Below are 144179 nucleotides of genomic sequence, written 5' to 3'. Positions count from 1 at the left end.
ACTCAGCTCCTCACCCCTGGACCTCGCTCTGCTCCCTGATGGAGGCCGGCTCAGCTCCTCGCCCCGGGACCTCACTCTGCTCTCCGAGGGCCCTGATCCCATCACAAAGGACAACACCCTGGGGCTGTATTTACAGAGAGCCAGGTCCTCATCTCTGTGACAAAGAAACAAATGTGATCATAAGATTGAGATAAAACAGACGACAAGTGATGAACAGGGTAAACGTAACATTAGGGACACACACAGTCTATATCCCCTGCCTATAGATACACACCCCTATACATCACCATCTACTCTGCTCAACATTCATATTACAGCACAAAAAGGAGAAGAGGTGAAAGATCCCATCTGTCTGGGATCAAGACAGAAGGATATGCACAACCGCATACAGAAGATCTGTGGTCATGTCTCCAAGATGTTTGGATCAACCTCCTGCCGAAATCCTACATAACCTGTGACGAGACTAAGGGTGGCTTTACATGCTACGATATCAGTACCGATATTGCTAGCATGCGACCCGCCCCCATCGTTTGTGCGAAACGGACATATCGCTGCCCGTCACGCACAAAATCGCACACCCGCGTCACGCATACTTACCTGCATAGCGACGTCGCTGTGACCGGCGTACCGTCTCCTTTCTAAGGGGCGGTCCGTTCGGCGTCACAGCGACGTCACTAAGCGGCTGCTGCCCAATGAAAGTGGAGGGGCGGAGATGAGTGGGACGAACATCCCGCCCATCTCCTTCCTTCCGCATTATGACAAACGGCAGATAAGGAGATGTTCCTCGTTCCTACGGGGTCACACACAGCGATGTGCACTGCCGCAGGAACGAGGAACAACAACGGCAAAGCAATAGTATCGATAATTGGGAGCGGATCCCCATGTCAACGAGGAGCGATTTTGGACGTTTTTGCAACGATCCAAAATCGCTCCTTGGAGTCACACACTATGAGATCGCTACAGCGGCCGGATGTGCGTCACAAATTCCGTGACCCCAACGAGATCGCTGTAGCAAAATCGTAGCGTGTAAAGCCCGCTAAAGTGATGGAGCTGACGGGCGGTCCCCGAATACTGAGGATGGAGGAGACGGGCAGTCGCCGAATACGGAGGATGGAGGAGATGGGCAGTCGCTGAATACGGAAGGGGATTTCCACTTCTCGTTTGTGCAGTCACTGTGCAGCATTTTCTCCTCGTCTAGCAGTGTTGTACGGCGCTGTATGTCGGTGTGGACCTGTGATATGGATAGGACACGCATTCTTACGTGTTATATCTCCAAGGATTCGCACACGATGTATAACCTCCACCTTGGTTGGTTACTAGTAAAGTGGATAACGGGGAATCAGAGTAGATTGGTGTCAGCTGATCTCTTACACATAAGACGCTTTCTTAACAGATTATCCACCACTTATAATGATCTTATCTTTCTCCTTCCTCTGCAGCTCACGGCTGATAGATAACACCATGCAACACCGGAATACACAGAAATCCAGAGTATACAAGTCCAAATATATATAAAACGTGAGGGACGCCTGCACCAGGTGTGTATGAGAGACATGCGGGACGCCGGCAGCGGTTGTGTATGAGAGACGTGCAGGACGCCTGTGACACGCCCAACTCCAGGGTCGGGGCTACTCGGAACCGGCCCGGACTAGTCCGGGGATGTCAGCGGTGAAGGGGTCCGACTCTGTGACCCTGGCGGTGTCTTAAAAGAAAGGGGATGATGATTATATTTACAGTGGAATAAAGTCTGTGATTCCACCTGTGGTTTTGCGGCTATGTGGGCTGCCGCTGCGCTGCGTGTTTCCCGGGGCAGGTGGTGATGGCGCAGCTGAGGTATTATTGCTCCCCACAGGTGGAGCGGGGACCCAGGGCCCTTTGGAAAAGACAGGAATTTCACACACAGGGAGACCGCTTACCACACAAGTCTTGATATTGGTCTCTTCAAGGTCAGTGATATGTGGCTCCCCATGTTCAGGCAAATACTGTCTGTAGTGAGAGCAGGACCTTGGATAGTAATAACTGACACACACACACACACACACACACACACACACACACACACAGTCTTTCTTTCTGTACCTTTACTGATGTTAGCAGGGTTATCTCCAGGGTACAGTCCGGGTGGTCAGGTGGCAGTTGGGATTTCCACATCTGTGAGTTATGAGGCCTCCTTATTGCTGTGTCTGTTTATGTCCTGGGCTGTTTCAAGCCTGGCCCTGAACTCTCCTGTGTCTCTCACTTGTATAGCAGGTGTAATGAACCGTTCTACTGGACACCACTAACTCTGCTGCGGGTCCCTGGCTCTGTTGATGGCGGTGCTACAAGTGTTTCTGTGCTGGGAGACTGAAGTCCCCCTTGCCTGCCGGACCTTTCTGCTGGGCCTGCCTGAACCCGTGCAGACCCGGACGCCGGTGTCCGGGTTGCTTCTTCTGGGGTGAACCAAACTGGTCGCTTCACCCCTTCTCTGTCTCGCCTCACCTCCAACCCTCACACTGCTAGGCTTTTTCCCCTGGTACTGGCCCAACACAGCACCGTTTTCGGGTTGCTTCCTCTGTCAGTCCTGCACTGGACCCGACCGGTTACAACTGCCTCTCTCTGCCCCCAGCATTTGAATTTCTAGGAGACTAACTGACATCAACTAGTACGCCTCACGTCAGTTAAGCAGAGCTCCCCCTTCAGGCCTGGGGTGGAAAGTGTTGTATGTGAGTACTTCCAATGTGGAAATCCCTTACTGCACCAACCAGATATTACTGTGGCTACATAACCGTAGGGTGCCCCACCTGCTCCGGGGTGCATGAGAGACGCCTGCCCCGGGGGGGGGTGCATGAGAGACGCACGGGACGCCTGCAGCCGGGGCGCATGAGAGACGCGCGGGACGCCTGCAGCCGGGGCGCATGAGAGACGCGCGGGACGCCTGCAGCCGGGGTGTATGTGAGAGACGCATGGAACGCCTGCAGCCGGGGTGTATACGAGAGACGCATGGAACGCCTGCAGCTGGGGTGTGTATGAGAGACGCGGAACGCCTGCAGCCGGAGTGTGTATGGGAGACATGCGGGAAGAATATAGCGCACAGTCACCTGGGAACGTGCTGCACCTTGTCCATTCTTCTCTCTTCCCTACATATCTCTCAGTGGGTCCGCGCCCTACTTCTGGGGGGGGGGGGGGGTCACATCTCTCAGGAGGGTCTGCATCTCACTTCTGGGGGCCACATCTTTTGGTTTCAGGGGGAATCCACTCCATAGTTCTGGGTGTGTGTGTGTGTGGGGGGGTCACATCACTCAGGAGGGTCCGCTCTTCACTTCTGGGGGGGGGGGGGGGGGGGGGGGGGTGGGGGTCATAGCTCTCAGTAGGGTCCGCTCCTCACTTCTGGGGGCCACATCTCTCAGGAGAGTCCGCTCCTCACTTCTGGGGGGAGGGAGGGGCACATTTCTCAGGAGGCATTCTCTCTTGTTCACTCCCCCCTTATGAAGCTTGAGGCGAGACGCGTAGGGGCACACGCTGTGTGATCTCACTGGCATAGTCTGACATATGGGTAAGCAGCAATTGGCTGAATATGTACTAGCTTTGAAATGCTCCGGTTAAATTCTTTGTTGGCATATACTGATTTAGCCATTTATATAGGATATGGTACAAGGAGATTTCTGCCACTTAGATCTGGAGACTGTGTGTATTTCACTTCTGAACCTCCATCTATCCGGCCAAACTGGCTTACCCTGCTATCCCCATGGCATGTCACTTTGATATATGATCTATTTTAGCTCCATGGGCTACTTCATCTTCAGCCTGTTGTGCCTTACATGTTTGGGTGAATGTGCTACATCTTTCTGTCCTCACGTTCCCTGTGTTCTTTAAAACACTGTATACTGTAATATATTTATACATTATGGAAATCCAACCTGTTTTTATATATATCTTACAATAAAAATGTTTTTTATTTGCATCAATTAAGGTTGTGATTTGGATTTATTGTGATGACTTTTCTATGCACGCTTAGTCCTTTTGTTCTTTGGTTTTCAATTGTCAGGAGGGTCCATTCCACTTCTTACTCCTGGGGGCATCATCTCTCGGTGAGGGGGGGGGGGGGGTGTCTCTCCTCCCTTCTGGGGGGGCCACATCTCAGTCTCGGGGGGGGGGGGGGGGGGATGGACCACTCCTCATTTCTGGAGGGGGGGTGGGTCACATCTCTCAGGAGCGTCCGCTCCTCACTTCTGGGGAATGGGTGGGGTAACATTCTCAGGAGGGTGCGCTCCTCACTCCTTGGGGGGGGGGGGGGGGGGCACATCTCTCAGGAGGTTCCGCTTCTCACTTATGGGGGACCACATCTCTCAGGAGGGTCCGCTCCTCACTTCTGGGGAAGGGGGGGGGGGGGTTACATCTCTCAGGAGGGTCCGCTTCTCAGTTCTGGGGGGATGGGGGGGGGGTCACATCTCTCAGGGGGTTCGGCTCCTCACTTCTGTGGGGTCATAGCTCTCAGGAGGGTCCGCTCCTCACTTCGGGGGGGGGGGCCACAACTCTCAGAAGGGTCCGCTCCTCACTTCTGATGGGGGGAGGGGGGGGTCACATTTCTCAGGAGGGTACGCTCCTCACTCCTTGGGGAGCCACATCTCTCAATCTCTCAGGAGGTTCCGCTTCTCACTTCTGGGGAGGAGGGGGGGGGGGTCACATCTCTCAAGAGGGTCCGCTCCTCACTTCTGGGGGGCCACATCTTTCAGTCTCAGGGAGGTGCACCCCTCACCTCTGCGGGGAGGGTCACATATCAGGAGGTTCCACTCCTCACTTCTGGTGGGGAGGGGGGTGGGTCACATCAGGAGGTTCCGCTCCTCACTTCTGGGGGGGCCACATCTCTCAGAGGGGCCACTCCTCACTTCTGGGAAAAGGGGAAGGGGGGGGGGGGGTCACATCTCTCAGGGGGTCCGCTCCTCACTTCTGGGGGGGGGGGGGCACATTTCCGGGGGCGGGGGGGGGGGGGCAGGGGGAAGGGGAGCAGGGGTCCTATTGTTTCCCCTATAACATTCGTGGAGCACAATGGGCTCTGGTATTTACGGCTTTTGCTGCCTTGTTCTGACGCCATTTACTGTCAGGAAGTTTTCATCATTGACGCCATTATTCTGGGAGCACGACTTTCCCAGCAATAAATGGATCCACAAAGCGAGGAGTTACCAGAGCGACATCTGTGAGAGCGGGCGAGTATGTAACGGGGGCGCAGGTGGGGGGCCGCAATCACCAGAGATGTGGGTGAGGGGCGTAGACAACGACCACAGATCATCTCTACTGAGCGCAGCAGACACTGAGACGAGTGGCGAGGAAGAACGTAGCCTACTAGCACTAATGTCCAGGACAGGCGTGGAATGACGTAGCCTGCCAGCACTAATGTCAGGGACAGGCAAGGAATAATGTGACCTGCCAGCATTAATGTCCAGGACATTTGAGTAATAAACCCTGCAGGTTTCTGGTCTGTTTGGGGATGAAGCTGAGCTCAGTGTGCGGCAGGCCTCGTACCTGCACCTTGGCAAGTTGCTGTGATAAGGCAATCATCAGACCCCTTTATTGGATGTGGGGGTCTCATACGCAGCGGGCATGGCTGGAGAGGATGCGGTGTTACATGTGTGGTGATAGTGGAGGAGGGGATGTGGAGACCATGGAGGAAGGACGATATTCCTGGATCTTCCCAATGCCTGTGCTTTACCTGGACAGGTGGATTGCAGTGTGGCCCTTATGTGTGATATAAGATGGGTGGGAACAGGACCCCTTTACACAATCTAAGGGGATGCAAAATTGCATGGAGTCCGTGGAAAGCATGTGCTGAACCCCCACTGATCGGGTGACTCCGGTACTCACATTCCCTGGTGCCGAGCCCTCATCCTCACACTCAGGAGCAGCATCCGGATCTCCTGAGTCACCATGTCCTTTATCACAGGGGGGTCGGCCAGGACGGTGCAGCGACCGGAGGATGGGCAGGTGGACTGGACGTCTCGGCACAGCTCCAGCAGAACCGCAACCTACACAGACACAAAACAGGCACCTAAGATTTACACAGGGGCACATGAGGGGTTAACGATGAGGGTCCTAGGAATGGAACCACATAGGAGATACCCAAGATATGCTACATGATCTGCTATACAGGCTAGGCTCCCATACACACAGCGGGGGGTAGGAGATACTCAGGACATGTTACATGATCTGCCATACAGGCTAGGCTCCCATACTGATAGCGGGGGGAATACTGAACATCTTAACAATTGTCCATGGAAATAGATTTCTAAAGTGCTAACAAGATGAATTTCTCACCAGATGTCAGTAACAACCCATCCAAGCCACACATGAAAATCTGAACACGTATAGTTACTATTCGCCCATCATTAAAATCATCAAAAGTCAAGTTATGTGTAATATTGAGAAATGACGCAAAGAAAAAGTATTGAACCTATGAAGAAAGAGAGGAGCAAAAATCCCTGGAAAGTCCTGACACCAGCTGAAATTATCAGTAATTAGAAAGTAATCCTGCCGCTTAGTGACAAATAATATCAACTGGTTCAACTGATGGCCAAGAAAAAGGAGTCTCATTACCACAGTGCCACACAAGAAACATCTCATAATGTGTAAAATCAGGGAGCTGTCTCAAGAGATCCACAACCTTATTGTTGGAAAACATTCCGATTGCATTGGTTACAGAAGAATTTCTAAACTACAGAAGGTTCTAGTGAGCACTGCTGGGGCCATAATATGGAAGCAGAAAGAACAATTTCACCATAAACCGGCCACTACCAAGTGCTCCCCGCAAGATTTCAGACAGGAGAGTGAAAAAACAGGCACCAGCAGACAAGTACTAGCACACAGGCATGCCCAATCAGATCAGCTTCTGCCACCACTTGAGGACTCTCCCTCCTCAATGCAGACCTCAGGCTCTACTCCGTGCAGCAGTGCTCCCTGCAGAGTCCGCCCACGGCGCCGCTCCCAGCAGAGTCCGCCCACGACGCCGCTCCCAGCAGAGTCCGCACATTGCGGGGAATAAAACCAGAAGTGCTCCGTATAAGTGAACTATAATGACCAGACGTAAACTGAAAATAATGTTTCTTTTTCTTTCCACTATCACCAATATAATACTTCACTTCCTACAAACCCCTACAATACATACACCTAATAGTGAACTCCAAATCCTGACCCCCTCGCCACATCCCCACAGTCACTTCTACCTCCCATCTACGATCTAACACTATTTTCCGTAACCTTTCTACCCCTCTACGAATCCCCCAGCCCCTGCTCCTACAGTCCCTCTAACTGGAGCTATATGGAACGCTCGCCCTGTTCATTACTATTATACTCTACTTCCTCAACTTCACCGAAAACCTGGCTCACCCCGTCCGACTCAGTGCCTCCAGCTGCACTTTCTTATGGTGGTTTCCATCTTTCTCACCCCCCCGCCCCAGTAACAAGCTTGGAGGAGGAGTTGGTTTTCTCCTCTCAGATAACTGCTCTTTCAGCCAAATTCCACTGCCACCCTCTATTACTCTCCCTTCTTTTGGGGTGCACTCTGTCCGCATCTACTCCCCCTCCAACTGGCTGTCAATTACCGCCCCCCTATGCCGGCCACCACCTGTCTTGGCCACTTCACCACCTAGCTACTTCATTTCCTTTCCACTGACATCCCCACTATCATAGGTGACCTCAACATTGACACTTCCCACTCAGCTGTCTCTTAAGCTTCTAATCCTCTCTTCTTCCTTTGGCCTTGCTCAATGGTCCTCACAAAAGATGGCCACACACTGGACCTCATCTTCACCGGCCTCTGTTCCTTATCTAACCTCGCTAATTCACCACCACTCCCAGTCTGACCACAAGATTCTTACATGCTCTTCCTTCTCCTTTCCAAGTGCACAATCCACATCCCAAAAAACGAATGCACTACCAGGATGCAACCAGACCCCAAATAGATGGAGACATCACAGGTGGAGACATCACAGGTGCGAGAGGAGCAAATCACTCACACAACTCCCAAACATGGACGGGGTGATCGCTAGATGATAAAATTGTGATAAAAAAGTGTGAGAGAGAGAGTGATAAAACTTGCAGGTGTGTCTTTATAGAGAGCAGATGTATAGTAAGGGTTTCAGCTGTACATGCACGTAACTAACCTTCGATCCTCACAAGATCTCCTTCTCTACTCTCATCTCCTCTTCCCACACTCGCGTACAAGATTTCTCCCGTGCCTCCCTCAGACTCTGGAACCCTCTGCCCGAACATATCAGCCTACCGTGGAAACCTTCAGAAGGAACCTGAAGACCCATTTCTTCCAGCAAGCCTACAACCTGCAGTAACCCTCACTCCACTATACCACTGCATGACCAGGTCTACCCTCACCTCCTGTGGACTGTGAGTGAGCCCTCGCGAGCAGGGTCCTCTCTCCTCCTGTAGACTGAGTGAGCCCTCGCGAGCAGGGTCCTCTCTCCTCCTGTAGACTGAGTGAGCCCTCGCGAGCAGGGTCCTCTCTCCTCCTGTAGACAGAGTGAGCCCTCGCGAGCAGGGTCCTCTCTCCTCCTGTAGACAGAGTGAGCCCTCGCGAGCAGGGTCCTCTCTCCTCCTGTAGACTGAGTGAGCCCTCGCGAGCAGGGTCCTCTCTCCTCCTGTAGACTGAGTGAGCCCTCGCGAGCAGGGTCCTCTCTCCTCCTGTAGACTGTGAGCGAGCCCTCGCGAGCAGGGTCCTCTCTCCTCCTGTAGACTGTGAGCGAGCCCTCGCGAGCAGGGTCCTCTCTCCTCCTGTAGACTGTGAGCGAGCCCTCGCGAGCAGGGTCCTCTCTCCTCCTGTAGACTGTGAGCGAGCCCTCGCGAGCAGGGTCCTCTCTCCTCCTGTAGACTGTGAGCGAGCCCTCGCGAGCAGGGTCCTCTCTCCTCCTGTAGACTGTGAGCGAGCCCTCGCGAGCAGGGTCCTCTCTCCTCCTGTAGACTGTGAGCGAGCCCTCGCGAGCAGGGTCCTCTCTCCTCCTGTAGACTGTGAGCGAGCCCTCGCGAGCAGGGTCCTCTCTCCTCCTGTAGACTGTGAGCGAGCCCTCGCGAGCAGGGTCCTCTCTCCTCCTGTAGACTGTGAGCGAGCCCTCGCGAGCAGGGTCCTCTCTCCTCCTGTAGACTGTGAGCGAGCCCTCGCGAGCAGGGTCCTCTCTCCTCCTGTAGACTGTGAGCGAGCCCTCGCGAGCAGGGTCCTCTCTCCTCCTGTAGACTGTGAGCGAGCCCTCGCGAGCAGGGACCTCTCTCCTCCTGTAGACTGTGAGCGAGCCCTCGCGAGCAGGGTCCTCTCTCCTCCTGTAGACTGTGAGCGAGCCCTCGCGAGCAGGGACCTCTCTCCTCCTGTAGACTGTGAGCGAGCCCTCGCGAGCAGGGTCCTCTCTCCTCCTGTAGACTGTGAGCGAGCCCTCGCGAGCAGGGTCCTCTCTCCTCCTGTAGACTGTGAGCGAGCCCTCGCGAGCAGGGTCCTCTCTCCTCCTGTAGACTGTGAGCGAGCCCTCGCGAGCAGGGTCCTCTCTCCTCCTGTAGACTGTGAGCGAGCCCTCGCGAGCAGGGTCCTCTCTCCTCCTGTAGACTGTGAGCGAGCCCTCGCGAGCAGGGTCCTCTCTCCTCCTGTAGACTGTGAGCGAGCCCTCGCGAGCAGGGTCCTCTCTCCTCCTGTAGACTGTGAGCGAGCCCTCGCGAGCAGGGTCCTCTCTCCTCCTGTAGACTGTGAGCGAGCCCTCGCGAGCAGGGTCCTCTCTCCTCCTGTAGACTGTGAGCGAGCCCTCGCGAGCAGGGTCCTCTCTCCTCCTGTAGACTGTGAGCGAGCCCTCGCGAGCAGGGTCCTCTCTCCTCCTGTAGACTGTGAGCGAGCCCTCGCGAGCAGGGTCCTCTCTCCTCCTGTAGACTGTGAGCGAGCCCTCGCGAGCAGGGTCCTCTCTCCTCCTGTAGACTGTGAGCGAGCCCTCGCGAGCAGGGTCCTCTCTCCTCCTGTAGACTGTGAGCGAGCCCTCGCGAGCAGGGTCCTCTCTCCTCCTGTAGACTGTGAGCGAGCCCTCGCGAGCAGGGTCCTCTCTCCTCCTGTAGACTGTGAGCGAGCCCTCGCGAGCAGGGTCCTCTCTCCTCCTGTAGACTGTGAGCGAGCCCTCGCGAGCAGGGTCCTCTCTCCTCCAGTGGACTGTGAGCCCTCGCGAGCAGGTCTCCTCCAGTGGACTGTGAGCCCTCGCGAGCAGGGTCCTCTCTCCTCCAGTGGACTGTGAGCCCTCGCGAGCAGGGCCCTCTCTCCTCCAGTGCACTGTGAGCCCTCGCAAGCAGGGTCCTCTCTCCTCCAGTGGACTGTGAGCCCTCGCAAGCAGGGTCCTCTCTCCTTCAGTGGACTGTGAGCCCTCGCAAGCAGGGTCCTCTCTCCTCCTGTGGACTGTGAGCCCTCGCGAGCAGGGTCCTCTCTCCTCCTGTGGACTGTGAGCCCTCGCGAGCAGGGTCCTCTCTCCTCCTGTGGACTGTGAGCCCTCGCGAGCAGGGTCCTCTCTCCTCCTGTGGACTGTGAGCCCTCGCGAGCAGGGTCCTCTCTCCTCCTGTGGACTGTGAGCCCTCGCGAGCAGGGTCCTCTCTCCTCCTGTGGACTGTGAGCCCTCGCGAGCAGGGTCCTCTCTTCTCCTGTGGACTGTGAGCCCTCGCGAGCAGGGTCCTCTCTTCTCCTGTGGACTGTGAGCCCTCGCGAGCAGGGTCCTCTCTTCTCCTGTGGACTGTGAGCCCTCGCGAGCAGGGTCCTCTCTTCTCCTGTGGACTGTGAGCCCTCGCGAGCAGGGTCCTCTCTTCTCCTGTGGACTGTGAGCCCTCGCGAGCAGGGTCCTCTCTTCTCCTGTGGACTGTGAGCCCTCGCGAGCAGGGTCCTCTCTTCTCCTGTGGACTGTGAGCCCTCGCGAGCAGGGTCCTCTCTTCTCCTGTGGACTGTGAGCCCTCGCGAGCAGGGTCCTCTCTCCTCCTGTGGACTGTGAGCCCTCGCGAGCAGGGTCCTCTCTCCTCCTATACCAGTTTGTGCCCTGTATTGTTCATGATTATTGTACTTCTCTACGTCTGCCCCTTTTCACCTGTAAAGTGCCATGGAATAAATGGTGCTATCATATTATTAATATGGGAGCTTAGCCTGCATAGCAGACATATGTTTATGCACCGGGAGACCCCATATCCTCTGCACTGGATCAGGGAGTCAGGTTTCAGACCAGTTATAGGTAAACTCAAAATATTTTTCCAAGAAAATAGTTGTGGATTTTTTGCAGAATGACATGACTTAACCCTGAACATTCATAGGGGCTGAGGTGTCGGTGCACTGAGCGGCTTTTCTCCTGGATGAAGATACACAGGAGCCTGACAGTCAAGATCCGCTGCTGTCGCTCACTCATTACTCATCAGTCGCGCTATTTGTGCCGTCATGCTCTTATTACAGTGATATCAGCCTTTAATCATGCAGATCGCAGCCCTTGGTAGAACGCAGAAAAGAAGGGCAGGAGTACAACCCCAGTGAACGCATAAGTGCCGTAACGTTGTGTCTCCTCTGATATGAGCTAATTCCAGACCTCAATGTCCTGGGACAAGCGCATGTCACCCACAGCAGCACAGAGGAATGGTGCGGGCCCCGTGTAATATCCCCCCACGTCCATTTCCATACATGTCAGTGGAGGGGAGTCTCTGTGGGGTCAGCGCTTTTGTCAGTATCCGCAGCGCCCACCTCGCACATTCCTTATTTTCTCATTAACTTCGCATTATGCCAAGTCATTTTTTTACATTGAACACAAGTGTCAGCGAACGAGACAGCAAGTGAGATAGCGGAGAAGAGGAAGACGTTCTGCAAGATGTCGCCATAACTCACTGTCAGCCCTCAAGATGTACAGAGTGCGGGGAGTGAGTGGGCTGAGTGTGTGTGTGTGTAACATGCAGGGGAGCGTGCAGGGGAGCGTGCAGAAGAGCCAGGGAGCGTGTGGGGGGGGGGGAGGGAGGAGCGTGAGTGCGGAGAGCCTACGGGGGAAGAGTGCGGAGAGCCTACGGGGGGAAGAGTGCGGAGAGCCTACGGGGGGAAGAGTGCGGAGAGCCTACGGGGGGGAAGAGTGCGGAGAGCCTACGGGGGGGAAGAGTGCGGAGAGCCTACGGGGGGGAAGAGTGCGGAGAGCCTACGGGGGGGAAGAGTGCGGAGAGCCTACGGGGGGGAAGAGTGCGGAGAGCCTACGGGGGGGAAGAGTGCGCGGAGAGCCTACGGGGGGGGGAAGAGTGCGGAGAGCCTACGGGGGGAGAGTGCGGAGAGCCTACGGGGGGAAGAGTGCGGAGAGCCTACGGGGGGGAAGAGTGCGGAGAGCCTACGGGGGGGAAGAGTGCGGAGAGCCTACGGGGGGGAAGAGTGCGGAGAGCCTACGGGGGGGAAGAGTGCGGAGAGCCTAACGGGGGGGAAGAGTGCGGAGAGCCTACGGGGGGGGAAGAGTGCGGAGAGCCTACGGGGGGAAGAGTGCGGAGAGCCTACGGGGGGAAGAGTGCGGAGAGCCTACGGGGGGAAGAGTGCGGAGAGCCTACGGGGGGGAAGAGTGCGGAGAGCCTACGGGGGGGAAGAGTGCGGAGAGCCTAGGGGGGGAACGAGTGCGGAGAGCCTACGGGGGGGAAGAGTGCGGAGAGCTACGGGGGAAGAGTGCGGAGAGCCTACGGGGGGAGAGTGCGGAGAGCCTACGGGGGGAGAGTGCGGAGAGCCTACGGGGGGGAGAGTGCGGAGAGCCTACGGGGGGAGAGTGCGGAGAGGCCTACGGGGGGAGAGTGCGGAGAGCGGATGGGGGGGGGGAGCGTGCGGACAGCGGATGGGGGGGGGAGCGTGCGGACAGCGGATGGGGGGGGGGGAGCGTGCGGACAGCGGATGGGGGGGGGGGAGCGTGCGGACAGCGGATGGGGGGGGGAGCGTTGCGGACAGCGGATGGGGGGGAGCGTGCGGATGGGGGGGGGAGCGTGCGGACAGCGGATGGGGGGGGGGAGCGTGCGGACAGCGGATGGGGGGGGGGAGCGTGCGGACAGCGGATGGGGGGGGGAGCGTGCGGACAGCGGATGGGGGGGGGGAGCGTGCGGACAGCGGATGGGGGGGGAGCGTGCGGACAGCGGATGGGGGGGGAGCGTGCGGACAGCGGATGGGGGGGGGAGCGTGCGGACAGCGGATGGGGGGGGGAGCGTGCGGACAGCGGATGGGGGGGGGGGAGCGTGCGGACAGCGGATGGGGGGGGGAGCGTGCGGACAGCGGATGGGGGGAGCGTGCGGACAGCGGATGGGGGGAGCGTGCGGACAGCGGATGGGGGGGAGCGTGCGGACAGCGGATGGGGGGGAGCGTGCGGACAGCGGATGGGGGGAGCGTGCGGACAGCGGATGGGGGGAGCGTGCGGACAGCGGATGGGGGGAGCGTGCGGACAGCGGATGGGGGGAGCGTGCGGACAGCGGATGGGGGGAGCGTGCGGACAGCGGATGGGGGGAGCGTGCGGACAGCGGATGGGGGAGCGTGCGGACAGCGGATGGGGGGGAGCGTGCGGACAGCGGATGGGGGGGAGCGTGCGGACAGCGGATGGGGGGGAGCGTGCGGACAGCGGATGGGGGGGAGCGTGCGGACAGCGGATGGGGGGGAGCGTGCGGACAGCGGATGGGGGGAGCGTGCGGACAGCGGATGGGGGGAGCGTATGTGATAGTCCTCCCCAGCGCACACACACTCACCTCCGCATGTAAGTCTAAGCTGAGGTCAATGGCTGCTTCTCCCAGAATCCTCTTCATCTCGGCTCTCTCGCTCGGGGGCACCTGCTCCTCCACCAATCTCCACACAGATGGCGGGGGCTCCAGGAGGTCCCCATAACCGCTGTCCCGATCACTGCCTGGCCGCAGCATGACGCAGCCTGCAGCCGCTCCACATCCAGGTGTAATGCTCTGTAGAATACAACATGTATGTGAACGCCTGCAGCTTTACAAGATGTCCCCGCTGTCACCTTACACGGGGGGCTCTGAGGTCTGACGGAAAATACATGGACACAAGAATGGCGCAAGTCCCTGACGGCTGCCCTGTCACCGAGCACCAGGAATGGAGTCACAGCGGCTGAATGTACAGACGTACACAGCCGCGCACCGCCCGCACTCACCGGCTCCCGGTTCTCACCTGTCAGATCCTTCCGGGTATGTATCCAGGTAAACAAAGCTGTAGCTATGGAAACGAGGCCACGTCCATATATCGACCAATAGGAACGTGTTTAGCGAAAAGTAGGAAGGGCATGAGGCGCAGAGGATGCCGGGAGCAGTAATAAGAGGGCGACTCCGCCCACAAAAACATCTGGCGCTGCTATTGGCTATCCACGGGCCTCTAACATGAGATTTAAAGGGCCAGCATACATAACCGCGTACACGGAGGCGCGCGCGCACACTCGTCACCACGTAGACGGAATCCCGGATTGTTGCAAGAGCAGTTTTGACATTTATTTTAGACTTAAAAATTGTCTATACAACACCTTTCACATCCCCAGAAGAACTGAAGAAGCCCCGAGCAGTCACCGAGTATTCATCAGCTTTAAAGTCTCTTTGCCTTTTGTTAATTGCTAGAGATAAGACATTAACACTTCTGTTTTTTTAAAAGAGAGAGAGAGATATGAGGGTGCAGTACACACATGTGGTGAAAATTGTTGGTTCCCCTCGCCCCTCGTTTAATGAAAGAAAACCCCACAATGGTCACAGAAATAACTTGAATCTGATAAAAGTAATAAATAATAAATAAACTATGAAAATGAACACATGAAAGTCAGACTTTGCTGCTTTTCTGCTTTCACTCATGACACAGGCCTGGACAGAAATGATGGCGCCCTGAAAATAATGTGATAAAAGGGGCATGTTACATGAAGGTGTGTCCACTAATTAGCGTCACAGGTGTCTACAATCTTGTAATCAGTCAGTGGGCCTGTATATAGGGCTACAGATACTCACTGTGCTGTTTGGTGACGTGGTGTGTACCACACTCAACATGGACCAGAGGAAGCGAAGGAAAGAGTTGTCTCAGGAGATTAGAAAGAAAATTTATAGACAAGCATGTTAAAGATAAAGGTTATAAGGCAATCTCCAAGCAGCTTGATGCTCCTGTGACTACAGTTGCACATACTATTCAGAAATGTAAGATCCATGGGACTGTAGCCAACCTCCCTGGATGTGCCTGCAGGAGGAAAATTGATGACAAATCAAAGAGACGGATAATGCGAATGGTAACAAAAGAGCTCAGAAAACCGTCTAAAGAGATTAACGGTGAACTTCAAGCTCAAGGAACATCAGTGTCAGAACGCACCATCCATAGTTGTTTGAGCCAAATTGGACTTCATGGGAGACGACCAAAGAGGACACCATTGTTGAAAAAAATCATAAAAACGCCAGACTGGAATTTGCAAAACTTCATGTTGACAAGCCACAAAGCTTCTGGGAGAATGTCCTATGGACAGATGAGACAAAAATGGAACTTTTTGGCAAGGCACATCAGCTCTATGTTCACAGACAGAAAAATGAAGCATATCAAGAAAAGAACACTGTTCTTACTGTGAAACATGGAGGAAGCTCTGTTATGTTCTGGGGCTGCTTTACTGCATCTGGCATAGGGTGTCTTGAATCTGTGCAGGGTACAATGAAATCTCAAGACTATCAAGGGATTCTAGAGAAAAATGTGCTGCCCAGTGTCAGTGCTCTGCTCTGTATGGGGCTGGTGACATGGCTCTGCTCTGTGCGGGGCTACTCTGCTCTGTGCGGATCTGCTCTGTGCGTTGGGCACTCATTCTGAAGATGTCGACGGTCAGTGCTTAAAATAGTGGCGCCTAGAGTCAGATGGAGCGCTCAGCTCAAGCTCTCATCTGCGCCCACACCGACTACGGCCGGCATTATTTGAAGCCCTCACTGCCGACCGCTGATATCTTCAGATATCGCTCAGAGCAGACCAGAACCGCGTCACCATCCCCGCACAGCAGGGGCCGTGTCACCAGCCCCGCACAGCAGAGCCGCGTCACCAGGCCCACACAGAGCATAGCCGCGTCATCAGCCCCGCACAGAGCATAGCCCGCAGTGAGTATCTGGGCCCCCCTCTTTACCACTGGCAGCATTGCAGTACTACAGTACTGCCCCTGCCTCCTGTGACCCCCCCACCCCCGCTCCGGTGCTGTCCCCTCTCCCTAATTAAACTCTACCGGATTATAAAACGGACCCCATATTTATTTTATCTACCCTTTTTTCTCCAAATTTGGGATGCGTCTTGTAAAACAAAAAATACGGTAGTTTTCTTATGTTTGTATATGAATTGTTGAATGTGGGGATTAGACTATATCCGATATTTGTGTTGGGATTTGTATCACATCTGATCGGATTGATGAGCTTGTTTTTCATTTTGGTGATGCAATCATTCTGATCAAGAATTTTTGTCTTGTTAAATGCATGTGTAATTCGTTTTTTCGGATAACCTTTTTCAAGTAACCTGGTTCTCAGAATATCTGCTTCCCTTTTAAAGGCGGAGTGGTTTGAACAATTTTTTTTCCGGATACGCCAGTATTGGCCATATGGAATGTTGTGTATCCATCTGGGTAAGTGACTACTTCCATATTCCAGGTAACTGTTCACTTACCCTCCAGATTGTTGTGGATATTGAGATCCAGGACCTGTATTTGTTCCTCGGAGTAGGTGGCGGTGAAGGTAAGTCCTCAGGGATTTTTATTGAGATTCTCAACGAACAGTAATAGCTCGTCAACATTACCCTTCCAAATGAAGAACAGGTCATCTATAAACCTTTTGTAAAAATAAATATGGCCTGTTGGCAGGGGAGACTGTGCAATGAAGAGCAACTCAAACCTCCCCATAAATAGATTTGCAGCACTGGGTGCGAATCGCGTCCCCATCGCACAGCCCCTTAATTGTCGATACACCACATCCTCAAAGGAAAATATATTGTGTGTTAATATGAATTCCATACTATTTAGTAGGAATAATTTCTGTATGTCTGGTAAATATGGATCATCTGACAGGAAATACTGGACACTGGTTAGACCAAGCTGATGTTCAATATTGGAGTATAATGAGCTGATGTGCAAGGTGAGGAGTATACAGTCATTGATGGGTGGAAGGTCATTGAGCAGAGTAATGAGATGGGAAGAGTCTCTTAGGTGTGAATCTAACTTTAACACATATTTCTGGAGGAATAGATCAATGTAATGTGAGACATTTGCTGTAAGTGATTTTACCCCTGAGATGATAGGTCTCCCTGATGGATGTAACAGGTCCTTCTTTACTTTAGGTAGAAAATAAAAGTACCCCAGAGAGCTTGAATTGATATCAAGAAAGTCTTTCTCTTTTTCGTTAAATAGGTTACATTCGATTCCTTTCTGAATAAGAGATTTGTATTCACACAGATATGTTGGTGAGGGGTCATTCAAAGGTTTCTTTGTCCTCAGTCAAGCCGAGGTTGATTAGCCTTTTGTGGTCGAGGTTGACTTCTCTTCTGTGGGGATGGGTCCCGTTCTCTCACAAAAGAAAGATGGTTACCTTCATCCTTGTGGAATTTTTTTTCTCAGAGGTTCTCTCAACCCGAGTCTAACTATGATAGTGGAGACCAAGAGTTTATGGCAGTTAAGAAAGCATTTTAGGAGTGGAGACATTGGTTAGAGGGGGCTAAACATAAGGTGACAGTCTTTAGCGACCATAAAGACCTGCTGTATGCTGATGCCACCAAATGTCTAAACACGACCGGTTTGACATATCTCCCTGGATCTAAGAATGTGAAGGGTGATTTCTTGTCACATAGCTTTGTTCGAAGTTGAACAGCAGAAATCTGGTTAAGATTCTTGGTGAAGAGGTGGTGGGAGTTCTGAGAACCGATCTCAGACAGATCATTCAGGAGGCTCAGGATAGTGCACCAGAGGGATTGCCTGTGAACAAACCTTTTGTACCATCCTCTTTACACACAGATCTTATTAATGAAGCGCACGATTCCGTGTTAGCCAGTCACCCGGGTTCTACCACTTGGAGAGCTATTTTGAGGGCCTTGGCAGAACGCTTGTAAGGAGGTAGAATACGTCTGTAAATTCAGAGTTTGTGCCAGGGCTAAAGCTTCTCCCCAGCGTGTTTTTCCTACCTAACGAGGTCCCGTCTCAGCCCTGGAAACACTTGTCCATAGACTTCATCACTGATCTACCAAATTCTTCTGGTAATACTGTAGTGTGGTTGCTGGTGGACCATTTAATCGGCTAAAGGGGGCTTTACACGCTACGACATCGCTAATGCGAACTCGTTGGGGTCACGGATTTGGTGACGCATATCCGGCCGCATTAGCGATGCCGTTGCGTGTGACACCGATGAGCGATTTTGCATCGTTGCAAAAACGTGCAAAATCGCTCATCGGTGACATGGGGGTCCATTCTCAAAAATCGTTACTGAAGCAGTAATGAGTTTGTTCCTCGTTCCTGCGGCAGCACACATCGCTCCGTGTGACGCCGCAGGAACGAGGAAGCTCTCCTTACCTGCCTCCCGGCCACAATGCGGAAGGAAGGAGGTGGGCGGGATGTTACGTCCCGCTCATCTCCGCCCCTCCGCTTCTATTGGGCGGCCGCTCCGTGACGTTGCTGTGACGCCGCACTGACCACCCCCTTAGAAAGGAGGCGGTTCGCCGGACACAGCGACGTCGCCGGGCAGGTAAGTATGTGTGACGGGTCCGGGCGATGTTGTGCGCCACGGGCAGCGATTTGCCCGTGTCGCGCAACAGATGGGGGTGGGTACCCACACTAGCGATATCGGGACCGATATCGCAGTGTGTAAAGCCCGCTTTAGAGCGTAGCTGCATTATTCATCTTGCATATTGAGAAATTACTGTACATGGATTGCTAGAGCATTATTTACAATAGAGGGGTCAGTTTTTGGCTAGCTTTTAGGGTAGTTTTTGCTCCAGATTTGGTATTAAACTTTCAGTCTCCTCAGATTACCATCCAGAGACTTATGGAGAGACAGAGGATTAACCAAGAGGTAGAATAGTACTTAAGATTTTTTTTTTTTATCTAGTTAGGAGGACTGGGTGGATTTTCTTCCTCTTACGAAGTTCGGTCTCACTAATCACACCTCTATAGCTTCCGGTACCTTGCCTTTTTTCTGCTGCAGGAGTTTTCATCCTGTTTTTGGAAACTTTTCTGGTTTGCAGTCCTCTGTACCTAAGGAAGAGAGATTTTCTTCACGTTTGATTAAGGTTTGGATTGAGGTGGAAAAAGTCTTGTGGTAACTTGTGACCGGCCAAGAGAACTGTGAACCGCAGACGTAGAAGGGCTCCTGTCTTTAGAGTGGGAGAATTTGTTTGGGTATCCTAAAAAAAATCTACACCTTAAAGTACCATCTAAGAAAGTTCCTCACAAATTTGTTGTTCCATATAAGGTAATTAAAATCCTTAATCCTGTGACGGTCAAACTCCATCCCCCGGGGGCATGGAGGATAAATAACGCCTTCCATTCCTTCTTCCTTAAAATGTTTGAGAGGATGCCTGATGCTCGTGAAATAATTGAGGTGTATTTAGAGGAGGATCGGGAGTATGAGGTTATTGGGTGCAAGACGCATCAGACGCCGGTTGCAGTATCTTGTTAAATGGAAGTGTTATGGTTTGGAGGACTACTCCTGGGTTAATATGGAAGATTTACATGCTGATCGTCTGGTAAAAACAGTTTTATCAGCAATGTCGGAGGGTTCAGTGGCCCCTCGCGGAAGGGGGGTAATGTCATGCCTCGGATTTGACCACTGAGCCACAGTCCAGTTTGAACGCTGTCCTGGTTCTGCACTCTTTGTCTCTGTGCTGACACTTTGTGTATTCATTGCCTTTCTGCCAACAAGTGTTTCCTATGCTGTAATTCATTCTGCCCTATCACCCGGCCAGTGTAACTATTTAAAGCTTCCCCGAGCCTCCATTTCCCGCTGGTGATATTTCTGAAGTGGACTCTGCTTGGAATTACAGCCCATTTGTCTTGTGTTTCTCCTGGCAGATTATGATTTTTGGTTTACCTTATTTTACGCTGTACCTTCCCCCGGTTTCTTAAGGAGGTACGTGAAGCCCTCGATGGCCACTTGGGAAACGAAGGTCCGAGTGGTCATCTGACTCATCCAGTTAGGGTAGTTATATTCTGGGTTGGGACCTCCAGTCTGTACATGTACCGGGCGGGTCAGGTGCAGTCGTTTTTAATATACCTTATTTTATGTTATTTTCCACGTGTGCACTATAGTGCGCATAACAATCACAAAGCAAGCTCATGTCACTGCACTCCCCATTACTGCAATATATGTGAATCACTGCCAATTTAATACTAAATGCCCGATTCATTACGCCTGGTGTTTTATATGTCAATCTTAAAGATGGCCGTGCATCTTAGTGGTGTCACATTCAAGGAATTGGTGGGCAAACTTTACCCTGTTTCCCATGTTCTTTACACTTCGGTGTCTCCACCAAAGACTGGAGGAAAACAGCAAAACGCACAACATTATTGAGCAACTTTTAAAAGTCACAAACGTTTTTTGCATCTCAAAGTGCAAAGTGCATTAATCCGGCAAAAATACTTTGATGAATTGGGGCCCAAGTGTATTAGCGGATCGAGTACACAAAAAACACTGAAGCTTCTTTGGCGATTGTCATGTCTGCAGTATCGGACTGAGCTACCAAGGGCCCACTAGTAATGCTGACTCTGGGGACCAACCAGTGACACTGACTCTGGGGGCCCACCAGTAACGCTGACTCTGGGGGCCCACCAGTAATGCTGACTCTGGGGGCCCACCAGTAATGCTGACTCTGGGGGCCCACCAGTAATGCTGACTCTGGGGGCCCACCAGTAGCGCTGACTCTGGGGGCCCACCAGTAGCGCTGACTCTGGGGGCCCACCAGTAACGCTGACTCTGGGGGCCCACCAGTAACGCTGACTCTGGGGGCCCACCAGTAGCGCTGACTCTGGGGGCCCACCAGTAGCGCTGACTCTGGGGGCCCACCAGTAGCGCTGACTCTGGGGGCCCACCAGTAGCGCTGACTCTGGGGGCCCACCAGTAGCGCTGACTCTGGGGGCCCACCAGTAGCGCTGACTCTGGGGGCCCACCAGTAGCGCTGACTCCGGGGGCCCACCAGTAGCGCTGACTCTGGGGGCCCACCAGTAGCGCTGACTCCGGGGGCCCACCAGTAGCGCTGACTCTGGGGGCGCACCAGTAGCGCTGACTCTGGGGGCCCACCAGAAACGCTGATTCTGGGGGCCCACCGGTAGTGCTGATTCTGGGGGCCCACCAGTAACGCTGACTCTGGGGGCCCATCAGAAACGCTGATTCTGGAGGCTCACCAGTAGTGCTGATTCTGGGGGCCCACCAGTAGCGCTGACTCTGGGGGCCCAACAGTAGCGCTGACTCTGTGGGCCCACCAGTAACACTGACTCTGGGGGCCCACCAGTAACGCTGACTCTGGGGGCCCACCAGTAACGCTGACTCTGGGGGCCCACCAGTAACGCTGACTCTGGGGGCCCACCAGTAGCGCTGACTCTGGGAGCCCACCAGTAGCGCTGACTCCGGGGGCCCACCAGTAGCGCTGACTCCGGGGGCCCACCAGTAGCGCTGACTCTGAGGCCACCATTAATGCTGACTCTAGGGGACACTGTTCAGACTCGTTCACACATTTCTCCGTTCCTCTAAGTAATACTGCAGTGGTAGTTTGTTGGGTGAATGATGAGACGCTGCTTGTTTCTGTGCATAATGAACAATGTAATGGGGCCAAATACTGATCCTATTGGGGGATAAGTGGCTCACTGCAGCACACCGGCCCACCGAGGGACTCCCCTGTTGCCCTGCCGGCCAGTCTGAGTCTGCATGTCTGTATCGTAATCTTACACTATGTGTGACTGCACACTGGGGTCTTGCTGCACGGGGGCAAGTGATTATACATGGAAGTAGATTACAGCCGGGGTCACAGGTAGCATTTTTGTTGTCCAACAAAAAAGACTCATGGTCTGGTTTAGTGTCACAAAGTGGTCATACTTAATAAAGGGCACAGGCGGGTCCCAAAGAATGACCACAAGTCGGCACCCTCCCAAATACAATCAAAACATAAAAAGAAGAGGTTTAAAGTGCAATAAAAATATATTTTATTTAGCATAATAAAGACATCATATAGGGACATGTAAATTGCATTGGATAAAGGGCGACACAATGATCCCACGAATCACAGAGAGAAATGACAGCCTGCTACGAGATATTGAAATATCGGTAAAGTCCAATGTGTGTCTACAAAGATGGACCAGATTGGAATAATTGTCTAGGACATAATAAAGGTATCTCAGAAAGCTAATAACCCATTGCTGGTAAAAGACCTGAAGCAATGGAGTGAGGATAACATGCTAATATGCATGATCGTGCAATCACAGTGCCAGTGTCAACACCGCATATTATAAAAACACAATAAGGCCTTACGGGATAACACCCCGACACAGGAATGTCATTCAGGGGACCAGGTACAATGACCTCCGACAACCACTTCGCGGTACAACGACCACTTCTTCCGGGAGCAGTGTATGTGATATTCTCAATGTGGCAGGACCTTTAAAGGACCTAAGGCCCGATCATGTGACCGCATCATAATGACAAAGACTTCACAGGCTGAAAGCGGAAATTTTTCTCAAGTTTGATTCCGACTTTATGTATCGAGCCCTGTACAAGGATCCATCAGGACTTTAAAGGCATGGTGAGCTGGAAAGTTTCTTACAACTGGGTGTAATCCTCTGTATCTGTATTATTCTGTATATATAGACTGCACAGTACCACTTCTCCTGTCCTGTATACTGTGTATAATCCTCAGTGTCTGTATTATTCTGTATATATACACTACACAGTACCACTTCTCCTGTCCTGCATACTGGTGCAATCCTCAGTATCTGTATTATTCTGTATATATACACTGCACAGTACCTCTTCTCCTGTCCTGTATACTGGGTGTAATCCTCAGCATCTGTATTATTCTGTATATATACACTGCACAGTAACACTTCTCCTGTCCTGTATACTGGGTGTAATTATCAGTGTCTGTATTATTCTGTATATATACACTACACAGTACCACTTCTCCTGTCCTGTATACTGGGTGTAATCCTCAGTATCTGTATTATTCTGTATATATACACTGCACAGTACCTCTTCTCCTGTCCTGTATACTGGGTGTAATCCTCAGCATCTGTATTATTCTGTATATATACACTGCACAGTAACACTTCTCCTGTCCTGTATACTGGGTGTAATTATCAGTGTCTGTATTATTCTGTATATATACACTGCACAGTATCACTTCTCCTGTCCTGTATACTGGGTGTAATCCTCAGTTTTTGTATTATTCTGTATATATAAACTGCACAGTACCACTTCTCCTGTCCTGTATACTGGGTGTAATTCTCAGTACCTGTGTTATTATGTATATATACAGTGCACAGTACCACTTCTCCTGTCCTGTATACTGGGTGTAATCCTCAGTACCTGTATTATTCTGATTATATAGACTGCACAGTACCACTTCTCCTGTCCTGTATACTGGGTGTAATTCTCAGTCCCTGTATTATTCTGTATATATACACTGCACAGTACCACTTCTCCTGTCCTGTATACTGGGTGTAATTCTCAGTATCTGTATTATTCTGTATATATACACTGCACAGTACCACTTCTCCTGTCCTGTATACTGGGTGTAATTCTCAGTATCTGTATTATTCTGTATATATACACTGCACAGTACCACTACTCCTGTACTGTATATATACACTGCAGAGTGCCTCTTCTGCCTTGCCAGTGATGGTGGAGCAGTCTCGCTCCTCGGAGCTGATGGTTGTTGTGTCTGGGGAGGAGCAGCCTCCGTGTTTCCGGAATGTGCAGACAGATCCGGCGTGTGGAATGTTCGTTGTGTAGTTTTCGGCGCTGTGGGATTTGCTTCCTAATTCTCTGGACGTCTGTGGTTTTTTTGTGGGTTTTTTTATACTGTATTTGGATTTACAGCTTGGTGTCTGATGTTAGTAATTAAACCCAATTTTTCCACCTTCTCTGCCGTCAGTGAATAGAAGTTTTCATATAATCCTGTTCACACATTTATTTTATTCCTCACTTACCGTATATAGCGGTAATAATTCCACAGCTTTACAGATGGGATCATCACTGTCCCCATTGGGGCTCACAATCTACATTTCCTTTCAGTCTCTGCAGTGTTAGCCACAGAGCCATCACAAGACTCTCGTGCTAAGCACTGGGCCACCATGCAGCCAGAGCTGAGGATTTGTTACTTTGTGTCAACGCAGCTGACGGCTCCTGGAAATCTGTAGGGTGACAGCACAGTCTGGTCTGTTTGACGTTACTGTATGTTCTGGTGATATAATCGCCTGTTTGTCGGGTTCCTGTGCAAGTGTCTGTCCTTAACCCTTCAGCAGGATTAGACAATGTTCTTTGTTTTCTAAAGACCCTTCAGCAGACGCCCCAGATTCCTGCATGTGGGTGCACTACATAAAGGGTCCTGGAGCATCATATAGCAGAATGGTCTTTGGTCCCACGGACACCGGGGCTTGGTCCTATGACCGCGTCATGTCTGGAGACAGATACAATCTTCAACATTCAGATAGTAACACCAAAAAGAAAATGTGGTGTAATGATGGAAGTCCTGTTACTGACATGTTATGAATAAAAAGAAGAGAGTTACTCCATATACAACGGTAATGAAGCTCTGTGCACATGACATGGAGCACCGTCCACCGGCAGAGAAGTGTGCACTGAGGAAAGTGCGGCCCCGCCAAACTAAGTAAGGTCGAAAAAAGTGTTATTCAAAATCTACCGGCAAAGAAGTGTGCACCGAGGAAAGGGCGGCTGCACCAAATTAAGAAAGATCAAAGAAAGTGTTATTTAACATTCACCAGTAAGGAAGTGCACACTGAGGAAAAAGCGGCCGCGCCAAACTAAGAAAGATCAAAGAAAGTATTATTTAAAGTCTACCGGCAGAGAAATGTGCACCGAGGAAAGAGCAGCCTCGCCAAACTAAGGAAGATCAAAGAAAGTGTTATTCAAAATCCACCAGTAGAGAAGTGTGCACTGTGCACTAAGGAAAGGGCGGCCTCGCCAAACTAAGAAAGATCAAATCAAGCGTTGTTCAAAATCCACCAGTAGAGAAGTGTGACCCGAGAAAAGGGCGGCCTCGCCAAACTAAGAAAGATCAAAGAGTGTTATTCAAAATCCACCAGTAGAACCAATATAAGATTTTAATGCATTGGTACCATACCCCGAAGGTGCTTGGTAAGCTTTTCCCTGGCATGTCAGACCAATGTTGGAGATGTGTGAGGGACAAGGGGTCTCTCATTCATATTTTTTGGGACTGTGAGGTTCTCACCCCCTTCTGGAGAGGGGTGGAGAGATTGGTCTATTAAGTTTTGGAGTTTGAGGTAGCTCTGGATCCATTTAACTACCTTCTCAATGTCCCGCCTTTAGAGACCTCAAAAAACTCAGCTAGGTTGCTCCTCCACATATGGAATTCGGCAAAGTGTTTGATAGCTTCTTTTTGGAAAAAACTTTCCCCCCTACTATTCAGGATTTGGAGTCGCGGATACAAGAAGCAAAGTGGATGGAGTACTGTCACGCTCCCCGGGTCCCCTGCCACGCTCTCCGGCTCCCCTGCCTCGCTCCCCGGCTCCTCTGCCACGCTCCCCGGCTCCCCTGCCTCGCTCCCCGGCTCCCCTGCCTCGCTCCCCAGCTCCTCTGCCAGGCGTCCCCCGCTCCACAGCCTCCAGGCCCCATCACCTGCGGTCCCCAAGCGGCCCGGTCCCCGCTCCCGGCGCCCGTCGGCAGCTCTGCTCCAGCCCGGCTCTCCTGCCTCCTGTTCACCGCTCCCTGCTCTGGCTTCTGGCACCCGGGCCTCGCGCATGCGCATTAGGGCGCGCGCGCGGTCATTGACGCTCTCTTAAAGGGCCAGTGTCCTCCAACAGGATATTGAAGAATCAGGTACAGGGTATATAGGGGGATCCTTTCCAAGTGGGCGGGGCCTGTTCTTCGTGTTTTGCTAAGCTAGGAGTCAGGTCTCCTTGTGCCTTGTGGTATACTTACCTATCTCTCTCCTAGAGCCGCTCCTGCCTCGCCAACCGGTTCTGACGATACCCGAACCCCGAACGGTGACGGTCTGCCATCCCGTCAAGTTCATACCATCTCCAATCCCTGTGGTGACCCGTCTTCTCTCTCCGTCAGTTCCGGACTCTGCCTGACGTCATCTCGGCCTCCGAACCTGAGCTCCGTCACCCGGACTACCTTCAGTGACTCCGTGGTCCCAGGGACTTCTACACTCCTCTGAACGGACTGTCCTGCTACCTGTAGTGCTCCGGCTACCGGGCACCTTGCCCTCGGTGAGGTGTTCAGCCCAGTGGATCCACCTCCTGGGTCTGCCCGTCCACCTGGCCCTAACAAGTACCTTACTGCGTATATAAACAATTGACTGGAAAAATTTCAACAAATATGGACACCGTGGGATCTTTTTATGGACATTCATAGCTAGTTGCCAGACCAAAAGATACACATACCTAAAAAAATTTTACCAGTGATTTATGGGGTTCATATTCTAATTGTCCTTCATTGCTCTTTCCGTTCCCTTCTTTCCCTGTGTCTTCCCCGAGTCAGACAGTACTGTATATCTATGTAATTCTCTTTTCTTTTTTCTATGTCTTAATGGAAATTCTTGTTAATCAATAGTTTAAAAAAAAAAAAAAAAATCCAGTAGAGAAGTGTGCACCGAGGAAAGGGGCAGCCTCGCCAAACTAAGAAAGATCAAAGAAAGTGTTATTCAAAATCCACCGTCAGAGAAGTGTGCACCAAGGAAAGGGCGGCCCCGCCAAACTAAGAAAGATCAAAGAAAGTGTTATTCAAAATCCATCAGGTAAAACCATCAACTCCTGCTATACAGTGAAGCCTTACCATAGATCTAAGGTGCAATGTCTGCAAGAAACGCATCACTTGATGGTGGACCCTTTTTTGTAGTTTTAACTTATGGGCTTTAATAAAGATTGAAGAAAATGTTATTCACTGGAGGTGCCGGCCTTTTCCTCTCGATGTCTTAATAGACATGTTCTCGGGTTCGGCTGGTCCAGCCGGACTGTAAAAAAAGTCCAATTTGGAACCAGACTTCACCTGAACTTCACCCCAAACTCCAAACCCCATAAAAAGTAACAAGCAAAAAGGTAACAATGTTATGACCTTGTCACTTTCAGGCTCCATATCTCACCATCCTCTACAGCTATGAGCGTGAGACAACCTTCATTTTATAGACAATTATCTTGGTTATCTCACATAAATCTCATGTGCAGCTATTTAGCATATGATTAGTTATGCGGATTCTCATCATGTCGCTGCATTGTTACTGTTTTGCTCCTAAAAATCTAAATTTTAATTTTTATTATTTTGTAAATCCACCTTTGACTTTCATCTCTGCCTGAATCCTTCTGGGCTCTCCATCAGATTACTGCATGTCTCCACCGAAACCTGCTCCCAGGTCTCCTACACGTTCCCAGTGTTGGTGTATACTGGTCGGCTCTCTTGGGGATGTATACTGCTTTTTCTTCACCCACAAGTGTTGGATTGGGTTAAATACACCAAAAGCACCATATTAAATAAACACCCGGGGTTCGTACCGTGATGACCCAATGGGTGAGCACAAACGCCATGATAACATGCAGAAAAAGAGGACAAATGCAAACAGATCCAAAGTTTATTAAATAGCAATAGACAAAAAGTTACAACATGAAAGTGAAATTCTGCAAACAGTCAGAAAATACACCAAAATGTCGTGACAAAGCCACACTCATTGTCAATAAATACTAAGTTGATAGTAATATGGGAAGTCAAAAAACAATATCGATCACATAAAACACAGTATATACCCAAATGATGAGCAACCAAGGTATAAAGTGCTGTAGTGCAATAAATCAGTCAATACATATCCATATGGGCAGGGAATGTGGAAAAAAGACCTCCCATACTATCGCAGAATAGACATACCTGGCCCCAAGGTAACTAGTGACCAAGTGCTGCAGCACATGCCAGACATAACATAACGTACCACCATAAATCGCCCACCTCCCTGTTTAGCTTCATTTTGCAGCTCCTCAGTCTTTATCCAGGTGGCTGAACCCAAACAGTAACACAGGCTTCGTTGGGAACAGCATGTTCAGGGTCCATGTACGGACCTCAAACTTTACAGTTCGGGTTCGCCCATCACTAGTCATTAATATTGCCTGTAAAGGGGGACCCTGCTTGTCACCCTCATCCACCGAGTGACCCTAGAACACGTTCCCAATCACCTGATGGGTCTCCTTCCTGCTTCCAGGCATACACACGGTGACACATGTAGACTAGACTTTCCCTCTTCAAGTTGTGGGTACATTTATAACAGCAAGAAACAAAATTGTTACAGTATAGATATAATATAGAGAAGGAAAAAAAAGTACAGTGCTTAAAAGGTTACAAAAAGAAGAACCAACACAAGGACACACAAGTCAAAACCAGTATGAAATGAAAAAGGATAGAGGAAGAAAGCCGTGCCAGATCGGGAGCCATAGGATAAAGGAAGAAAGCCACCCAGGTTGGGAGCCATAGGATAAAGAACGAAAGCCGTGCCGGATCGGGAGCCATAGGATAAAGGAAGAAAGTCTTGCCAGATTGGGAGCCATAGGATAAAGGAAGAAAGCCACGCTGGATCGGGAGCCATAGGATAAAGGATGAAAGCCGTGCCAGATCGGGAGCCATAGGATAAAGGAAGAAAGCCGCGCCGGATCAGAAGCCATACGTCAAAGGATGAAAGCCGCTTGAGCGGGAGCCATAGGATAAAGGATGAAAGCCGTGCCAGATCAGGAGCCATAGGATAAAGGAAGAAAGCGACTCCGGATCGGGAGCCACAGGATAAAGGAAGAAAGCCGTGCCAGATCGGGAGCCATAGGATAAAGAAAGAAAGCCGTGCCGGATCAGAAGCCATAGGATAAAGGATGAAAGCTGCCCCGGATCAGGAGCCATAGGATAAAGGAAGAAAGTCGGGCTAGATCAGGAGCAATTGGATAAAGAAAGAAAGCCGCGCTGGATAGCGAGCCATGCTGATAAGAAAAGACCATTGCATCAATTACCACAGATCGACAGGTTATTCTCTCCTGGTGTCTGACCATGAGATGTTCTGGTCCAGAGGTTAGAATGGGCATCCTCCTCACCCCTCTCCCTCGTCAGATGAGAGACGGATAGCTAATTGTATATAAGGAATCCTATTTACTGATTTATGCCATATTTCCCCAGAAAAATCTCCTTTTAGAATAATATGACCGCCATATCTCAGAACACGACTATCCACAGTTCAAGTTGCTATTACATTTTTGTGGCTTCTTAAGGCTTCGTTCCCACCATGAGCTTTTGCTGAGTTTTTGGTGTTGCAGTATTTTGCACCATTTCTGCACCTTGCCTTTTTATTGCGTTTTGACGCTGTTTTGTTTTGTTTTTTGTCTCTATTTGGTGTGTCACGCTTTAAATAAAGCTGCTTTGTTTTTGAAACTTAATCTTAATTGGTTTTGACAAAACTTTTTTGGCATTCATATTATTAATTATTAGTATTTATTTATAGAGCACCATTGATTCCATGGTGCTGCACATGAGAAGGGGTTACATACAGAATTACTGTACAAGTTACACTAGATAGACTGGTACAGAGGGGAAAGGACCCTGCCCCCGGGGGCTTACATTCTATAGGATATTGGGGAGAAGACAATACGTGGGGCAGTGGTGAGGCGGCAGCTCCGGACGTGGTGAGGTGGCAGCTCCGGCGGTGATGAGGCGGTAGCTTCGGCGGTGGTGAGGCGGTAGTTCCGGCGGTAGTTCCGGCGGTGGTGAAGTGACAGCTCCGTCGGTGGTGAGGCGTCAGCTCCGGGGGTGGTGTGTCAGCAGCTCCGTTAGTGGTGAGGCGGCAGCTCTGGCGGTGGTGAAGCGGCAGCTCTGGTGGTGGTGAGGTGGCAGCTCCGGCGGTGGTGTGCCGGTAGTTCCGGCGGTGGTGAGGCGGCAGCTCTGACGGTGGTGAGGCAGTGGGGTCATTGGAGATTATAGGCATTTCTGAACAGATGAGTAGGTGCGAATTACCTTTTTGTTGCGTTTACGCTGCAGAAATAAACTAATGATGTAGATTTTCCGCATGTAATGAAAGTCTATGGTGACACTTTGCACAGAAAACTCAGCGTATCCTCAGGAGAAAATTACATGTTACCGCAATGAGTTTACACAATGTAAAAATAGAAATGCAGTGTCAGGAGACTTGTATGGATCCCGCCATTCTGCTGGAACTGAAAAACATTGCGGTTGTGGCTCAGCGGAAATGTGCAGCATCAAAAACTCATCAAGGGAGCGCACATTGTAGGGATGTCAGGGAAGCCTTTCCATTGGGCCGCGATGTCCCTGATATGGACAGAAATGGCCAGTCTGCCAAGCTGCCATCTTTCTTCCTTCATATTTTAGCGCCTCTAAGGGGTACTTTGCACGTTGCAACATCGTTACTGCGATCTCGTCTGGGTCAAATCGAAAGTGACGCACATCCGGCGCTGCAACGTGTAAAGCCTACATGCACCGATAAACGATCGCAAAAGCTTCGAAAATCGGTGATCTGTGTAGTGTCGGTCATTTTCGCTGCAGCGACAGGTACGATGTTGTTCCTCGTTCCTGCGGCAGCACACATCGCTGTGTATGAAGCCGCAGGTGCGAGGAACATCTCCTTACCTGCGTCCCACCTGCAATGAGGAAGGAAGAAGGTGGGCGGGATGTTTCCCGCTCATCTCCGCCCCTCCGCTTCTATTGGCCGCCTGCCGTGTGACGTCGCTGTGATGCCGCACGACCCGCCCCCTTAGGAAGGAGGCAGGTCTGTGACGGGGTATGCGGCAGAGCAGTAAGGGATGCCAGGCCAAGGAACAATTCAAAGGGCTTTATTGGAACCACAAAGATAAAGCTAAAGCACTAAACATAAATATAAATCCTTAAAGTCTGCAAGGAGTCTACAACAAAACAAAAGATCTAGTGGCACCTCCCGGTATTCCGATGATAGGGAAAATATGGCAATGGTCCTTATGAGTTCCTTGAGTCCAACAGGGTGAACAACAAAATGCAATCCCACGTGGCCACTGATCTCCAGTCTGTGACAGTCCATACACAGGTTCTAGGATCCAGCCTCAGCAATAGATCCTAGTCCTCCAGCCGAGATCCAACTAACTGAACTAACATGGGTCTCATTGTTCTTCTCTCCTGGGATCAGCCCCTTAGGTGGGCAGAAGAGTCCAACTCCGCCTGGACACTTGATACATGAATGGACTTTAGACTGCTGGCTCTGTCTTGTTCACCAAGTTGTAGATTGGAGAAGTCCCATGCTGAGAAGAACAAACAATCTCCCAGCAGAAGCAGTACAAAGGAGAGACAGACTATTACACCATGAGCACAGGCGGGAGAGGGACACGCTGTTACAACCCCTTCCCCCCTTAATTTGTGTACAGACTAGTGACCTCAACAGGTCGCTTGTCAAGTACACGTAAACATGTGTACCCTTACTCAGAGCTCCTCCTGGCTGGACAATCCATCTGCATTTTGGGTGTTGGCTCCAGGTTCTTTAGTGTATGGTGAAGATGTAGGGTTGAATGTTCGGCTCCAGTTTGTATCCTCCTTCACTTAAACTCTGCTTCCTGCACCCACAAATTGGCATTGTATATCTCCCACATCATTGCCTAGGAGAATGTCTGCAGGAAGGCCGCTCATCACACCGATTATGCATTGTTTTGCCCCAAAGCCATAATCCAGGGTAACACTTGCTCTTGGAATCTCTGAGTCCCCCAGCCAATTCAATGGCAATTCCTGGTCCCTTTTGCATTGCTTCTGGTTGAATTACTCGGGGATCTGCTATGGTGAGAAAAGCCCCAGTGTCACGAAAGCCAACAACTTTTTATCCATCCAGCATGACCTCCTGTAGATGTTTATGCTGAAGATCAGAAGAACGGGTGGCTGTGGCTCGCACCCCATAGACTCCTGGTAGAGAAGTCAACATATCAGAGTCACTTGGCAAATCATCAGGGCCTGAATCCAGCTATTCTCCTACTGAGTGTGTCTGTAGATAATGGACAGGCAAAGGTGGTCTGCAGCTGTTCTGCCTCCGAACACCTGGACAGTGAGCATTTAGATGACCAGGCTGCTCACATCGATAACATCTGCGTTGCGTCTCACTCCTTCCAGTTTGCCTTCTGGAGAAGTAGGTAGGAGACCTTGGTGACTGATATTGAGGGGCAGGTGCTGGAGGTGGTTGTCGATTTGAAGGATGACTCCGCTGGATAGATGGGCATGTGGCCCGCAGATGCCCGGGATGCCCACAGCTATAACATCTTCGCTCTTCTACCTTCTCTCTTCGTCGCATTCCAGAAAATGTGGTAGAAACAACTGGATGCACATTCACACTGGTATCCACATGAGGTGGTGATCTAGGAGGTCGAGGAACATTGGGCACTGAAGGACAAGGAACCTCTGGTGTTGGGGAGCTGGTCATTTTTTCTCCCTCTACTAGCAGCTTCTTCCACTGAGGTTTTATAGTGAGCACCTCATCAGCTAGAGCAGCAGCTTGTTCCACTGTCTCTGGTCTCTTCTCGCGCACCCATTCCCGGATCTCAGTAGGGCACTTGGCATAAAACTGTTCTTTTAGGATGACCTGGATGAACGTCTCCCAAGTTAAGGCCCCCTCTCCCATCAGCCAGCGATGGCATACTTGTTTCAGTCTGTGGGCATACATCTTGAAAGACACTTCCCCATCACAGGCTAACGTACAGAACTGAATCTTATAAGTATCTGGGGTCACAGCATACTGTTCTAGAATGGTCTGTTTTATCTCCCCATACTCACAATTCCACTCAGGGTCCATAGCTCTATAGGCGTCGGCAGCTCCACCCTCCAAGAGGCCCACCAGGTGTCTGACTCACTCTCTTTCTGGGACTTCCATTAATCGGCACTGATGCTCAAAGTCCTGGAAGAAGCCCTCAATGTCGCCTGCAGCTTCATTAAATGGCTTAAAGTCCTTGCGGGACACTCTGCAGAATTCTCTCATAGTGGGTGCAGTGGTTACAGTTTGTCTGGAGCCCCTAGCTGCTTCCACAGCAAATCTCCTCTCCAGCAATGCTGCCCTCTCTTGAGCTCTGCAAATGGCATCCCTCTTATCTTCTATGGTGGCCTTATCTCCAAGCACTGCCATCTCCTCCTCATACCACACAACCCATTGACATTTTTGGGTATTTACCTCCAGCTCCAGTCTTTCCTCCCCTTGCTGTGGAAATTGTTCCTCGGTGCCATCTTGCAGGCAAGCGTTTTACAAAAAAAGGAGGTGAGCCAGCACTGCTTATGAATGGCATGCAACAATGAAGAAATAAAAAGTGTAATATTCACAAATTCATTCCTACTGTAACAATTCAATGAGATTTTTTACAAATGATTGATCAATGATTTGAGCCCCCCTGCCCCGTCACGGCAAATCTCTATAGGGGGGTCCCTAACGCTATATTATAAATTATTATGTACCATAAGGTCTCATATAATGAGTAGGACCATATGAAAACACCACTTACCCGAGACATGTCTGAACCGCTCCCATGCTGCCAGGACTGACAACCGCGAATAAAGGCAGCCCAGGTGCCAGTGTGTGTGGCAGAACCACACACACCAGCACAATGTCAGGACTGGCCCTCACAGTGCCAGACCAGCAAACATGGATGAGGGCAGAACAAGGTTCAGGCAGGTGGTGTTTAAATAATGATGCCTTGGAGCAGGAGGCGGTGGCTGTGTGTGAACAAGCACCAAATCATTATATGAGACCTTATGGTACATAATAATTTATAATATAGCGTTAGGGACCCCCCAATAGAGATTTGCCGTGACGGGGCAGCGGGGCTCAAATCATTGATCAATCATTTGCAAAAAATCTCATTGAATTGTTACAGTAGGAATGAATGTGTGAATATTACACTTTTTATTTCTTCATTGTTGCATGCCATTCATAAGCAGTGCTGGCTCCCCTTCTTTTTTCGTTTACTGGTCAGGTGGTTGACCGCCACCATGCCGTGCACGCCCAGTGTGGTTTGCAAATTCCTTCTGTCGCCATCAAAATTCAGTTTGGTGCTTGTTCACACACAGCCACCGCCTCCTGCTCCAAGGCATCATTATTTAAACACCACCTGCCTGAACCTTGTTCCGCCCTCATCCATGTTTGCTGGTCTGGCACTGTGAGGGCCGGTCCTGACATTGTGCTGGTGTGTGTGGTTCTGCCACACACACTGGCACCTGGGCTGCCTTTATTCGCGGTTGTCAGTCCTGGCAGCATGGGAGCGGTTCAGACATGTCTCGGGTAAGTGATGTTTTCATATGGTCCTGCTCATTATATGAGACCTTATGGTACATAATAATTTATAAATATAGCGTTAGGGACCCCCCTATAGAGATTTGCCGTGACGGGGCAGGGGGGCTCAAATCATTGATCAGTCATTTGCAAAAAATCTCATTGAATTGTTACAGTAGGAATGAATTTGTGAATATTACACTTTTTATTTCTTCATTGTTGCATGCCATTCATAAGCAGTGCTGGCTCCCCTCCTTTAAGCGTTTTACAAATCCTTAATTAGTTGCTTCTTGGAGAGTCCTTTGTAGTCAACTCCTAATTCACGGGCCTTTGTTTTGAGGTTCCACATAGTACACTTCCTGTATCCTGAGGTTCTGGTTTCAGACGTTGATGGGCCGTTGTCCTCCATTCTTTCTGCTCTGATCCCGCCACTGCCAACCAGTTTGTGACGGGGTATGCGGCAGAGCAGTAAGGGACGCTAGGCCAAGGAACAATCCAAAGGGCTTTATTGGAACCCCAAAGATAAAGCACCAAACATAAATATAAATCCTTAAAGTCTGCAAGGAGTCCACAACAAAACAAAAGATCCAGGGGCACCTCCTGGTATTCCGATGATAGGGAAAATATGGCAATGGTCCTTATGAGTTCCTTGAGTCCAGCAGGGTGAACAACAAAATGCAATCCCACGTGGCTACTGATCTCCAGTCTGTGACAGTCCATACACAGGCTCTAGGATCCAGCCTCAGCAATAGATCCTAGTCCTTCTCCAGCCGAGATCCAACTAACTGAACTAACATGGGTCTCATTGTTCTTTTCTCCTGGGATCAGCCCCTTAGGTGGGCAGAAGAGTCCAACTCCTCCTGGACACTTGATACATGAATGGACTTTAGACTCCTAGCTCTGTCTTGTTTACCAAGTTGTAGATTGGAGAAGTCCCATGCTGAGAAGAACAAACAATCTCCCAGCAGAAGCAGTACAAAGGAGAGACAGACTATTACACCATGAGCACAGGCGGGGGAGGGACACGCTGTTACAGGGTTGCCGGCCAGAGCGACGTCGCAGGGCAGGTAAGGGCATGTGAAGCTGCCGTAGCGATAATGTTCGCTACGGCAGCTATCAAAAGATATCGCATCTGAGACGGGGCGGGTACTATTGCGCTCGGCATCGCTACAATCGGCTAGCGATGTCGCAACGTGCAAAGTACCCCTAAGAGCGAGGAGTCGTCCGGTCTAAAGTGACACCAGAAGCTCGCTGCCGTTTACTCGCTAATTTATCTCTTTCTCATGGAGGAGACGCTCCAGGTGTCCAGTGATAGCAATTCCGTAACAATATACAAATGATGAAAAAAGACGAACAACATTTTCAAAACTTTTTAGATTTATTCAATAGTAATAACAATATTTCTTTAGACATCACAGAGCAACATCGTTCACCAGTTACAGGGGGAGTGGGGGTCCGGCTCACAAGCTACAATCTACCGTATAAGGAATTAGGGGGACGCGATAGAACACGCTGGTCATGTGCGGTCCGGACATCATATAATAAATAGGAGCAGTCATCAGCCGGGATCTGTGTGATACAGGGACCAGGTAGGGAGGACATGATGTTAGAGGCAATGGATAGACAATCCCTGGTATTATGAAGTAATGGGGTGATGTCAGGAGATGAGGTGTATAACTGGTGTCATCAGCAGAGATATGGCACTGGAGACCAAATCTGCTGATGGTTTGTCCAATGGGGGCGGTGTATAGAGAGAAGAGGAGAGGGCCTAGGACTGACCCTGAGGAGCGCCGACAGTAAGAGGAGTGGACCTAGGACTGAACCCTGAGGAACCCCGCCAGTAAGAGGAGGGGTCCTAGGACTGAACCCTGATGAAAGCAGACATTAAGAGGAGGGGAGCTAGGACTGAACCCTGAAGAACTCTGACAGTAAAAGGAGGGTATATAGAACTGAACCCAGAGGAAAGCGGACAGTAAGAAGAGGGGATGTAGGACTGAACTCTGAGGAACCCCTGCTAGTAAGAGTAAGAGGCCTAGGACTGAACCCTGAGTTACCACAGCAGTTAGACTATGTGCCCACGGGACAACGTACCCCCGGATTTTGCCGCAGGTTTATCGCAGCTGCCCCCCGGATTCCGCAGCTATCCATTGCTGCGGTATTTCTGCGGAGTTGTTGCGGTAAACCTGCGGAAACAGTACCGATTTCATGCAGAATTCCTGCGGAATTCTCGCCCTGTATCTCCATAGTGGAGGAGCGGGAATTCCGTAGATATTTCCGCATGAATAATTGACATGCAGTTACGTGCGGCTGCGGGAAATTTGGAGCATTTTCCGCAGCCACAGAATACCGCACCATTGATACAGCACTCCCCAAATCCGATAGGGTAACATGGGGAGTGTCTGTACTTGCTAGAACCTGCGGATTTATCTAGAACATCGAGAAAAATCTGCGGCAAAATCTGCGGGAACGTTGTCCCATGGCCACATAGCCTAAGAGGAAGGGGCCTAGGACTGAACCCTGAGGAACCCCGCCAGTAAGAGGAGTGGACCTAGGACTGAGCCCTGAGGAACCTCGCTAGTAAGAGGAAAGAACCTAGGGCTGATCCTTGAGGAACCCCAACAGTAAGTGGAAGAAGAGCCGGCATTGAATATGAGCGCCTTGTGCAGAAATCCTGCCACTTCTGGCCTCCGATGCTATTACTGAGGTTATTAATGGTCGTTTGAGCAAGGTTCTGTCATGGAGGTTTTTTTTTTTACAAATCATCAGGATTTACTGCTGGCAGCTCCTGTGTAATTACCGAGCAAAGTTGTGCTCGATGGAGACAAGTCCGGAGACGCTGCAGCCATGGGAGCAGGTTTAGACCATGCAGGTGGCTCACAGTAGTACGAGGAACATGAGGTCTGGAGTTCTGGTGTACAAAAAAATGGCTCCTGGACAATTTGGAGAAATGGCTGCACCAATGATTCTACGACCAAATCAATGTAACACTGAGCTGTTAGTGATCTGGAAAGAAGACTAGAGGGGGCAGTCTACTGAGCATAACCAAAACCATAATCCCGGGAGTTTGATTGGTGTTGTGTTCCCTCATGAAGCCTCTTCATAGTGTTGACCACGAAGCCTTTTCAAATTCCATGAATGGTGCAAAGTGATCAATTCACTGGTACAAGTGAAATTAGATGTAATTTACCGAGTAATGTGTCATACAGCAGCGACACAAACGCTAAGAGACGATCAGCCAGTTACAAGTGTGCACTGACCTCTTCCCACCACCCTGAAAGGAGGTCATCGTAGAGGGCAAGACGGTAGTGGATGCTGTAGAGGAGGAGGCCTGTCCTTTTCAGCAATGAATCTGTCTGCAATGAAAAGGCCTTCATGAGGGAGCATGAAAGTGTCCCAAGACCTGTTTTTTCAACACAACGCTAGACCACATGTTCCTCATTTTGCTGTAAGTAGCCTGTGTGACACCCCAGGACTATCAGGTCGTCACAGGGTATTGCGCAATCTGCCCTCCCGTGCAATGTCAACTTCCTTCTTGGTTATGGGTCCCCAACTACATGGTGTTGCCTACATCAGCTAATTAAATCCTAGGTACACTCTGCACCACACCCACCAAGCACACCAGTGGACGGCCTGAATGGAATAGGGTCGCCCACCTGGGCGGTTGGTTGTGGGGAGGTCAGGAGTGTCAGGAGTAGGGAGAAGTTTGTTGGAAGTGAAGGAGAGAGGAGGTCAGGAGCAGGAAGCTATCTAGGTAGCAAACAGTGGTCTGGGCCTAGAGGACCTAGACCCCCGGTCACAGGAGATCGTGGCAAGAGGCACGGAACTGTCGAGGAGGACAGCCGGCGGCCTTGCACCATCACCGTGCTGGGAACGAGGCACGACGGGGTACGTGGACCCTAGGTCAGGGAGTAGCTTCAGGCAACCTGACAAATTACCCGACGAGAACGGAGCCTTCAAGATCCGCTCTCCACCAGCTCCAAAATCGGGGTACTAGTGCAATGAGGGGGATAGGACTTTCCACTCAAACGGTGCAGAAAATCCCAAGTGTGAACCCTGAGAGAAAGCTCCCACACTTAGCCATAGTGGGGAGCGGGACCTGGCAAGTTCCATACTACTGGGACCAACAGAGAAGTAAACTAAGTGCCAGGAGGCAGGTCACAGATCACCAGGCAACACCATCAGGGATGGGACCCAAACTAGCTCCCCTCAGCGGCAGCGGTATCCATAACTTTGGTTTATCCAGTTGTCGGTGTCAGCTTAATGGACTGAGTACGCAAGTGACCCCTTTCGCACCTAACGGCACTTCCCCCTCACCATCACTGAGTCCCGGGGCATCCCCCTTACCTGTGGAGGGTTCTAACACCTGGCTGCCCCATTCCATCACCCCCGGGTACTCCCAACTGCAGCGGTGGTACTCCAAATTACCACATACCACGGGTGGCGTCACAAACTTTAACACAATCGCCTGTAAATACCCCCTTCATTTGAGTGGCCGCACGACACCCAGGTCCAGAGACCCCTCGAGCCACCACGGATCTGGATCCGAGCAGACCGGCTGCTGGCACGGGGACGGCACACCTGCATGGCCTAACACTGCTCCCCTGGCTGCAGTGTCTCCAGACTGGTCTCCTGTGGCTGCAGCATCTCCGGACTGGTCTCCTATGGCTGCAGCGTCTCCGGACTGGTCTATTTTGTCTGCAGCATCTCCGGATTTCTCTCCCCTGGCTGCAGCACCTCCAGACTTGTCTCCGGTGGCTGCAGCGTCTCTGGACTTCTCTCCGGTGGCTGCAGCGTCTCCGGACTTGTCTCCGGTGGCTGCAGCGTCTCCGGACTTGCCTCCCGTGGTTGCAGAATCTCCAGACTTGTCTACCATGGCTGCACTGTCTATGGACTTATCTCCTATGACTGCAGTGTCTCTGGTCTTGTCTTTATCATGCACATCGGGGACATCTTTGGTCAGTGATTACACAGGAGCTGCCGGCAGCGGATCTTGATTTGTACATTCAGAGGCAGAACCTTCCTCAGACGACTAGTAATGACCTCAGACATCCGGAGGTTGTAATAATGTTGTGTCCATTTCTCATCACTTACAGGTCAATGATGTCTCCATCCGGTGGTTTCCAGAATTCCACCATGTCTTCTTCTTGGTGTTATAATATCAGGAGCATCGAAGCCTTCTGTCTCTGTCTCTACTGCAGTTGGTGAAGGGTTAACGTGAAGGGTGACATAACTCCTGTTCAGATTTGTTGGGCTCATCACCCAGCTGCTGGTGTAGCCTGAGGTGCCATCATTCAGTCAATGATAGGTTGATGGATTCTTGCAGGACGAGTTGGGACCAGTTAATTTGTGGAAGATTTCTGCTCCACGTCTGCTTGGAAATCTTAAAGGAGTAGCTGCAGATTTTTAGTGAGCATTTCCTCTTCTGATGTCACCCAGCTTTCCAAGGATCAGATATTAATAACATGGGATGCGTAATTTCAGCTGATCAGATTTTAGGGGGCATTCTTGGCGATCTGATTGATTTACTTTAGTTTTCATTCTCCATTTTACAATCCCACTGCTGTCACTTCCAGGACCCCAATCCTTGCACCTCTCCGCCACCCTTGAACCTCTCCGCCAGCCTTGCACTTCTCAGCCAGCCTTGCACTTCTCCCCCAGCCTTCTACCTCTCCACCAGCCTTGCACCTCTCCACCAGCCTTGCACTTCTCAGCCAGCCTTGCACTTCATCCCCAGCCTTGCACCTCTCCACCAGCCTTGCACTTCATCCCCAGCCTTGCACCTCTCCACCAGCCTTGCACCTCTCCACCAGCCTTGCACTTCTCCCCCAGCGTTCTACCTCTCCACCAGCTTTCTACCTCACTGCCAGCCTTGCACTTCTCAGCCAGCCTTGCACTTCTCAGCCAGCCTTGCACTTCATCCCCAGCCTTGCACCTCTCCACCAGCCTTGCACCTCTCCACCAGCCTTGCACTTCTCCCCCAGCCTTCTACCTCTCCACCAGCCTTGCTCTTCTCAGCCAGCCTTGCACCTCTCCGCCAACCTTGCACCTCTCCGCCAGCCTTGCACTTCTCCGCCAGCCTTGCACTTCTCCGCCAGCCTTGCACTTCTCCACCAGCCTTGCACCTCTCCGCCAGCCTTCCATCTCTCTGCCAGCCTTGCACTTTTCCCCCAGTCTTGCACTTCTCAGACACCCTTGTACTTCTCCCCCATCCTTCCACCTCTCCGCCTGCCTTGCACTTCTCCCCGAGCCTTGCACCTCTCCGCCAGCCTTTTACCTCTCTGCCAGCCTTCCACCTCTCTACCAGCCTTGCACTTCTCAGCCAGGCTTGCACTTCTCAGCCAGCCTTGCACCTCTCCACCAGCCTTGCACCTCTGTCCCAGCCTTGCACCTCTCTCCCAGCCTTGCACCTCTCTCCCAGCCTTGCACTTTTGCCCTAGTCTTGCACCTCTCTTCCAGCCTTTCTCACCCAGGATTGCACCTCTCTCCCAGCCTTGCACTTCCTCGCCAGCCTTGCACTTCTCCCCCAGTCTTACATTTCTCCTCCAGTCTTACACTTCTCCCCCAGTCTTGCACCTCTCCGCTAGCCTTGCACCTCTCCACCAGCCTTGCTCCTTTCCACCAGCCTTGCACCTCTCCGCCAGCCTTGCACTTCTCAGCCAGCCTTGCACTTCTCCCCCAGCTTTGCACCTCTCCACCAGCCTTGCACCTCTCCACCAGCCTTGCACCTCTCTCTTAGCCTTGCACCTTTCTCCCAGCCTTGCACCTCTCCTCCAGCCTTGCACTTCTCACCCAGGATTGCACCTCTCTCCCAGCCTTGCACTTCCTCGCCAGCCTTGCACTTCTCCCCCAGTCTTGCACCTCTCCACCAGCCTTGCACCTCTGTCCCAGCCTTGCACTTCTCCCCCAGCCTTGCACTTATCCCCCAGCCTTGCACCTCTCCACCAGCCTTGCACTTCCTCGCCAGCCTTGCACTTCTCCCCCAGTCTTGCACATCACCAGCCTTGCTCCTCTCCACCAGCCTTGCACCTCTCTGCCAGCCTTGCTCCTCTCCACCAGCCTTGCACCTCTCTGCCAGCCTTGCTCCTCTCCCCCAGCCTTGCACCTCTCCACCAGCCTTGCACTTCCTCGCCAGCCTTGCACATCACCAGCCTTGCTCCTCTCCACCAGCCTTGCACATCACCAGCCTTGCTCCTCTCCACCAGCCTTGCACCTCTCTGCCAGCCTTGCTGCTCTCTGCCAGCCTTGCACTTCTCCGCCATAGGCAAGTATGGAACATTGCGGATACAAAGTACTTGGGACTGTGATGTTTTTGTGCCCGTTTATTGCCTGCGAAGTCGCCGGCAGGGTGACATCAAGCCCAACCATGACACCCAGCGGCTGTGGAACAAGAATTGTAAAAATGTCTAGTGCTCTTCATGCGATATGTCGTATCATCGAGTAGAACGCAGAGACAAATTGTTTCCAAGTGTAAACTTTTATCATCTTCGTGGTGAGGCGTTTTCTTGATGCGTAGCATTTTGTGGAATGGACACGGCTCAGGTATCCACAGATGAAAGGCTCAAACATTAACCAGAATCAGATGGCAGCACAGAAGATACTTGGAAAGAGAACAGAGGCTCTGGTGGTCAGGCATCAGGCTGCTGGCCCCTTAACTTAACTCAGTAATGCCCAATAGTCGATTGGGACACATAGGCTCTCCCCATGCCAGGCAGGGGCTGGGGGTGGTATAGCATAGGGCGGAGGCGTAGGAGGGGAAGGGGGTATCAAATCACATGCTGAAGGCCAGCCCAGGAGACAGAAGAGAATGAGAGCTCAGCCCTCCCTTCTCATAAAGTGCAGCAGGCGGGGGGCACAGCAGACCCCCAGCCTCTCAGCTCACTGCAAACTTATCATCTGCCAGCAAAAGCGGTGCACCAGTAATAGCCCAGCAGTGTCTAGACCTGGGGGCACGGAGGGGGCATCCGATGGTCTCTTATGTGACCTTATCCTCTACTTTACATAGGGACAGCAGCACAAGGACTACTTCTGATACCACCATCCTGTTTGGATATAGAGGACACTTCTGATACCACCATCCTGCCTGGCCATACAGGGCACCTCTGATACCACCACCATGCCTGGATATAGAGGACACTTCTGATACCACCACCCTGCCTGGATATAGAGGACACTTCTGATACCACCATCCTGCCTGGCCATACAGGGCACCTCTGATACCACCACCCTGCCTGGATATAGAGGACACTTCTGATACCACCATCCTGCCTGGATATAGAGGACACCTCTGATACCACCATCCTGCCTGGCCATACAGGGCACCTCTGATACCACCACCCTGCCTGGATATAGAGGACACCTCTGATACCACCACCCTGCCTGGATATAGAGGACACTTATGGTACCACCACCCTGTTTGGATATAGAGGACACTTCTGATATCACCATCGTGCCTGGCCATCCAGGGCACCTCTGATACCACCACCCTGTCTGGATATAGAGGACACTTCTGATACCACCACCCTGCCTGGATATAGAGGACACTTCTGATACCACCATCCTGCCTGGATATAGAGGACACTTATGGTACCACCACCCTGTTTGGATATAGAGGACACTTCTGATATCACCATCGTGCCTGGCCATACAGGGCACCTCTGATACCACCACCCTGTCTGGATATAGCGGACACCTCTGATACCACCACCCTGCCTGGATATAGCGGACACTTCTGGCACCACCACCCTGCCTGGATATAGCGGACACCTCTGATACCACCATCTTACCTGGTCATACAGGGCACCTCTGATACCACCATCCTGCCTGGATATAGCGGACACTTCTGGCACCACCACCCTGCCTGGATATAGCGGACACCTCTGATACCACCACCGTGCCTGGATACAGCGGACACCTCTGATACCACCACCCTACCTGGATATAGCGGACACCTCTGATACCACCATCTTACCTGGTCATACAGGGCACCTCTGATACCACTACCTTGCCTGGATATAGAGGACACCTCTGACACCACCACCGTGCTTGGTCACACAGGGCACCTCTGATACCACCATCTTGCCTGGTCATACAGGACACCTCTGATACCACCACCCTGCCTGGATATAGAGGACACCTCTGATACCACCATCCTGCCTGGTCATACAGGGCACCTCTGATACTACCACCCTCCCAACCTGGGCATACAGGGCATCTCTGATACGATCACCCTGCCTGGACAGACGCGCCACTTCTGATACAACCATCCTGTACGGGCATATATGATACCATCACCCAGCCTGGGCATACTTTGCTCTTAGCCAGGTGATCCTGGAAGAAAAGGCAAACGTTTCAGGATTTTGCATATTTCTGTGCACTTGTCCAGTAGCATTTTTCACAGTGGCACCATGGTAGGTAGCTGGGTACTGTCCTCCCTCCTTTGTTTGCTGATCATTGTGCACCTGGGCCTTTCTCTGAACCCTCAGGACAACACCTGTGAGGCCAATGGTAGCATCTACTATGTTGGGGAGTGGTACTTTCTGGACTCAGATCACTGCACCCAGTGTGAGTGCACCCTGGAGGGCCAAGCCTGTGCCAGGACAGAATGCACTGCTCTGCCACCCGCCTGCATGCATGTCAGCCACTACCCCACTGACTGCTGCCCACGCTGTGAGAAGATCGGCTGTGAGTACAGGGGAGAAGTTTACGAACTCGGGGAGAACTTCCAGGTAACTAGCTGTATGTCTTACCCCTCTGGACCATGCCCTGTCTGTCCATTATCTTTCATGTTAACTGCTCGACTGATCGTAAAATGCTGGAGAATATACAGGGGGCAAAACAAGTAATATAATCTACAGCTACCCCATAATCCGAGGAGCTCCCACCTCCACAACATGCGACATATTGCAACTGTGATAAGCAAAAGGGGCACATACTAGTATGATGTCCCCACTATACCTTCCCCACACACAGTATGATGTCCCCACTATACATTCCCCACACACAGTATGATGTCCCCACAGTACATTCCTCCACACACAGTATGATGTCCCCACAGTACATTCCCTCGCACACAGTATGATGTCCCCACAGTACATTCCCCCCACACACAGTATGATGTCCTCACAGTACATTCCTCCACACACAGTATGATGTCCCCCACAGTACATCCCCCCCACACACAGTATGATGTCTGCACAGTACATTCCCTCGCACACAGTATGATGTCTGCACAGTACATTCCCTCGCACACAGTATGATGTCCCCACAGTACATTCCTCCACACACAGTATGATGTCCCCACAGTACATTCCTCCACACACAGTATGATGTCCCCCACAGTACATCCCCCCACACACAGTATGATGTCCTCACTGTACATCCCCCCCACACACAGTATGATGTCCCCACAATACATTCCTCCACACACAGTATGATGTCCCCACTATACCTTCCCCACAGACAGTATGATGTCCCCACAGTACATTCCTCCACACACAGTATGATGTCCCCACTATACCTTCCCCACACAGAGTATGATGTCCTCACAGTACATTCCTCCACACACAGTATGATGTCCCCCACAGTACATCCCCCCCACACACAGTATGATGTCCTCACTGTACATCCCCCCCACACACAGTATGATGTCCCCACAATACATTCCTCCACACACAGTATGATGTCCCCACTATACCTTCCCCACAGACAGTATGATGTCCCCACAGTACATTCCTCCACACACAGTATGATGTCCCCACTATACCTTCCCCACACAGAGTATGATGTCCTCACAGTACATTCCTCCACACACAGTATGATGTCCCCCACAGTACATCCCCCCCACACACAGTATGATGTCTGCACAGTACATTCCCTCGCACACAGTATGATGTCTGCACAGTACATTCCCTCGCACACAGTATGATGTCCCCACAGTACATTCCTCCACACACAGTATGATGTCCTCACAGTACATTCCTCCACACACAGTATGATGTCCCCCACAGTACATCCCCCACACACACAGTATGATGTCCTCACTGTACATCCCCCCCACACACAGTATGATGTCCCCACAATACATTCCTCCACACACAGTATGATGTCTCCACTATACCTTCCCCACAGACAGTATGATGTCCCCACAGTACATTCCTCCACACACAGTATGATGTCCCCACTATACCTTCCCCACACACAGTATGATGTCCTCACAGTACATTCCTCCACACACAGTATGATGTCCCCACAGTACATTCCTCCACACACAGTATGATGTCCCCACAGTACATTCCTCCACACACAGTATGATGTCCTCACAATACATTCCCCTACACACAGAATGATATCCTCACTGGTGACACACATTGAAAATAATGATTTTTGGAACCCTATGTAAATTAACGATGTAGCTAAACTCTTAGGGGTACTTTGCACATTGCGACATCGCTAGCATCGGCTAGCGATGCCGAGCGCGATAGTACCCGCCCCCGTCGCACATGCGATATCTTGTCATAGCTGCCGTAGTGAACATTACCGCTACGGCAGTTTCACATGCACTTACCGTGCGTCACAGCGACGTCACACGGCAGGTGGCCAATCGAAGCGGAGGGGCGGAGATGAGCGGGACGTCAACATCCCGCCCACTTCCTTCATTCCGCATAGCCGGTGGACGCAGGTAAGGAGATGTTCCTCGCTCCTGCGGCTTCACACACAGCGATGTGTGCTGCCGCAGGAACGAGGAACAACATCGTATCTCCTATTGATGCGACATTATGAAAATGACCGACGCTACACAGATCACCGATTTTCGACGCTTTTGCGATCGTTTATCGACGCATCTAGGCTTTACACGTTGCGACGTCGTTACCGGCGCCGGCTGTGCGTCACTTTCGATTTGACCCCGACGATATCGCAGTAGCGATGTTGCAGTGTGTAAAGTACCCCTTAGCCGATGGCAATTTTGGTCAAGGAACCAAGTGAACCATCTTGCTGAAATGGTCCACCACCACCCATATTACAGTATTACCAGCTAAAAAAGGCACAAGAATGGAAGTAACCATCTTTCTTTTGTGAAAGGACAGCAGCCATCCTCACAGAAGAGGCGTCTTCCTCAATCACAAAAGGCAAATCAATACTGGGTTGACCAAGGACCGGAGCCTAAGGGGTGCTTCACACACAGCGAGCTCACTGCCGAGATCGCTGCTGAGTCACGTTTTTTGTGATGCAGCAGTGACCTCATTAGCGATCTCGCTGTGTGTGACACTGAGCAGCGATCTGGCCCCTGCTGCGAGATCGCTGCTTGTTACACACAGCCCTGGTTCGTTTTCTTCAAAGGCGCTCTCCCACTGTGACACACAGATCGCTGTGTGTGACAGCGAGAGAGCGACAAATGAAGCGAGCAGGGAGCAGGAGCCGGCATCTGGCAGCTGCGGTAAGCTGTAACCAAGATAAACATCGGGTAACCAAGGTGGTTACCCGATATTTACCTTAGTTACCAGCCTCTGCAGCTCTCACGCTGCCTCTGCTGCCGGCTCCGGCTCTCTGCACATGTAGCTGTTGTACACATCGGGTTAATTAACCCGATGTGTACAGCAGCTAGGAGAGCAAGGAGCCAGCGCTAAGCAGTGTGCGCGGCTCCCTGCTCTCTGCACATGTAGCTGCATTACACATCGGGTTAATTAACCCGATGTGTACTGTAGCTAGGAGAGCAAGGAGCCAGCGCTCAGTGTGCGCGGCTCCCTGCACACACAGCTAAGCGGTGTGCGCTGGTAACTAATGTAAACATCGGGTAACCATACCCGATGTTTACCTTAGTTACCAGTCTCCGCAGCTTCCAGACGGCGGCTCCGTGCAAGCGCAGCGTCGCTTGCACGTCGCTGCTGGCTGGGGGCTGTTCACTGGTCGCTGGTGAGATCTGCCTGTTTGACAGCTCACCAGCGACCATGTAGCGATGCAGCAGCGATCCTGACCAGGTCAGATCGCTGGTCGGATCGCTGCTGCATCGCTAAGTGTGAAGGTACCCTTAGAAAAAGCTGTCTTGAGAGCAGCACCAACAGCCTCAGTAGACCAGGAGGAAAAGTCAGTCGCCTTCTTAGTCATATCAGTAAGAGGTTTGACCATGAATGAGAAGTTCTTAATGAACTTTCAATATTAATTTGTAAAAACCTAAGAATCTCTGTAGGGATTTAAGATTAGGAGGATGTACCCAGTCAAGGATGACTTGTACCTTAACGGGATCCATCTGAAACCCTGATGCGCAAACCAAAAGACTCAAAAACTAAGTCTGATGAACCTCAAATTGACATTTCTCTAGGTTGGCAAATAAATGATTGTCCCAAAGAACTTGGAGAACCTGAAGAACATGCTCCCGATGCTCCTAACAAGAACCTGAGTAAAGTAAGATGTCATTCAAGTATATCATTACAAATCTACTCACAAAGGAGCAAAAGATGTCATTTATAAAGTTCTGAAAAACTGCTGGAGCATTTGTCAAACCGACAAAATCACCAAATTTCCAAAGTGACCCTCCGGTGTATTGAAGGTGGTTTTCTACTCATCACCTTGCCAAATACACATGGGGGTATACACCCCCCTAAGATAGAGGTTAGAAAACCATTTAGCTCCAGCTGGGTGACTAAACAGGTCAGGTGTACGGGGTAAAGGATCGTGACTACAGACCCTGATCTTATTAATCGTTTTAAAATCCACACATGGATGCAGACCTCCATCTTTTTTAACGAAAAACCCCACAACTACTAGAGAGGTGGACGGCTGTATATCAATTATATGGAATCAATAATAATATGACCCTTCTGAAGACTCTTTTGAATATACTCTTTCATGGGGTCACTGGATATCGCTGTTTTTATGGGGGAACTGTGGATATCACTGTTATTATGGGGGCACTGTGGATATCACTGTTATTATGGGGGCACTGTGGATATCGCTGTTATTATAGGCACTGTGCATATCACTGTTATTATGGGGGCACTGTGGATATCGCTGTTATTATAGGCACTGTGCATATCACTGTTATTATGGGGGCACTGTGGATATCGCTGTTATTATAGGCACTGTGCATATCACTGTTATTATGGGGGCACTGTGGATATCACTGTTATTATAGGCACTGTGGATATCACTGTTATTATGGGGGAACTGTGGATATCACTGTTATTATGGGGGCACTGTGGATATCGCTGTTATTAGAGGCACTGTGGATATCACTGTTATTATGGGGGAACTGTGGATATCACTGTTATTATGGGGGCACTGTGGATATCGCTGTTATTAGAGGCACTGTGGATATCACTGTTATTATGGGGGCACTGTGGATATCACTGCTATTATAGGGGCACTATGTGTGTCGCTGTTATTATGGGGGCACTCTGGATATCGCTGTTATTATGGGGGCACTTTGGGTATCGCTGTTATTATGGGGGCACTGTGGATATCGCTGTTATGGGGGCACTGTGGATGTCGTGGGCTCCCCCTTGTGGTCAGTGATGAGTACTCGCTCCATATTTTCGTTGTCCAGTCGTCCCCTGTTCTCTGGAATGTTTCTGATCGCTAAATATTTGGAGGAAACCAATAAACTGCGGAGAAACCTCTGATGTGGAAATCAGCCATTAGCCGTTTATCGTCCGTGGCTCCTCACGGTCTGAAGATTCAGTCTGGAGGATGGGGCCGAAAAGGAGACATGTGGATGATGAGGGTGATCCTCTAAGACAGGCGGACGATTCCGGAAGCTTCCAAGGTTAATCACTCCCAGCTGTGAAGCTGGATCCAGGAGGGATCATCACGAGTCCCACAAGGAAGGCTCCGGGGAGCTCATCCGGCCTCGGGGGCCTCTCCCTATATACAGCCTGTAATACTCCTCTATAAGGCCTGTTTTCGGCGGCTGGCTGCATTCTATGGTGCGCTGCGGGGCTCGTCCGGCTTCGGGAGCCTCTCTCCATATTCTCATGTATACGGCCTGTGTCGGGCTGCCGGCTGCATTCTATGGGGCGCTGCAGGGCTTGTCTGGCCTCGGGAGCCTCTCCCTATATACTCCTCTAAACGGCCTGTGTCGGGCGGCCGGCTGCATTCTATGGGGCGCTGCAGGGCTTGTCTGGCCTCGGGAGCCTCTCCCTATATACTCCTCTAAACGGCCTGTGTCGGGCGGCCGGCTGCTTTCTATGGGGCGCTGCGGGGCTCGTCCGGCATCGGGGGCCTCTCTCTCTATACCTGTATACGGCCTGTGACGGGCAGCCGGCTGCATTCTATGGGGCGCTGCGGGGGTCTTCCGGCTTCGGGGGCCTCTCCCTATATACCCCTCTATACGGCCTATGTCAGACGGACGGCTGCATTTTATGGGGCTCCGAGGGGCTCGTCTGGCCTCGCGGGCCGCTCCCTATATACGCTCGTCCGGATTCGGGAGCCTCTCTCTATATTCTCCTGTATGTAGCCTGTGTCAGGCCGCCGGCTGCATTCTATGGGGTACTGCGGGGCCCGTCCGGCTTCGGGGGCCTCTCCCTATATACTCCTGTATACGGCCTGTGTCGCCGGCTGGCTGCATTCTATGGGGCGCTGCGGGGCTCGTCCGTCTTCGGGGGCCTTTCCCTATATAGTCCTGTATACGGCCTGTGTCGGGCGGCCGGCTGCATTCAATGGGGCGCTGCGGGGGTCTTCCGGCTTCGGGGGCCTCTCCCTATATACCCCTCTATACGGCCTATGTCAGACGGCCGGCTGCATTTTATGGGGCTCCGAGGGGCTCGTCTGGCCTCGCGGGCCGCTCCCTATATACTCCTCTATATGGCCTGTGTTGGGCAGCTGGCTGAATTCTATGGGGCGCTGTGGGGCTCGTCCGACCTCGGGAGCCTCTTCCTATATACTCCTGTATACGGCCTGTGTTGGGCAGCCGGCTGCATTCAATGGGGCGCTGCGGGGGTCTTCCGGCTTCGGGGGCCGCTCCCTATATACTCCTCTATATGGCCTGTGTTGGGCAGCTGGCTGAATTCTATGGCGCGCTGTGGGGCTCGTCCGACCTCGGGAGCCTCTTCCTATATACTCCTGTATACGGTCTGTGTCGGGCTGCCGGCTGCATTCTATGGGGCGCTGCAGGGCTCTTCCGGCTTCGGGGGCCTCTCCTTATATACTCCTGTATACGGCCTGTGTTGGGCAGCCGGCTGCATTCTATGGCGCGCTGTGGGGCTCGTCCGACCTCGGGAGCCTCTTCCTATATACTCCTGTATACGGTCTGTGTCGGGCTGCCGGCTGCATTCTATGGGGCGCTGCAGGGCTCTTCCGGCTTCGGGGGCCTCTCCTTATATACCCCTGTATACGGCCTGTGTTGGGCACCCGGCTGCATTCTATGGGGCACTGCGGGGCTCGTCCTCGTCGGCCTCTCTCTATATACTCCTGTATACGGCCTGTGTTGGGGGTCGGCTGCATTCTTTGGGGCGCTGCTCTACTTTTCAGGCTGTTTTGGTGCAGGTCCCATGAATTCCATCCGGTCTCGTGTAAAACCTCCTTGTTGCTTCTTCTTATCTTTTACATGTTTTTCTCATTTTTTCCTGCATTTCTTCTATGTTTTTTCCCTGCACTTTTTTTCATGTGGTTTTCACTTGTTTGCAGCGTTTTGAGCACAAGTGAAGGCGATTTTTCTTGAGCATTGAACGGATGCGTTTTTCACACCTGCAGTGTCAGTGCTTTCAGAATTTTTGCAGAATTTTTCACCCATTCCAACAAAGACAAAAAACCTAAAATATGCATCAAAATGCAAATATTCAGCACGTGCGGGAGATGAGGCAGAATGGGCGAGCAGATGTGAAAAAGCCCCAGCACTATATGGCGGCCTGTCGCCCGTGTGCCGTCACATCCAGAGATTGCAGGTCAGAGAGCGACTTGCAAATCCCAGGAAACAAGCGGTTTAACAATAAACGCTCCTGTCTGGTTCGGCAGCCTTGTGGGAGGAGTCATAGAAGTGCCGCACTAAACACGACTGCGTGGCGAAGATGTCACCCAAACCTGCTGTGCATAAAGCACCAGCAATCCTGCGCCTCACCGGCGGAGCCAGACACCGTCCTGGGAGGAACCTCCGCCACTAGATGACATTCATTGTGCTTCTCTGATTGCTGACGTCATCCCTCAAATAGCCAGAAGGATCATTATACATGGCCAGAGGTGAAACATCTAAGTGGCCCCTAACCATGTAACCATGGTAACAACTACTGCGGAGCCCCCTAATCGTGGGTGTAGGGGAACCTCAGCCGATGACCGCCCTGCGACAGGAGAGAAATCTCTATACAAACCTGACAACAAAAAATGTTCCCTTCTTGGTTAAAGCCGATCCCCTCCTGACATGAGAGCCTATGTCGTGACCCAGAGTAGACACTACTAGACTGTCTCCTGATGGGCCATGTGTGCCTCTATAGTGCTGGACATTATCTGTGCCTTCTGAAGCCTGGCCCTGAGAGTTGTAGCATCTACACTGACCTCTGCTGGCCGTTCTCAAAACTACCCCTGCCTCATATGGTACAAGCAAGTGAAGCAGCAGTGGAGAAACTTCTGGGTCTTTTCTGACAGGAAAAAAAGAAAGATGTCTGTGTCTGAGGAGTGAGGGCCTGAGGAGGTGACGAGCTGAGGTGGTGAGGACACAGAGGTGAGGGGCAGCTGTGTGTGGTGAGGGCTCGGGGCAGGTGAGGGCTGAGTTTGGTGGGAGAGGTGTATGAACGCTAAGGTCGGTGGCTACTTCCAGTCACTTCTATCCTCTAGTGCAGGGGTCTCAAACACGCGGCCCGCGGTTCACTATCGCGGCCAGTGCAGGGGCCGCAGCCACTGTCTGTACTTTGTTAGATAAGTGTTTTGCCGGCGCTGCGCTCTCACAGGCAAGGACTTGTGCACGCGCAGCACCGGCAAAACATTCATCTGACATAAATCGCTGCCAGGGTCAGTCACCGGGGCACGGCCTGCAGACAGCGAGAAGCAGAGGTAAGGAGCCGAGGGAACGCGGGACAGGTGAGAAGAATGGTGTTTTTTATTTTTTGTGTATGTGAAGGACGGCACATTAACCCCTCAGCGACCTATGACGTACTGGGTACGTCATGGCTCCCTGATACTTAAGGATCCATGACATACCCAGTACGTCATGGCGAAATCGGAGCCCCGGTGGCTGCCATCGCTGTTTGCATTGCAAATAGCAAAGATACCTTAGATACGGGGAGGAGGGAGCCTCAGGAGGGGTGGTGTCTCCTCCCCGGACCTACGGAGGCTGTGATTGGCTGTGCGGCGTTCGTCAGCCAATCACAGCCACTGTAATGTTTCAGCCATTGAAAATGGCTGTAACATTGAAATCCAGCCCTGATCAGTGCAGCTGTAGCACTGATCATTGGCTGGAGCTGGGTGACCTCAGTTTCACCCGCCCCCAGCTCTGATTGGAGAGATCGGTCACAAGGCCGGTCTCTCCAATCACTGTGGATCTGGGGCTGGAGACCACTCCCTCAGCTTCACTCAGGAATCTGTGGGTGGAAGCCGAGAGCGATCGGTAAATTATAGCGCCCCCCTTCACAGGCCGCCGCCACTGCCCCCCCCCATATTACTACAGGATGGGGACATTACTATAGAATAGGGACAAGGTGGGCACATTACTATAGAATAGGGACAAGGTGGGCACATGTCTATAGGATGGGGACAAGGTGGGCACATGTCTATAGGATGGGGACAAGGTGGGCACATGTCTATAGGATGGGGACAAGGTGGGCACATGTCTATAGGATGGGGATAAGGTGGGCACATGTCTATAGGATGGGGACAAGGTGGGCACATGAATATAGAATAGGGACAAGGTGGGCACATGTTTATAGGATGGGGACACGGTGGGCACATTACTATAGAATAGGGACAAGGTGGGCACATGTCTATAGGATGGGGACAAGGTGGACACATTACTATAGAATAGGGACAAGGTGGGCACATGTCTATAGGATGGGGACAAGGTGGACACATTACTATAGAATAGGGACAAGGTGGGCACATGACTATAGGATGGGGACAAGGTGGGCACATGACTATAGGATGGGGATAAGGTGGGCACATGTCTATAGGATGGGGACAAGGTGGGCACATGACTATAGGATGGGGACAAGGTGGGCACCTTACTATAGAATAGGGACAAGGTGGGCACATGTCTATAGGATGGGGACAAGGTGGGCACATTACTATAGAATAGGGACAAGGTGGGCACATGACTATAGGATGGGGACAAGGTGGGCACATTACTATAGAATAGGGACAAGGTGGGCACATGTCTATAGGATGGGGACAAGGTGGGCACATGTCTATAGGATGGGGACAAGGTGGGCACATGTCTATAGGATGGGGACAAAGTGGGCACATGTCTATAGGATGGGGACAAGGTGGGCATATGTCTATAGGATGGGGACAAGGCTTGGGACATTACTAAAAGATGGGGACATTACAAGGATGGGCATAATACTATTGGATGGGGACATTACTATAGAATAGGGACAAGGCTGGGGTCATTACTATAGGGTGGGGACAAGGTGAGCACATTACTATAGGATGGGGAACATTACTAAAAGATGTTGGCCAAAATTTCTATATAGTGATAATTGTAAGACTATTAGTTACAAGAAAGGGATAAAATGTAAAAAACAAAATAAAACATGACTTTTTTTACCATCAATTTTTTTTATATATATATATATATATATATATATATATATATATATATATATTTTTAACCAAAGAATGTGCACATTTGTTATAATAAACAAGTGAAAAATGTTGAAAATCAGTGATCCAAAGGTGTGTAAAAGAATATATATGGTACCAAAAAAAATGTCACTTTGTCCCGCAAAGAATGCGGCCCCCCAAATTATTTTTCTCCTCTGTGCGGCCCATACACCCAGCCGACTTTGAGACCCCTGCTCTAGTGACTGTGTCTGGTAGGGAGAAGGAAACTCTGTGGAAAGGGAAAATCCAGGCTGCCATTTATTATAAATCATGGCAGGCCCCGAACATAGCAAGATCCAGAAAGACACAAACTGCTCAAAGCCAAGACAGGTCTAGATGCCTTATGGTAAGATCCTCTCAGAGCTCGGAAGAGGAAGAGTTAATCCTGCTGATAAGGAAGAAGTGTAATATGTGGAGACTGTTATATGGACCGGCTTACAGCGGGCATTGTCTACACTGCAGGTTATATGGACCGGCTTACAGCGGGCATTGTCTACACTGCAGGTTATATGGACCGGCTTACAGCGGGCACTGTCTACACTGCAGGTTATATGGACCGGCTTACAGCGGGCACTGTCTACACTGCAGGTTATATGGACCGGCTTACAGCGGGCACTGTCTACACTGCAGGTTACATGGACCGGCTTACAGCGGGCACTGTCTACACTGCAGGTTATATGGACCGGCTTACAGCGGGCATTGTCTACACTGCAGGTTATATGGACCGGTTTACAGCGGGCACTGTCTAAACTGCAGGTTATATGGACCGGTTTACAGCGGGCACTGTCTACACTGCAGGTTATATAGACCGGCTTACAGCGGGCATTGTCTACACTGCAGGTTATATGGACCGGCTTACAGTGGGCATTGTCTACACTGCAGGTTATATGGACTGGTTTACAGCTGGCACTGTCTACACTGCAGGTTATATGGACCGGCTTACAGCGCGCACTGTCTACACTGCAGGTTATATGGACCGGCTTACAGCGGGCACTGTCTACACAGGAGGTTATGGGGAGTAAAAGTTCCTTTTCTTTGTTCATGAAATCTCCAGTGAAAGGGTTTCTTGTGGGATTAAATTCATTCCGGCTACTACTTCATGAAAATATGATCTGGGTGTCTGCGCATGGCAGGAACCACATGAAAGTCACACCAGACCAGGGAGTTTAGCCACTACTCATAGCTTGACTACCGGAATCATCCCCTGCGACCACCTACTTACCTTCCCTACTACTGACTTCAGATTCAGCCCCTGCGACCCCCTACTTACCTTCTCCTACTACTGACTATGACATCAGCCCCTGCGACCACCTACTTACCTTCCCTACTACTGACTATGTAATCAGCCCCTGAGACCCCCTACTTACCTTACCCTACTACTGATTACGACATCATCCCCTGCGACCACCTACTTATCTTCCTCTACTACTCACTACGGAATCAGCCCTGCAACCACCTACTTACCTTCGCCTACTACTGACTACGGAATCAGCTCCTCTGACCCCCTACTTACCTTCCCTACTGCTGACTACGGAATCAGCCCCTGCGACAACCTACTTTCCTTCCCCTACTACTGACTACATCAGCCCCTGTGACCCCCTACTTACCTTCCCCTACTACTGACTACATCAGCCCCTGTGACCCACCTGCTTACCTTCCCCTACTACTGAATATGGAATCAGCCCCTGCGAGCCCCTCCTTACCTTCCCCTACTACTGACTACATCAGTCCCTGCGACCCACCTACTTACCTTCTCTACTACTGACTACGAAATCAGCCCCTGCGACCCCCTACTTACCTTCCCCTACTGCTGACTATGGCATCAGCCCCTGCGACCCCCTACTTACCTTACCCTACTACTGACTATGGCATCAGCCCCTGCGACCACCTACTTACCTTCCCCTACTACTGATTAAGGAATCATCCCCTGCGACCATCTACTTACCTTCCCCTACTACGGACTATGACATCATCCCCTGTGGCCACCTACTTAACTGCCCCTACTCCTGTATTCCCTTTCACATTTGTATACCAACCTGTGGATTGCCGGAGCTGTTGGAGGAACAGTGACAGGATTAGGCTCCTAGTTGTGAGGTCCGGCATTCCTGCTCGAGGTTGTGGCACAAACACCGAGCGAAACCAAGGAGAAGCGATCACAAGTAACAAGGAAAGTAGCAACCAATGAGCAAGAGATCAACTAGATCATCTCATGAAAATTAGGCCCGGATTCACAGTAATCTCTACACTGTATGAGGCCCACACGGTAATCCCTACAGCTGTATGAGGCCCCCACAGTAATCCCTACACTGTATGAGGCCCCCACAGTAATCCCTACTCTGTATGAGGCCCCCACAGTAATCCCTACACTGTATGAGGCCCCCACAGTAATCCCTGCCCTGTATGAGGCCCCTCCAGTAATCCCTACACTGTATGAGGCCCCCACAGTAATCCCTACACTGTATGAGGCCCCCACAGTAATCCCTACACTGTATGAGGTCCCCACAGTAACCCCTAGAATGTATGAGGCCCCAACAATCATCCCTACACTGTATGAGGCCCCAACAGTAATCCCTACACTGTATGAGGCCCCCACAGTAATCCCTACAATGTATGAGGCCCCACAGTAATCCCTACAATGTATGAGGCACCCCTCAGTAATCCGTACACTGTATGAGGCCCCCACAGTAATCTCTACACTGTATGAGGCCCCCACAGTAATCCCTACACTGTATGAGGCCCCTACAGTAATACCTACACTGTATGAGGCCCCCACAGTAATCCCTACACTGTATGAGGCCCCCACAGTAATCCCTACACTGTATGAGGTCCCCACAGTAATCCCTACAATGTATGAGGCCCCAACAATCATCCCTACACTGTATGAGGCCCTAACAGTAATCCCTACACTGTATGAGGCCCCCACAGTAATCCCTACAATGTATGAGGCCCCACAGTAATCCCTACAATGTATGAGACCCCCACAGTAATCCCTACACTGTATGAGGCCCCCACAGTAATCTCTACACTGTATGAGGCCCCCACAGTAATCCCTACAATGTATGAGGCCCCACAGTAATCCCTACAATGTATGAGACCCCCACAGTAATCCCTACACTGTATGAGGCCCCCACAGTAATCGCTACACTGTATGAGGCCCCCACAGTAATCCCTACACTGTATGAGGCCCCCACAGTAATCCCTACAATGTATGAGGCCCCCACAGTAATCCATACACTGTATGAGGCCTCCCTCAGTAATCCCTACACTGTATGAGGCTCCCACAGTAATCCCTACAATGTATGAGGCCCCCACAGTAATCCATACACTGTATGAGGCCTCAAAAGTAATCCCTACACTGTATGAGGCCCCCACAGTAATCCCTACACTGTATGAGGCCCCCACAGTAATCCCTACACTGTATGAGGCCCCCACAGTGTAGGGATTACTGTATGAGGCCCCCACAGTAATCCCTACACTGTATGAGGCCCCCACAGTAATCCCTACACTGTGTGAGGCCCCCTCAGTAATCCCTACACTGTATGAGGCCCCCACAGTAATCCCTACACTGTATGAGGCCCCCACAGTAATCCCTACACTGTATGAGGCCCCCACAGTAATCCCTACACTGTATGAGGCCCCCACAGTAATCCCTACACTGTATGAGGCCCCCACAGTAATCCCTACACTGTATGAGGCCCCCCTCAGTAATACCTACAATGTATGAGGCCCCCCTCAGTAATTCCTACACTGTGTGAGGCCCCCCTCAGTAATTCCTACACTGTATGAGGCCCCCACAGTAATCCCTACACTGTATGAGGCCCCCACAGTAATCCCTACAATGTATGAGGCCCCACAGTAATCCCTACAATGTATGAGGCCCCCACAGTAATCCCTACACTGTATGAGGCCCCCCTCAGTAATCCCCACACTGTATGAGGCCCCCACAGTAATCCCTACACTGTATGAGGCCCCCACAGTAATCCCTACAATGTATGAGGCCCCTCTCAGTAATCCCTACAATGTATGAGGCCCCCACAGTAATCCCTACAATGTATGAGGCCCCACAGTAATCCCTACACTGTATGAGGCCCCACAGTAATCCCTACACTGTATGAGGCCCCCACAGTAATCCCTACACTGTATGAGGCCCCCACAGTAATCCCTACACTGTATGAGGCCCCCACAGTAATCCCTACAATGTATGAGGCCCCACAGTAATCCCTACACTGTATGAGGCCCCCACAGTAATCCCTACAATGCATGAGGCCCTCACAGTCACACCACACATAATTTTCTCACCTAATCTCGAGGATTTCAGGCTTCCCCGCTCTACCGCACAGCTTTAAGAGATTGTCCACTACTTTTACATCGATGGCTTATCCTTAGGATAGGTCACTAATGTCTGATCAGCCGGGGTCCGACACCCTGCACCCCCACCGACTAGCTATTATCAGTCCCGGCGGCGGCAGCTGGAAATTGCTCACCCCCGGAGCTGCTCCGTCTTCTGATAGTGGCTGCGGTTGGGTACTGCACAATCGCCGCCCATTCTAATCAGTAAGAGGCAAATGTGCAGTATCCGGCCACAGCCTCTATCAGAAGACGGAGCAGCTCCAGAACTCAGCATTTCTGGCTGCCGCCGCCGGGACCGGCATCAGCTGATCTGTGGGGGTGTCGGACCCCAGCTGATCAGACATTAATGACCTGTCCTAACGATAAGTCATCAATATAAAAGTAGTGGACATCCTCTTTTAACTTCATATATAGTAGCTGTAGCTGGGCCCCTCTGAATACGGGGCCACCGCACCCTTTACCCCCCCCTTCCCCCCGGTTGCTACGATCCTGGATCCTGTATTCATCTTGGAGTGCAGTCCGTGCATTGCATGGTATGTAGAGAAGCTCAAGATATAAGGGAACCATCCCAATGTCAGTAAGCTGCCACCGGGGTGCGTCCATGAGCTGCCGCCGGGGCCTGTCAGCAAGCTGCCGCCGGGGCGCATCCATGAGCTGTCGCCGGGGCCTGTCAGTGAGCTGTCGCCGGGGCACGTCCGTAAGCTGCCATCGGAGCTGGTCAGTAAGCTGCTGCTGTTGATGCAGTTCATTAACCCTTTATTATCCTCTGCAGCTCAGTCCATAAACATCTGCTTGCTGATGGTTTTCTACCTAGGACGTGACACTTGTCCACCTGGCGCTCATGCCTTCGCTGTATTGGTGTCACCCTGAGCGCAGAGGTTGATTGACGTCTCTTGTCTTCTAGCCCTCGGAGTGCGAGCAGTGCACCTGTGACCTGGATGGGATCGCCCGCTGCCTGGTAGCTGACTGCGCCCCTCCGCCATGTGTGAACCCGGTGTATGAGAAGGGAGAATGCTGCCCCCGGTGTAAAGATGGTCAGTATGAGACTGCGAGGGGCTCTGTACAGAGGTTGGAGGGTCTCACAGCCACCCCCACAATCCGGTCCTCCATACATTGTGGGTGTCGCTGCTAGACTTGTCAGTGAGTTAGGCTAGGTTCACATTTCCGTCAATTTGTATCAGTCACAATCCGCGGCTCTGGTAAACAACAGAATCCGTTTGGCGTATTCCGCTGTTCCCATAGGCTTGTATGAGCGGCGGATTGTGACTGATGACGCTGCGTTGCATCCTCTGCAGGAACGCAGAGTGTAACTTTTTTGAGCAGCGCAATCCGTAGGCTTTCGCTGCGCATGCTCTCTCTGGCTCCCTGCACACATAACCAGGGTACACATCGGGTTACTAAGCAAAGCGCTTTGCTTAGTTACCCGATATTTACCCTGGCTATGTGTGCAAGGAGCCAGCGCTAAGCGGTGTACGCTGGTAACCAAGGCAAATATCGGGTAACCAAGCAAAGTGCTTTGCTTAGTTACCCGATATTTACTCTGGCTACGTGTGCAGGATGCCCGACACTTCCCCGCTCGGCTCCGCCCCCTCCCGCACGCCGCATGTACACACACACACACACACACTCACCTGTCCCCAGCCATGCAGTCCCCGGCACTGACGTCCTCAGCGCCATGGCCCCGCTTGGCTACACCCACCCCGCACTCCGTCCCCCGCACACATTCTCAGCGGCCGAACGATCAGCTGATCACCCGGCGGCTGGTTGCTGTGAGCGATCAGCTGATCACCCGGCGGCTGGTTGCTGTGAGCGATCAGCTGATCACCCGGCGGCTGGCTGCTGTGAGCGATCAGCTGATCACCCGGCGGCCGGCTTCTGTGAGCGATCAGCCGATCACCCGGCGGCCGGCTGCTGTGAGCGATCAGCCGATCACCCGGCGGCCGGCTGCTGTGAGCGATCAGCTGATCACCCGGCGGCCGGTTGCTGTGAGCGATCAGCTGATCACCCGGCGGCTGGCTGCTGTGAGCGATCAGCTGATCACCCGGCGGCCGGCTGCTGTGAGCGATCAGCCGATCACCCGGCGGCCGGCTGCTGTGAGCGATCAGCTGATCACCCGGCGGCCGGTTGCTGTGAGCGATCAGCTGATCACCCGGCGGCCGGCTGCTGTGAGCGATCGGCTGATCACCCGGCGGCCGGCTGCTGTGAGCGATCGGCTGATCACCCGGCGGCCGTGAGCGATCGGCTGATCACCCGGCGGCCGGCTGCTGTGAGCAATCGGCTGATCACCCGGCGGCCGGCTGCTGTGAGCGATCAGCTGATCGCTCTCATTAGCCGGCCGGCGGGAGATCATCTGTTCGCTCTCAAAAGCCGGCCGGCTATTGTGAATGATCAGCTGATCGTTCTCTCTTTTACGACGGAGTCCGACAATGAATTATAATTCTTGTCATCCGTTGTACAACGCATCAGTCACAAGCGTCAAGCAACGCATGTGACTGATGCAAAACAACGGAAATGTGAACCTAGCCTTAGTCATAGGCAGAACAATTCCAGTGCCACCGCCGCACAGCTGAAGGGTTGTTACAGTTGTATCTGGACCATTCTGGGAGCGTTGCACTCCAGACCAACACACTGTAACGAATACGCAGAGGTCTGTGCTGCAGTTAATGTATTCAGCTCACATTGTACAGATGGGATCCAAATGTAACAAAACCTCAGCTGAAGCTGTGCACAGGTGGACTGACTGTGACTACAGACTGTGAAGATAAATGGAGCCAGAAATCTACAGGAGTGTCGGCTGGTGGTCAGGTGACCTCAGGGTGGGCAATCTGCGTCCCTCCACTGTGTATAATGATTTTTACTTCTCACTCACAGGTCCCAACTGCTACGCTGATGCCGCTCAGGGCCGCGTAATTCCAGCTGGCCAGTACGTGTGGGTAGACGCTTGCACCAAGTGTCGGTGTCATGATGGGCAGGACGTGGGCTACTGGGAAGGAAACCGCCTGGCCAAATGTGAGAAGAGCAAGAACTGCAGCATTGAGGAAGGGAGGGAGAACTTGTAGACAGCCCCCTGAGACCACCCCTAGTTAGAGTGTAGCACGGTATGACATTATGCTCCCTAATCCTGCCATGTCTGATGTGGAGATCAGTGGCCAAATGTGTATCATCCCCAATCATATTACATTAAGAGATAAAGCAATAATCTGAAGACAGCAGGGGCGGGGCCATGGGCTCCTCATGGGCGGAGACTGCACAATAGACACGTTACAAAAATGTTATACTTGTTATAATGTAATGAGGTTGCCCCAATGTTGTAATGCAGTCAACCCCCAAATGTCACAATGAGGCAGATCGCCCCGACATTATAACCCGACGACAGGTCTCCCTGACGTCACAGCCCGACGACAGGTCACAGCCCGACGACAGGTCTCCCTGACGTCACAGCCAGTCGACAGGTCTCCCTGACATCACAGCCTGACGACAGGTCACAGCCCATCGACAGGTCGCCCTGATGTTATAACTCGACAACAGGTCTCCCCGACATTATAACTAGACGACAGGTCTCCCGACGTTACAGCTAGACAACAGGTCTTCCGATGACAGGTCGCCCCAACGTTACAACCCCACGACAGATCTCCCCGACATTATAGCTCGACAACAGGTCTCCCCAACATTATAACTAGACGACAGGTCTCCCGACGTTACAGCCCGACGATAGGTTGCCCAAACGTTACAACCCCATGACAGGTCTCCCCGACGTTATAGCCCAACGACAGGTCCCCCCGAGGTCAGAGCCCGACGACAGGTCTCCCCGACATTATAACCCGACGACAGGTCGCCCAGATGTTGTAAGGCGCTGATAATGAGAACATTTAGAAATAGTTCCGATACATTCAGGCCGTATGGATAGTATCCGCACTGGAGGCTGAGGGTAGCAGTCTTCTGGACGAGGCTGTAGACGCCTCTTTAGACATTAGGTGTTGCTCTCACATAATCCCGGTAGGAGACTCGCGCTTTGCTCCGTGTTACTGTGCGGTGAATCGCGCAGCTTCCTGATGGCGGGAGCAGAATACATTTGGACTTGCATTAAACACTTGTATCCTTGGCTTCCGTCTCCTCTTTTGGCCGCGTCCACACAATGAAATGCTGATATCCGCGCCTCTCCCGACCACTCCAGAAATAAAACTCACCATGCAAAATTTTCAAGAATTATTTTATAAAAACTGTAAAGACGGAGAATCGAACATTATCATCTCCAAACCCCACATTGGTCATAGAAAAAGTACAAGAAGCATCCAAAGTGGACGGACCTGCTCTGACAGAAGGGCGCCCGGCTCCAGTCCTAGGACACAGCCACCACTGCTGGAGGCCTCCTTTACATGCCACCTAGCGCCCATCTCTGGGATTGGGAGAGGTCAATCACTGGTTATTGGGGCACAGCACATTGCAACAAAGCTTCAGCTGTTTATATTTCAGCCTTCTCTCCAGGATAATCTCTGCCCCGCACCTGCCTGTATAACCTCATAACTCCGCCGTGGGCTGCGCGGAATACGAGGCTCACGCCGCCGGTGGTCCATGATGATCATGTATGGGCCTCATTCACACGTCTGTGATTTATGTAAACATTGTATAAACTGACCGCACGAGGGCAGCGCATGCTCAGCGTCCGGCGCGGATTACGCAGACTTGTGTCAATGCTTGTGATCCGTGACTCAGAAACGCACAAGTCTCCGTTTTTTTCTTTGCCGATTCGTCGTCGCCTGTGTTTTTTGTTTTCCACTTTGTGGCTGGAGTTGGACGATTACAGATGTTTTCATCTAATTCATCAATGGAAACGCTTTTGTAAAAAAAAAAAATAATCACAAATTTGACAAAATTTCACTTAATTTCCACAATCTATTTTTGAGTTTGGCAATTTTTTTCCGCTATTTTCGACCTTTGGTGCTAAAAGTAATTCAAGATAGGAAGAGGTCCGAATTTTGAGTTTGCTAGAAATTCATGAATTGTTGAAATCGTCTGAACAGACCCACAAATGATTAATTGGGGACTCAGTTCACAAAAAACATGGACATGTGAACAGGTTCATAGATGATGTGTATGTATACTCATATGTGCTATATGTGAACAGTGGATGTGTAATTGAGGCCTAATGGTGGAGGGTGCAGTGGTCAGCAGCCAGAGACGAGGGGAGACACATGTCAGAAACCAGACGTGGAGCTCATGGATCAGATTTGTCACCTGGGCACATCTCCTCGTACACTTATCATCCCGCTGCAGAAAGTCCTCAAATCACCCACTAACGTATGTGCGCTTACTCCTATCATTACAGAGACCACAGATATCCGTGGCAGTGGCTCGCACCGATGAAGTTACACTGGAGTCTCAGTGGATGGATAAGGCCTTGTTCACACGTCTGTTCAGTCTCCGGACAGATGTGGAATCGTTCATGCATCTTTTCATTCACAGATGATGGATGAAACCTCATTCACACATCCACTCAGTCTCAGTGGACAGATGAGACCTTGTTCACACGTCCATTCAGTCTCGGAATGGATGAGGTCTTGTTCACACATCCATTCAGTCTCAGGGGACATATAAGGCCTCGTACACGTATCCGTTCAGTCTCGAAGGAAGGATAAGGCCTTATTCACGTGTCCATCCAGTCTTGGAGGATGGATAAGGCCTCGTACACGCATCCGTACAGTCTCAGGGGAAGCATAAGGCCACGTTACCATGTCAGTTCAGTCTCAGGATGGATGTGGCCTTGTTCACACGTCTGTTCAGTCTCGGGATGGATAAGGCCTCATTCACATGTCCGTTCAGTCTCGGGATTGTTAAGGCATCGTTCACACATCCGTTCCGTCTCGGAGGATGGGTGAGGCCTTATTCACGCGTCCGTTCAGTCTTGGGATGGAAGAGGCCTTTTGACGTGTCTGTTGAGTCTCAGCGGACAGATGAGAACTCGTTCACGCATACGTTCAGTCTCGATGGATGAGGTCTTGTATACACGTCCGTTCAGTCTCGGGATTCATGAGGCCTCGTTCACACGTCCGTTCAGTCTCGGAGGATGGATAAGGTCTCGTAAACACATCCGTTCAGTCTCGGAGGATGGATAAGGCCTCGTTCACAGGTCCGTTCAGTCTCGGAGGATGGATGAGGCCTCGTTCACAGGTCCGTTCAGTCTCGGAGGATGGATGAGGCCTCGTTCACACGTCCGTTCAGTCTCGGAGGATGGATGAGGCCTCGTTCACAGGTCCGTTCAGTCTCGGAGGATGGATGAGGCCTCGTTCACAGGTCCGTTCAGTCTCGGAGGATGGATGAGGCCTCGTTCACACGTCCGTTCAGTCTCGGAGTATGGATGAGGCCTCGTTCACACGTCCGTTCAGTCTCGGAGTATGGATGAGGCCTCGTTCACACGTCCGTTCAGTCTCGGAAGATGGATGAGTCCTCGTTCACACGTCCGTTCAGTCTCGGGATTGATGAGGCCATGTTCACGCGTCTTTTCTGTCTCGGTGGATGGATGAGGCTTCGTTACATCTCGGGATGGATAAGGTCTTGTTCACGCGTCTGTTCACTTTCATGTGATGGATAAGGCCTTGTTCATATGTTAGTTCAGTCTCGTGGGATGGATGGGGCTTTGTTCATGTGTCCATTCAGTCGCAGAGGATGACTGAGGCCTCGTTCAAACATCCTTTCAGTCTAGGTGGATTGATAGGACCCCATTCACTCGTCCATTCAGTCTTAGGGGATTGATGAAGCTTCGTTTACGAGTCCGTTCAGTCTTGGTGGATGGTCATGGACTTATTGACATGTCCATTTAGTCTTAGAGGATGACTGAGTTCTCCTTCAAGCGTCCAATCATTCTCAGCGGATGGTGAGGCCTGATACACGTGTCCAATCATTCTCAGTGGATGGATGAGGCTTCATTCACGAGTTCATTTAGACTCGGCGGATGGATAAGGCCTCGGTCACGTTTGCGTTCAGTCTCAGAGGATGACTGATGCGCCTCATACACGCGTCCAATCATTCTCAGGGGATGGATAACGCCTTGTTCACGTGTCCGCTCAGTCTCAGGGGATGGATAACGCCTTGTTCACGTGTCCGCTCAGTCTCAGGGGATGGATGAGGCCTTGTTCAAGGATCTGTTCAGTCTTAGGGGATGGATAAGGCCTCGTTCACACGTCCTTTCAGTCTCAGTGGAACGTGTGTCTGCAAACAACTAAACCATGGAGACGTGCAATTTTCGTCTGAGGTGCACATTACTTGGTGGCATCTCTGCGCGCACATGGACACTGCATTCATGCACACAACAGTTATGGAAGAGCGTGTCCATAAGCCTCAGAGCAGGTCCTGCTCTCATCCATTTTGTGGCCATTAGTCTGTGGCATGCAGCCCCTGTGGCCTTCCACCGAGCGTCATCTGTTTTTAACTTCATCTCACTGAAGCCAAATTCCTTTCCAGCGTTTCTGTTTTCTCCGAGAGCCGTATCTTTTTTTCTCTTTGCGCTGGTTCCGTGCCAGGACTTATTTTTTGTGGGATAACGTGTACTTTTCAGTGACACCGTTCATTTTACCACAATGTACTGGAAAGCAAGAAAAAAATCCAAGTGCAAAAAAAAAAAAAAGCAAAATAACAAAACTCAATTCCAGCATTTTTTGGCGGTGAGAATGAGCGGCGGTGGCGACTGTCCAGGTCAATGTGATTATCACAATCGCTAATTTGGCCAGTTTTCTCTGATTTACCGCAGCACACCATCGCAGCCTGATCCTTTTTGTCACCTTTCATATGGTACCTATTTCCACTCTGTAGTGGGAAGATACAGCGCGGCGCCATGTGAGGCAGCATAATAGAGCGCGGGTCATTTGCGGTGGCACGCGGTCTTCATTCGGGCAGATTCTGCATGTATCTAATATTTACCTTTATAAAGTGGGGTGCTCTGCCGCTCCTTCAAAGTCAAAGTCAAAGTTGCTGCATCTGGCTTCACATTGTCCGGGGTACTGTGATTACACTGATGGCAGATATGAAAGATAAATCAGAAATTTGTAAAAAACAATTGTGTCGACATTTTCCGAGACTTGGAAAGTTTTCATTTTCGGTTGCTGTTGGAGTCTGAGGGTTTAGGATGCCACGTCCGTGCTGGAGCGCTGCTGTAGCCGTCAGATATATAACAGGTTAACAGGACGGAGCTGGGCGACACCCGCGGATCTTAGAGGCAGGTGACGTCTCTTAGAGGCAGGCGACGGCTGTGACGCACAGACAGCACCCGCTCCATACTGCCATAGTGCATCGTACATAGATGGTGGGAGTCAGAAAGGCGTTAGAAGTCAATAGATGAAACAAAATTCAGTTTATGACAATGGATGAGAAAAAAACAGATGAGACCAGAGAATACTGTGTGAATGAGGCCTTACCCAGCCACAGAGACTCTGGGGCGGGCACACCGGTGAGAGCTGCAGACAACGACATCTGTGATCTCTGAGATGGGAAGAATGATGGCGACGAGTGACCACCCAGACTCCAGGAGAGGCCCACCGGTGAGAGCTGCAGGCACCGATGTCCGTGGTTCCTAAGATGGGAGGAACAATGGCGACATGTGACCACCCAGACTTCAGGGTGGGCATACCGGTGAGAGCTGCAGACACCGATGTCCGTGGTCTCCGAGATGGGAGGAATGATGGCGACGTGTGACCACCCAGACTTCAGGGCGGGCATACCGGTGAGAGCTGCAGATACCGATGTCCGTGGTCTCCGAGATGGGAGGAATGATAGCGACGTGTGACCACACAGACTCCAGGGCAGGCACACCGGTGAAAGCTGCAGACACTGACATCTGTGGTGTCCGAGATGGGAGGAATGATAGCGACATGTGACCACCAAGACTCCAGGGCGGGCATACCGGTGAGAGCTGCAGACACCGATGTCCGTGGTCTCCGAGATGGGAGGAATGATGGCGACGTGTGACCACCCAGACTCCAGGGCAGGCACACCGGTGAGAGCTGCAGACACCGACATCTGTGGTGCCCGAGATGGAAGGAATGATGGCGATGATATGTGACCACCCAGACTCCAGGGCAGGCACACCGGTGAGAGCTGCAGACACCGACATCTGTGCTCTCTGAGATGGGAGGAATGATGGCGACATGTGACCACCCAGACTCCAGTGGGTGACCTCACACCCCCCTCCCCCCGTTCACATCAGATGGCGGCCAAGCGAGGCTGCAGCCAATCATGTGACCGGCAGATATCAGATGGCAGCACAGCAGGAGCTGAGTGTCATGCGAGTGTCACTGCGACTGAGGTCCGATCATGCGATCGGACCTCAGCTTCGGGGGGCCGGGCCGGCTCTAAGGAGGGGAGGGATTTATCTCCCTCCGTAGCCGACTATTGCCATTCTCGCTCTGCACTCGCATTACACTGGTGTTCTGCGAGTGCAGTGCGATTTTTCTCTTGCCACATAGACTTGAATGGGTGCGAGAGAACAAAGGATCGCATTACAGTCGCAGCATGCTGCCATTGTTCTCTCGGTCCAATTAGGGCTGAGAAAATAATCGCTCATGGGTGCTGGCACATAGAGTAATATTGGTCCGAGTGGAATGCGATGTTTTATCGCATTCCACTCGCACCGATTTTCATGCCGGGTGTTTTAGGCCTGATGGTGAGGAGCGCTGCGAGTGTCTGGGGTGACCGTCCTCCCCACTGTCCCTGCGGTGGATTAATGCAGAGCGTGGATGAGCGCGTGGCCAGATCTCTAACCTCCAATCACCTGAAGAGCTGCAGTCACTATTCTGCTGTCACTTTATGTCTTATCCTCCAGTCACCTCCAGAGCTGCAGTCCCTAATTCTGCTGTTACATCATGTCTTGTCCTCCAGTCACCTCAAGAGCTTAACTCACTATTCTGCTGTTACATCGTGTTTTGTCCTCCAGTCACCTCCAGAGCTGCACTCTCTTATTCTGCTGTTACATTTTGTCTTATCCTCTAGTCCTCTCCAGAGCTGCAGTCACTATTTTGCTGTTACATTGTGTCATAACAAAAGAGTGACTGTAGCTCTGGAGGTGACTGGAGCATCTAACAAAATGCAACAGCAGAACAGTGAGTACAGCTCGGGAGGTGACTGGAGTATAGACATGATGTAGGGGCAGGATGAGCTTCCGTCATGTAATATCCTTATAATGGCTGGCTGCAGGTCACCTGATATTACACAGCCAATAGTCGGGCTTATCTTAGAATTGGCACTTTGAAGGGGCAGACCAGGCAGCTGCGCCATAGTGCCCGGTCCGTGTGTGCGGAGCTGAGGTGCGGAGCCCTCTGGGCGGCTGCTCTCCTAGAAGGCGCTATATGTGGATCACATGCGGGGTCTCATGCACTTCTCATCTTTTACGAGTCTAAAAAAATCAAACGCATTTGGTAAAAAAAAAAACAACAAAAAAAAAACAAATTATGAAAAACTGAAGTTTCAAGTAAGAGCAAAAGTGGAACGTCCAAACGCAAGAGGCGAAAGGTGAGCGTCAACCTGCAGGGATCCGCCGGCCATCATCAGCGCTCACAGAGGGTCCCGTGGAGACCACTCACACGGGGCAGCACATGGGGAGCCTCATTCACCACAACTCTCACAGTGCACCGCAGCACATCAGTCTGCATGGGGGTACGCTCCAGGACTGCACACCCGCAGAATTATGAATGCAGCTCTGGATGTGACTGCAGCCATGAACGATGCCAGCCTGGAACAGTGAACATAGGAAATCACACATCCTACACGAATCAGTCAGGAGACGCTCCAAGGGGGTCTCCTACCACATCCGGGGACAGATTACAGCAGATCCCCGCAGCAGATCCCCCGCAGCAGATCTGGAGTCTCCTCGTGACAAGCTCAGAAACCTTCGATGAGCCGTGTGTGGTAACGGACAGCGGAGCAAAGACCCCCAAATCCTCAGCAGGTGGAGCCGTCGCACGCAGAGTCAAAAGGAGGGGCTATCCCCTCGCTGGCCGCGGCGGGGGCTTCCCAATATCCACTGTGATGTTCGTGTACATGGGGTATTTGGCAAAATGGACGACCTGGTAGTGCAGCGTGTGGATCCCGTCCTTCTTCATCGTCACCTTCGTGTTCTGGATCTTTGTGAATCTGGAAAAAAGAACGTAAAATTAACAAAAACCCCAAACAGCAAAAAACAAAAAAAAGAGAACAGGAAACACAACACATCTTATCTCCCATCATCTCCAGAGCTGCAGTCACTATTCTGTTGTTATATTGTGACTTTTCATCCAGAGCTGCACTCACTATTCTGCTGTTACATTGTCTTATCCTCCAGTCACCTCCAGAGCTGCAAACTCTATTCTTCCGCTACATCATGTCTTATCCTCTAGTCACCTCCAGAGCTGCACTCACTATTCTGTTGTTACATTCTTATCCTCCAGTCACCTCCAGAGCTGCAGTCACTATTCTGCTGTTACATTGTCTTATCCTCCAGTCACCTCCAGACCTGCAAACTTTATTCTTCCGCTACATCATGTCTTATCCTCCAGTCACCTCCAGAGCTGCACTCACTATTCTGTTGTTACATTGTCTTATCCTCCAGTCACCTCCAGAGCTGCAGTCACTATTCTGCTGTTACGTCATGTCTTATCTGCACATCCCCGCCCTTTCCTGACACCAGCTCCGCACATCCCCACCCTTTCCTGACACCAGCTCCGCACATCCCCGCCCTTTCCTGAACCCAGCAGCGCAGCACACCGTCGCCTTTCCTGATGCCATCCCGCCCTTCTTGACTGTCTCCTGTAACGTCCATGATTATTGTGTCCCAGCAGTAACGCTCCGCAATGGCGCTGTCACCAGCAGTGGACGTTAGAATTTACCGCTGCGGGTTTGGCTCGTTGTGCTTATCTCGCTCGTGTTTTATCATCCGGTAACGACCGATGCGAATGTCGGGTCTGGAAACCTTCATCCCGTTCAGTGTGATCCTAGGAGAGAGGCAGAAGGGTGAGAATCGGGCGGAGAATAGCGGGCCATCACTGATGTACGGGGGGATATTGGGTCACCACTGGTAATGATGTACGGGGGGGATATACGGCCACCACTAGTGTTGATGTGAGGAGGTGGGGGTTGGGGTTAACACTAGTGCTGATGTATGGGGGGTGGGGTCACCACTAGTGTTGATGTATGGGGGGAGTGGATATCGGGTCACCACTGATTTCCGGGGGGGGGGTATGGGGCCAGCACTGGTAATGATGTATGGGGGGATACAGGGCCACCACTAGTGTTGATGTGGGGGGATGGGGTTGGGGTCGCCACTAGTGTTGACATGTGTAGGGTGGGGGTGGGGGTGGGGTCGCCACTAGTGTTGATGTATGTGGGGTGTAGGGGTTGGGGGGGCCACCACTAGTGTTCATATATGGGGGCGTTGGGGTCACAAACTAGCATTGATGTCGGGGGGTGGGGTTGGGAGGGTCACCACTAGTGTTGATATACGGGGGAGGAAGTTGGGGTCAACACTAGGGTTGATGTACGGGGGGGTAATGGGGTCACCACTAGTGTTGATGTATGAGGGTCGGGATCACCACTAGTGTTGATATACGGGGAGGTGGGGGGGTTGGGACTAGTATTGATGTATGTGGGATGGGAGTTGGGTAATGTACAGGGGGGGGGTTGGGGTCGCCACTAGTGTTGATATACGGGGGGTGGGGGGGTTGGGGTTGCCACTAGTGTTGATGTATGTGGGATGGTGAGGTTGGAGTCACCACTAGTGTTGATGTACAGGGGGGGTGGGGGGCTTGGGGGGTCGCCACTGTTTCTAGATTAAACGAGCCAATAACCGTAACATAAGACAATGGCAGAGGATGGGCTTTGCTCGTCGGGGGCGGTGGTGGCTGACGGACGGGAGAGGTTGCGGTGATGTCAGACGTCCGGAGCTCTGCACCTGTTGTAGATGTCATCGTCTTCTCCGCCCCAGCCCCAGTATTCATTAGGAAAACCATTTATTTTCAGGAATTGCGCCTTCGTCAGACCGGAAACTCCTCCGAAATATCCGGCGTACGGGAGCCTGGAAAAGAAAACGAAGAATGAAGAGAAGGAAACCATCAGCAGGCAGCGGCCATGAGTCCCGTCTGTGAGGACGGAGCGTCGTCCATCATTACCGGAAGCCAAACTTGTCCATGGCGATGGCGAAGTGGCGCGGCTGCTCGTAGCAGTGGTACAGGTTGCGGTCGTCCATGGGGATGAGGTCCACGTCGCTGAAGATGAAGCAGTCGTACTCCGCGTCCTTCAGCGCCTCCAGGAAGCCGACATTCAGGAGCTTGGCACGATTAAACGTCTCCTCGCCGTGCTGCAGACAGACATCAAAGGGTTAATCACACCCCCAGCCTTGTGGCGCCTGTCTGGCCACACCCACTTGGCCACGGAGAACGAATAGTCGGTAAATCTGCAGTCACAATAGAGCCGAAGAGAAAGAGTGGGGAAACGGCTGGTCACTATGGCTTCTCTAGCAACCAATCAGAGAGCAGCTTCCATCCCAAAATCAGCTTTGTTGAAAGGAAAGCTGAGCTGTGATTGGTTGCTAGAGGTGAACTGTGCCCCAATGGAGGAGGAGCAGGGCGCTTCCAGGGGTCCACAGCACAGGGCGTGTCCTGGGGCCTACAGCTCAGGGGGCATCCAGGGGTCCACAGCACAGGGGGCATCCAGGGGCCCACAGCACAGGGGGCATCCAGGGGCCCGAAGCACAGGGGGCATCCAGAGGCCCAAATCACAGGGGGCATCCAGAGGCCCAAATCACAGGGGGCATCCAGAGGCCCAAATCACAGGGGGCATCAAGGGGACCACGGACATCATCCATGGGAGACGCAGATAGGCGGAGCCTGATTTGGTGCCACTTATTATTTGTTACCATAGTGACACATATCTGTGGGCGGAGTCATGCGGCTGTGGGATCCTGCCATCAATACTGCGAGGCTTCTCCGCGGGCCCAGAAACAAGTTAGAAAGTGGATATAAAAAGTCTACACACCCCTATCAAAATCCCACCTCCTGGACACGTAAAACCTCCAGGAGAATCTGCACCAATCACCGAGACACAAGGTGAAAAATAAAAACGTAAAATAATGTGGTTGCATAAATCTGCACACCCTTACAATAATCTTTTGGTGACGTTCAGTCTTCTTGGGTTGGGGTCTATCACTTCTGTCAGGCTGCAGGGGCCCTCTGCAGGGCACCACAGATCTCAGCTGCTGCAGAACCTCCATCTTCTTCTGTTGCTGAGTTGTGCCGAGAGGGAAAATTCATCTTCAGCTTTATAGCAGAATCCGGAAGGTTCTGTGGCAGAATTGTCTGATATTTCTTGTTTATAAATCCCTCCCCCTTGGCTAAAGCCCTAGTTCTATGTGGCATAAAGCAGAGCACAGTGTGCCCCCCAGGCCTCACTGTGGGGAGTGAGATCCCCAGGAGATGTGCAGTGCTGCCCCCACCAGACCTTAGTGTGGGGAGGAGGATCTCCAGGAGATGAGCAGTGCTGCTTCCACTAGGCCTCTCTGTGGGGAGGGGGATCTCCAGGAAATGCACAGTACTGCCCCCAGGCCTCACAATGGAGAGGGGGATCTCCAGGAGATATGCAGTGCTGCCCCCCAGGCCTCACCGTGGGGAGAGGGATCTGCAGGAGATGCACAGTGCTGCCCCCAGGCCTCACTGTGGGGAGGGGGATCTCCAGGAGATGCACAGTGCTGCCCCCCAGGCCTCACAATGGGGAGAGGGATCTCCAGGAGATGTGCAGTGATGCCCCCCAGGCTTCACTGTAGGGAGGGAGATCTCCAGGAGATGCACAGTACTGCCCCCCCATCAGGCCTCACTGTAGGGAGGGGGATCTCAAGGAGATGCACAATGCTGCCCCCCAGGCCTCACTGTAGGGAGGGGGATCTCTAGAAGATGTGCAGTACTGCCCCCCAGCACTCACTGTGGGGAGGGGCATCTCCAGGAGACATGCAGTGCTGCCCCCACCAGGCCTCACTGAGGAAGGGGATCTCTGGGAGACGTGCAGTGGAGACTTTGTGCCTTTTGTAATTTTAAAAACAGACTTCCCCCTCGGTCTCATCATACAGAACAGGTTTCCTGCTTGTGGCCGATGTAATGGAGATGATGGCAGCACACGGCCGCTCCTTGACATCTTATCCCCTTCCCCACAGGCCCAAAATACCCAGAACACGGGAGATTGTAGTCACATACAGGACACAACTGGGACTGGGCAGAGTTCCTGCAGCTCCTTTAATGTTGCTGTCGTCCACTTGGCCTCTCAGACCAGTTTTCTCCTTCTGTTTCCATCAGTATTTGGGGGCGTCCAGTCCTCGGTGATCTTTGCCCCCCATCTATCAGGTTGTGGGGGTCTCCTGTGTACAGCGCTCTCTGCAGGTCACCACAGATTCCCCTTGGACTCTGTATTTGGGGGCGTCCAGTCCTCGATGAGGTCACGGCCGCGCCAGATCTTAGCTCCTTCTTGGTGACATCTTCTCAGGGTCCAGGGTAGATCTGATGCTGGAGATTATTCCTTCAGATCACTTTCCGCACTTAGAAAATCCTCCAAGAAGACGACACTTTCCCCGGGGTTCATCAGAAATGATGGTGGTCGATCACTGACACTGCAACATGGGGGGTTGGGAGCACTGACACTGCGACACGAGGGGGATGGGAGTACTGACACTGCGACACGGGGGGGATGGGAGCACTGACACTGCGACACGGGGAGGATGGGAGCACTGACAATGCGACACTGGGGGATGGGAGCACTGACACTGCGACACGGGATGGGAGCACTGACACTGAGACACGGGGGGGATGGGAGCACTGATACTGTAACACGAGGGGATGGGAGCACTGACACTGCAACACGGGGGGATGGGAGCACTGACACTGCGACACTGGAGGATGGGAGCACTGACACTGCGACACGGGGGGATGGGAGCACTGACACTGCAACACTGGGGGATGGGAGCACTGACACTGCGACACGGGGGGATGGGAGCACTGACACTGCGACACGGGGGGATGGGGGCACTGACACTGCGACACGGGGGATTGGAGCACTGACCCTGCAACACTGGGGGATGGGAGCACTGACACTGCAACACGGGGGATGGGAGCATTGACACTACGACACGAGGGGATGGGAGCACTGACACTGCGACACGGGGGGGATGGGAGCACTGATACTGTAACACGAGGGGATGGGGACACTGACACTGCGACACGGGGAGGATGGGAGCACTGACACTGCGACACGGGGGGATGGGAGCACTGACACTGCGACACGGGTTTTTTTATATATATATATATATATATATATATATATATACACACACAGAATAATATATATAGTGTATATATACAGAATAATACAGATACTGAGGATTACACCCAGTATACAGGACAGGAGAAGTGGTACTGTGCAGTGTATATATACAGAATAATACAGGTACTAAGGATTACACCCAGTATACAGGACAGAAGTGGTACTGTGCAGTGTATATATACAGAATAATACAGGTACTAAGGATTACACCCAGTATACAAGACAGAAGTGGTACTGTGCAGTGTATATATACAGAATACTAAAGGTACTAAGGATTACACCCAGTATACAAGACAGAAGTGGTACTGTGCAGTGTATATATACAGAATAATACAGGTACTAAGGATTACACCCAGTATACAAGACAGAAGTGGTACTGTGCAGTGTATATATACAGAATAATACAGATACTGAGGATTACAGTATACAGGACAGGAGAGGTGGTACTGTGCAGTGTATATATACACAATAATACAGATACTGAGGATTACACCCAGTATACAGGACAGGAGAAGTGCTACTGTGCAGTGTATATATAAAGAATAATACAGATACTGAGGATTACACCCAGTATACAGGACAGGAGAAGAGGTACTGTGCAGAGTATATATACAGAATAATACAGATACTGAGGATTACACTCAGTATACAGGACAGGAGAAGTGGTACTGTGCAGTGTATATATACAGAATAATACAGATACTAAGGATTACACCCAGTATACAAGACAGGAGAAGTGGTACTGTGCAGTGTATATATACAGAATAATACAGATACTGAGGATTACACCCAGTATACAAGACAGAAGTGGTACTGTGCAGTGTATATATACAGAATAATACAGATACTAAGGATTACACCCAGTATACAAGACAGGAGAAGTGGTACTGTGCAGTGTATATATACAGAATAATACAGATACTGAGTATTACACCCAGTATACAGGACAGGAGAAGTGGTACTGTGCAGTGTATATATACAGAATAATACAGATACTGAGAATTACACCCAGTATACAGGACAGGAGAAGTGGTACTGTGCAGTGTATATACAGAATAATACAGATACTGAGAATTACACCCAGTATACAGGACAGGAGAAGTGGTACTGTGCAGTGTATATATACAGAATAATACAGATACTAAGGATTACACCCAGTATACAAGACAGGAGAAGTGGTACTGTGCAGTGTATATATACAGAATAATACAGATACTGAGGATTACACCCAGTATACAGGACAGGAGAAGTGGTACTGTGCAGAACATATATTCCTGAGGATTACATGCAGGGAGTACGCAGCTCACCTGATTAATGATGTAGATGCCGTACTCCACCTTCTGGCGGCGGAGGATGGGGTGGAGGTAGTGGAGCCAGTACTTGAGGTGATGGTCCCGGTGTCTGAATGGGATGATGATGGCCACCCTGTCTTTGGGGTGGCAGTCGCTGGGGGTGTACCTGCCGCCCTCCGTCACGTCGGGGTTCTCCCGTTGCACACGCTCCATACTCATCAGAGAACTAAATTCAATTAATAGACGGCCGACTGGAAGGAAGGAGAATGCTCAGTATCCACGGACAATCACACCCAACAAAATATCAACAACAAACGGCGGCCGCAGCAGAGAGGATATAGCGCGTGCACACAGGGGAGGTGTGATACAATGTATCTGTGCAGCTATCCTCCTTCACAAGAGGCAGGTTTGCTGCTGTAAGATGGAAAGGATTGCCTGCAATGACACAGTGTAACAAACCCTCAGCTGTGAGCGCAGCACTAAGTTTACAGCATTGGAAAGTAAACAAGAATGATCAGAACAGCTGACAGCAAGCAGAGATCCTGCAAACAGTGGTGAAAGGTCATGTGACGCCCGAGGGGCAGTGGTCCGGGAGAAGGGACCTTGCGGGAGGACTGCCGATTTCATGGCCCTCCGGTATCTGCCGGACCCCAAGTATGATTAACTCCGGCACCACCAGAGACCTCAGACGTGTAACAAATAACCAGGCACAGCAAAAACGACAACACAGATAAGAAAGGAGCACCTGAGCTCCAGGCACCTCCAGAGCTGCAGTCACTATTCTGCTGTTACATTGTGTCTTATCCTCAAGTCACCTCCAAAGCTGCGATCAGTATTCTGCTGTTACATCAGGACTTATCCTCCAGAGCTGCAGTCACTTTTCTGCTGTTACATCATGTCTTATCCTCTAGTCATCTCCAGAGCTGCGGTCACTACTCTGCTGTTACATCAGGACTTGTCCTCCAGTCACCTCCAGAGCTGCACTCACTATTCTGCTGTTACATCATGTCTTATCCTCCAGAGCTGCAGTCACTTTTCTGCTGTTACATCATGTCTTATCCTCTAGTCATCTCCAGAGCTGCGGTCACTACTCTGCTGTTACATCAGGACTTGTCCTCCAGTCACCCCCAGAGCTGCACTCACTATTCTGCTGGTATATTGTGTCTTATCCTCCAGAGCTGCAGTCACTTTTCTGCTGTTACATCAGGTCTTATCCTCCAGTCACCTCCAAAGCTGCACTTACTATTCTACTGTTACTTCATGTCTTAAGGGTGCTTTACATGTTGCGACATCGCTAGCGATTGCTAGCGATGTCGCGTGCGATAGCACCCGCCCCCGTCGGTGGCACGATATGTGGTGATCGCTGCCGTAGCGAACATTATCGCTACAGCAGCGTCACACGCACATACTTTGTCAGCGACGTCGCTGTGACCGCCGAACAATCCCTCCCTCAAGGGGGAGGTGAGTTCGGCGTCACCGCAACGTCACTAAGCAGCCGGCCAATAGAAGCGGAGGGGCGGAGATGAGCGGGACGTAATATCCCGCCCACCTCCTTCATTCCTCATTGCTGGTGGATGCAGGTAAGGAGATGTTCGTCGTTCCTGCGGTGTCACACACAGCAATGTCTGCTGCCGCAGGAACGACAAACAACATCAAACCTGCTGCAGCAGCGATATTAAGATAATGAGCGACGTGTCAACGAGCAACGATTTTTCACGTTTTTGTGCTCGTTGATTGTCGCTCATTTGTGTCACACGCTGCGATGTCGCTAACGGCGCCGGATGTGCATCACTAACGACGTGACCCCAATACTGATATCGCAGCGTGTAAAGCACACTTAACTCTCAAGTCACCTCCAGAAAATCACATCAAAATCGCACCATCATTACAGGCATTTTTTTTTTACATTTCCAGGCTCTCTGTGACAAGATGCAGTTTTGGTTGCAGTTTTTGTGCAGAAAAAAGCGCAGTGTGCGCATATAGCCTTAATCTCACCAGCCCAGAAACTGGTCCTGCTGTAAATCCTGCGACAGCTGAGGTTTGTTACAATGTGTCAGTTCAGGTGTGACCTAGCAGATCTGTGCTGCACTGATACACTGTAAGGGTATGTGCGCACGTTGCCTTTTTTGTGACCACAAAGATGCAGCATTTTTGTGCGTTTTTGGCCACAAAAAAAAGCACAAAAATGGACCCACGGTAAAAACGCATCCAAAAAAACGATGCGTTTTTGTGCATTTTGTGCTGCGTTTTTGTTGCTGCGTTTCTTCCAATGCAGTACATGGGTTAAAAACGCTGGCAAAAACGCAGAAATACTTGACATGTTGCACCCGAAAAAAGCAGCTAAAAACGCAGCGTGCGCACATAGCCTAACAAGCCCAGCAGAGGCCTGCATGTCACTTACCCAGGCCGGACGGGGAGTCTGGGCACGGAGGAAGGGGCTTCTCGGTCACCGTCTGGTTAGGATCCATCCTGGCGCTGGCAGTGAAGGTCTCGGCCGCAGCGGCGGTGGCGTAGCTGTGCGCGGTCCCGTTGGGTCGGGTGAAGTTGTAATAGGGGTGAAGTCGGGATGAATTCCTGACACTGAAGCGATTGAAGAAGTCCAAGCGCTGAGCGTAGACATCGAAGTAGAGGATCATGATGATGACGAAGTGCACGAGGCAGAGGAGGAGCACCGCCTTACAGATCCGCTCCAGAGTGACGCCCAGCAGCAGTCTGGTCATCTTCTGAGGTGGGGGGGCGCACACCGGACACCATGAGCCCCCCGGGGTGGGAGCCCAGCGCTGCCGCAATGCGAACCAGTCCTGCCGAGCAGAGGGACATGGTCAACAGCGGGGAGAGATACAGAGGATACCCAAGTAATAGCGGCCATATACAGAGGATACCCAGATTATACCAGCCGTACATAATAATACAGAGGATACCCAGGTTATACCGTCCATATACAGAGGATACCCAGGTTATACCGTCCATATACAGAGGATACCCAGGTTATACCGTCCATATACAGAGGATACCCAGGTTATACTGTCCATATACAGAGGATACCCAGATTATACCAGCCGTACATAATAATACAGAGGATACCCAGGTTATACCGTCCATATACAGAGGATACCCAGGTTATACCGTACATATACAGAGGATACCCAGGTTATACCGTCCATATATAGAGGATACCCAGGTTATACTGTCCATATACAGAGGATACCCAGGTTATACCGTCCATATATAGAGGATACCCAGGTTATACTGTCCATATACAGAGGATACCCAGGTTATACCAGCCATACATAATAATACAGAGGATACCCAGGTTATACCGTCCATATACAGAGGATTCCCAGGTTATACCAGCCATATACAGAGGATACCCAGGTTATATGAACATATACAGAGGATACCCAGGTTATACCAGCCGTACATAATAATACATTGGATACCCAAGTTCTACAGGCCATATACAGAGGATACCCAGGTTATACTGGCCACATATAGAGGATACCCTTGTTATACCGGCCATATATACAGGATACCCTGTTTATACCGGTAGTACGTAATTATACAGAGGATACCCAGGTTATACTGGTCATATATAATTATATACAGAGGATACCCAGGTTATACTAGTCATAGGTAATTATATACAGAGGATACCCAGGTTATACCGGCCAAACAATATTATATACAGAGGATACCCAGGTTGTACCGGCCATATATAATTACACACAGAAAATACCCAGGTTATACCGGCTGCCCATAATTACACACAGAGGATAGCCAGGTTATACCGGCCGTACATAATGATACAGAGACTACCCAGGTTATATCGGTCATATATAATTATATACAGTGGATACCCAAGTTATACCGGCAGCACATAATCATATACAGAGAATATCCAGGTTATACCGGCCGCACATAATTGCACACAAAGAATAGCCAGGTTATACCAGCCGTTCGTAATTATATACAGAAAATACCCAGGTTACACTGGCCGCACATAATTACACACAAAGGATAGCCAGGTTATACCGGCCATACATAATTATACAAAGGATACCCAGGTTATGTCGGTCATATATAATTATATACAGAGAATACCCAGGTTATACCAGCCGCACATAATTATATACAGTGGATATGCAGGTTATAAAGGCCGCACATAATTACACACAAAGGATACCCAGATTATACCGGCTGCACATAATTACACACAAAGGATAGCCAGGTTATACCGTCGTACATCATTATACACAGAGGATACCCAGATTATACCGGCCATATATAATTATATACAGAGGATACGTAGGTTATACCAGCTGCACATAATTAAATACAGAGAATACCCAGGTTATACCGGCCGCACATAATTACACACAAAGGATAGCCAGGTTATACCGGACGTATATAATTATACACAAAGGATACGCAGGTTATATTCGTCATATATAATTATATACAGAGGAAACCCAGGTTATACAAGCCGCATATAAATATACACAGAGAACACCCAAGTTATACTAGCTGCACATAATTATATACAGATAATACCCAGGTTATACCGGACGCACATAATTATACACAGAAGATACCCAGGTTATACTGGCCATATATAATTATACACACAGGATACCCAAGTTATACCGGTCATATACAGAGGATACCCAGGTTGTATTCATACAGCTCTGACACAAATAAAGAGACCACTGCACAATTGTCAGTTTTTCTCTTTATATTTTTTTTGAGTAAAATGTAAATTGTTCTTTTATTCTATAAACTACTGACGTCTCCGAATTTCCAAGCAATAAATTTTGTACTTATTTTCTGAAAATGAGAAAAGGTCAAAATAACAATGCGAAGGACGAATCAAGCCGCATACAAGGTTATCCTGGAAACACAGTTGCTTCCTTCTGCTCAGGCAAAGTTCCCCAACTCTGAGGACTGTTTTTTCCAGCAGGACAATGCGCCATGCCACAGCTAGGTCAATCAATGTGTGGATGAAGGACCACCACATCAAAACCTTGTCATGGCCAGCTCAATCTCCAGACCTGAACCCCATTGAAAACCTCTGGAATGTAATCAAGAGGAAGATGGATAGTCACAAGCCATCAAACAAAGAAGAACTGCTTACATTTTTGCGCCAGGAGTGGCATAAGGTCACCCAAAAGCAGTGTGACAGACTGGAGGAAAGCAGCCAAGCCGCATGAAAGCTGGGATTAAACATCATGGTTATTCCACAAAATATTGATTTCTGATCTCTTCCTGAGGTAAAACATTATTAGTATTGTTGTTTCTAAATGATTATGAACTTGTTTTCTTTGCATTATTTGAGGGCTGAAAGCAATGCATTGTTTTGTTATTTTGACCATTTCTTATTTTCAGAAAATAAATACAAAATGTATTGCTTGGAAATTCGGAGACGTTGTCAGTAGCTTATAGAATAAAAGAACAATTTACATTTTACTCAAAAATATAAAGAGAAAAATCAGAAAAACTGAGAATTTTGCAGTGGTCTCTTAATTTTTGCCAGAGCTGTATATACAGTGGGTACAGAAAGTATTCAGACCCCTTTAAATTTTTCACTATTTGTTTTATTGCATCTCTTTGGTAAATTCTCCTTATTATACACTCTGCACCCAATCCCCCATCTTGCCAGAAAAAAAGAGAAATGCAGAAATTTTTGCAAATTTATAAAACAAGAAAAACTGAAATATCACATGGTCATAAGTATTCAGTCCCTTTGCTCACACACTCATATTTAAGTCCCATGGTGTCCATTTCTTGTGATCCTCCTTGAGATGGTTCTACTCCTTCATTCCAGTCCAGCTGTGTGTAATTAAACTGATAGGACTTGATTTAGACAGGCGCACACCTGTCTATATAAGACCTCACAGCTCACACTGCATGTCAGACCAAATGAGAATCATGAGGTCAAAGGAACTGCCCAAGGAGCTCAGAGACAGAATTGTGGCAAGGCACAGATCTTGGTCAAGGTTACAAAATAATTTCTTCATTACTCAAAGTTCCTAAGAGCACAATGGCCTCCATAATCCTTAAATGGAAGACGTTTGGGACAACCAGAACTCTTCCTAGACCTGGCCGTCCAGCCAAACCGAGCAATCGTGGGAGCAGAGCCTTGGTGAGAGAGGTAAAGAAGAACCTCAAGATCATTGTGGCTGAGCTCCAGAGATGCAGTAGGGAGATGGGAGAAAGTTTCACAAAGTCAGCTATCACTGCAGCCTCCACCAGTTGGGCCTTTATGGCAGAGTGGCCCGACGGAAGCCTCTCCTCAGTGCAAGACATATGAAAGCCGGCATAGAGTTTGCAAACAAACACATAAAGGACTCCCAGACTATGAGAAATAAGATTCTCTGGTCTGATAAGACGACGATAGAACTTTTTGGTGATAATTCTAAGCGGTATGTGTGGAGAAAACCAGGCACTGCTCATCACCTGCCCAATACAATCCCCAAAGTGAAACATGGTGGTGGCAGCATCATGCTATGGTATCAGGGACAGGACGACTGGTTGCAATTGAAGGAAAGATGAATGCGGCCAAGTACAGAGATATCCTGGAAGAAAACCTCTTCCAGAGTGCTCTGGACCGCAGATTTGGCTGGAGGTTCACTTTCCAACAAGACAATGACCCTAAGCACACAGCTAAAATAACAAAGGAGCGGCTTCAGAACAACTGTGTGACCATTCTTGACCAGAGCCCTGACCTAAACCCAATTGAGCATCTCTGGAGAGACCTGAAAATGGCTGTCCACCAACGTACACCATCCAACCTGAAAGAACTGGAGAGGATCTGCAAGGAAGAATGGCAGAGGATCCCCAAATCCAAGACCCCAAGAAGACTCATGGCTGTACTAGCTCAAAAGGGAGGGTGCCTCTACTCAATACTGAGCAAAGGGGCTGAATACTTATGACCATGTGATATTTTATTTTTTCTTGTTTAATAAATTGGCAAAAATTTCTACATTCCTGTCACGATGGGGGATGGGATGCAGAGTATAAATTAATGAGAAAAAAATGTACCAAATGGCCGCAATGAAACTAAGAGTGAGAAATATAAAAGGGGTCTGAATACTTTCTGCACCCACTGTGATTGATTATATATATATCTACCTACAGTGCCTTGCGAAAGTATTTGGCGCTCTTGAATTTTTCAACCTTTTCCCACATGTGGAACACAATTGTGAAGTTGAACGAAATTTATTGCTTATTTTAAACTGTTGTAAAAAAATAAATAACTAAAAAAAGGGGCGTGCAATATTATTCATCCCCTTTACTTTCACTGCAGCAAACTCACTCCAGAAGTTCATTGAGGATCTCTGAATGATCCAATGTTGTCCTAAATGACTGATGATGATAAATATAATCCCCTGTGTGTAATCAAGTCTCCGTATAAATGCACCTGCTCTGTGATAGTCTCAGTGTTCTGTTTAACACTAGAACTACTGAGGTAGTCATTTTGACTACTTCGCACTATGTATTTCTATGTTAAATGACTACCTCAGTAGTTCTAGTGTTAAAGCGCAGATAGCATCATGAAGACCAAGGAACACAACAGGCAGGTCCGTGACACTGTTGTGGAGAAGTTTAAAGCCGGATTTGGTTACAAAAAGATTTCTAAAACTTTAAACATCCCAAGAAGCACTGTGCAAGCGATGATATTGAAATGGAAGGAGTATCATACCACAGCAAATCTACCAAGACCCGGCCATCCCTCCAAACTTTCATCTTAAACAAGGAGAAGACTGATCAGAGATGCAGCCAAGAGGCCCATGATCACTCTGAATGAACTGCAGAGATCTACAGCTGAGGTGGGAGAGTCTGTCCATAGGACAACAATCAGTGGTACACTGCACAAATCTGGCCTTTATGGAAGAGTGGCAAGAAGAAAGCCATTTCTCAAAAATATCCATAAAAAAGTGTTGTTTAAAGTTTGCCACAAGCCACCTGGGAGACACACAAAACATGTGGAAGAAGGTGCTCTGGTCAGATGAAACCAAAATCGACCTATTTGGGCACAATGCCAAACGATATGTTTGGCGTAAAGGCAACACAGCTCATCACCCTGAACACACCATCCCCACTGTCAAACGTGGTGGAAGCAGCATCATGGTTTGGGCCTGCTTTTCTTCAGCAGGGACAGGGAAGATGGTTAAAATTGATGGGAAGATGGATGGAGCCAAATACAGGACCATTCTTGAAGAAAACCTGTTGGAGTCTGCAAAAGACCTGAGACTAGGACGGAGATTTGTCTTTCAACAAGACAATGATCTCAAACATAAAGCAAAATCTACAATGGAATGGTTCACAAATAAACGTATCCATGTGTTAGAATGGCCAAGTCACAGTCCAGACCTGAATCCAATCGAGAATCTGTGGAAAGAGCTGAAAAATGCTGTTCACAAACGCCTCCATCCAACCTCACTCAGCTCCAGCTGTTTACAAAGGAAGAATGGGCGAGAATTTCAGTCTCTCGATGTGCAAAACTGATAGACACATACCCCAAGCGACTGCAGCTGTAATCGCAGCAAAAGGTGGTGCTACAAAGTATTAATTTAAAGGGGACGAATTAAATTGCACGCCCAATTTTCTGTTATGTATTTATTTTTTTTTAGTTTAAAATAAGCAATACATTTAATTCAACATCACAATTGTGTCCCACTTGTTGATTCTTCACCAGAACATTAAAATGTTAATCTTCATGTTTGAAGCCTGAAATGTGGGAAAAAGTTGGAAAATTCAAGGGGGCTGAATACTTTCGCAAGGCACTGTAATTATATAAGGGATACCCAAGTTATATCAGCCATATATAATTGTATAAAGGATACCCAGGCTATACCGGCCATATATAATTACCGTATATAAAGGATACCCAGGTTATACCGGCCATATATAATTACCGTATATAAAGGATACCCAGGTTATACCGGCCATATATAATTACCGTATATAAAGGATACCCAGGTTATACCGGCATATATAATTACATAAAGGATACCCAGGTTATATCGGCCATATATATATATAAAGGATACCCAGGTTATACTGGCCATATATAATTACATAAAGGATACCCAAGTTATACCGGCCATATATAATTATATAAAGGATACCAAGGTTATACCAGCCATATATAATTACCGTACATAAAGGATACCCAGGTTATATCGGCCATATATAATTACATAAAGAATACCCAAGTTATACCGGTCATATACACTGGAGATGAAAATTAGAGAACAGCACACACTTTCCTAAATGTTGCGGTCATTGTGTCGTCCTCTGTGATTATCTCCTAACATGAGGAAACGCGCAGGATTTTCCGCTTATTTCATAAATTGAATTTTTTCAAAAGCACAAAATAAAAATGTAAATGAGATAACTGTAAAATAACACAGATCACAATTCGAGAACCCGGATCACAATTAGACAACCCGGATCAAAATTGGAGAACACGGATCACAACTAGAGAACACGTATCACAGTTAGAGAACACTGTCAGATCCCTGCAGGTTATTGGTGTTAATCTGCACCTGGCGCTAATTTCCTTCATTATCTCACAAACCCTATGTAACCGGCAGCCGAACTTTCCAGTCTGCAGTGACTGAAACCCTCAGGCGGCAGGTTGTCCAGATGAAGGCGAAAGGGGTGACCCTATCAGCCATAGCAAGAGAAGATGGTCGTTCCAAGTCCACAAACTCTTTCAAGTCCCCCAAGAAGGCTGGTTGTCCTCGAAAGACAAATGTAAGAGAGGGCAGGATAATGCGGAGAATCTCCATAGAGCGGGCAGGATAATGCGGTGAATCTCCATAGAGAGGACAGGATAATGCAGAGAATCTCCATAGAGAGGACAGGATAATTCGGAGACTTTCCGTGGGTAATCGTTTCCACACTGCAGCTGGAATAGCTCGCCAGTTCAGCACTGAACAGGGTAAGGATCTGTCTCGTCATACAGTGTCACGACGTGTAAGAGCATTTTGACTGAAAGCTCACTCTGCAGTGTCCAAACCTCTCATTAGCAGGAAGAAACATAAGACTCACCTTTGGTGAGGAGCATGTTGTGTGGACAGAGGAGAAGTGTCCACAGGTCATTTTAGTGATGAAAGCAAGTTTAATTTATTCGGATCTGATGGGAAACATTATGTTCAGCGACAAACTGGGGAAAGACTGAACCAAAAGTGTTAAGAAGTCAGTGAGAGGCGGTGGAGGAAGGGTCATGGTTTGGGGCATGTTTTCTGCAGCAGGAGTTGGACCTCTCTTACTGCTACATGGCAGAGTGATACAAGTGTGGATCAGAACCTTCTTCACAACACGTGGCTCCTTACTTCTGTTCATCAATCAGCAGCAATTTTCATGCAGGTTAATGCCCCCTGTCACACAGCAAAACGGGGAAAACAGTTCACAGAAACAATGAAATGGCCGCAGCCCAGAGTCCTGATATAAACCCAATAGAAAACCTCCGGAAAAATCTTTGGTGACAAAGTTATGGCCAAGAGACCAACAACAGTCAAAGAACTGTGGAAGAGACTGGAAGAAGAGTGGGCAAAATCCCCCCCAGAGCAGTGTGACAGACTAGTGATGACCTGTGGCTGCAGATGTGCTGAAGTCATTCACTGCGACGGCCGGTGCACGTCCTACTGATTGTGATTGTTGTTACCTGCATAACCATTTACTGATCATCTCTCTCTGTGCTACATTCATTGCTGCTCTCTAATTATCAGAATAATAAAGGTTTTATAAACTTTGGATTTTCTGTAAAACCCTGCTCTAGAGGCATGGTGCACCCCTTACCCTGCTCTAGTGGTACAGTGCACCCCTTACACAAAACCGGAGCATGGTCATCAATGGAGATTACATTATTTCTGAGAAAAGCAACTGATCAGACATTATGCTCTAATTTTCACCTCCAGTGTATAATTATATACAGAGGATACCCAGGTTATACCGGTCATACAGTGGGGAAAAAAAGTATTTAGTCAGCTACTAATTGTGCAAGTTCTCCCACTTAAAAAGATCAGAGAGGAAAGACTGAATCTGCAATTGGCAAGCAGCTTAGTGTGATGAAATCAACTGTGGGAGCAATAATAAGAAAATGGAAGACATACAAGACCGCTGATAATCTCCCTCGATCTGGGGCTCCACGCAAGATCTCACCCCATGGGGTCAAAATGATCACAAGAATGGTGAGGAAAAATCCCCAAAAAACATGGGGGGACCTAGTGAATGACCTGCATAGAGCTGGGACCACCGTAACAAAGGCTACCATCAGTAACAAACTACACCGCGAGGGACTCAGATCCTGCAGTGCCCGACGTGTTCCCCTGCTTTAGCCGGGACATGTCCGGGCCCATCTGAAGATTGCTAGAGAGCAATTGGATTATCAGGAAGAGTAATGGGAGACTGTCATATGGGCTGATGAAACCAAAGTAGAACTGGTAGAAACACAACTCGTCGTGTTTGGAGGAGACAGAATGCTGAGTTGCATGCAAAGAACACCATACCTACTGTGAATCATGGAGGTGGCAACATCATGCTTTGGGGTTGTTTTTCTTCAGAGGGACCAGGATGAATGAAAGAATGAATGGGGTCATGTATCGTGCGATTTTGAATGCAAACCTCCTTCCATCAGAAGGGCATTGAAGATGAAACATGGCTGAGTCTTTCACAATGATAATGATCCCAAGCACACCGCCAGGGCAATGAAGGAGCGGCTTCATAAGAAGCATATGAAAGTCCTGGAGTGGCCTAGCCAGTCTCCAGATCTCAACCCCATAGAAACCCTTCGGAGTTAAAAGTCCATGTTGCCCAGCGACAGGCCTAAAACAGCATTGCTCTAGAGGAGATCTGCATGGAGGAATGGGCCAACATACCACCAACATTGTGTGCCAACCTTGTGAAGACTTACAGAAAACGTTTCACCTCCGTCATTGCTAACAAAGGATAAATAACAAAATATTGAATGAACTTCTGTTATTGACCAAATACTTATTTTCCACCATAATTTGCAAATAAAATCTTCCAAATCAGATGCGGTCATCTTCTGGATTTGTTTTCTCATTTTGTCTCTCATAGTTGTGGTCACCTATGATGTCAATTACAGGCAAATCTCATCTTTATAAGTGGGAGAACTTGCACAATTGGGGGCTGACTAAATACTTCTTGCCACACTGTATATAATTATATACAGAGGATACCCAGGTTATACCAGTCATATATAATTATATACAGAGGATACCCAGGTTATACCAGCCGTTCATGATTCTTATACTGCACTAACCCTCTGGCCACGTATAGTGGCGCAGACATGCACAGTAGAATGGTATGAACACCAGTAATGGCGCAAAGGTCGTATAGGGGGAGTCATGTGATCTTAGTAATTATACAATGCTACTGCAGTCGTTATTAAAAGAGATGAACGAAACTGAGGCTCCAGCCAGTGACGAGTGCAAACCACTGAAGCGAGCAGCGCTGTGCTTGGGTATGAGTGATGCTCGGTCCTGTGTGAGCCGCGCTGTGCTTGGGTATGAGTGATGCTCGGTCCTGTGTGAGCCGCGCTGTGCTTGGGTAGGAGTGATGCTCAGCCCTGTGCAAGCCGCGCTGTGGTTGGGTATGAGTGATGCTCAGCCCTGTGCAAGCCGCGCTGTGGTTGGGTATGAGCGATGCTCGGTCCTGTGTGAGCCGCGCTGTGCTTGGGTATGAGTGATGCTCGGTCCTGTGTGAGCCGCGCTGTGCTTGGGTATGAGTGATGCTCAGCCCTGTGCAAGCCGCGCTGTGGTTGGGTATGAGTGATGCTCAGCCCTGTGCAAGCCGCGCTGTGCTTGGGTATGAGTGATGTTCAGCCCTGTGCAAGCCGCGCTGTGCATGGGTATGAGTGATGCTCAGCCCTGTGTGAGCCGCGCTGTGCTTGGGTAGGAGTGATGCTCAGCCCTGTGTGAGCTGCGCTGTGCTTGGGTATGAGTGATGCTCAGCCCTGTGTGAGCAGCGCTGTGCTTGGGTACGAGTGATGCTCAGCCCTGTGTGAGCTGCGCTGTGCTTGGGTACAAGTGATGCTCAGCCCTGTGTGAGCTGCGCTGTGCTTGGGTACAAGTGATGCTCAGGCCTGTGTGAGCCGCGCTGTGTTTGGGTACGAGTGATGCTCAGCCCTGTGTGAGCTGCGCTGTGCTTGGGTACAAGTGATGCTCAGGCCTGTGTGAGCCGCGCTGTGCTTGGGTACGAGTGATGCTCAGCCCTGTGTGAGCAGCGCTGTGCTTGGGTACAAGTGATGCTCAGCCCTATGCGAGCCGCGCTGTGCTTGGGTACGAGTGATGCTCAGCCCTATGCGAGTCGCGCTGTGCTTGGGTACGAGTGATGCTCAGCCCTGTGTGAGCTGCGCTGTGCTTGGGTACAAGTGATGCTCAGCCCTGTGTGAGCCGCGCTTGTCTTGGGTACGAGTGATGCTCAGCCCTATGTGAGCTGCGCTGTGCTTGGGTACAAGTGATGCTCAGCCCTGTGTGAGCCGCGCTTGCCTTGGGTACGAGTGATGCTCAGCCCTGTGTGAGCCGCGCTGTGCTTGGGAACGAGTGATGCTCAGCCCTGTGTGAGCTGCGCTGTGCTTGGGTACAAGTGATGCTCAGCCCTATGCGAGCCGCGCTGTGCTTGGGTACGAGTGATGCTCAGCCCTATGCGAGTCGCGCTGTGCTTGGGTACGAGTGATGCTCAGCCCTGTGTGAGCTGCGCTGTGCTTGGGTACAAGTGATGCTCAGCCCTGTGTGAGCCGCGCTTGCCTTGGGTACGAGTGATGCTCAGCCCTATGCGAGCCGCTTGCAGTGTTTGATCAGCTCACATTTGGGGTAAAATCAGCGTGATCAGATGCAGTGAGCACAAACCAACCAAATAAAAACCCCGCCCCGGAAGTGTTCTGCTCCGCTCCCTGTCCCCTGTCGGTCCCAGTTCCTCTCCACTCCCCATTTCTTCCCCCGGGCTCCCCTCTGGTTCCTGTTCTCCATTTCCTACTACGTCCGCTCCCCGTTTCCTGTGGACCCCACTTCTCTCTGCTCCCCGTTTCCTCAGACCCTGCTGCCTGTTCCTCTCCATGTTCCCCGTTTTCTCTGGATCCCACTCCCCGTTCTACTCCCAGTTTACTCTGGACCCTGCTGCTCATTTCCATCCTCTCCACGTTACCGCCGCTCTTTGCTCACTGTTTTCTCCGCACCCTGCCCCTCGTTTCCTCCGGTCTCCGTTCTTCTCCTCTCCCTGTTCCTCTCCTCTCCCAGTTTCCTCCGCTCCCCATTCCTCGCCCTTCCCATTTTCTCTGGTCTCCATTCCTCTTCTCTCCCCATTTCCTCTGGTTTCCATTCCTCTCATTTCCTAGATTCCTCCGGTCCCCGTTCCTCCCCTCTCCCAGTTTCCTCCAGTCCCCATTTCTCTTCTCTCCCCATTTCCTCCGGTCTCCGTTTCTCTCCTTTCCCAGATCCTCCGGTCCCAGTTCCTCTACTCTCCCAGTTTCCTCTAGTCCCTGTTCCTCTCCCAGTTTCCTTCGGTCCCCGTTCTTCTCCCTGTTTCCTCCAGTTCCCATTCCTCTCCTCTCCCAGTTTCCTCCTGTTCCTATTCCTCTCCTCGCCCCGTTTCCTCCGGTCCTTGTTCTCCTCTCCCCGTTTCCTCCGGTCCTCGTTCTCCTCTCCCCACTTCCTCCGGTCCCCATTCTCCTCTCCCAGTTTCTTCCAGTTCCCGTTCTTCTCCTCTCCCAGTTTTCTCCAGTTCCCTCCGGTCCCCGTTCCTCCCCAGTTCCCTCCGGTCCCCATTCTCCTCTCCCCGTTTCCTTCGGTCCCCGTTCCTCTCCTCTCCCAGTTTCCTCCGGTCCACATTCCTCTCCCAGTTTCCTCCGGTCCCCGTTCTCCTTTCCCTGTTTCCTATGGTCCCCGTTCCTCTCCTCTCCTAGTTTCCTCCAGTTCTCGTTCCTCTCCTTTCCCAGTTTCCTACGGTCCCCGTTTCTCTCCGACCTCGTTTCTCCGGTCCCCGTTTACCGTTTCCTGGGGTCCCGGCTCACCGTTTCCTCCGGTCCTACACCTGATTCCTCTCTACTCCCAGTTTCCTCCGAAACCCGCTTCTTCCATACCCCGTGCCCCGTATCTCCCCGCTCCCAGTTTCCTCCGGTCCACATTTCTCTCCCCTCCCCATTTCCTTTGGTCTCCGTTTCTCTCCTTTCCCAGATCCTCCGGTCCCTGTTCCTCTCCGCTCCCAGATTCCTCTGGTCCCCGTTCCTCTCCCAGTTTCCTTCTGTCCCCGTTCTTCCTGTTTCCTCCAGTTCCCATTCCTCTCCTCTCCCAGATTCCTCCTGTTCCTCTCCTCTCCCCGTTTCCTCCGGTCTTCATTCTCCTCTCCCCGTTTCCTCCGGTCCTCGTTCTCCTCTCCCCATTTCTTCCGGTCCCCGTTCTCCTCTCCCCAGTTTCCTCCAGTTCTCATTCCTCTCCTCACCCCACTTCCTCCAGTTCCCGTTCCTCTGCGCTCCCAGTTTCCTCCGGTACCCGTTCCTCTCCTCTCCCAGTATCCTTCGGTTCCCGTTCCTCTCCCAGTTTTCTCCGGTCCCCGTTCTCATCTACCCGTTTCCTTCGGTCCCCGTTTCTCTCCTCTCCTAGTTTCCTCCGGTCCCTGTTCCTCTTCCAGTTTCCTCCGGTTCTCGTTCTCCTCTCCCCGTTTCCTTCGGTCCCCGTTCCTCACCTCTCCCAGTTTCCTCCGGTCCCCAATCCTCTCCTCTCCCAGTTTCCTCCGGTCCCCCGTTCTCTTCTCCCTGTTTCCTTCGATACCCGTTCATCTCATCTCCCAGTTTCCTCCAGTTCTCGTTTCTCTCCTTTCCCAGTTACCTACGGTCCTCGTTTCTCTCCACCCTCGTTTCTCCGGTCCCCGCTCACCACTTCCTGGGGTCCCCGCTCACCGATTCCTGGGTTCTCCGCTCACCGCCTCCTGGGGTCCCAGCTCACCGTTTCCTGGGGTCCCCGCTCACCGTTTCCTGGGGTCCCCGCTCACCGTTTCCTGGGGTCCCCGCTCACCGTTTCCTGGGGTCCTGCACCTGATTCCTCTCTACTCCCCGTTTCCTCCGAAACCCGCTTCTTCCCTACCCCGTGTCCCGTACCTCACCGCTCCCCGTTTCCTCCGGTCCCTGTTCTTCTGCTCCTCCGATCCCCATTCCTCTCCACTCCCCATTGCTCTAGAGGAGATCTGCATGGAGGAATGGGCCAACATACCACCAACAGTGTGTACCAACCTTGTGAAGACTTACAGAAAACATTTCACCTCCGTCATTGCTAACAAAGGATAAATAACAAAATATTGAATGAACTTTTGTTATTGACCAAATCCTTATTTTCCACCATAATTTGCAAATAAAATCTTCCAAATCAGACGCGGTGATTTTCTGCATTTGTTTTCTCATTTTGTCTCTCATAGTTGTGGTCTACCTATGATGTCAATTACAGGCAAATCTCATCTTTATAAGTGGGAGAACTTAAACAATTGGGGGCCGACTAAATACTTCTTGCCACACTGTATATAATTATATACAGAGGATACCCAGGTTATACCAGTCATATATAATTATATACAGAGGATACCCAGGTTATACCAGCCGTTCATGATTCTTATACTGCACTAACCCTCTGGCCACGTATAGTGGCGCAGACATGCACAGTAGAATGGTATGAACACCAGTAATGGCGCAAAGGTCGTATAGGGGGAGTCATGTGATCTTAGTAATTATACAATGCTACTGCAGTCGTTATTAAAAGAGATGAACGAAACTGAGGCTCCAGCCAGTGACGAGTGCAAACCACTGAAGCGAGCAGCGCTGTGCTTGGGTATCAGTGATGCTCGGTCCTGTGTGAGCCGCGCTGTGGTTGTGTATGAGTGATGCTCAGCCCTGTGCAAGCCGCGCTGTGGTTGGGTATGAGTGATGCTCAGCCCTGTGCAAGCCGCACTGTGGTTGGGTATGAGTGATGCTCAGCCCTGTGCAAGCCGCGCTGTGCTTGGGTATGAGTGATGTTCAGCCCTGTGCAAGCCGCGCTGTGCATGGGTATGAGTGATGCTCAGCCCTGTGTGAGCTGCGCTGTGCTTGGGTATGAGTGATGCTCAGCCCTGTGTGAGCCGCGCTGTGCTTGGGTATGAGTGATGCTCAGCCCTGTGTGAGCCGCGCTGTGCTTGGGTATGAGTGATGCTCAGCCCTGTGCAAGCCGCGCTGTGGTTGTGTATGAGTGATGCTCAGCCCTGTGCAAGCCGCGCTGTGGTTGGGTATGAGCGATGCTCAGCCTTGTGCACGCGGTGCTGTGGTTGGGTATGAGTGATGCTCAGCCCTGTGCAAGCCGCACTGTGGTTGGGTATGAGTGATGCTCAGCCCTGTGCAAGCCGCGCTGTGCTTGGGTATGAGTGATGCTCAGCCCTGTGTGAGCTGCGCTGTGCTTGGGTATGAGTGATGCTCAGCCCTGTGTGAGCTGCGCTGTGCTTGGGTATGAGTGATGCTCAGCCCTGTGTGAGCCGCGCTGTGCTTGGGTATGAGTGATGCTCAGCCCTGTGCAAGCCGCGCTGTGGTTGTGTATGAGTGATGCTCAGCCCTGTGCAAGCCGCGCTGTGGTTGGGTATGAGCGATGCTCAGCCTTGTGCAAGCCGCGCTGTGGTTGGGTATGAGTGATGCTCAGCCCTGTGCAAGCCGCACTGTGGTTGGGTATGAGTGATGCTCAGCCCTGTGCAAGCCGCGCTGTGCTTGGGTATGAGTGATGTTCAGCCCCTGTGCAAGCCGCGCTGTGCATGGGTATGAGTGATGCTCAGCCCTGTGTGAGCTGCGCTGTGCTTGGGTATGAGTGATGCTCAGCCCTGTGTGAGCCGCGCTGTGCTTGGGTATGAGTGATGCTCAGCCCTGTGTGAGCCGCGCTGTGCTTGGGTACGAGTGATGCTCAGCCCTGTGTGAGCTGCGCTGTGCTTGGGTACAAGTGATGCTCAGCCCTATGCGAGCCGCGCTGTGCTTGGGTACGAGTGATGCTCAGCCCTATGCGAGTCGCGCTGTGCTTGGGTACGAGTGATGCTCAGCCCTGTGTGAGCTGCGCTGTGCTTGGGTACAAGTGATGCTCAGCCCTGTGTGAGCCGCGCTTGCCTTGGGTACGAGTGATGCTCAGCCCTGTGTGAGCCGCGCTTGCCTTGGGTACGAGTGATGCTCAGCCCTGTGTGAGCTGCGCTGTGCTTGGGTACAAGTGATGCTCAGCCCTGTGTGAGCTGCGCTGTGCTTGGGTACGAGTGATGCTCAGCCCTGTGTGAGCTGCGCTGTGCTTGGGTACAAGTGATGCTCAGCCCTGAGTGAGCCGCGCTTGCCTTGGGTACGAGTGATGCTCAGCCCTATGCGAGCCGCTTGCAGTGTTTGATCAGCTCACATTTGGGGTAAAATCAGCGTGATCAGATGCAGTGAGCACAAACCAACCAAATAAAAACCCCGCCCCGGAAGTGTTCTGCTCCGCTCCCTGTCCCCTGTCGGTCCCAGTTCCTCTCCACTCCCCATTTCTTCCCCCGGGCTCCCCTCTGGTTCCTGTTCTCCATTTCCTACTACCTCCGCTCCCCGTTTCCTGTGGACCCCACTTCTCTCTGCTCCCCGTTTCCTCAGACCCTGCTGCCTGTTCCTCTCCATGTTCCCCGTTTTCTCTGGATCCCACTCCCCGTTCTACTCCCAGTTTACTCTGGACCCTGCTGCTCATTTCCATCCTCTCCACGTTACCGCTGCTCTTTGCTCACTGTTTTCTCCGCACCCCTGCCCCTCGTTTCCTCCGGTCTCCGTTCTTCTCCTCTCCCTGTTCCTCTCCTCTCCCAGTTTCCTCCGCTCCCCATTCCTCTCCCTTCCCATTTTCTCTGGTCTCCATTCCTCTTCTCTCCCCATTTCCTCTGGTTTCCATTCCTCTCATTTCCTAGATTCCTCCGGTCCCTGTTCCTCCCTTTCTCCCAGTTTCCTCCGGTCCCCATTTCTCTTCTCTCCCCATTTCCTCCGGTCTCCGTTTCTCTCCTTTCCCAGATCCTCCGGTCCCAGTTCCTCTCCCAGTTTCCTCTAGTCCCTGTTCCTCTCCCAGTTTCCTTCGGTCCCCGTTCTTCTCCCTGTTTCCTCCAGTTCCCATTCCTCTCCTCTCCCAGTTTCCTCCTGTTCCTATTCCTCTCCTCTCCCCGTTTCCTCCGGTCCTTGTTCTCCTCTCCCCGTTTCCTCCGGTCCTCGTTCTCCTCTCCCCACTTCCTCCGGTCCCTGTTCCTCTACTCTCCCAGTTTCTTCCAGTTCCCGTTCTTCTCCTCTCCCAGTTTTCTCCAGTTTCCTCCGGTCCCCGTTCCTCCCCAGTTCCCTCCGGTCCCCATTCTCCTCTCCCCGTTTCCTTCGGTCCCCGTTCCTCTCCTCTCCCAGTTTCCTCCGGTCCCCATTCCTCTCCCAGTTTCCTCCGGTCCCCGTTCTCCTTTCCCTGTTTCCTATGGTCCCCGTTCCTCTCCACTCCTAGTTTCCTCCAGTTCTCGTTCCTCTCCTTTCCCAGTTTCCTACAGTCCCCGTTTCTCTCCGACCTCGTTTCTCCGGTCCCCGTTTACCGTTTCCTGGGGTCCCGGCTCACCGTTTCCTCCGGTCCTACACCTGATTCCTCTCTACTCCCAGTTTCCTCCGAAACCCGCTTCTTCCATACCCCGTGCCCCATATCTCACCTCTCCCAGTTTCCTCCGGTCCACATTTCTCTCCCCTCCCCATTTCCTTTGGTCTCCGTTTCTCTCCTTTCCCAGATCCTCCGGTCCCTGTTCCTCTCCGCTCCCAGATTCCTCCGGTCCCCGTTCCTCTCCCAGTTTCCTTCTGTACCCGTTCTTCTTCCTGTTTCCTCCAGTTCCCATTCCTCTCCTCTCCCAGATTCCTCCTGTTCCTCTCCTCTCCCAGTTTCCTCCGGTCCCCGTTCTCTTCTCCCTGTTTCCTTCGATACCAGTTCATCTCATCTCCCAGTTTCCTCCAGTTCTCGTTTCTCTCCTTTCCCAGTTACCTACGGTCCTCGTTTCTCTCCGCCCTCGTTTCTCCGGTCCCCGCTCACCACTTCCTGGGGTCCCCGCTCACCGATTCCTGGGTTCTCCGCTCACCGCTTCCTGGGGTCCCCGCTCACCGCTTCCTGGGGTCCCCGCTCACCGTTTCCTGGGGTCCCCGCTCACCGCTTCCTGGGGTCCCCGCTCACCGTTTCCTGGGGTCCCCGCTCACCGTTTCCTGGGGTCCCCGCTCACCGTTTCCTGGGGTCCCCGCTCACCGTTTCCTGGGGTCCTGCACCTGATTCCTCTCTACTCCCCGATCCTCCGAAACCCGCTTCTTCCCTACCCCGTGTCCCGTACCTCACCGCTCCCCGTTTCCTCCGGTCCCTGTTCTTCTGCTCCTCCGATCCCCATTCCTCTCCACTCCCCATTCCTCTCCTCATCCCGTTTCCTCCGGACCCCGCTCCTCATTCACCCCCCCACTCCCTTTACCTCCGGTCCCCTCCGCTCCCCGTACATCACCGCTCCTCTCAGCTGCCCGTTTGTTCTGCTCCCCGCTTCCTCTGCTCCCCGTTTCTTCCGCTTCCCCTCGTTCCCGCTACCTCCGCTCCCTGGTCCTCACCCTCCGTGGCCGTCACCTCGTCCTCCCGGCTCCAGGCTCCCTGTCTCCGGCCCGGCTCTGGCCGCTCCCCCGGGCCGGCCTCCTCATCTCCCCGGCTGATGCTTTGTGTTTCCCCGCGATCGGCGCCGCAGTCCGGTGACCTGAAGCCCAAGATCCCCCCGAATCTCCAGCATCAACTACGGAAGCCGGAGGAGGAGAGCGGCGGAGAACAGACAGCGCGGCCCCCCGCCTCCTCCTCCTCCCGCCCCCTCCTGTGTGCGAGAGGGGCCCGGACAGCCGCTACCGGGGCCCACAATCCCGGCACAGACCAGCGGCGGCCCCGACAATCACCACCCCCAATATCATCACACCCTAGAAATCACCACCACCCCATATATCATCACACCCCCAATATCATCACACCCTACAAATCACCACCACCCCATATATCATCACACTCCCAATATCATCACACCCCACAAATCACCACCACCCCATATATCATCACACCCTAGAAATCACCACCACCCCATATATCATCACACCCCCAATATCATCACACCCTACAAATCACCACCACCCCATATATCATCACACTCCCAATATCATCACACCCCACAAATCACCACCACCCCATATATCATCACACCCTAGAAATCACCACCACCCCATATATCATCACACCCCCAATATCATCACACCCCACAAATCACCACCACCCATATATCATCACACACCCCATATATCATCACACCCCATAAATCATCACACCCCACATATAATCACATCCCCCCATATATCATCACACCCTACAAATCACCACTACCCATATATCATCATACCCCACAAATCACCACCCCCATATATAATCACACCCCCATATATCATCACAGCCCACATATCATCACCCCCCATATATCATCACACCCCACATATATTATTACACCCCACATAATGATCATACCCCACATATATCATCACACCCCATATATCATCACACCCTACATATATCATCACATCCCATATATCATCACATCCCATATATCATCACACTCCACATATATCATCACACCCCCACATATATTATTACACCCCACATAATGACTATACCCCCCAAATATCATCACATGCCCCATATATCATCATCCCCTATACGTCATAACCAGAGATGAGTGAACCTTTCCGAACTCGTTTTGCTGAGCCTTACCCAACAAACGCTTCGGTCGCCGAACTGAACTCCAAACCTTTTTGAACCCGATTGGATTCAATGGGAGGCCAAACATAAGGCAGAGAACACATAAGGGGGTCGAAAAGCTTCCAAACTGTTTTGGCATCGCCATTATCTTCCAAAGACTATTGACAGAAGAAATATAGAGGTGACTGAAGGACAGGCGTAAGGGCTGCTGCTCCCATACCCATGCCAGGACAAACAAGACACAACTTGGAGACCTGTCTTGGAGTCTTGAGATTAAAAAACCTTTAAGGCAGACAGCAGGACAATGGCATCTATAGCCCCCCGCCCCATTTCCCAATAGTGTCTTTGGACAGCAGGGAGGTATGGTTCATTCAATATACAGAACATAGCCTCAGTATCTCACATGGGTCAAAAACACCAGGCATGGTCACTTTTGTAACAGCTGACGGTCCCTCACTCACACCGACTATAGCGGGTACACAAGAGGAGGTTCTCTGGTCGGAGACCTGTGTGAGAATAGTTTTGCCAGTGACGCAGGAAGAAGCAGCAGACATGGTTGATTTGGCGACTGTTGGTTGGGAAGGCCCGTTATTCTGCATTTCAGCGCAGTGGGATTCCCACAGTAATGCATGTTGGTTGCGCATGTGCCGGTACATGCATGTAGCAGTCAAGTTATTTGAACGCTGGCAGATAATAGAAGTTGGGTCATCCTTTACGGTCTCAAAAAAGGCCCAGGCTGGGCAAAACCTTCCTGCAAACTGCAGACCCGCAACCACTCCTGGCCACAGCCAAAGTTGTGGCTGAGGATGCAGTGCTTCTCTACGTGTTTCTGAGGGAATCACCAACATAACATCCTGGTCTTCCTCCTCCTCTTCCTCCTCATCTGCTGACCTACTCAGCTGCGTGCCTCTAAGTTCACACCAAGTGGGATCTACAACTTCGTCGTCAGGCTCTATGTTGTCCCCCTGCTCCTCTTCCTGACCTGACATCACAGAACAGTACACGTGTGCCTCACGTATCTGAGTCTCATCATCACCTCCATCCACGGGGGTTAACATCAGTTCACAAGGGTCCGGATCCTGCTGGGACCCTACTTTGTCTGGGCCAGGATACAACTGACAAACATTTTGGGCATCAGTGCAGATGCTTGCCCCCTCTTGAGTCTGGGAATCTTTGGAGTGGACTTCTGATGCCCATGGGATAGAATGTGTGAACAGCTCTGCAGACTCGCCCATGTGTGGTTCCCCACAGTTAGTTTGCCGGTTGGAGATTTGTGACGCGGGCACAAAAAAGTGTAATTGGGGTGGCAATTCTGAGGAATGTAGTGTGTGTGATGTTGAGGTGCAGGAAAAGGAGGAGAGGCCACGTGATGCAGCACTTGCCATCCACTCCAGCACATGTTGTTTATCAGCCTCACTCATAGTTGAAACGATGTGCGGCTGCCAAAGAAATGTAGTGGAGTAGGCTGTCCAGTAATGGAAGTTGTTCTCATTTCTCTTGGGATAGGATGAGCCGGCGTTTTCTCACTGGAGCGTTGACAAACAGAACTTCCCACACGTACACATCCAACACCCCGCCTATTCTCCCTTCCACGATAACCTTGATGTGATTAACCATTCATGGCTGATGTACCCTTTACCTTTAAAACAGGTGTTTCGCACCTCTATGTCAGACACCTGACACAAAAGATAGATTATTTATTTCCTGACTGAGATGGCAATATTATGAAGGCACTAAAAAGTACCAATAACTAGATATGTGGTTCATGGCGTAATTTGGAGCAGACATGGTAAAGTGCCAAGAATACCTATTTAGCTACTTCACTACCAAATTGACAGCAGGCAGTATAATTTAATTAATTTATTCATTTATATAGCGCTATTAATTCCACAGCGCTTTACATACATTGGCAACACTGTCCCCTGTTATGATCCGAAACCATGGAAGACCACCACAAATCATTGGCAAAAGGTGACAAGAGCATTGGCAACTAATCTGGCCGCCATCCCCTTACTAACCATCACAACTAGAAGTAGCCGAGGGGTGAACTAACATCCTGTGCACCGCGAACCCAGCCGGAGAACTAACTATCCTAAAGGAAGGAAAGATGAATAACTCTCTGCCTCAAAAAATAGACAAGAATAGCAAGCCCCCCCACATTCAAAGACTGCGGTGATATAGGAAAAACACAATACACAGGTAGATGACAGGATTAGCAAAAGGTGAGGCCCCCGCTGACTAAAATAGGAAAGGACAGGAAAGGGGACTGATGGTGACCAGAGAAAAACCCTGCAAAATACCAACTTCCTGATAGTACAAAAAGGCCCTCAGATCGCTCGATCTGAACTCCGTCCTATACCAGGTGCCCTTGTCATACCAATGAACAGAAAACAAGAATTAAAACAAATTCAACAAGCCACAAACACATGGACCCAAAGGAGCTATACTCCACACAGAACTGCAGGGAGTTCCTCAACAATCCACTGAGGGGAAAATCCCTGGAAGGAAATAAACTGAAACCAACCACAACAAATGACAAACCCAGATAAGCAAAAGAACCAGACAATAAATAAAGAGCAAAAACTTATCTGGAGTAGATGTGGTGTAAAGCAGGATTAAGCAGGCTGGAGATACAAAGAACAACTGACATCCGGCAACAGCCTGCAATCAGACCAGGACTTAAATAAGCAGAGAGTTAGCAAAGGAAACACCCACTGCACAACACACCTGGTCCAAGTCCAAACCATTCCTGGCCACCAGAGGGAGCCTCCCAGCAGCCAAAACATAACTAACATTCACAACAGTCCCCATTGGGGCTCACAATCTAGAGTCCCTATCTGTATGTCTTTGGAGTGTGGGAGGAAACCCACGGAGAACATACAAACTCCTTGCAGATGGTGTCCTTGGTGGGATTTCAACCCAGGACCCCAGCACTGTAAGACTGCAGTGCTAACCACTGAGCCACCGTGCCGCTCTAACTAACAATATCTAACTAACAATACCTAAAAATGTGATTCACTGGGTAATAGGGAGCGGCAGTAATAAGGAGCAATAGCTATTTAGATCCTTTACTGACAACTCTTTAGCAGGCACGAACAAGTAGCTATCCCTATTTCTATAATGAAATGAGGATTTGTGGCACACAGGTTTCCCTACACTGCATGCCCCTATTCTACACTATAGCTCTCCTATCATTAATTCCCTAGCTCAGCTCACTATCTAGCAACTGCAGCATCTTCCCTAATGTTTAAAAATTACAATATGGTGCTGACATTGCATATCTTCATTTTATATGCAGATGGACAGGTGACTTAGGCAGCCAATCAAACAAGCCCTTGTGTCTGAACCTTGTGGATATTTGCTGCACCGTGATTGGCTGCAGCAACATCCGCAAATAAAGTTAAGAATAAAAAAAAGGCTTCTCGCGAGTTCCCACCCCTCCACTCATTACACACATCCCCCCATTCATCATACAACGCCACAATCCTATACAAAAGCAGAAAACGTGATTAGTGATTGAACTAAACCGAACATCGACGACTTTTGGGGACAGTGCTCGGGGTCACCGAGCCCGAACCGAACAGGTTAAGGCTCGTACCGAATGTGAGATTGGCAAACCTTTATCCAACAGGTCGCTCATCTCTATCCATCAAGTCACGGTTGTGGCTGATCATAAAAATGTAGCTTATTTTGAATCCGCCACAGTTGACCCCTAGACAGGCCAAGGGGTCTTTATTTATCTCTCACGTTTAGGCCAGGGTCTCAGACTATGAAGGCTGACGCTTTGTCATGTAGTCTGGATTCCGTATCTCCTCCAGAACCTCCATCCTCCATTCTTCCCCAGGGTTTTGTAGCTGCCATGGTATCTTCAGAGATCCGTGATGCTTGGTCCTTGGCACCTTCCACTACCCCAGAGTCCACGTTATTTGTGCTGTCTTTTGAAGGAATTCCATGGTTCTGCATTGAGGGTCATAGCAATCCAGAAGACTATTTGCAGACTCTTCTGGTGTTCATCCATGCATAATGATGGTAAGGATTTTGTATCCGCTTGTGAAACTTGTGCAAGCGCTAAAGTAAGTCATAACCAGCTGGCCGGCGATTTGGCTCCATTACCAATTCCAGAAAGAATGTGGATTCATGTATCCATGGATTTCGTCACTGATTTGCCTTTGTTTGGTGGGAAAACTGTTATCTGAGTGATGGTTGAACAATTCAGTAACCAGCTCACTTCATCCCATTATCAGGATTACCTAATGCCGACACTCTTTCCAGGCTGTTCATCAATCATATGGTAAGATTGCATGGACTCCAGGGTCGGACTAGCCCACTGGAGCACCGGGGAATCCTTCTGAATATTGTGTCTGATAGGGGGTGCAGTTTATTTCTAAGTTTTGGAGGGCGTTCTGTGTTGCCCCCACCCTTATCATAGGGGCTGGTTGTGTTGCCTCCATCCTTATCATAAGGCCCCGCTGTGTTGCCCCCACCATTATCATAGGAGCCCGCTGTGTTGCCCTTGCCTTTATCATAGGGGCTGGCTGTGTTGCCCCCACCTTTATCATAGGAGCCGGCTGTGTTGCCCCATAGGGGCGGCTGTGTTACCCCTGCCTTTATCATAGGGGCCGCTGTGTTGCCCTCGCCTTTATCATAGGGGCTGGCTGTGTTGCCCCCACCTTTATCATAGGAGCCGGCTGTGTTGCCCCATAGGGGCGGCTATGTTGCCCCTGCCTTTATCATAGGGGCCGGCTGTGTTGCCCCATAGGGGCCAGCTGTGTTGCCCCAGCTTTTATCATAGAGGCCGACTGTGTTGCCCTACCTTTATCATAGGGGCCAGCTGTGTTGCCCCCACCTTTACAGGGTCCGGCTGTGTTGACCCCACGTTTATCATAGGGCCCGGTCTGTGTTGCCCTCACCTTTATCATAGGGGCCAGCTGTGTTGCCCCGCCTTTATCATATCATAAGGGCTGACTGTGTTGCCCCCACCCTTATCCGACTGTGTTGCCCCCACCTTTATCATAGGGGGCTGACTGCATCCTGTCAGTGCATTTGCTGTTTAACCGTTTTTTTTACTTCACTGACCATTCTCCTGCCTGCTGTTTTTGTACCTCCCTGCCATCTCCGGTTTTGACCCCTGCCTGTTCTGACCACTCTCCTACCTGCTGTTTTTGTAATTCTCTACCATATCTGGTTTTGACCCCTGCCTGCTCTGACCACTCTCCTACCTGCTGTTTTTGTACCTCTCTACCATATCTGGTTTTGACCCCTGCCTGCTCTGACAACTCCCCTGGCTGCCGTTTTTGTACCTCGCTGCCATCTCCGGTTTGACCTCTGCCTGATTTCCTGACCACTCTTTTGCCTGCTGATTTTGCTCCTGTCTTGTACCGCCTGGTTTGGACCCTGCCTGACGACTATTCTTCTCTGGATTGCAGCTTTTCCATAGGCAATGACCTCCTGGACCCTGCAGAAATTTCAGATCCGTGTACAGGGGTTAAAGGGTTTCGGGGTTCTCGGGATCCTGCTGGGTGGGAGGCTAGCCTCAACCTCAGACTTCACTACTTTTTCATAAAACCATATAATTTTATTGATATCAAATCCACATACAAACATTTATATTTATTAGAGGGAATGCACCCAGCTAAAATTAGGGAGGGCATCATCTAGGGACGGAGCCGTCGTGGAACAGGGGCGTCACTACACTTTAGGACGCCAACCCCAGTAGCCTAGGAAGGGAATAGGATAGGGACATATCCTCTCCTCTCTCCTTCCTTATTTTAAATATAAATGTTTGTATGTGGATTTGATATCAATAAAATTATATGGTTTTATTAAAAAGTAGTGAAGTCTGAGGTTGAGTAAATATCTACTTTTAGTATCTTTAATTGGTATTTAATTAATGGGAGGCTAGCCTGCAGTCTGTCCATGACTGTCACACTGTCTGTGGTCACGGGCAGCCCTTTAAACAGACACACAAAAATAAATGGATCCACTGCAAATGGTGGTGGATCAGGTGCAGAACCTGTCCAGCCTTGTCCAAGGACTTGCAGAGCAGGTGCAGCACCTTTCATGAATCCAGGTTCAATTCCCTGCCGCACCGCCCTCATTTTGTCCAGGACCCCATCAACTACAAATCACATTTTGGTGTCCATTGAGGAGAGCCTGGACGTCGGGGAGCTTCCAGACCAAGACAATCGCCACCAGAACAACGTCCACGCCCGCCTGAGTGGTCCCCAGGGTACTCACTTAGGCGCCAGGTACTGTCTTCTGACCTTGTAAAATTGTTGCTACCTGTTTCTTTGTCTCATCAGGGAAAATCCATGCAGCTGCCGTATTTGTAGATTGTGGCTCTGCAGCTAATTTCATAGACTCTGGTGTAGCAGAGGATCTCGATTTGCCTTTCCTGAGACTAAACTCACCTATTGAAATCTCCACCATTGATAGTACTCCTCTCAACCAGGGTGTGGTTACGTGTGTTACTCAAGAGGTTTCCATGCTTGTTGGATCTTTACATGTAGAATCTGTACCATTTTTGTTCTTAAGAACCTGATGTCAGCAGTGGTATTGGGTATGCCATGTCTGCGCAAAAATAATATGGTCATAGATTGGCACCAGGGTGAGATTGTACGCTGGAGCCTGAGTGTCAGGAGAGATGTATGTCCTTATCTGTGGACTTGTCGGTGGTGGTCTTGGGCCATGGCTGTGCAAACATAACCCGGTCATAGACTAGCCCCAGGGTGATATTGTGCGTTAGAGCCTGATTGTCAGGAGAGACATATGTCCTTATCTGTGGACCTGTCGGCGGTGGTCTTGGGCCATGGAGAGCGCAAACATAACCCGACCATAGAATGGCACTAAGGTGATATTGTGCTCTGGAGCCCTGAGTGTCAGGAGAGATGTATGTCCTTATCTGTGGACCTGTCGGCGGTGGTCTTGGGCCTTGGCTATGTAGACATAACCCAGTCATAGACTGGCACCAGGGTGATATTGTGCGCTGGAGCCCTGAGTGGCAGAAGAGATGTATGTCCTTATCTGTGGACCTGTCGGCGGTAGTCTTGGGTCTTGGCTGCGCAAACATAACCCGGTTATAGACTGGCACCAGGGTGATATTGTGCGCTGGAGCCCTGAGTGTCAGGAGAGATGTATGTCCTTATCTGTGGACCTGTGCGAGTGTCTCTTGGGCCTTGGCTACAGTCATATGAAAAAGTTTGGGCACCCCTATTAATGTTAACCTTTTTTTCTTTATAACAATTTTGGTTTTTGCAGCAGCTATTTCAGTTTCATATATCTAATAACTGATGGACTGAGTAATATTTCTGGATTGAAATGAGGTTTATTGTTCTAACAGAAAATGTGCAATCCGCATTTAAACAAAATTTGACCGGTGCAAAAGTATGGGCACCTCAACATAAAAGTGACATTAATATTTTGTAGATCTTCCTTTTGCAAAAATAACAGCCTCTAGTCGCTTCCTGTAGCTTTTAATGAGTTCCTGGATGAAGGTATATTTGACCATTCCTGTTTACAAAACAATTCCAGTTCAGTTAAGTTTGATGGTCGCCGAGCATGGACAGCACGTTTTAAATCATCCCACAGATTTTTAATGATATTCAGGTCTGGGGACTGGAATGACCATTCCAGAACATTGTAATTGTTCCTCTGCATTAATGCCTGAGTAGATTTGGAGCGGTGTTTTGGATTATTGTCTTGCTGAAATATCCATCCCTTGCGTAACTACAACTTCGTCACTGATTCTTGCACATTATTGTCAAGAATCTGCTGATACTGAGTTGAATCCATGCGACCCTCAACTTTAACAAGTTTCCCGGTGCCGACATTGGCCACACAGCCCCAAAACATGATGGAACCTCCACCAAATTTTACTGTGGGTAGCAAGTGCTTTTCTTGGAATGCCGCGTTTTTTTGTCTCCATGCATAACGCCTTTTTGTATGACCACACAACTCAATCTTTGTTTCATCAGTCCACAGCACCTTCTTCCAAAATGTAACTGGCTTGTCCAAATGTGCTTTTGCATACCTCAGGCGACTCTGTTTGTGGCGTGCTTGCAGAAACGGCTTATTTCGCATCACTCTCCCATACAGCTTCTCCTTGTGCAACGTGCGCTGTATTGTTGACCGATGCACATTGACACCATCTGCAGCAAGATGATGCTGCAGGTCTTTGGAGGTGGTCTGTGAATTGTCCTTGACTGTTCCCACCATTCTTCTTCTCTGCCTTTCTGATATTTTTCTTGGCCTGCCACTTCTTGGCTTAACAAGAACTGTACCTGTGTTCTTCCATTTCCTTACTATGTTCCTCACAGTGAAAACTGACAGTTTAAATCTCTGAGACAATTTTTTGTATCCTTCCCGTGAACAACTATGTTGAATTTTTGTTTTCAGATCATTTGAGAGTTGTTTTGAGGAGCCCATGATGCCACTCTTCATAGGAGATTCAAATAGAAGAACAACTTGCAAGTGGCCACCTTAAATACCTTTTCTCATGATTGGATACACCTGCCTATGAAGTTCAAAGCTCAATGAGGTTACAAAACCAATTTAGTGCTTTAGTAAGTCAGTAAAAAGTAGTTAGGAGTGTTCAAATCAAGAAATTGATAAGGATACCCATACTTTTGCACCGGTCAAATTTTGTTTTAATGCGGATTGCACATTTTCTGTTAGTACAATAAACTTCATTTCAATCCAGAAATATTACTCAGTCCATCAGTTATTAGATATATGAAACTGAAAAAGCTGTTGCAAAAACCCAAATTGTTATAAGGAAAAAAGGTTAACATTAATAGGGGTGCCCAAACTTTTCCATATGACTGTATTCCACATACTCTCCACTGATGACAACACACTTCTTACATCAGTATTCCAAGTTCTGTAAGCCTAGAAGAAGAAAGAAGGATTTCAGTTGTGCCTCAAACCGGGCATCCATAGTAGCCATGGCATCACAAATTGTGTGAAATTTGGTACCCTTGCGGTGTTTCTTCAGGTTTGGAAACAGATGATAGTCAGAGGGAGCTAGATCTGGTGAATAAGGGTCATGGTCAACAAGCTGGAAGCCCAGCTCTGCCAGTTTTGCCGTGGTCGCTTGTGCAGTGTGAGCGGAGGATTTGTCTTGCAGGAACAAGATTCCTTTGGAGAGCTTGTCGTGCCTTTTGGCCTTTAGAGCTGTCTTCAATTGATCCAAAAGTTCAATCTAATAACTTGCATTGATGGTGGAACACTTTTAGGCTATGTGCGCACTTACCGGATTTTGCCGCGGATTTTCCGCGGATTTGCTGCATGTTTCGCTGCAGAAAATGTTCATAACATCTCTGCAGTGAATCACCAGCAAATCCTATGGAGAAAAAAAATCCTGTGCGCACTGGGCGGAATTTGACAGCTGCATGTTTTTCTGCGGGAATCCCGCAGCAAAAACAAGTGCATGTCACTTCTTTTCCGCACATCGCTGCGGGATTTCACTCCATTGACTCCAATGTTAATCATGAAATCCCGCAGGGAATAACGCAGGCAGCAAATTCTGTGCGGTTCACTGCGTTTTGCTGCGTTATTCCCTGCGGTATTTCGCGGTTTACCTCCGGTAATGTGCATCGCTTGTCTGCGGTTTTGCAGGGAAGTGATGTCATTACAGGAAGAGGAAGCCGTGCAGAAAGTAAACACACACACACATATCACACTCACAGACATCACAGACATAGAACACATAGACACAGACACATAGAACACACATAGAAAGAAAACGGAAATATAGGAAAAAAAAGAACGTGGGCTCCGCTGTATATTTACCTTCCAGCCGAGGTAAGCACACAGCGGCGGCCCGGTATTCTCAGGCTGGGGAGGGAGAGGGGCAGGGTTAATGTCCCCCGCCTCACTCCCCCTCCCGCAGCCGAGAATATCAGCCGCAGCTGCCCCGGCACTGTCGCATGCATTATGCGACAATACCGGCGTGTCCTCGGCTCTTCTTGCCACCGTGTAGCAGTGGTGGCAAGGTAATACAAGGGGTTAATGGTGATGGGGGACCACCGCCATTAACCCCAGGCTTGATCATGGCAGCGTCTATGTGACAGCTGACATGATCAACCCGTAAGTAAAGTGAATAAAACACAGACACAGAAAAATCCTTTATTTTAAATAAAACCAACAAGCCTCGTTCACCATTTTATTAACCCCCCCAAACAAAGCTCCGGCGTAATCCACACAGCTCCGGCTCCGGCGTCCTGCACTGCTGACATCCAGCCGCGACTGTCACAGACACAGCGCTGAATGAAAGCAGCAGACAGCAGAGGAAATTACCGGTCATTTCCCACGGCCGGTAATGTGAACTCACTGCCGACCGTGGGAAATGCAGCGATCTGTCATCTATCCCTCTATCTATCCCTCTGTCTGTCTATCTATCTATCCCTCTATCTATTCTTCTGTCTATCCACTATCAGAATTAAATGTATTTTTTTTTTTTTTCTTCAATGTGCTTTATTGCATTGAATGCAATAAAGCACATCCCAACCCGCACGCGGCAAAACCGCGGCAATACCGCGAACAATACCGCGGTAAAACCGCAGCAAACCGCATGCGGTTTTCGGATGCGGTTTCCCACGGTTTTTTACCGCGGGTGCGGTAATCTTTGAGGACATGCGGAATTTTCTCAAGAAAATTCCATTTCCCAGTGCGCACAGAGCCTTAAAGGTAGTCAACTACCAGCACACCCTCCTTATCCCAGGACACAGACACCATCACTTTAGTGGCTGATTTTTGCACCCTGAGGTTCTTTGGATGAGGAGAACCACTGTGCCTCCACTCTTTTGACTGCTCCTTGTTTTCAGGGTCATACAAATAAATCCAGGTCTCATCCATAGTGACCAGTCGAACCAGGGAATTCTTATCAGTCCGGAAATGCTGACAAATGGAGCGGGAAGTTTTCACTCGCATGCTTCTCTGATCTGTTGTCAAACATTTGGGGACCCACTTTGCAGAAACTTCATCATGTCCAAATGTTCATGGATAATGACACAAACACATTCACGGGAAATCCCCATGATGTCTGCTATTGCTTTAGCTGAAATTCGTAGATTCTCCAGTATGAGGTTGTGTACAGCATCGACGATCTCCAGAACAACAACCACTCTCGGTCGTCCAGGACGTTTCTCATCATTGGTGCTGAAGTGGCCCGTTTTAAATTTGGCAACCCAGTTCTTAACTGTGGAATATGAAGGACATTGATCCCCCAATGTCTGTGACATATCACCATAAATATCCTTCGCAGACTTTCCTTGCAGAAAGAAGAATTTTATCGCTCCTCTGCTCTCAGTTGCTGTGAATATCGCATTAGACTCCGCCATATTCTTTTCCCGCGTGCGCAGAACCATGTTGCCATAAGTAACAAACACAAAAGTTTGAAAACATACGTTAGACAGGCTTTCATGTGATGAAACATTCGTTACCATAGAAACAAAAAAAAAGATCACAAAGCCAAAGACTTATCAGCAGCCCCTCGAATCTGGATGGCATCCTGATTTATTCTCCTGATGTTATTTCGCATGCCCTACATGTTCGCACAGTACTGCAGAGACTCAGGGAGAACTCCTTATTTGCTAAACTTGAGATATGTGTCTTTTTTGCTGAATAAGAAGTTATTTTCCTGGGTAATATTTTGTCTGCAGAAGGCTTCCACTTCGATCCCTCTAAGATTCAACCCTTTAAGAAGTGGGTGCAACCCAAGTCCCAGAAAACTCTACAGGGTTTTCTTGGATTTGCAAATTATTACCGTAAATTTATTAGGAAGTTCTCCAATATTGCCAAACCCTTCACCGATCATCTGACTAAGATGGGGGCTGATGAGGTAAATTGGAAGCCAGGTGCGATTTATGCCTTTGCTAAGCTGAAGGAATGCTTTTGCTCTGACCCGATTCTGGTTCAGCCTAACTCCAAGTGTCTATTTATTGTGGAGGTCAATGCGTCTCAGGATGGAGTGGGATCGGTGCTATCACAAGGGTCTCCGTCTCTCACTCAGCTTCATCATCGTGTCTTCTTTTCACAAACATTTTCTGCTACTGAGAAGAATTACAACATCGCTAATCGTGAACTGTTGGCAATTTATGGACTTTCGAGGAATGGCGCCACTTCATTAAAGGCGCCAAACATAAAGTCAGTTATCACGGATCATAAAAACTTGACTTACTTGGAATCAGCCAAGAGACTCAATCTTAGGCAAGCTAAGTGGGCATTGTTCTTCTCCAGATTTGATTTTGTGGTAATGTTCCGGCCCGGTACCAAGAACATAAGAGTTGATGCTCTTTCCCATAGCTTCTGTCCATCTCAGCCTGATGACTCTGAACCAATACCTATTCTTGCTGAAGGTATTAGTGTATCGTCTGTCTCTTTGTATCTAGTAGAAGAGATCTGTAATACCCAAGACCAAGCCCTTAATAATACCTCTATCGGTAAACTGTTTCTCAGTCCCCAATTTTGCCTACGTATTTTTCAGGAGTCTTGCGATTCTGTCCTTGCAGGTCACCCTGGTATAAGCAATCAGGAATTTTTAGTTGCCTACTATAGTTAAGGACTGTTAAGGACTGATTATGTGCTTACTCGTGAAACTTGTGCCCGAGCTAAGGCACCCGACACTTGTCCCTCTGGATTTCTCCAACATCGACCCACTTCAGGAAGTCCTTGGACCTATCTCTAAATGCACTTCATTACCAGCTTCCCAGTCTCTCAAGGGACTCTCAAGACTTGTATCTGGGTATTGGTGGACAGGTTCAGTAAGCAATGTCACATTGTTCCTCTGTCTGGACTGCCTAATTCAGAAACCATAAGCAGAGTGTAGATTAGTCACATAGTGCGTTTACATGGGGTTCCGGAAAATATCCAGTACCACTCCCTGACTGTGGTGGTGTGTGCCTTCAAGCTGACGTATCGACGCCTCCTCCTGTTTCCATTGATGGGGGTTTAGAGTATGAGGTGCAAAGGATCATTGATTCTCAAAAGGTCTGGAATTCCCTTCAATATTTGGTTCATTGGAAGGAATACGAACCCGAATTGAGATCCTGGGTTCCAGCTCATTCTGTGAAGGCCAGTCGATTGGTCAGGGCCTTCCATTGGAGGTTTCCTGGGAAATCTGGGGGTCCAGTTGCCCCCCTAGCAGAGGAGGTACTGTCACGATTCCTCAGTGCAAGGAATCTCGCACGCTATGAGACTCACTGCTGTGTTCAGGGCCGCCGTCAGGGCATTACAACCATGACTGATATATGGGGTCGGGTGAAGACGGGGGCCCGGCCGGCCCAGGGTAATTACTTAGCTTTACTAAGCTCACCGGGCCCCAGTTACAGTCGCAGCAGAGGGGCCAGTCAGTGTCGCTTCAGCCACTGCACACGGCTAAATTGCATGTGTATCCCTTCTAGAGCATCACATGCAAATTAGCCATGTGTTGAAATGACGTCATACCTGGAAGGAGCCCCTATGCTCTAGCATCTACCCTACAGTGAGTGGAGTAGGACACTGGTGTGTCATCTCACGGCCCAGCGTGCAGCAGCATGAAGTCATCACTCTGCAAACTCATCACAATGCTGCAGGCAATACGGAGGTGGTGAGGACGCGGCATTCGGCGGGGAAAGGTAAGCGCTCCGTGAGCTGAAGATCACCGTGGGTGGTGGGGAGCCCGCTGACCCCAGTCCCAGCCTTGCTTTAGCTGGATGTGCGTCAGAGAGCGCACATCCAGCTCAAATGCATCGCAGCTCAGAGAGGCTGCTGTGCAACGTGGGAGCCGGGGAGAGTGAGTAAAATGCTTGTTTATTTTCTTTTTGTGGCAGACAAATATACGAGGTGAGGCCCAGGAAGGGGACATATTCAAGATGGAGGACATACAGTGCCTACAAGTAGTATTCAACCCCCTGCAGATTTAGCAGGTTTACACATTCGGAATTAACTTGGCATTGTGACATTTGGACTGTAGATCAGCCTGGAAGTGTGAAATGCACTGCAGCAAAAAAGAATGTTATTTCTTTTTTAATTTTTTTTTTTAAATTATGAAAAGTTTATTCAAAGGGTCATTTATTATTCAACCCCTCAAACCACAAGAATTCTGTTTGGGTCCCCTAAAGTATTAAGAAGTATTTCAGGCACAAAGAACAATGAGCTTCACATGTTTGGATTAACTATCTCTTTTTCCAGCCTTTTCTGACTAATTAAGACCCTCCCCAAACTTGTGAACAGCACTCATACTTGGTCAACATGGGAAAGACAAAGGAGCATTCCAAGGCCATCAGAGACAAGATCGTGGAGGGTCACAAGGCTGGCAAGGGGTACAAAACCCTTTCCAAGGAGTTGGCCCTACCTGTCTCCACTGTTGGGAGCATCATCCGGAAGTGGAAGGCTTATGGAACTACTGTTAGCCTTCCACGGCCTGGACAGCCTTTGAAAGTTTCCACCTGTGCCGAGGCCAGGCTTGTCCGAAGAGTCAAGGCTAACCCAAGGACAACAAGGAAGGAGCTCCGGGAAGATCTCATGGCAGTGGGGACATTGGTTTCAGTCAATACCATAAGTAACGTACTCCACCGCAATGGTCTCCGTTCCAGACGAGCCCGTAAGGTACCTTTACTTTCAAAGCGTCATGTCAAGGCTCGTCTACAGTTTGCTCATGATCACTTGGAGGACTCTGAGACAGACTGGTTCAAGGTTCTCTGGTCTGATGAGACCAAGATCGAGATCTTTGGTGCCAACCATACACGTGACGTTTGGAGACTGGATGGCACTGCATACGACCCCAAGAATACCATCCCTACAGTCAAGCATTGTGGTGGCAGAATCATGCTGTGGGGCTGTTTCTCAGCCAAGGGGCCTGGCCATCTAGTCCGCATCCATGGGAAGATGGATAGCACGGCCTACCTGGAGATTTTGGCCAAGAACCTCCGCTCCTCCATCAAGGATCTTAAGATGGGTCGCCATTTCATCTTCCAACAAGACAACAACCTCTCAACAAAGCACACAGCCAAGAAAACCAAGGCCTGGTTCAAGAGGGAAAAAATCAAGGTGTTGCAGTGGCCTAGTCAGTCTCCTGACCTTAACCCAATTGAAAACTTGTGGGAGTAGCTCAAGATTAAAGTCCACATGAGACACCCAAAAAACCTAGATAACTTGGAGAAGATCTGCATGGAGGAGTGGGCCAAGATAACTTCAGAGACGTGTGCCGGCCTGATCAGGTCTTATAAAAGACGATTATTAGCTGTAATTGCAAACAAGGGTTATTCCACAAAATATTAAACCTAGGGGTTGAATAATAATTGACCCACACTTTTATGTTGAAAATTTATTAAAATTTAACTGAGCAACATAACTTGTTGGTTTGTAAGATTTATGCATCTGTTAATAAATCCTGCTCTTGTTTGAAGTTTGCAGGCTCTAACTTATTTGCATCTTATCAAACCTGCTAAATCTGCAGGGGGTTGAATACTACTTGTAGGCACTGTATATACCAGGAAGGGGACAGAAACCAAATGGTGACATATATACCACAATGTGCCCATGAGGGGGATATACATACCAGGAGGGGCCTATAATGGGAGATATATACCAGGATGGGGACAAATAAAACAGGATGGGTACGTATATACAAGAAGGGTCCCAGGATGGGGACATATATACCAGAATGGGGACATATATACCAGGAGGAAATTTTTCCTAATGTCTAGTCTGAATCACCTTCCTTTTAAGTTTCCTCCCATTGCTTCTTGTACTTCCTTGTGCTACTAAATAGGGTGGTTCCCTCTGCACTGTGACCTCCTCTCAGATATTTGTAGACTGCTATTAAGTCTTCTCTTTAGTTCTTCTAGCCGGTCTTCATAGGACATGGTTTGCAGACCTTCTACCATCTTGGTTGCTCTTCTTTGGACTTGCTCTGATATATAGATGTCTTTCTTGAATTGAGGCCCAGAACTGTACACAGTATTCCAGGTGGGGTCTGACCAGGGCAGAGTATAGGGGAATAATGTCCTCTCCTGATCTAGATTCAATGCTTGTCTTGATAATCCCAGAATTGTGTTGGCCTTTTTAGCTGCACCTCCGCACTGTTGGCTAATATTGAATCTAGCATCTACTATTATGTCGCAGTCCTTTTCCCTGATGCTATCTCTTAGTTTTATGTTCCAGTCCTGTTTCCCGGTGCTATTGCTTAGTTTTATGCTCTGGGCCTTTTCCCCGATGCTATCCCTTAGTTTTAAGCTCCGGTCCTTTTCCCCAGTGCTATCGTTTAGATTTATGCTCCAGTCCTTTCTCCCCATGCCATCTCTTAGTTTTATGCCCCAGTCATTTTCCCCGGTGCTATCGCTTAGTTTTATCCTCAAGTCCTTTTCCCTAGTGTTATCGCTCTCTTGGAAACTTGGCGTGAGAATGGCCGCAGTCATGGAACTCACTGATGAGTGGTGACGTCACAAGTTCAGTGGAGGGCGCAGCCACTCACACACTGCTGTGTGACCCGCTGCAGTGACTTGAGGTGACCTCATGAGGTTATCATAGGTCACTGCAGTGCTTCTCACAGCAGTGTGTGAGGCTGCATTCACTGCTCTCCCAGCCAATGAGGAAAGTTTTTGTGCTGGTGTCCCAGCGCTCCCCGCACACTTACTTATTGCTGTGGCCAGCTGTTTCCATGTGTCCCAGAGTTTCCTCGCTCCTCTATGTGTGCTCTCCCTGCCTCCTCCCTGGAACCTGTGCACGTGGCGCAGGTGCTCCTGTAGTGTTCATGGGATGCACGCTGCTGCCCTTTTCTTAAAGGTTCAGGGCGTCAAGGGCTACTTCAGAAAGGTTCCAGGTGAACCTAAACATAGCGGTCACTTCTATGGGTCAGTAAAGATTATTTATTTTTTTGCAACTATGGAGTGCTGCCTGCATCTGCTTTTTCTATCTTTTCACTATATGTAGAACACCACGATAAAAACACATGTCTGTGTGCAATCTGTGGGCTGTCCGTGTGCCACGCGTTTTTCTCGTACCCATTGACTTGTATTGCCGAGGTATGGTGCCACTATCATCATGCTGCAATTTGCCCGCACACAGGAGATTTCAGATGTAAAACTAGCAGATGTGCTCTTCTGCATTGATTAACAATCGTGCCAGTGCGGTGAGATTTTTTTTCTCGCACATTTTATACGCAGATGTGGCTGAACCCTAATATTGTCTCTGATAGAAGAACTCAATTTATTGCCAATTTTGTTTAGGGCTTTCTGCTCTCGGATAGGGATTAAACTGTCTCACTCGTCGGCGTTCCATCCGCAGTCTAATGGGCAAACAGAATGCGTGAATCAGATTTTGGAGCAGTTCTTATATTGTTTTGCTTCTGATAATCAGGAGTGGTCCTCTTTCCTTCTCTTGCTGCATTTGCCATTAATAATTGCTGCCATGATTCCTCTGGTATACCTCGTTTTTTTTGTGTCTATGGTCATCATCCCCAGTTCTGTATATTTCAGGAGGGGCTCTCGTCAGGGGTACCTGGGAAAGGCCAACTGGACTCATCATTATCGTCTACATGGGAGAAGGTTCAGCAGCATTTGCGTGACATGGGCTCTAAGTATAAATATGTGGTTGACTAGAGACGTGTGCCTTGTCCGGACCTGTGTGTGGGTGATCTGGTGTGGTTTTCTACAAGAAACATCAAGCCTAAGATACTTTCACTGACTTTAGGACCTCCATTTATTGGTCCATATGGCATTACCGCCATCTTACAAAATTCATAATGTGTTTTAAAAATCCCTGTTAAAGAAATATTTGGGTGGGGGAACCCTTCTTCCTCCTTTGGTCGTAGTCAAGTTGTGATTAGAATTTCAGGTGTCCAAAACCATTAAATCTCATTTAATTCACTGATCTTTAGAGTACTTGGTTCATTGCGAGGTTATGGTCCTGAGAGGAGATAGGTACCAGCCTTAGAGTGGTGTCACACACAGCGACAACGACGTCGCTGCTACGTCACCATTTACTGTGACATTGCAGCGACGTCCCGTCGCTGTGTGTGACATCCAGCAACGAGCTGGCCCCTGCTGTGAGGTCACCGGTCGTTGCTGAATGTCCAGCTTCATTTTTTGGTCGTCACTCTCCCGCTGTGAAGCACACATCGCTGTGTGTGACAGCGAGAGAGCGAGGAAATAAAGCGAGCAGGGAGCAGGGAGCCGGCGTCTGGCAGCTGCGGAAAGCTGTAACCACTGTAAACATCGGGTAACCAAGGGAAGACCTTTCCCTGGTTACCCGATATTTACCTTCGTTACCAGCCTCCGCCGCTCTTGCTGCTAGTGCCGGCTCCTGCTCTGTGCACATGTAGCTGCAGTACACATCAGGTAATTAACCCTATGTGTACTGTAGCTAGGAGAGCAAGGAGCCAGCGCTAAGCAGTGTGCGCAGCTCCCTGCTCTCTGCACATGTAGCGATGTTATGATCGCTGCTGCATCGCTGTGTTTGACAGCTAAGCAGCGATCATAACAGCGACTTACAAGGTCGCTGTTACGTCACAGAAAATGGTGACGTAACAGCGATGTCGTTGTCGCTATGTGTGAACCCAGCTTAAGATATCCATGCTGAGCATTTGGTTAGGACATTCCTGAAAGATTGGGCCCTAAGGGTCCACAGGCCCTTCTTACAGGGAGTGGTACGGTCACAAAGAATTTTGCACAAACTTCGCTGACTGACATGGCGGGGTGGGACTCTGTTCAGATTTCAGATTCTGACACTCTGCCCGATAGTGTCTGGAATCAACACAAGCAGGTTCAGGAATCCATCTGCTGTGTGCTGATTCATAGGCAGGCTAGTAAGAGTTAAGGGGGCTTTACACGGTAGCGATATCGGTTCCGATATCGCTAGTGTGCGTACCCGCCCCCATCGTTTGTGCGACACGGGCATATCGCTGCCCGTCGCGCACAAAATCGCGCTCCCCCGTCACACGCCTTACCTGCCCTGCGACGTCGCTCTGGCCGGCGTTCCGCCTCCTTTCTATGGGAGCGGTTCGTGCGGCGTCACAGCGACGTCACACGGTAGGCGTCCAATAGAAGCGGAGGGGCGGAGATGAGCGGGACGTAACATTCCGCCCACCTCCTTCCTTCCGCATTGGCGGTGGAGGCAGGTAAGGAGATGTTCCTCGCTCCTGCGGTGTCACACACAGCGATATGTGTTGCCGCAGGAATGAGGAATATCGCTAATGAGAGGTAAACGATTTTTTGTTTTAGGACGACCTCTCCGCGGCAAACGATTTTGGCCGCTTTTGCAATCGTTTTAGGTCGCACATAAGTGTCACACGCTGCGATATCGTTAATGACGCAGGATGTGCGTCACTAACGATGTGACCCCGACGATAAAACATTAACGATATCGTAGCTTGTAAAGCCCCCTTTAATCTCTGCTGGTCTCCTTGCTCCATGAATTACATGTTGTGGGGAGGCCTATCAGATCTGCTCACCTCCAAGTTATGCTGGTAGAATCTTTCTACCCATGTCAGCTATAGTTTATTCTGTGTTGGTCTGTGAGGTTTGGTGTCCCATACTCTCTGCTGACAGTTGTTTTTACTTGTACTTTTTTTCTTGATGCAGTTATGGTGTGTACCCGTTTTGTAGCTTCTTTCCTGCTCTTTTCTTTCCTCCTGAATTATTATGGTCTTTACGAACACCATTCTAAGTCTGAACTGGGTGCAAAAACCTAGAAAAAACATCACTATGGGGAGATAAGGTATGCACACCAGTGACTATGTAAGGGGAATACATGAAATAGCAGAACCTGCTGTGTGAATACTGACTTGAAAAATCCAATAGCTATATGTAAGAGTGAAAATGTGAAAAATGGAATCTGCATTACTGCCATGAACATATGAATCAAGAGAAATTTAGCTACTGAATTGATCAATGCAATAGAGCCCCAACACTACGCCAAAGTATTTCTCTACGTTGGGGTCCCTAGCTTGTGTGTGTCCTCTCATGCAGTTAAAAAAACTTACCGTGTATGGGAAGCTGAGACCCAGGCTATTTATGCGTATGATATGGATTGGCAATAGGTGTGGTTGGGGAGGGTTCACAAACGAACAACTACTAACAAAAAGTATTCCCCTTACATAGTCACTGGTGTGCATACCTTATCTCCATATAGTGATGTTTTTTTAGGTTTTTGCACCCAGTTCAGACTTAGAATGGTGTTCCAAACGTTATTCCTTATTTGTTAGTATTTTTTCGTTTGTGAACCCTCCCCAACCACACCTATTGCCAATCCATATCATACGCATAAATAGCCTGGGTCTCAGCTTCCCATACACGGTAAGTTTTTTAACTGCATGAGAGGACACACACAAGCTAGGGACCCCAACGTAGAGAAATACTTTGGCGTAGTGTTGGGGCTCTATTGCATTGATCAATTCAGTAGCTAAATTTCTCTTGATTCATATGTTCATGGCAGTAATGCAGATTCCATTTTTCACATTTTCACTCTTACATATAGCTATTGGATTTTTCAAGTCAGTATTCACACAGCAGGTTCTGCTATTTCATGTATTCCCCTTACATAGTCACTGGTGTGCATACCTTATCTCCCCATATTGTATGTTCTGTGGGACAGAGTTTTTGTCTGTCTTGATCTGTGGGTTTCATCACACTCCTGTCATGTTCTTCCCTGGGGGGGAAGGGCAATTAGAACAGGACTGATCAGGAACAGGAAGGAGACTCAGGTCTCTACACCATTAGGAGTATCCCTGAGAATAGGGATAGCAGCTTGAGGGACAGCTTACCAGCCCTGGTTCTCAGCTATCCCTAAGTCTTCAGTGATTTGTTTGGTGGGGGAACTCAGTTTCGCCTGTTTTCAGTAGTGGTGGTGGTATGGGGGGGGGGAGGGTGTTCAATGATTCTTTTGGTAAGGGATCTCATTTTCGCCTTTGCTTGGTGAATGGGGTTTTCAGTGATTTCTTTGGTGGTAGTCTTAGTTTCTCCTGTGCTTGGTAAAGGGAGTGTACAGCGATTCCTTTTGTGAGGGATCTGTTTCGCCTGTGTTCTGTAAATGGGGTTTTGAGTGATTCTTTTGGTAGGTGTGTGTTTTGGCTGTCCTCGGTGAAGGTGGTGTGCAGTGCATCCTTTGATGGGGTATATGTTTCGCCTTGGCTCCGTGAAAGGGGTGTTCGGTAATTCCTCTGGTGGGGGTCTCAGTTTTGCCTGTGCTAGGTGAAGGTGTTCAGTTATTCCTTTCGTGCGGGGATCTTTGTTTCACCTTTATTCGGTGAAGGGGGGTGTTCATCGATACCATTGGCAGGGGATGTATTTGGCCTATGCTCGGTGAAGATGGTCAGTGATCCTTTTGTGTCTGATATAAGTCTCGCCTGTGCTCGATGAACTAGGGGTTCTGTGTTTCCTTTGGAGGGGGTCTCAGTTTCCCCTGTGCTCGGTGAAGGCAGTGTCCAGTGATTCCTATGGTGGGAGATCTTAGTTTCTCCTTTGCTAGAAAAGGTGTTCAGTGAATCCTTTGGTGGGTGGTCTTAGTTTTGCCTGTCCTTGGTAAAGGAGGTGTTCAGTGATTCTTATGGTCGGGGGATCTAATTCACCTGTGCTCGGTGAAGAGGGTGTTCAGTAATATCTTTTGAGGGGTCTCCCTTTCACTTGTGCTCGGTGAAGGTGGTCAGTGATTCCTTTGGTGGGGGGGCCTACGTTTCGCCTATGCTCAGCAAAGGTAGTGTTCAGTGATTCCTTTAGTGGCGCTTGCAGTTTTGCCTGTGCTCGGTGAAGGTGTTCAGCGATTCCTTTAGTGGTGGTTGTAGTTTCACTGGTGACCGGTGTTGGGGGTGTTCAGCGATTTTACTGGTTGGGGAAATGTCTCATTGTGCCTGTGCTGGTTCCCAAGTTCTGGCACCTTAACATCTGTGGCTCCGCAGGTGACGTCAGGACATTGACTATTAATCCACACAGCAGCCTGAATAATGTCGCCGGCGGAGTCTTTCCTTATAGTCATATAATACCGGGATACAACATGGCACAGTTTTTTTTCTTGCGCCGTAGAAGTCTATGGTTTCTGCCTGCTTCTGTCTTGCTGAGAGTTGTAGTCACTGTATGGTCCACAGTCCATATGGTGACATTATAGAAGCTCTGCATGATGGTGTTACAACAGCACTGTATGATGGAGTTATGTGAGCATGGAATGGCAGCTTTTCAGCACCATTTGGCGGTATTATATTGCTACACATCCACAGTGCAGACAGTATGTATCTTCAGTAATGGGTGGAGCTCTGTCTGATCGAAGCCTGCCGGCTGATAGCATCGCTCTGCCTGATCGCAGCCTGCCAGCTCCTCGCATCGCTCTGCCTGATCGCCTCTCTGCACCTGATCACATCACTCTGCTTGATCGCTTGTGGTTCTCTTAGAATTGACACTTCCCCTAATAGGACATCTTTTGTACTGCCCTGTAGAAGAGTCGCTGCTTAAGTTCTAGACCATTTCTCTCTCCTAGAAGAAGAGAATTCCCAGCAGAGAGTACGGCTCTGAGCTTTTTCCAATTAGACAAATAATATCCGGATATTAATGCTCGGCCTCCGGGAAACAGCGCAGATTGGAAAGGAACAATTTCAGGGAATCGCTTCATTAAAACTACATTTTCTAGTTTCCTATAGTAATGGCCCAACTCTGCCTAAAATAGAGAATATATCAGTGCTGGAGCGTTATAAGGCCTTGTGCGCACTAGGCGTTTTTGCCGCGCTTTTAGCGGCGTTTTTTACCGCGTTTTTGTGCTGAAAACGCAGTGACATTGCTTCCCCAGCAATGTCAATGGGTTTTCATAAGTGCTGTCCGCACACAGCGTTTTTTTGTAGCTGCGTTTTTGTGGTGACCACAAAAATGCAGCATGTCAATTATTTCTGCGTTTTTCACTGCGTTTTTCACCCATTGAGTTCAATGAATGTTCAACAACACAATGAAAAACGCATATAGCCGCGTTTCTATGACTAAAAACGCAGCTATAAACGCAATGGGTGGGCAGTAAAGTGACGTGTACAGGAAGAGGATTCCTTCTGTTGGTAAACATAGAAGCATGAATCCTCCCGGTACCGTCACCGAGGCGTCCACCTCCCGCCCGGTACCATGTCAGCTCCGTGCAGCGCCATGTCTGGGCGGGAGGTGGAGGCAGCGGCGAAAACCAAAGTGAACAGTAGAAAAAAAAAATGTCATATATACTCACCTCTCTGCAGGGTCCCGGTGCCATGCCCGCTCCCATCTCCTCCCGGTACCGCCGCTCTGCCTGTGTGCAGTCTCCCCGGGGCAGGACCTTGCTTGCAGGACCTGGCGGTGGATCACCTGATGCAGTCACCTGACGCATCAGCTGATCGTAGTCTCGCCGGCTTTTTCGCGCCCGGCCGGCTATCAGCTGATCCTGCCGTCAGGGGACTTCATCAGCTGATTACCGGCAGCTCCTGCAGCGATCGGACGGGATCAGACTCCTGTCCAATCGATCGCTCCAGGAGCTGCCGGTGATCAGCACAGGACATAAGTATTATTATTTTTTTTTTCTACTGATGCATCAGCTGATTGTATAACCGGCTTTTATACAATCAGCTGATGTGTGATGTGATTCAGGCACTTGATCCTGACACATCATCTGATCGCTTTGCCTTCCAGCAAACCGATCAGATGATATTGGATCCGGATTGGACGGCGCAGGACCCTGACCCAGGATTACTGCGGAGGGGGATTCTTTATTTCAATAAAGATGGAGTCACTAATTGTGTTGTGTTTTATTTCTAATAAAAATATTTTTCTGTGTGTTTTTTGTTTTTTTTTTATCATTACTAGAAATTCATGGTGGCCATGTCGAATATTGGCGTGACACCATGAATTTCGGGCTTAGGGCCAGCTGATAATATACAGCTAGCCCTAACTACATTATTACCTAGCTAGCCACCCGGCATCAGGGCAGCTGGAAGAGTTGGATACAGCGCCAGAAGATGGCGCTTCTATGAAAGCGCCATTTTCTGGGGTGGCTGCGGACTGCAATTCGCAGTGGGGGTGCCCAGAAATCTTGGGCACCCTGCACTGTGGATTCCAATCCTCAGCTGCCTAGTTGTACCCGGCTGGACTCAAAAATTAGGCGAAGCCCACGTCATTATTTTTTTTTTTTTTAATTATTTCATGAAATTCATGAAATAATTAAAAAAAAAAGGGCTTCTCTATATTTTTGGTTCCCAGCCGGGTACAAATAGGTAGCTGGAGTTGGGGGCAGCCCATACCTGCCTGCTGTACCCGGCTAGCATACAAAAATATGGCGAAGCCCATGTCATTTTTTTTTTTTGGGCAAAAAACTGCATACAGTCCTGGATGGAGGATGCTGTGCTTTGTAGTTCTGCAGCTGCTGTCTGCTCTCCTGCATACACTAGTTCTGCAGCTGTCTGCTCTCCTGCATACAATGAACATTTTGAAGAAGGAAATGACATCAGACCTTTTTTTTCTTTTCATCAACAATCTTTAATGGCATTGTGCACCGATTAAAAACGCAGTAAGCAAAAACGCAGCAAAAAACGCAGCATGTGTTTTTGCCGCGTTTTTTTAGCCGCGGGTGCATTTTTTTGAGACAAAAACGCACAGAAAAATGCAGCGTGAAAAAAACGCCTAGTGCGCACATACCCTAAGAGGGGCGAATATCAGTCACATATGTAATGTCTGGAGGACAGATCAGCACTGGAGCATTATATAAGATGGGCTGATATCAGTTACATACGTAACCTCCAGACATTACCTATGTGACTAATATCAGCCCCTCTTATAACGCTCCAGTACTTATATAACCTCCAGACATTATCTAAGCATTGTGCCATGCAGTGAGTGGTGGGGCTCCCCCCAAGTACAAGAGAAACCCCCAGCGAGCTGCCACCACACAGAGTACACCAAGAACATGATACAATGGTGGGCCCTGGAGGTAGGGAGATCAACTCCAGCTCTCCCCCGAGACAGATTCCTGCATTCCCTAACATCCTTATAAGAGTCCTTCTCCTCGTCGCTGATCACGTTCCTAGGCCCTGGTTTGCCCTAAACTCACGCTAGTGAGAAGGCCGGCGAGAGCACTAGTCTCTCCACCAGAATACTACAATAAAAGTCAAGGGAGACAGACAGAGGGAAAAATAGACGCAATAATGCCTCGATCACACTTCAGTATTTTGCATCAGTGTTTGGATGCCAAAACCAGGAGTGGAGCTATCAAAGAAAAACTATAATTGAAAGACTGACGTAGCCAAGCACCACGGCAGCAAATGTCACAACACCTCAGCTTCTTCCAGAGACTGGCTCCTTCCAAAGTGGACTTAAGAATGAGATACTATCACCGTCATGGTGCTGCCGAAGACAAGATGGGAAGACGTGGCCTTTTATAGTAAAGGGGAAAGAGCACAAGTATGTGCACCGGAGATATAGGATAACCAGACAGGAAGCAGTCCTTAACCCCCTACCACACCAAAACCAAAGCAGTATATTTAACTACAAGTTGCAGTCCTCAGCATAAGGCGTTGTGACCTTCTGGTCCTAGACTCGCAAGAGGGCTCTCCTGAGCGGGACACACCCATGACAGTACCCTCTCTTCTACCGCCTCTAGCCCCTCAGGACTGGGTTTACCCAGATGAGACGCATGGAATGAAAGCTACAATGTACTGGCGTTTACTTGTGATGCAGGTACCCAAATCCTTGCCTCTGGGCCATAACCCCTTCAGTGTACCAAATTTTGGAGTTTACTGTGAAACAAGGCGAAAATCCACAAATTTTTGGCACCTGAAACTCAAGATTGCCATAAACAATAATTGGAGGTAGCGGTAATGGTATCTGCTCCAAAGACGCAACAAATTTTGTGAGTAAGGACCTCTGAAAAACATTATGTATCTTAAGTGTTGGAAGTAGCTGAAGCCAAAAGATCACAGGATTAATATTTATATGGACCGATTAACCTCAGACCCAGTGTCCAAATTAAAACCTTCAACTTTATTTTCCTAGTGGACAACCATATGTAATCCTTCACACACAGGTCCGGACCTGATGACAGTCTCTTATCAGCCATGTGTTTGTACCTATCCCCATAACCCTCTGGCTGTTCAGTACTCCATGCCAAATAGATGACAAGGAAAATCATTCCTCTCCAGAAACCTCTGAAGACCCCTCCCCACTGAATGGACAGAACTACGGGTGGAACCCATCGGCACCAAAAAAGCGTGACTTACCCTTAGATTCATTGCAACGATTATTTAACTCAAATTCAGCCAGGGGTCGGTAAGACGAGCAAGTTTCCTGGTTATCTGACAAAAAAAATATCTTAGGTAGGTCTCAACGCTGATTTAAGCGTTCTGTCTGCCCATTGGATTAGGGATGGAACTCTGAGGAAAGAGACAGATGTACCCCCAGATGAGAACAAAACACCCTCCAAAATTTAGAGACAAATTGGGTTCCCCGATCTAACACCAGAGCGGTGGGAACCCCATGAAGGTTCACAATCTCAGACACAAAAACATGAGTTAATGTTTTAGAATTGGAGAGAGCGGGTAGAGCAATGAAGTGCGCCATCTTACTGAACCTATCCACCACCACTAAGATCCCGTTTTCTCCGTGAACGAAGGATGGTCAGTAATAAAGTACATTGATACAGGAGTCCACAGTTAGGTACAGTCACAGGAAGGAGAGACCTGGACGGACGAGCATGTGGGGTCTTCGAAAACACAGACATTATGGGGAGAGAAACTCCACTACCATCCTTATGCAACCTAGAACACCAAAAACAACAAGAAATGAGGTTAAATGTCGCTTTATTACCTGGGTGTCCTGCTGGGGCCGGGTTATGATGCTCCTTTAAAATTTTGGAGGTGCAACTGTAGGGAACAAATAAAATTCCCTGTGGGGCAAGAAGCAGGGGCGTCCACTGAGCTTACAGCGCCTCCCCCTCCGAGCTCTGGCCATATAGTAGAGACAACCACCCCCCCCCCCCCGCCCCCCTCCTGTAAAATAGGAGTGGAATTATCCAAACTACCTCAACAGAAAAACTCCGGGACAAAGCGTCAACTCTGACATTTTTCACCCCAGGACAATAGGTAACCTCAGAGTTAAAGCTGGTAAAAAAAACAAGAACCCCCTAGCTTGTCCAGTGTTAAGACACTTAGCCGACTCGAGGTACAGCAGATTCTTGTCATCAGTAATGACAGCGACAGGATGAACTGCCCTCCCAAGAAACGACACCATTCCTCAAATGCCAGTTTAATGGCCAACAGTTCCCTATTGCCAATATCTTACTTCTTTTCGGCAGCCGACAACTTTTTTAGAAAAAGGCGCATAGATGCCACTTACTAGGAGACTGCCCCTGAGACAACACTGCCCCAACCCCCACCTCACACATCAACTTCCACAACAAATGGTTTTGGGACATCGGGTTGGACGAGCACAGGTGCTGTCGCAAAAAAATATCTCATAAAGGAAGAAAATGCCAGGCGGGTGAGGTGGGACCATTTAGAAAAGTCTGTTCTTTTCTCAGTCATATTCGTGAGGGTTTTGACACTTGATGAGAAGTTCCTGATGAACTTACTGTACGAATTGGCAAACCCCAGAAAAGCGTTGTAGAGCATTCAGATGTTCAGGAGGATCGCACTCCAGAACAGCATGGACCTTATCTGAATCCATCTGGAAACCCACAGATAACAACAAGAAGCCCGACTCTACCTTTTGTATGGCAGACCTCGACCCGGTTCTGCCCGACCCCAGGCTCGAGCAGCGGCCCCCGCTGCCCGACCCCAGGCCAACACCAGGCTCGAGGGCGGCCCCCGCTGCCCGACCCCAAGCTCGAGGGCGGCCCCCGCTGCCCGACCCGGGCCAACACCAGGCTCGAGGGCGGCCCCCGCTGCCCGACCCAGGCAGACACCAGGCTCAAGGGCGGCCCCCGCTGCCCAACCCCACCAGCTGTCAGTCTAAAGAGCCCCTTACCCGTGATTCTTTCATATAGCGGACACAAACAGCAGGTACAGGGTGATGTGTAGGCAGCAGGTTTTGTATCCTTTCTGCAGATTTATACAGTGCACAATGTACAGAGAAATCACTGAATATTTAATATCAGGGGGATGAAGACAGAAAGTAATAGCGCGTGCAGATGGGCCAGCTAGGGGAATACCGCCACTCTAGTGCCACCTTGTGGAGGAAAAAAGCCAATGCATCAGTGTCTGATCCTACAAGACGTGTCCGATGACCAGGGATACGAGCAGCACGAGGTGGCTCTGGAGGATGGGGGTTATTGTCCTTCACATTTGGAGGTGACTTGCAGTGTGGCGGCCTCCAGCAGGGGGTAGAGGCCGCCATTTGCAGACTTCTTCCCAGGGAGTATTGGCTGGCCTATAAAGCTCTACAGCAGCTGGTGGTCTCCAATGTTCTGAGTGCGGGTCAGGGGGGGGGTCACACACAACAATCACAGGACTGAGGGGAATACTCAGGGAGGAGGCGCCACTTCTCCGCTGCCTCTCGTACAGAAAAGAACAATTTCATTAAATAAATCTCCACAAACAAATCTATAAATTTATCATCACGGAACCTAAAATAGAATAAAATTATATACACCAAGGTACGGCACGTGTGGAGGCGGCAGAAGAGGAGCGGCGGCCACGAGCCACGGAATACAGAGTCTGTGCCCTCTCTCCAGAGGAGGAAGAACCATCGGCGGAGGCCACGCTGAGCCTCAGTCTCCCATCTTTACCTTGGACGTCTGGAAATCACAATCAGGAAAAGAAATTTAGTAGAAGAACGCGTCAGAGGATCCGCAGCGTCAACCAGAGAAAAGACGAAGGCGACAAACCTGCAGGATGGCGACGATCACCCCGAAAAGCCCAATGGCACTGCCAAAGATCTCCACAATCAAAATCTTCACAAAGAGGCTGGGATTCTGCGCATCAGCAAGCGCCGCACCGCTGCCCACGATCCCCACACAGATCCCACAGAACAGGTTAGAGAAGCCCACGGTCAGGCCGGCACCGAACATCGAGAACCCTGCAACGTCACAACCGGGTGTGAGTGACCAACAGCGAAATCTCCACGGTCATCATAGGACTTCATCTCATCCTGCACAATGCTGCCCCAGAGATGGTGGGTCGGGCAGAGGAGAGAAGAGAGAAGAGAGATGAAAAGGAGAGGGCAGAGGAGAGGAGAGAGGAAAAGAAAGGAGAGGGCAGAGGAGAGAGGAAAAGGAGAGGGCAGAGGAGAGGAGAGGAGAGAGGAAAAGGAGAGGGCAGAGGAGAGGAGAGGAGAGAGGAAAAGGAGAGGGCAGAGGAGAGGAGAGGAGAGAGGAAAAGGAGAGGGCAGAGGAGAGGAGAGGAGAGAGGAAAAGGAGAGGGCAGAGGAGAGAAGAGAGAGGAAAAGGAGAGGGCAGAGGAGAGAAGAGAGAGGAAAAGGAGAGGGCAGAGGAGAGAAGAGAGGAAAGAAAAGGAGAGGGCAGAGGAGAGAAGAGAGGAAAGAAAAGGAGAGGGCAGAGGAGAGAAGTTAGATGAAAAGGAGAGGGCAGAGGAGAGAAGAGAGAGGAAAGGAGAGGGCAGAGGAGAGAAGAGAGAGGAAAGGAGAGGGCAGAGGAGAGAAGAGAGAGGAAAGGAGAGGGCAGAGGAGAGAAGAGAGAGGAAAGGAGAGGGCAGAGGAGAGAAGAGAGAGGAAAGGAGAGGGCAAAGGAGGGGAGTTTATAGGACCATCTCCTCTACACAAGAGTGCTGCCCCCAGTGATGTAGAAGGGCGGGGGCCCGACAATCAGGTGTCCTCAGATCCTTGAGCAAGACTTGTGCAGGGCACAGAGGAAGGAAGGGGGGGGGGGGGGGGGGGTCTTTGCCTGCACTGACCTGCGTGGTAGTTCTTGTTCCCAATGGTCTCTGGAGTAGTCGCCTTGAATTGCTGAAACACAAAAGATGCCGCCACCGTCATCCTCCATACTTAGAAGCCGTGCCCTCTACTGGCAATCCGCAACCTCTACAGCCACTAAGCCTGAACTCCACGAGCACCCAAAATTAATGGATCTGAACAACCCCTGCAGACAGCGACAGCCGCGCCCCCCCCCCTATACTCTGCAGGTGGCAGCCCCCCCATGCAAGATACACGCACGCGGCTCTGTTGCGGCAGACTCTGCTCTTACCTCCACCATGTTGCTGATCACAATCGCCATAATGATGCCATAGATTGCCACCGCTTCACAGAAAATGATACTAGAAGAAGAAAGCAGAGATAAAGCAACAGAAATCTCTGGGCTACAGGGGCGGCAACAATATTAGGAGTCACCTTACCTGACCAAGTTCTTAGTTTTAATCCGAGGGGCTTTCACCCCCCCACCCAGGATACTGGAGCCGGTGATGTAGATGCCCCTAAGACAACAGAGGAGAACATGTTGACAGTCATGAGGGGGTCCCAGAAGCCGGTGATGTGTTGCAGGCCGGGTGCAGCCTGACACCGCGCCTCCCTCCTGCGTGACTGTTTTCATCCCACTGCCCTCCTTACAAGTTATTCCCAGGCGGCTCCTTCATATTAGCTCTACGTTGTAGAAGAGCCGGACACTTCTGACCCAAAGAAGACTCCTATGATGTTTTTACCCAAACTCCTCCACTGACACCAAGTACAGCACGATCACTCACCACGCAGCACCCACCACAGACAGTGAGATGGCCAGTCCGATGCCCAGATTGGCCCACATGTACGGGGACGTCTCCGTGAGGAACCTAAGAGAAGGATGAGATAGATCAGTCATCAAATAAGTCCAGATGGCAGGCGCCCAGTGGCGGGGAGCACATACAGGGTTGTTATCCAGAAGTAACCTAGCACAGCATGATGAGCCACAGTGACAATGCACAATGGGGTGGGTGTCAGCGCTGTGCCCTCTGCACACACTTGAGGGGGTCTACAATTACCACCACTAGGGGGGACTTGTTTTTGTTTATTTTTTTTTCCTTCTTAAAAACGGCCTTCAGCTTGATCTGGAGCCATGGTGACTAGGTGAATGGACGCTCTGTGGGACATCGATCTTGTGAAAGTCCAGATAGATCTACCAGGGTCTTCTCTGCAGTTTTCTTGATTGTATCCAGCCATCGGGTTGCTAGTCTTCCTCTTCGCCTTGTTTTTTTTTTTTATTCTTCCAACCATGATGTCCTTCTCCAGTGATCGCTCTTTGTATGATGTGTAGACGAGTCGTAGCGTGATGATCTTTGCTTCCAGAAGCATGTTTGGCTTGATTAGTCCCAAAATTGATTTGTTTGTTCTTCTTGCCATCCATGGTATTGGTGACATCCTTCTCCAGCACCACATTTCGGAGGCGATGATTCTTTTCCGGTCTTGATCCTTTATCGTCCTTGTTTCACATCCATATGACTATAGAAAATATCAGACTACGTATGAGCTGTGCCTTCGTCACCAGTGAAATGTTCCTGGATTTGAGGACCTTGTCCAGTGACTTCATTGCCGATTTGCCCATAGCTATTCTCCTACTGACTTTCGGTGTCCTTGCTGCAACTTGAGCATTCATTGATCTGAGGAGCTTGAAGTACGTTACAACTTGCTATTTGTCGCCGTCCATCTCAGATGTGTCCCGGTCGTACCTGGTAGTAGTCCATACCTTTGTCTTCGTTGTGTTGTACACCATGTTTGAGCTTCCATCTTGACCCTCTGTAATAAGTCCTTCATTCCATCTACGCTTGTTGCTATCAAGGTTGTATCATCTGCGTATTTAAGATTCTTGATGTTCAGCAATTTTGATTCCTTCTTTTACCGCAAGTCCAGCTTTCTTGAAAATAGCTTCTCCATATAAATTGCAGAGAGATGGGCCATGATGGGCCACCACGTTCTGTTTGGACTATTGCTTCATGGTGGATGTAAAGGTCGCCGATGATTCTGATCAGATAGCGAGCACAGCATAAAAGGGATAGAGGACGCAGGCAGACATCGCAGCCAACCCCCATCCACCTGGGGCAGAGTCACCTGCCGCTTTACACCTGAAGGACACATTGAGTCCTGCACAGACCTGTCCCCAGCAGTGGAGCCGGCAAGAGGCCACATCACAGCCCACACCGAACACACAGGATGCGGCCGGTGCTGGGAAACACCAGCCGTCTGTTGTGTGTAAACAGCGAGGAGCTGACATTGCAAACACAGGGAAGGAGAGGTCGGGATATGTGCCGTATACATAATTGAGGAAGAAACGCAGGATCAGTAAAGTATGTACACTGACTGCTCCAGCAGAAAGTGAGTGCAGCTCTGGAGTATAATACAGGATGTAATTCAGTAATGCATGTACACAGTGACTGCATCAGCAGAATATTGAGTGCAGCTCTGGAGTATAGTACAGGATGAAACTCAGGATCAGTAATGTATGTACACAGTGACTGCTCCAGCAGAATAGTGAGTGCAGCTCTGGAGTATAATACAGGAGCTAACTCAGGATCAGTAATGTAATGTATGTACACAGTGACTGCAGCTCTGGAGTAGAATACAGAAGGTTACACAGGATTAGTAATGTATGTACACAGTGACTGCTCCAGCAGAATAGTGAATGCAGCTCTGGAGTATAACATTTTGATCTGACCATGGCTGGGTGGGCTGGCATCCTGCAGATACTGCCGCAGTCGTGCGGGGAGGAAGTGTGGTAAGGCTTGTACATTACTCAATCATCTTGCGCTTCAGCCCCAAAAGCTCCATGAAGAAGGCGACTGATGGAAGTGATACCATTTCTCACAAATAGTGATGTGCAGACCTGGACTGTAAAAGTCTGGATTTGCACGGTTTCAAAAAGGTACTTGGGTGCCTCCTGGCAAAAAAAATGCATCAAAAGCACGAGGTATGATGCGGTAGAGAAACGATTTTTTTGCCAGGAGGTGTAGAATGGGTGCAAAAATATGGTGTAAAAATTTCAGCACCGAGTCTGCATCTCTTGGCAAAACAACTGCTGTTTTTTCTGCCAGGAGATGCAGGTGAGTTCACGGAGTTTAATGAGGTCATCAGAGGTCCTCTCAGGTCAGGTTACCTGCGGTCACAGGTGGAGGGCTCTAGCTATGATCCCATTTAACCTGAGTGATATCACCGCTGATCGCTGCGGTTCATTCATTCTCTGGGCCTCACAGCAAGCAGTCATGTTCCATGAATGCATGCTGTGAGGTTTAGATCTAGCAGAGCTGAATCACCTTGGGACCTCGTGTGGATTACATCGGACCTGCAATGGTGTTTGGGGAGGTTAATAAAGTAGTGTGTGTTTTTTGTCTTTTATTGCAAATAAAAGGATTTTTTTGGTGTTTGTGTTTATTTACGTTCACTTACAGACTAGTAATGGGGATGTCTCAGACGCCTGCTTTCACTAACCTAGGACTTAGTGTCTGCTGTGGGCTGCCATAAACTCCTTATTACCCAGATTGCCACCACACCAGGGCAATTTGGAAGAGCTGGGTAAAGTGCCGAGCTTGTCGCATCTAATTGATGCAACAACTTCAAGGCAGCTGCAGGCTGCTATTTTTAGGTGGGGGACGGTCCAATAAACATGGACCTCCCCAGTCTGAGAATATCAACCCCCAGCTGTTGGGCTTTATCTTGGCTGGGTATCAAAATTGGGGAGGACTGCACGTAGTTTTTTTTAAATTATTTAATTAAAAATAAAAAAAAAAAAAAAAGCAGCATGCGGTTCCTCATAGGCCACAGTCACACTTGTGAGGGACTCACAAGAGTCTCGCATCGCATCACCTGGCATAGCCGCACTCTCCCCTGACAGGTGCGGGTCGCCGGAATGTATTTCTTTGCAGCTGTACGCTCGTGTCTGGAGAGCATCAGGCCGTGCCAGGTGCGATGCAAGACTCGTACGAGTCCCTTGCAAGTGTGACTCCGGCCTTATTTTGATATACAGCAAAGATGAAGCCCAACAGTGGGGGCCTACAGCCACAGGCTTCATCTGTGCCGGGGGCCTACAGCCACAGGCTTCATCTGTGCCGGGGGCCTACAGCCACAGGCTTCATCTGTGCCGGGGGCCTACAGCCACAGGCTTCATCTGTGCCGGGGGCCTACAGCCACAGGCTTCATCTGTGCCGGGGGCCTACAGCCACAGGCTTCATCTGTGCCGGGGGCCTACAGCCACAGGCTTCATCTGTGCCGGGGGCCTACAGCCACAGGCTTCATCTGTGCCGGGGGCCTACAGCCACAGGCTTCATCTGTGCCGGGGGCCTACAGCCACAGGCTTCATCTGTGCCGGGGGCCTACAGCCACAGGCTTCATCTGTGCCGGGGGCCTACAGCCACAGGCTTCATCTGTGCCGGGGGCCTACAGCCACAGGCTTCATCTGTGCCGGGGGCCTACAGCCACAGGCTTCATCTGTGCCGGGGGCCTACAGCCACAGGCTTCATCTGTGCCGGGGGCCTACAGCCACAGGCTTCATCTGTGCCGGGGGCCTACAGCCACAGGCTTCATCTGTGCCGGGGGCCTACAGCCACAGGCTTCATCTGTGCCGGGGGCCTACAGCCACAGGCTTCATCTGTGCCGGGGGCCTACAGCCACAGGCTTCATCTGTGCCGGGGGCCTACAGCCACAGGCTTCATCTGTGCCGGGGGCCTACAGCCACAGGCTTCATCTGTGCCGGGGGCCTACAGCCACAGGCTTCATCTGTGCCGGGGGCCTACAGCCACAGGCTTCATCTGTGCCGGGGGCCTACAGCCACAGGCTTCATCTGTGCCGGGGGCCTACAGCCACAGGCTTCATCTGTGCCGGGGGCCTACAGCCACAGGCTTCATCTGTGCCGGGGGCCTACAGCCACAGGCTTCATCTGTGCCGGGGGCCTACAGCCACAGGCTTCATCTGTGCCGGGGGCCTACAGCCACAGGCTTCATCTGTGCCGGGGGCCTACAGCCACAGGCTTCATCTGTGCCGGGGGCCTACAGCCACAGGCTTCATCTGTGCCGGGGGCCTACAGCCACAGGCTTCATCTGTGCCGGGGGCCTACAGCCACAGGCTTCATCTGTGCCGGGGGCCTACAGCCACAGGCTTCATCTGTGCCGGGGGCCTACAGCCACAGGCTTCATCTGTGCCGGGGGCCTACAGCCACAGGCTTCATCTGTGCCGGGGGCCTACAGCCACAGGCTTCATCTGTGCCGGGGGCCTACAGCCACAGGCTTCATCTGTGCCGGGGGCCTACAGCCACAGGCTTCATCTGTGCCGGGGGCCTACAGCCACAGGCTTCATCTGTGCCGGGGGCCTACAGCCACAGGCTTCATCTGTGCCGGGGGCCTACAGCCACAGGCTTCATCTGTGCCGGGGGCCTACAGCCACAGGCTTCATCTGTGCCGGGGGCCTACAGCCACAGGCTTCATCTGTGCCGGGGGCCTACAGCCACAGGCTTCATCTGTGCCGGGGGCCTACAGCCACAGGCTTCATCTGTGCCGGGTACCAGAATACGGGGGACCCTGCGCTGATTGTTTTATTTATTAATTTATTTTTATACTACAATACTCACCCATAGACAGTTGCACTGCTTTCCCAGCCCACCGGCTGTCCTGGTACCTGTGATTGGTTGCAGTCAGCTAACACTCAGAGTGGCAGCGCGTCTGACTGCAACCAATTACACGTGCTGGTGGGCGGGCAAAGCAGTGAATATTCAATGAGGGTTAATTGTTGGCTCCAGAAGGCAATGTGTGACCTGGAAGCAGTGACGGATCCTCGGTGAGTACACCGCGCGCTCCTATCCCCCACCCCCTTTTATCAACCTTTTTAATCTCCAGATTCTGGTCCCTATAGACTTATATGGGGACCGGATCCTGATTTTTTTTTCCTCCGGTCCCGGTTATCTGAGAGTCTGCCCATCTCTACTCACAAAAAATTCACAGACGGCACAAATGTTCTTCGGTACTTTTCCCCATTTCCTGCACAGAGTGTCGCAGATTTACAATTTATTAGTTTTTTTTGTCCCAAATTTGTATCCAATAAATATATTTTATGATCTATGTAAACAGCGCAATTAATGCATCATAATAGCGATTACATGTCTGATGTCACCAATGTACTGCAGGAAATGTATCACAAACACGAGTCCAGTATGAGGGAGACTGAGGAGTCGGGGATTTGGATGACCCACTCCACGCCCTGTTTATCTGCATATATATATATATCTCTGAATTCTACAGCACTGCGGAATGTGTTGACACTTTAGAAATAAAGATTAGTATTGGGACAGCAGAAAAAACAACGTACAAAAGCAAACAAAGCAGAAGCACAAGCAGGGAGCAGCGCTCAGAGCCCCCCCCCATAACTCCGCACCCCGGACTCATCACTCACCAGGCGACATCGAAGCGGAATCCAAGATCAAATATCGTGTAACAGGTACCTGCAAGACAAGAAGACACGGAGTCAGTGCAGCCACATATCCCAACCAAAAACACCAGCAGAACAGCGAGTGCAGCTCTGGAGTATAATACAGGAGGTAACTCAGGATCAGTAATGTAATGTATGTACACAGTGACTGCATCAGCAGAATAGTGAGTGCAGCTCTGGCGCATAATTGAGGAAGAAACGCAGGATCAGTAAAGTATGTACACTGACTGCTCCAGCAGAAAGTGAGTGCAGCTCTGGAGTATAATACAGGATGTAATTCAGTAATGTATGTACACAGTGACTGCATCAGCAGAATATTGAGTGCAGCTCTGGAGTATAATACAGGAGCTAACTCAGGATCAGTAATGTATGTACACAGTGACTGCAGCTCTGGAGTAGAATACAGAAGGTTACACAGGATTAGTAATGTATGTACACAGTGACTGCTCCAGCAGAATAGTGAGTGCAGCTCTGGAGTATAACATTTTGATCTGACCATGGCTGGGTGGGCTGGCATCCTGCAGATACTGCCGCAGTCGTGCGGGGAGGAAGTGTGGTAAGGCTTGTACATTACTCAATCATCTTGCGCTTCAGCCCCAAAAGCTCCATGAAGAAGGCGACTTTTGTTTTCAACTTCCCAGAATCTGAGTGACGACCAATATGGCGGCGGTCACTATGGGAGCGGGATCCTTCTGTCAGGTCTCCTCTATCCGGGCAGAACCGCCGCTCCCCGGGGGGGGTGTTTACCCCAAACACAGATGATAATGAGGCGGCCTCCAGTCCTTACTGGTCCCAGCTCCCGGCCATCCCCACATCAAAAGGGAAAAAGAGGAACCACTGAGGACGGAGCACGAGACACAGCCTGGAAAATAGCAGCTGAGGAAGTCCATATATAATCACACACTATGTGAAAGTCTACACGCCCCACATAGAACACCAGCTATTATTCATGGAAAATCCTACCAAGAAAAATCATGTCCTTTTTTAACCCCTGTCTCCCAAAATCTGTATTCAGAGAATGAAAATAACATAAAAAGGTCGTTGCATAAGTGTTCACACCCCATTATAATTGGGACTGGGTATTCCTTAGGTAGCTGCAGCTTAGAACAGGACAGGACAGGACAGGACGGGACGGGGGGCACGAGCCGGCCGCGCGCACAGGACAGGACGGGGAGGACGGGACGGGGGGCACGGGCCGGCCGCGCGCACGGGACAGGACGGGGGGCACGGGCCGGCCGCGCGCACGGGACAGGACGGGGGGCACGGGCCGGCCGCGCGCACGGGACAGGACGGGGGGCACGGGCCGGCCGCGCACGAGACAGGATCAGCCTCTTACCTACGAGCAGCAGAGTCGCCCAGAAGGCCACGGTGACCCCGGAGTACAGCAGCACGTGCCCGTTCATGGCGAGGTGAGGACGAGGCTCCGTACAGCCGCGGGACGTGACACTGAACCGGACCAGGCAAATCAGCTGACCACCTCCCACCAATCACCTGACTCTGGAGCACGTGACCTCCGGTCTCCCCTCCCACTTCGTTCTGGAGCTCTACGCCCATGGTACGTCAATAAGTGCGAGATCCACCTCCGCAGGCACGTGACCAGCTGACGTAGGACACACGTGACAGAAAGCGATGAGGCCGCTGCGGCCATGTTTTTTGCTAGCTGTAAATTTTCGGTGCCCATAGTATAAAAGAAACAGTGATGGAACAGGCGGCGACCATTAACCCCGTGACCCCCGGAAATTTATAGTAATGTCACAGGCGGCGGCCATTAACCCCGTCATCCCCAGAGATTTTCCGTTTTTTCCTTCCAGCAGCCATAACCTTTTATTTTTCCTTCACAGTCGCCATATGATGCTTGTTTTTTGCGGGACGTGTTGTACTTGTGAATGGCGCCATTCATTCAGCCCCATATTGTACCAGAAAACGGGGAAATAATCCAAGTGTGGAGAAATACCGCAAGCAGAGCAATGGCTGCATTGTATTTGTTTTATTCACCGTGTTCACTATATGGTAAAACTGATGTGTCTGTATGATGCCTCACGTCTGTATGACGCCTCATTTTAGTATGATGCCACAGAGTAGAATGCCTCACATCCGTATGATGCCTTACGTCTGTACGATGCCTTATGTCTGTATGATGCCTCACGTTGGTATGATGCCTCACGTTGGTATGATGCCTCATGTCGGTATGATGCCTCACGTTGGTATGATGCCTTACGTCTGTACGATGCCTCATGTCTGTATGATGCCTCACGTTGGTATGATGCCTCACGTTGGTATGATGCCTCATGTCGGTATGATGCCTCACGTTGGTATGATGCCTCATGTCGGTATGATGCCTCATGTCAGTATGATGCCTCACATCGGTATGATGCCTCACGTCGGTATGATGCCTCATGTTGGTATGATGTCTCATCAGGGCCGGCTCCAGGTTTTTTGGTGGCCCCGGGCGGAAGAGTCCCAGTGGGCCCCATCCACACGCAGACACACACATACGTACATATACATATTTAAAGACAAACTCACAAAAATACATATAGAACTGACACATCTATACAGTCATATACACTGACATACATAGATACACATCATACATGCATACAGACTAACACAGCTCTACTGCATGCATACAGACACACACAACACAACTCTGCTGGATACATACATACACACACAGCTCTGCTACATACTCACATAGCTCTGCTACATACACACATAGCTCTGCTACATACATACACACATAGCTCTGCTACATACACACATAGCTCTGCTACATACATACACACATAGCTCTGCTATATACATACACACATAGCTCTGCTACATACATACACATATAGCTCTGCTACATACACACACAGCTCTGCTACATACATACACACATAGCTCTGCTACATACATACACACACACATAGCTCTGCTACATACATACACACATAGCTCTGCTACATACATACACACATAGCTCTGCTACATACACACACAGCTCTGCTACATACATACACACATAGCTCTGCTACATACATACACACACACATAGCTCTGCTACATACATACACACATAGCTCTGCTACATACATACACACATAGCTCTGCTACATACACACACAGCTCTGCTACATACATACACACATAGCTCTGCTACATACATACACACACACATAGCTCTGCTACATACATACACACATAGCTCTGCTACATACACACATAGCTCTGCTACATACATACACACATAGCTCTGCTACATACATACACACATAGCTCTGCTACATACATACACACATAGCTCTGCTACATACATACACACATAGCTCTGCTACATACACACATAGCTCTGCTACATACATACACAGCTCTGCTACATACATATACACCTCTGCTACATACATACACACATAGCTCTGCTGCATACATACAGACACACACACGTGGCTCTGGGGGGCCCAGACACGCAGCTCTGGGGGGCCCACACAGACAGCTCTGGGGGCCAGCACATACGGCACCGGGGACCAGCACATACGGCACCGGGGGGCAGGGCATACACCTAGGGGGTGAGAAGCCCATACAGCTCACCAGGGCCCATAAATTGGGGGGGCGGGGAGGGCACATACCGCTCAGGTCATGGTGGAGAGGGGGCCCACACAGCGCTGGAGGGAAGCGATGTGCTGGGGTTCGCTGGCTGGCACTGCAACTCCTTCATCTGTGGGACTGAGCAGGACGCCGGGTGGTAGCTCCGCACACAGATGAAGTTCAAACCAGGAAGTCTGCGCGCCTTAAAGGGACGGCGTCGCAGATTCCTGCCGAGGACTGCGTTCCCCGGAACTCGGCCCGGGGGCAGCAGAACTAAGGCGAGTGGGCCCCGGCCAAGGGGCACCAGAACTGATGAGGCCGAGTGGGCCCCCCGGCTCTCCAGGGCCCCGGCATTTGCCCGGGTATGCCGCGTGCTGACGCCGGCCCTGTGTCTTATGTTAGAATGAGGCCTCACGTTGGTATGATGCCTCACATCCGTATGACGCCTTACGTCGGTATGATGCCTCATGTTGGTATGATGCCTCACATCTGTATGACACCTCACAACGGCTCGAGGTCATAGACACCAAATATGTAGAGTACAAGGCTGGTGATGATGGGGAATACGCCTAGTGCCAACAGAAAACCATCCAGATAGAGAGCAAAGGGATTTTCTCTTCAGCGTGTTTCAGGGAAACCTCTCGCCTTCATCAGGAGTTTTGTAAATCATCAAGGCATCTTTCTATTTCTCTGACAGGCCCTGACAATTGGCTTCTGAGAGCCGGGTCATTCTATTTCGTGTCGGTGCCCATATACACATCTCTGAACAGTAAGTCTCCGCTGACTGATCTCCCTGCTGGAGGCGATGCAGCCTGGACTCAGCCAAAGAGACTCGGTCAGGATCATCAGAGATGAGACCCGAGGCCTCAACAAATTCATCCAGCGACCTGAGACAACCGAAGCCATGTGGCAAAGAGAAAGCCCAGGATTGTGAATCCCTCTGTAACAGGGAGGTCACATCCCCACCCGCTGCTCCTCATCTCCAGAGGAGTAAAGGCCGCTTTACACGCTACGACATCGCAAAAGCGATCTCGTTGCTGTCACGGAATTTGTGACGCACATCCGGCCGCTTTAGCGATGTGGTTGTGTGTGACACCTATGAGCAATTTTGAATCGTTGCAAAAACGTTCAAAATCGCTCATCGGTGACATCCCTCCCTAATCTCAATTACTGTTACCGCTGCTTGGACGATGTAGTTCGTTCGACGTTCCTGCGTCAGCGCACATCGTTACGTGTGACACCGCAGGAACGAGGAACCTCACCTTACCTGTGGCCGCCCGCAACGCGGAAGGAAGAAGGTGGGCGTGATGTTACGTCCCGCTCATCTCCGCCCCTCCGCTTCTATTGGTCGCCCGCTTAGTGACGTCGCTGTGGCGCCGAACGAACGGCCCCCTTAGAAAGGAGGCGGTTCGCCGGTCACAGCAACGTCGCTAGGTAGGTAAGTAGTGTGGCGGGTCCGCGAGATTTTGTGCGCCACGGGCAGCAATTTGCACGTGTCGCACAAACGATGGGGGCGGGTACCCACGCTAGCGATATTGGTAACGATATCGCAGCGTGTAAAGCAGATTTAAGGCTGAAGTAAAGTGCAGTTTACAAGACTCCTTGAAACCGAAACATTTGTCTCTACCCCCTGCAAACCTGTCTGGAAAGCAATATGGGCTCCGGCTGAACCTGTCTACCCGCAGAATCCCCAGCATTAGGAGTCTGTGACCACTGCTGTAAAGCTAAACTGAGGTCTACATCCTCCAGGGACAGATCCTGCAGCCGCTGAGCCAGAACAGTGACTGGATTCATGGGAAAAAAAGTAAAAAAAAGGCTTCAGGTTTTTTTTTGCACGGCTGCTGATAATGTTACGTTAGGTACGGGATAATGCCAAGCGAGCAACCAAAGGGAAGGGAAACCCTGAGTCTAGGGAGAGGGAAGATGGTGACCCCTGACTGAACCTACCGCTAGTTCCTGGGGTCCCTCACCACCCTAGATAAGTTTCTCACCTATGCGCCGAGCCGGATACCTGACCCTAGGTATCCCTAGTGCTGGGCCTTAAATAAGGAACGGATGGGGTGAGCTCTTCGTCAACCCCAATAAACGCTATAGAAGAAGACTTTTGGACTCTTGGGGTAGTGGATCTTAGTTCTTGGGTTGCATCTATTTCTGGATGGGGAAGAAGTTTATGCTTAAATTGGATATTTACGGGAATGTCAGCGGTCTCCTGACCATAATAGATACCACAAAGGAGTACAAGCCACCTGCTTGCACCTGGGGCTTGAATAAGGTGAAGTATATCACGGATGTTATACACTGTGGGGATGTTATACAGAGGGGGGCACTGGGGCTGCAGTAGAGTCATTATTATGAGGACTCTGGGAAAATCCTCCCTTTCTTGTAGTCGGTCACCCGCACTCTATATCCGGTGTCCCATAGATATTGAATGGCGTGACGGCTGAGCTTGTGCACTGCCACTTCCTTCATACAGCGATAAAGGTGCCCATTCTGTTGATTGTGAGGATCTCACCTCTCAATTGGTGGGGGTCTCACTTCTTACTTGATGGGGGTCTCAGCTGTCAGACCGTCAGATATGTGATCACGTGACCACATGACATGGACGGAGAGTGGGGTCTGAGCCCCCCGGACAGGGCATATTGCTTCCTCCACTACTTTCTTCTTGGTCGTTGCAATGGCGTCTGACCAGTTTATCCTGACCCGCCATTGTGTATATGTAAACCTCAGTGTTTACTGTTAATACGAGCTGCCGGCATCTGATGTATGAAAGACGAAGAAAAAATGTCTCCCAAAACCAATCCCTGAGGTGTGAGCCCTGCTGGGCGTGAGGAGCTGTCACATGGAGGTGGCCAGTCCGGCACGGGGTCCCATCTGCATGAGCTGTAGACGGCAGGGGCGTGCGGCCATCGCTGCCCTAAGTCATACACATTGTGCTGCCATTGATACAGTCCGGTCCAGGAATACTCCCACAAGCTTTAGCATTTTATCTTTTACTAAACCCTCGTCCAGATTTCATAACAATCTGGGCTTAAAATGTCGTCTCTCAGCGTAATCTGAGGGATTCATGTCCTGATGGAGGACGGCTCCTTCACATCTCCGTGTTTCCAGCACATGTTACATCCGTGTTTTCACAGACGCCGCTCGTTCTCACTATAACGTACAGTGATCTTCCGTGTTTTTCCTTGGACAATACAAGTCTTTGGTTCAGTGATGTCTAACGCACGAAGGGCATCAGTGTGCAATGTGCTGTAAGTGTGTAACATCGCAAATTACAGGAGGAGACTGGTCACCAACAAAACACGGATGGCACACTAATGGAGAACACGGATGGCACGCTGATGGAGAACACGGATGGCACACTGATGGAGAACACGGATGGCACGCTGATGGAGAACACGGATGGCACACTGATGGAGAACACGGATGGCACGCTGATGGAGAACACGGATGGCACACTGATGGAGAACACGGATGGCACGCTGATGGAGAACACGGATGGCACGCTGATGGAGAACACGGATGGCACACTGATGGAGAACACGGATGGCACGCTGATGGCGAACACGGATGGCACGCTGATGGAGAACGTGGATGGCACACTGATGGAGAACACGGATGGCACACTGATGGAGAACACGGATGGCATGCTAATGGAGAACACGGATGGCATGCTAATGGAGAACACGGATGGCACACTGATGGAGAACACGGATGGCACACTGATGGGGAACACGGATGGCATGCTAATGGAGAACACGGATTGGCACACTGATGGAGAACACGGATGGCACACTGATGGAGAACACGGATGGCACACTGATGAAGAACAGGGATGGCATGCTAATGGAGAACACGGATGGCACACTGAGGGAGAACACGGATGGCATGCTAATGGAGAACACGGATGGCACACTGATGGAGGACACGGATGGCACGCTAATGGAGAATACAGATGGCACACTGATGGAGATCACGGATGGCACACTGATGGAGAACACGGATGGCACACTGATGGAGAACACGGATGGCACACTGATGGAGAACACGGATGGCACACTGATGGAGAACACGGATGGCACATTGATGGAGAACACGGATGGCACACTGATGGAGAACACGGATGGCACACTGATGGAGAACACGGATGGCACGCTGATGGAGAACACAGATGGCATACTGATGGAGAACACGGATGGCACACTGATGGAGAACACGGATGGCACACTGATGAAGTGTCACACTAGGTACGGGGAAGTACCAAGTGCACGGCAAAAAGGAAGGGAAGGCAAACCCTGTGTCTAGGGAAAGGGAAGATGGTGACCCATGATCGAACCTAATGCTGGTGCCTGGGGTCCCTCACCACCCTAGATAGGTTCCGTACCTATGCGCCGAGCCGGATACCTGACCCTAGGTATCCCTAGTGCTGGACCCTAAATAGAGAACTGATGGAATGAGCACTTTGTCAACCCCACTAACCACTATAGAAGACACATATATACTGTATATAGGGAGCTGTGGGGACACCACACTGTATATAGGGAGCTGTGGGGGACATCATACTGTATATAGGGACCTGTGGGGAACAGCATATTGTATATAGGGACCTGTGGGGAACAGCATATTGTATATAGGGACCTGTGGGGAGCACCATATTGTATTTAGGGACATGTAGGCCAATTATACTGTATATAGGAAGTTGTGAGACCATCATACTGTGCATAGGGAGCCGTAGAAGACAATAGGGAGCTGAGGGGTACACCATACTAAATATAGGGAGCTGTGGGGGATATCATACAGTATATAGGTGAGCTGTGGGGGACATACTGTACATAAGGAGCTGTGGGGGACATACTGTACATAGGGAGCTGTGGGGGACATACTGTACATAGAGGAGCTGTACATACTGTAGCTATGTACATACTGTACATAGAGGAGTTTAAGTAGAAATAAACAGGGAGCACTCAATACCAAAAGAATAATGATATATGGTAAGTACCTAAATGGGTGCCACAAATGCAGAGAATAATTGAAACGGGAAGAAAGACACAAAAACTCTGCAAGCAGGAATTGTGCACACCAATATCATAAATAACAAAGCTTTATTATACCCCAAAACATTCAGAAGACGTGCAGAACAATTAAAAACAATTAAAACCATTTACAACAGCTGTCCCATAGAAAAGATTGTAATACACAGTAACTGTACAATAATGATTCCATTAGTTTAATATAAGCACAATACAAAGTCCCATACAAGAGTAATAATGTAATGTAATACCATAAATGTGGATGAATACCTGGGTCAGGGGGTCTAATACAAACAAGTGTCAAAGACACAGTTAGGCTTCTGCCACACTCACGTGAAATTCACGCATGTGCCGAGAGACACGTATTTTCCCTGCGTGTTGCGGGCAGGTAAGTACGTGTCTCTGGTACGTGCGGGACACGTGTGTTCTACGTGTGCTATCCGCGATAGCACACGTAGAACCGGTAATTATTATACTCACCTGGTCCTTCCTGATGCCCGCGCTGCTGTCCGTGGTGCTGATCCTCGGTCTCCAGCCCTCCCGTCTCCCCGCTGCTGCTGCTGCCAGGCAGTGAAGTGAATATTCTATGAGATTAATGAGCGGCGGTCGGCAGCAAAAGGCAGCAGCGGCAGAGACAGGAGGGCAGGAGAAGGTGAGTTAATGTTTTTTTTTATTTTTCACTGACACGTGTGTTTTCTCCGGCGCGTGTCACACGGGACCGCATCCACACTACACCCGTGTGGTACGGGTGCGGGCCGTGTGACACCCGTGCTGCCGGCGAAAAAACCGACATGTCAGCGCTTTGAAAAACGCACACACGTACAAACGCACACGGACACACGTTCCGTGTGGTTTTACGTGTGTGTGCCTGCTACCACAGGCTAGCATTGCTGTACGTGTCTCCGTGCCGCCGGTACGTGTAAAAAATGCCAAACACGTACCGGAGGCACGGATGTGTGGCACTAGCCTTAAAGTGCTTGTATAGAATAAGGCGGGCTTTGCACGTTGCGACATCGCAAGCCGATGCTGCGATGTCGCACGCGATAGTCCCCGCCCCCGTCGCAGGTACAATATCTTGTGAAAGCTGGCGTAGCGAAAATTATCGCTACGCCGGCTTCACATGCACTCACCTGCCCTGCGACCGTCGCTCTGGCCGGCGACCCGCCTCCTTATTAAGGGGGCGGGTCGTGCGGCGTCACTGCGACGTCACACGGCAGGCGGCCAATAGGGGCGGAGATGAGCAGGATGTAAACATCCCGCCCACCTCCTTCCTTCCGCATATCCTATGGAAGCCACGGTGACGCCGGTAGGAGATGTTCTTCGCTCCTGCGGCTTCACACACAGCGATGTGTGCTGCCGCAGGAGCGAGGAACAACATCGGACCGTCG

General features: G+C 50.3%; 4 protein-coding genes across 7 annotated transcripts in view; 1 reads left to right on the top strand and 3 right to left on the bottom strand.

The window, feature by feature from the left end:
* CCDC24 (coiled-coil domain containing 24) overlaps window positions 1–14170 on the bottom strand; it is a 38092-nt gene extending 23922 nt beyond the window's left edge. For 2 of the 3 annotated variants that reach the window (XM_075320193.1, XM_075320194.1), the window contains exons 1-4: window positions 14141–14170; window positions 13708–13914; window positions 5839–5999; window positions 1–154 (exon numbers count right to left, since the gene is read on the bottom strand). The exon at window positions 1–154 is cut by the window's left edge and continues 83 nt beyond it. In XM_075320193.1, the coding sequence (XP_075176308.1) occupies window positions 1–154; window positions 5839–5999; window positions 13708–13875 (483 nt within the window). In that variant the 5' untranslated portion in view covers window positions 13876–13914; window positions 14141–14170. The remainder of the gene's footprint in view (window positions 155–5838; window positions 6000–13707; window positions 13915–14140) is intronic. The other variant, XM_075320195.1, reaches the window with a different exon arrangement.
* Window positions 14171–42205: 28035 nt separating this feature from the next.
* LOC142248853 (von Willebrand factor C domain-containing protein 2-like) lies at window positions 42206–62606 on the top strand. Its single transcript, XM_075320192.1, has 3 exons — window positions 42206–44142; window positions 59409–59538; window positions 61376–62606. Exons 1-3 carry the CDS (start codon window positions 43822–43824, stop codon window positions 61561–61563), a joined length of 639 nt encoding a protein of 212 aa, XP_075176307.1. The 5' UTR covers window positions 42206–43821; the 3' UTR covers window positions 61564–62606.
* Window positions 62607–62700: 94 nt separating this feature from the next.
* B4GALT2 (beta-1,4-galactosyltransferase 2) lies at window positions 62701–97000 on the bottom strand. Of its 2 annotated transcripts, none has more exons than XM_075320190.1 (7): window positions 96734–97000; window positions 78518–78917; window positions 76132–76367; window positions 71632–71819; window positions 71415–71537; window positions 70354–70458; window positions 62701–69622 (listed from the first exon to the last, which is right to left on the bottom strand). In XM_075320190.1, exons 2-7 carry the CDS (start codon window positions 78834–78836, stop codon window positions 69472–69474), a joined length of 1122 nt encoding a protein of 373 aa, XP_075176305.1. In that variant the 5' UTR covers window positions 78837–78917; window positions 96734–97000; the 3' UTR covers window positions 62701–69471. The 2 variants fall into 2 exon arrangements, with proteins under 2 accessions (XP_075176305.1, XP_075176306.1); XM_075320191.1 differs by having other exon boundaries at window positions 96750–97000.
* Window positions 97001–125876: 28876 nt separating this feature from the next.
* ATP6V0B (ATPase H+ transporting V0 subunit b) lies at window positions 125877–135708 on the bottom strand. Its single transcript, XM_075320189.1, has 8 exons — window positions 135531–135708; window positions 134159–134207; window positions 128500–128583; window positions 128155–128232; window positions 128007–128076; window positions 127717–127768; window positions 126693–126883; window positions 125877–126602 (listed from the first exon to the last, which is right to left on the bottom strand). Exons 1-8 carry the CDS (start codon window positions 135595–135597, stop codon window positions 126576–126578), a joined length of 618 nt encoding a protein of 205 aa, XP_075176304.1. The 5' UTR covers window positions 135598–135708; the 3' UTR covers window positions 125877–126575.
* Between the last annotated feature and the right edge of the window lie 8471 nt (window positions 135709–144179).

Source organism: Anomaloglossus baeobatrachus, chromosome 8 (assembly GCF_048569485.1).
Source record: "Anomaloglossus baeobatrachus isolate aAnoBae1 chromosome 8, aAnoBae1.hap1, whole genome shotgun sequence".
NCBI lineage: Eukaryota > Metazoa > Chordata > Amphibia > Anura > Aromobatidae > Anomaloglossus > Anomaloglossus baeobatrachus.
This window is presented reverse-complemented; position numbering and strand designations above follow the sequence as displayed.

Excerpts from the sequence above, each read along its gene's own strand:
- LOC142248853 (XM_075320192.1), top strand. The coding sequence starts at position 43,822 with ATGGTAGGTAGCTGGGTACTGTCCTCCCTCCTTTGTTTGCTGATCATT. Across the intron at positions 44,143-59,408 it reads AACTCGGGGAGAACTTCCAG|CCCTCGGAGTGCGAGCAGTG; the intron begins GTAACTAGCTGT and ends CTTGTCTTCTAG. Across the intron at positions 59,539-61,375 it reads CTGCCCCCGGTGTAAAGATG|GTCCCAACTGCTACGCTGAT; the intron begins GTCAGTATGAGA and ends TCTCACTCACAG.
- B4GALT2 (XM_075320190.1), bottom strand. The coding sequence starts at position 78,836 with ATGACCAGACTGCTGCTGGGCGTCACTCTGGAGCGGATCTGTAAGGCG. Across the intron at positions 71,820-76,131 it reads GCATCTACATCATTAATCAG|CACGGCGAGGAGACGTTTAA; the intron begins GTGAGCTGCGTA and ends GTCTGTCTGCAG. Across the intron at positions 71,538-71,631 it reads ATGGACAAGTTTGGCTTCCG|GCTCCCGTACGCCGGATATT; the intron begins GTAATGATGGAC and ends TTTCTTTTCCAG.
- ATP6V0B (XM_075320189.1), bottom strand. The coding sequence starts at position 135,597 with ATGAACGGGCACGTGCTGCTGTACTCCGGGGTCACCGTGGCCTTCTGG. Across the intron at positions 128,077-128,154 it reads AAAACTAAGAACTTGGTCAG|TATCATTTTCTGTGAAGCGG; the intron begins GTAAGGTGACTC and ends TTCTTCTTCTAG. Across the intron at positions 127,769-128,006 it reads TGATCAGCAACATGGTGGAG|CAATTCAAGGCGACTACTCC; the intron begins GTAAGAGCAGAG and ends TTTGTGTTTCAG.